The sequence below is a fragment of the Antechinus flavipes genome, chromosome 1, assembly GCF_016432865.1.
Source record: "Antechinus flavipes isolate AdamAnt ecotype Samford, QLD, Australia chromosome 1, AdamAnt_v2, whole genome shotgun sequence".
Taxonomy (NCBI): Eukaryota; Metazoa; Chordata; class Mammalia; order Dasyuromorphia; family Dasyuridae; genus Antechinus; species Antechinus flavipes.
Window position 1 is genome coordinate 4,086,661 of NC_067398.1, and position 121,896 is coordinate 4,208,556.

The window sequence follows — 121,896 nt, forward strand, 5'->3', positions numbered from 1 at the left end:
ACACATTAGCTTTCGAGATTCACATGTCAGGAACCCACAATCCCACTCTCTTGGAGGAGTCAACCTTTGAGTTCCCACCTCTGAAAGAGCATATAAAAGGACAAGCACTAGAGACTTTTGAGAGATGGAGAAAGCAGGAGTCAGCTGGGGAGATTGAGAAGCCAGAAGTCGGAGTTGAGCTAGAGGCAGAAGCTGGAAGAGCTAAAGGACAAGCGGCAAGCGCTCGTAGAACCAAGGAGGGAGAGAGGCCTCTAAGAAAACTAACTGGGCTATTTTGAAGGAGACAATAAAGGATTGGATTTTAACTCCTGGCTGCGTTTGAGGTGATTATTGATCTGAACTGAAACTAAGGCTGCCTCCAGAAGCTCCCCAAGAAACCTGCTCCCAGAGAACAATCATATTTTAAAGAAGAGAACGCTACACCTCCCCAAGGCTTCCTGTCTCCCCGTCCCAACACGGGATCCCCACAGACAAGGACCATCCCAATACCTTCTCTGCTTTAGCAATGTCCGGCACCCAGAACATGCCTCTGGGCATGTGGACGAGAGCAGAAGACCAAGGACATTTGGCTCCTCCCTCCCAGAAGCCCCACTTTTCTAAGGGAAACCCAGGGCACTTACTGCCAGGTCAGAGCCAGCTTGCAGGCCACTGAGGCCTCCGGCTCCTTTTCAGATAAAATGCCTCTTCCCTTGTCCTTGTGAGCCCAGATTTCCACGTGTGCCCAGTCAGCACCATCTGACCGCGTCAGGGCCGACTTCTCCCAGCCCACAGTCCCTCCCTTCCAGCTCTGTGGCACCTGCCCGTGGCGAGTTGCCCCTGACGGCCTCTTGGGAAGTCACTGAGAAAAAGGGACAGGGCAACGTGCCCAAGGAGGAAGCCCCGGAGCCCTCAGCAGGCACCCCATTCTGCCAGCAGCCAGGCTTGCCCTGGGGCGTCCGCCCCTCCCTCCATCGGGCCCTTGCCCACTCACCCTCATCAAAATCTCCCTGAGAATCCCCTCTCCTCTCCACCCCAAGGATGCCGAGGTTTGCCCACAAGGGGATCTTCTCCCTCCAGGCCTCCGAGCCCTCGCCATGATCGACGCCATTGGCCTGTCCCTGTTGGACAGAGCAGCGGGATGGGCAGTCAGGGTGTCCTGGGGGTGGACACCCCCTTCATGGCCCCTTGTCTGAGAGCGGAGGGGCCTGAGTGGGTGAGGGGCAGGGTGGCCGTTGTGGGGGCTGTGCCCCACCTGCCCTCTGAATACTCACGCTCACTCTCACACTCCCATTCACCAGTGGGACAGGGAGGCTCCTTGGCCCCTCCGTGCTTTGCTGACCAGCCAAGGAGAGCCCTCTGCCCTGAGTCTGTGCTCCCAGGCGGCCTCCCTGGGCTTCTCTGGGTAACATGGGGCCCCCTGCCTCTGGAGCAGGGGCGGGGAGGTTGGCCACATTCACCCCCAAGTCCTCCAGGGGCCATGGCACCGAGAGGCTGCAGGAAGTGGCCAGCCCCCCGGACAGCTGAGCCCCGGTCTCCAGCGAGGGAGGCTGAGGGAGTCTCCTGCTCCACCTGGGACGCTCCAGTGACATCGGCCGGCTCCTTCCTGGCTGTCTCCTAGCTCAGGGGCTATTACATCATCATCTTCATCATCGTCATTTTATTACCAGAGCCGGAAGTAGCTTGGGGTCGCCTGGGCCTTTCCTGGCCACACGTGGCGAGCCGTGGACTGCTGGTCACGAAGGACGCGGGGACGGCCCCTCTCCCCCTCCCTAGGATGGCCGGCTGGTTGGGGACTGTGGGAGACCCAGCCGGCTCGGATTGGCCCGAGTGAGGGGGCGCAGGACCCGATGTCTGAGGGTCCCCGGGAGACACCAGGCCCATTGGGGGCAGCTCCTTCTGAAGCTTTCCAGAGGCCCAAGAGGGACAAGAGGGGAGGCCCAGGGGGGGAAGGAGGAGCAGGGGAAGTGGGGGCTGCTCCTGCGGGGAAAGGGCCTGTGGCGGGGATTGTCCGGAGCCTGTCTGTGATGCCGGAGACGGAGGCGTGTCTGTGCCCAGGGCGTGGCAGGGATGCCCAGGGTGTGGCTGTGCCCAGGGGACACCGGCTGTGCCCAGGGGCAGGGAGTGGCACCCGGCTCAGCCTCCCGTCCATGGGTCCGACCTTGCTGGCTCGCCGGGCTGGGCCTCCCGTCCTTCCGAATCACTTCCTTGGAGCCTTGGGCGGCCCTCTGCCTGGGGAAGCTGCAGCAGGGGGATGCCCGGCCTGCCCCTGCCAGAGCTGGGCCCCCGCACTTGTAGGGAGAACTTGGGGTTCAATCCTGCGGGCGATCTCCTGCTCGAGTCCAGGCCTGGCCCTCCTGGCAGCACCGGTGTCTGGAACCTTCTCCTCCCTTCCTGGGCCCTGGGGGAGGTGCCCCGGGCCAGGGTGGGGGCAGAGGGAGGGCTACTGTCCAGGTCCCCCCTTCCTGTCCCTGACTCCGGCTCCGGGCTCCCTTAGGTGCCCCCAGGGAAGCCAAGGGATCTGCCATTAGGCTCCCCTAATTACGGGCCTGTCCATTGCTCCCAACAGTAACCAGCCCGACTGGTTCTCCTTCAACGCCCCTTTTGCCCCGTAATGTGCCCAGGTCCCATCGGAGGCCCTTAATGCGTGGGCCTCCACCCCCGAAAGGAGCTCTCTCTGATCCTCGGACCCAGGAGGGCTCCATGACCAGTGTCTGGGGAGGTGGCCAGATGTCATCCACAATGACAAAACCCCAAAGCCTTCTGGGATGCAGCCTCCAGGGACGGGGAGGCCACGAAGCCCCTCTGCTCTGCCCTCCTCAGACTCACCTAGAGAATTGTGCCGGGCCTGGGGCCTCAGGGAGGGGTTGGAGAACTGAGAGTGAGGAACAGGAGGACCAAGGAGCTCGGGGCCTTCCCTCCCCCCAAGGGGCTCGGGGCCTTCCCTCCCCCTTCCCCTCCCCGCCAAGGAGCTCGGGGCCTTCCCCTCCCCGCCAAGGGGCTCGGGGCCTTCCCCTCCTCCCTTGGGAGGTGCAGCTGGGGAAGACAAGGCTGGGGGGCAGGTGGCTGTCGGGCAGGGGGTGAATGCTGGCCTTGAGGTCAGGAAGTGAAGGCCTCCGAGGACCACTAAAGGGCGCCTGCCCTGCTGGAGGCCGGACCTCTGTTTTCACCTTCTTGGTCTGAGATATGGGGGAGGAAGGGGGGAGCCCAGAAGCCCCGGGGGCACTGGAACCGGGCTGGGCGGCTCCCGGAGCTGGGCTGCGCGTAGCTAACCGCAGGCCCTCAGAGAGGCCTCTGGCCCGGCCCCTCCTCCGTGCAGGTGGGAGCGCTTCCTGCTGGGGCCCGGCTGCTCACGCCCAGGGACACAGATCTGACCTGGGGCCATTGTCACTCCCATTTAGTAGAGGGGGAAACTGAGTCTCGGAGGAGGCCACGGCTAGGAAGTACCCGCCCTGCCTACGGGCCGCACGGCCTCCCAGCAGATCTTCACACACCTTTTGGGAGCCAAGATCCCCTGGTCACCTTCCCTCTCAGCTGCCCCACGGCCGGAAACTCAGCCAGGAACAAAGAATTGGCCGGGGGATCTGGGGAGACCCTGGGGTCATGGACAGGCTCATCACCCTCTCGGCCTCAGTTTCCTCATCTGTCGGATGGGCGTCCCCTCCCTCACAGGCTGCTGGGGGAAAAGCCTTTTTGAATATTCACCTGCTGTAAAGAGGGGACCCACAGTCAGGGGGCTGGCTTTGTGGCAGTTGTGGAATGACCCCAAGCTCTGGGCAGGCCCCGAGTACCGGGCGGGGGCAGGAAGGGGCGAGTTCAGGTCCAGCCTGGCGCCCTTGGCCGGTCACTTCACCGCTGCCTGCCTCAGTATCCTTAGTGCTAGAATGGGAACAAGCGCACTCCCTCCTTAGGGCTGTTGGCCGGATGCAACATCAGAGCTGTCAAGGGCTCTGCAAACCTTGAGGCGGCCCAGGAACACAAGCTGCTGTAATTACTGCTCCCGCCCACGGGGAGAAAGTCCAGAGCAGCCTCGGCTCAGGCCCGGTTGGGTCATACCTGGACCTCACGGGGAGCTCAGAAGCCACTGGGCGTGAACCCTTTATTGTGCAGGAAGCCGAGGTCAGAGACGGGCTGAGGAGGAGCCCTCTGCCTGGGGGCCTCCCCGAGTGACAGGGCCGGCTCTGCCGGGGCCTCCCGCCCGTACCCAGCCTCTCACCATCCGGCTCCCTTTTTGTCCAGGCCCCTTAACAGGGGGATGGGTCTTGGGATAGAAATTCCAGAATTCCTCTGGGTCCCTTCCCAGCGTTGCAAGAATTCCTGGGAAGGGCCAGGGCACAAAGGCCGGGACCAGGGGCTGCAATCTGAGATAAAGGAGATCCCCCCCATCCCCCAAGGAGGAGAAGGAGAGATTACATTGAATTCTCCAGAGGTAGGAATTGGAATTCCTCCCTCCCAAAGATTACAGGAAGCAGTGAATCCCATCAGAGTCCAGAAGATAAGAGAGCTTTGGCTTGGGGTGGGGGTGGGGGTCCTTGGGGCCGGGACTCTCTCCTCCCCCCTCCGCTTCCCCCTCCGTGTCAGGTGATGGGCCGGGCGTCTCCCGGGAATGGGGAGCTGGGATGGGACTGCACATGAAGTCTCCTCAGGAGGGTCTTCCCCCGTCTGGGGCTGGCGAGCCAAGGTCCCGCCGTCTTTGGGACCGCATCCAAGATGGGAGGGTCTCTTGGCCAAACTCTCTCTTTGCCACGTCTTTTTCTTTCCCTTCTTATTTTTTTTCAGTAATATATTCTCTTCCCAATCACGTAATATTTCCAACTTTCACTGTGAAAAGGTTGAATTCCAGAATGTTTTTCTCCCTCCCTCTTTTACCCCCCCCCCCCCAGCAGCCATCCGATAGCGGTTACACGTGCACATTCATCTTCCACACATTTCCATGTGAGTCGTGTGGGAAGGGAAAGGACAGAAGAAAAGGCGGCGCCCTTTGATGGGCATTCTCTCTGAACGTTTTCTATCCAAATGTATGGCCCGGCCTTGGGCCTCCTCGCTGCTGGGGAGAACCGGCCAGAGGACTGACCCCGTACACTGTGGCTGTTGCCGTGCCCAGCGCTCCCCGGGCCCGCTCCCTTCCCTCAGCATCAGTCCCCGTCAGTCCCCATCAGTCCCCGTCAGTCCCCGTCAGTCCCCTTCAGTCCCTCCGGCCACTCTGACATCCTCCAGTCGTTTCTCACAGAACCCTAACACCCACAGCCCTCAGGAACGGCCATTGTCCGGCTCCGGCCACCACAAACGGCCGCTCAGAGGCCCGTGTGACCTTGAGGGTTCCCTGCCCCAAGGAAGGTGGCAGGAGCATCCCAGCAGTCAGGAGGGGCCGCCGCCCGGCAGCTCGTTCATTCTCCTGCCCTGGGGGTCTCATTCACCAGGGCCTCGGCTTGGGCACAAGGACCCACACGGGGCTCCCGGTCACTGCTCCTTGTCCTCCTCAATCCTCGCCCATCGCCAGCCGCGGAAATCCCAAAGAGAGGCTGGCCCAGGAAACCAGGGCCCCACAGCGCAGCCGGAAAACCCCAGCCCACGGCCAGAGCGCCCACGGTCCAGAGCCTCCAACCCCCCTGGAGTAAACAGGAAAAGGAAAATGCCCATCCCCGGGGCCCCCGGGCTCTGCAGGAGGAAGCCCGCGGTTCCCCATGGAGAGCTGGGCCCCTCAGTGGTCTGAAGCAGCGGCCTCCAGGCCGGAGAAGGGCCCACCGGGCAGCCGGGGGTCTTTCTTAGGGGGAAGGGGCTTCAGGGGCCGAGCCTCTTGGGCCCTGGAGTTTCAAGCCCCCCAGAAATATGAGATGTTTGCCACAGGCCGGGCCTTCTTGGAGATGCCCAGGGAAGGGAGGGGCCTGGGGACAGAATGGGGGGGGGGCAGGCAGTGATGTCATCAGCAGGGGCTCTTTCCTGCACTGGTGATGAAAGGGGACCCGGGAAGCCTTGGAGCAGTCTCTGCTCTTACACTAATTCTATAAATGACTTCCTGAGGTCCCCAAAGTACTGCTGGGCCCAATGGAAACCTTCCCTGCGGCCTGGCTGGCCCCCAGCCCCAGGACTAATCAGCGCCTTGGGAAGGTGCCGGGGCTCTCTGTCTCTGTCTCTGTCTCTGTCTCTCTCTGGGTTTCTTTCTGTTTCCCCTCTTCCTGTCTCTCTCTTTATGTGTGTCTCTGTCTCTTGTCTCTCTCTTCTTTCATCTCTTCTCCCTCTGTGTCCCTATCTCTTTCTCTCTCTGTCTGTCTCCTCGCTTTCTCTCTCTCTCCTTTCTCTCTGTCTGTGTGTCTCTGTCTCCTCTCTTTCTCTCCCCTTTCTCTGTCTCTATCTCCTCTCTTTCTCTCCTCTCTTCTCTCTCTCCTTTCTCTCTGTCTCTATCTCCTCTCTTTCTCTCCTTCCTTCTCTCTCTCCTTTCTCTCTGTCTCTATCTCCTCTCTTTCTCTCCTCTCTTCTCTCTCTCCTTTCTCTCTGTCTCTATCTCCTCTCTTTCTCTCCTTCCTTCTCTCTCCCCTTTCTCTCTGTCTCTGTCTCTCTCTTTCTCTCCCCTTTCTCTCTGTCTCTGTCTCCTCTCTTTCTCTCCTCTCTTCTCTCTCTCCTTTCTCTCTGTCTCTGTCTCCTCTCTTTCTCTCCCCTTTCTCTCTGTCTCTGTCTCCTCTCTTTCTCTCCCCTTTCTCTCTGTCTCTGTCTCCTCTCTTTCTCTCCCCTTTCTCTCTGTCTCTGTCTCCTCTCTTTCTCTCCCCTTTCTCTCTGTCTCTGTCTCCTCTCTTTCTCTCCTCTCTTCTCTCTCTCCTTTCTCTCTGTCTCTCTCCCCTTTCTCTCTGTCTCTGTCTCCTCTCTTTCTCTCCTTCCTTCTCTCTCCCCTTTCTCTCTGTCTCTGTCTCCTTTCTCTCCCCTTTCTCTCTGTCTCTATCTCCTCTCTTTCTCTCCTCTCTTCTCTCTCTCCTTTCTCTCTGTCTCTGTCTCCTCTCTTTCTCTCCCCTTTCTCTCTGTCTCTATCTCCTCTCTTTCTCTCCTTCCTTCTCTCTCCCCTTTCTCTCTGTCTCTGTCTCCTCTCTTTCTCTCCTTCCTTCTCTCTCTCCTTTCTCTCTGTCTCTATCTCCTCTCTTCTCTCTCTCTCTCTCTCTCTCTCTCCTTTCTCTCTGTCTCTGTCTCCTCTCTTTCTCTCCTTCCTTCTCTCTCTCCTTTCTCTCTCCATTTTCTGTCTCTGTTTCTCTTCCCCTCCATCTTTTCCTCTCCCCCCCCCCCACTGTCTGCTCCCTCTCTTTTCTCTCTGTCTCTGCCTCTGTCTCTTCCCCCATCCCTGTCAGAATGATCTAATTGCGGGTCCCCTGACTCAGGACTCTGTCCCAGGCTCTGTGGCTTTTGCCTGGAATCCCCTCCCTCTTCCCTCTGAGCATCCTGGAAGGCTCGGCCCCAGGGCCCCCTCTCCTGAAAGCCCTCCTGGGCCCCAGTCATGACTTCTCTCTCCCTGCTCAGGTTATCTTATCTATAAGCCTGTACGCACTGGCCCCCAAGCCCTCCCATGAGAGAGAAGAACCTTTGTGTTGGTCTCTGAACCTCAGTGCTTTGTATACTGTAGGTGCTCAATAAATGTTGACTGAAAGCCGGGTATTGTCTTTCTCACACAGTATCTGAAGTGGCCTAAAATTGCCTAAATTTTTGCAGGGTCAGAAAAGCAGGAACAGCTCCTTTGAGGCTCCCGGCCAGGTCGGGCACCCAGGGGCACAGCCTTCTCCTCCTCCGGGGGTGCTTGGCTCAAGGCCTGCTGGGAGCCCCCTCCAAAGCAGGTTTGCTTCCCCCGAAATCCCTTGGGAGGGGGCCTTCCCTCCACAAGGGGAGGGTCCCCGTGGGACGCAGGGGGCGAAGGGGAGGGAACGCCGGCCTTGGGGGCCGAGGCCTGGCTTTGGGCACCCACCCACGTCGTGAGCTTGGCAAGGGCACTCCCTCTGCTGCTCTGAGCCCCGAATTGCTCATCTCTATCACAGAAATACAAAAGCTGGGGCAGAGATGAGAGGGCAGCCAGTGAAGGGCGGTGGAAGGCGGCCCCCAGTCCAGGTTCGAGTCCAGCCTTTGGCGGCCCCTGGTCCCGGGTTTGAGTCCAGCCTTCGGGCCGGTGACTTCGGGCCTCGCTTCCTCCTCGGCCTCACGGGTCGTGGGCTCTGGACCCGATCCGGAGGCCTGGGGCGATGCCATCTGCAGCTGCTCCCCCGCCCCCACAGGAGCCCTCGGCGGCTGACCGCGGGCCCTCACACACCCAGGCTGGAAATGGGGTGGAGGGGACCTCGGAGAAACCCCCGACTCTGGGCCTCCCCTTGGAACCCCTCCTCCATCTGTCCGAGTCTCTTCCCGGCTTACGTAAAAACTGTTTTTCTGCAGCGAGAACTGGTGGGAACCCGGGAGTTATTTTTAAAAGCAGCTCTCTCCCTCCGCCTGGGATTCGCGTCCCAGCCTGTCAGAAGAAGGGATGAACAGGAAATGGGAAGCTGTGCTCCCAGCCTGATAAGGTTCGCTAATGGAAGACATATGTCGCGCTTCTTGGCTGAGGAGTCGGCTGCGAGGGAGGAGGAGAGAGAGAAATGGCTATATTTGTCTCTAACCGGCTCCCGCTCGAAAAGCCCAGGAGGTTTCTGGGCTTGTGATTGGACAGGCCGACAGCGGGAGGGGTGGCGAGGGGCAGCTCTGACATGGGGGGGGGGGGGAGTCTGCAGAGCCAGTGGGGGGTGGGATTTGGCCCGAGGGTCTGTGCTGGGTGGGGGTCGCCCCCTTCTCCCCCTCCCTCCCACCGCCTCCCCTACTCCGGGCTGGCTGGGAGAATCCCTCCTTCAATCAAAGGACATTCCTTGGGAGGGGAGGTTAATCTCTGAGGTCTGGGACTCGAGGAGCAAAGAATTCGGCCCCTTCACAAAGCTTGCTGTGGCCGGATTTTAAGTCCTTATTTCTGGTGTTAAAAAAAAAAAATGGGATCGTTCTGAGGGGCTCGAGAAGGGGGCTGGTATTTTAGAAAATGGCCTGATTTGGGTCACGTGGAAAGGGTAGCGTTGGACCCAAAAAGGGGAAGCCTCCGATGGGCTCGGAGGGAAGAGGGACGATGCTTAACTTGTGGGAAGGCCCTCGGGGTCTGAGGGCGCTGACTTGAGGTGACCACCAACTGCCCCCCCACGGGGAGGAATGGCGAGTTTCTGCCTCCCTTCTTGCTAAGAAAACACAAAACTTGCTAGAAATGGGGCCTGAGTCGGGCAGGGCCGGACCTGGAGTTCTGGCTCGCTCTGACTGAATCCCCAACGGGCTCTTTGGGCAAGACTAGTTGATGCCCTGGGCCGGGAGGTGAAGGCAAAGGCTTTGGGAAGCCGATGGCTCCCAGTCCTGAACCGCCCTGGGCCGGCTTCCTGAGCCTCCCAGCTCACTGACCGCTCCTGTCCCCATCGTGCCCAGCTAAGAGCCTTGCATGGACTTGTAAGATAAGGCTTCGGGAAGGAGGCCCTGGCTCCGTCCTTCCCCAAGGAAAGCTCCTAGCTCACCCTCGCTGGAAGGTAGGGAATCCCCTGCCTGGGGCAAGGAGCTCGGGGTCCCGGGCCGCAGCCCGACCTTGGGAAGCATCTTCCTTCTGGAACCAGACGGCCCTTGGGGCTCCCCCTCCTCAGAGGCTGGGGGTGTCCCTGGCTCATCGGACACCGGCAGCAGGGAAGGAGCTCGGGGCTCCCGGCCCGCAGCGGGGACCTTGGGAAGCATCTTCCTTCTGGAACCAGACGGCCCTTGGGGCTCCCCCTCCTCAGAGGCTGGTCCGGACACCGGCGGCAGGGAAGCAGCTCGGGCAGAATCTGGGAAGAAAGGGCCAGTCACCCGGGAGCCGACCTTTGGCTCGGTTCCTGCCCTGGCCACTGGCTCGCATGAGGTCCACAAAGGTTTCCGGTACCGGACGTGAACAGGCCCTCCCTTGTTCTAAGCACTGGCCGGGTGAGACTTAAATCAGGCAGAGCTCGGGACCTGGGAAGGAAGCCGGGAGCAACAGCCTGGCTTTAAAGGGCTGACTGTGTGCCGAGCGCCGCGCCGAGTGCGGGACAAACCAAACCCGAGCCTCTGCACCGAGGGAGCCGGCCCGTCCTCATGACTGAGGGAGACTCCAAACGCTGGGGCAGAGTTGGGGTCCTTGGGTGCCCGGACAGTGAGACAGGCCGTGGCGCTCGGGCGGCCGATGGGGCCTTCCTTCTCCCAGGGGACTCCTCGCTGTCTGAGCCTCCCTGAGGAGGCTGGGCTGAGAGGCTGGGGAGGATGGGCCTCTCCCGCTTCCTCCCACCCAACTTTGCTTGGGCTCCAGGAGGCTCAGGACGCTGCCATTTGGGTCTTAGGATATGGAAAACTTTGTGCTCAAAAGCTTTGAGGTAATTCTTTATCTTTCTGGGGATTTTCCGGGAGAGCTCCAAAGTAGGGCCAATGTTTCGGAGGCTCTGACCCCCCTCCCCCAGCCTGACGTCATCCAGCCTTCCTCCCCTTTCTTTGTGGTTGTGCTCCCCCATTCAGAATGGGAGCTGCTTGGTTACCATTCCCTGGCCCGGTCTCCCCAGCTCAGGGCCGGGCACACAGCGAGGGCCGGATAAGCGCTTGGTGACTGAGGCTGAAGCTCTCCCGGGCGGGCCCCCAGGCCCCCCCGCCCTGCGCTGGGGAGCAAGTCTGTGCCGATCTCAGGCTCCACTCAGCGTCTCTGAGGTTCCCTTCCCGGCTCTGCCCTCCGAGGCCGAGGGCACCGTGGCCGGTCCCTCCTCCATCTGACGGACTTGGGAGACTTTCCCCAATCCTGGGACACGGACTCCGGGCAGTCCTTGGGTCCTTCGGCCCATGCTCCAGCACCTCAGGGGCCGTCCCCAAAATGACCACCAGCTTCCAGCCCGGGGCCTGAGGCTCCTTCCTTCCTTCCAGCAAGGCGAGAGACTATGTGGGAGCATTTGGGGCTCACCCCCCTCCTCCCGAGCCCCCCCTCACTCCTTCCTCTTATTCATATGAAGCCTCGAGTCCAAGTGTGAGCGTTACAGCCTCGTCCTCACGAATGTGTTCTCATTGGATTAAGCCCAGATTCTTGTCTCTTGTCTGGCTCGCTAAATAATAACGGGAAGTTACCGCCTATAGCACCTACTATGTGCTGGTCACTGCACCTCTGGCTCACTAAATAATAACGGGAAGTTACCGCCTATAGCACCTACTATGTACTGGTCACTGCACCTCTGGCTCACTAAATATAACGGGAAGTTACTGCCTATAGCACCTACTATGTGCTGGTCGCTGCATCTCTGGCTCACTAAATAATAACGGGAAGTTACTGCCTATAGCACCTACTATGTGCTGGTCGCTGCATCTCTGGCTCACTAAATAATACCGGGAAGTTACCGCCTATAGCACCTACTATGTGCTGGTCACTGCACCTCTGGCTCACTAAATATAACGGGAAGTTACCGCCTATAGCACCTACTATGTGCTGGTCACTGCACCTCTGGCTCACTAAATATAACGGGAAGTTACCGCCTATAGCACCTACTATGTGCTGGTCGCTGCACCTCTGGCTCACTAAATATAACGGGAAGTTACCACCTATAGCACCTACTATGTGCTGGTCACTGCACCTCTGGCTCACTAAATATAACGGGAAGTTACCACCTATAGCACCTACTATGTGCCAGTCACTGCACCGCGGACTAGGGATACCAGTATTCAAAAAAGATGCATTCTCTGCATTTAGGGAATTTAGGGGGAGGCTGCCCATATAAGGGAGGGGGGAAGGAGTCTGGGGGTCACAGGAGGCGAACTGAGCCATAGGCCGGTGATTGTTACTCTGGCAATGGTGCCATTGATTTCATTCCATTGCCCAGAGCAAGAGGTGGAAAGGGAGGGGCTGGGCTCGGGGACTGCAGTCAGCCCCCTGGATGAGCTGAGTGGGAGGGCAGGCCTGGAGCCAGCACTGCCCGACGGAAGCAAGCCCGAAGGCCCCGGACTCTCCCAAAGAGCCTCCGGATACGTCAGAGGAGACCCCGCCAGCCTCCCCTCTCCCACCCCCAGACTCGGAACAGCCCTAAGGAGAAGTCCTAGGGAGAAGTCGGAGAGATGAATGGCCTTCCCCGGAGCACAGCCCGGGACCCCCTCCCGCCCCCTTAAAAGGCCCAGATTCTGCCGTCTCCGCAGACCTCGCCCGCTTCCCGCAGGCTCTGGCAGGCCCCGCGGCTCTTGCCCCCCTCCCCGGGGGCTCCCGCCAGGCTATCCTGGGTAAAGGTCCCTGTCCGGGGCCTCCTGTTTCTCCCCTTGTTCCGTTAGGGCTTACAAAGGGGTTTTGGACTCTCATGTTCCTTCCCGACTCCGAAATGTTAGGATTTGGGGAAGAAATCTCCCCCAGGTACAGGCAGCCGAGCTGGAAGGTCGGACAAGCTGTGTGCGTGGGAGAGGGATGGCGGGCCGGATGACGGCCGGGCTCCGGACAAAGATGCTGGAACCGAAGCTCTGGCTCCTGCGGCTCCATCGGCTGCCCAGCGCGAGCGAGGCAACTGTGACCCAGTTAACGTTCCACTGGAATTAACAGCCAACAATATGCCCGGAGAACTTTAAACTCAGCCAGCTTTAAACTCAGCGCGGATTTTGTGTGATGTGGAACTAACGGCAGGAGAGAGGGCTCCCAGGGCTCTGGGCTCAGAGAGGCTAGATTCAAGCCCGAGAGTGACCCTTGGGCGCCGGGCGAGGGAAGGGAGAGAAGGGAGGGGGGAAGGGGAGGGGGGAAGGGAAGAGAGGGAAGAAAGGAGAGAGGGAAAGATGGAGGAAGAGAAAGGTCGAGGGGGGAGAGGAGCAGGGACAGAGGGGGCAGCTGGGATCTCAGAGCTGCCTTATTAGTGGGGGGGGGGGTCCTCCTCCTGGAAGAGGACCAGAGCGAGGGGCATTTAACTGAGCCGGAACTGCCCAAAGTCACCTGCCTCACTCTCCTCCAGGGGCATCAGAGTCAGGTGCCCGGTGGCAAGATAAAAGTCAAGGTGACTGGCGACGGCCCAGGATGGGTGACCTTGGCTTCTTAAAGGAAGGTCTTTCTCAGGGCTGTTTGTCTGAGGCAACACCATTCAGTGATCAGGGGCTAAGCCAGAAAGACACGAGACCCTCAGAGCTTCTGCGCAGAACAAAAAACAATGACTTATGCTCCCTCTGAGCCATCCAAACCCAAACAATGGCCCAGAGAAGCTTGGATCCGAACGAGGCCTTGAGTGAAAGTCAGAGCGATGCTTAAAAGCAAAATAATCAAGGAGCTCCGTTTGAATCACAACGGACTTTTTGAAAGCCTGTTTTTTCAGATCTATATTTCACAGGGAATTGCATAAAATGAAGATAAATAACAAAATAAATAATAAAATAAAAAAAAAACCAAAAATGGGAATTGCACAAGTGTCCCAGAATTTGGGGGAGGGGGGAGGGAGAGGGGAGAGAAAATAGGAAATTAAAAAAAATCTAGTCCCCCCCAAACCCCGCCCCAAACCTTATGAAAAATAAGCAACCAAAAATAGAGCAAAGGTGATGTAAGAGCGCGGCTTCCCACGTGGGCAGAGGGACCTCAGGGAATGAGGGAAGGAGGTATCGCGTTCTCTGGTTGGGTTCCCGGGGCCTCTGGGGCAGCCTTCCTTTCTGTTCCGTAATCCCCCCCCCGCGAGCAGCCAGGGGTTAAAGTCCAGGTCCTTTATCGGCTCTTTCCTTGCCTCCTTTCCCGGCCCGGTTCTTACAGGCCCGTCTCTCCTTGGTTCCGAGAGCTTGAGCCCCCGCCCCCTTGTCCGCCCTCGGACTCTCCCGGACTGACTGCTGGCTGAGGCTCCGGGTGACGTCTCTGCCCCGAGTGCAAGCCCACCATTGATCACTAGGGAACCGCTACGTGCTGTAGGAGTGACTCGGTCCCACTGAGCCACGTTGAGCCAGATAATCAGGGTCTCCTCCGTCCCCTGACTGAGCGCCCGGTGGGAGCCTTCGTTCCAGGCTCTGGCCCGAACCAGGAGGAGAAGGACGAACTGCCCGCTGGGAGGGGCCGCCCGGGACCCTGAAGGATGATGTCGTGACCTGCGAGCACGTGGGAGTCCCACTGACCTGAGGCAGAGCCGACAAACCCCCCCCCCTTCTCCCCTGCAGGATCCTCGGACACGGTGGCACGAGCAGCAGCTGCTGGAAACCACCTCCCGAGCCCCACCGTGACCCCGAGCCCCCCGACTGCGAGGAAGGTCGGTGCCGGGGACACACCCACTGTCCTGGAGCCCCAGGCTCCTTTCCCATTGTCACTGAATCTGGGACAGGATCAGCCCCTTCCCCAACAAATGGCCCCGGGGGCTCATCGTGGGCGGTTTGCACCTTCCTGGGTACAAGCCCGGCTGCCACTTCTGTCCCTATCCGGGTCTCCCAGAGTCCCCCAGCAAGGGCCTGCCAAGGAACCTGCTCCTGCCTCGGTGGCGGAGCAGAGGGGCAGGCCTGAGGCCGGAGCAGCTCGGCCCCTTTGGGAGGCCCCGGCCTCGGCCGCCCCGGGCCGGCTGGGCCCCCCTGCTCCGCGGGCAGAGCCCCAGACTGTGGCCGAGGCTCAGCTTCCGGCCTGGCGGGACCCAGGGCCTGGCACCGGAGGAAGGCTCCGGCCTCTCGCTGCGCTGACCTGCCCCCAGCCCCCACTTCCTTCCAGGAGGGCAGGGGAAGCTTGGCTGGGGACCCGCCGATGGGGCACCACAGGCCAAACGCTCCGCGGCTCTCCTGACCAAACTCCCTTCCACGCGGTTCTAAATGGCCCATAAATGGGCCGAGGGTAACCTGGGCTGGCAAGTGAATCAGCCCTTTGGGGGAGTCCCTTCCAAACTGAGGCAGGGGCAGGGTGAGGGCCATGGAGGGTCCCGGACGGGGGGGGCACCTCAGGGCCCCCCTGCCCAGATGCCTGAGGGGGGCGCTCTCCCGGCCTGAGCCCCTCCCCTCCCCCACACTGGGCACTCATCATTCCCGCATTCTGTCCCTTTGTTTCCCAGCTCCACTTGCCTGCCCCATTCTCCAGCTCACTGGGCAGTAACGTGCCAGCTAGGGGAGGGCGGAAACAGTTGCTTTTTGTGGCCTCCCCCACCCCCAGCCCCTCGCCCAGAGCCTGGCACAGGGTGAGGGCTTCGCTGGCACTGGGGGAATGGAATTTTCCTCTTCTTCCTTCTCTTCCCTAAAGCAGCGAGAGATCCACCGCCCCTCACTCCCGAGGCGATCCCCCGCCCCCCCGCTTTCCCTCCCCCCTCCCAGCACTGGGCCGGATGTAGCCTCCCTGCCTCGGTGGGATGGGGCTGCCCAGGAGCCTCACTGTCCTGGCTGGGACCACCCAGGGCACCCAGCACAGCCCGCAGCCCCGAGGACCACGGACAGAGAGAGGCTCCGGTCCTCGGGGCTGCGGGCTGGGAGTTCAAATCTGGCCCCAAACGCCAGCTGTGTGACCCTGGGCAAGTCACTGAGCTCTCCGTGTCCTAGTCTGTGAAAAGGAGCCCAAAAGCAGCATCCCCCCCCCCCCACATCCTGCCAGCCCTCCCCCTCCCCCAGGGTCAGAAGGATCAAATGGAACCGAATGTGTAGGAGGGGCTTAATAATGTCTGTTTGCTTCCATTCTAGCGCCTGGTTTTCCTCCTTCATTCCCCCTCACAAGAGCCCCAAAGGAAGCACCGTTAGCATTCCCCCTTTCAGGGATGAGGCTCCCGAGATTAAGCGATTGCTTTGGGGTCATTCAGACAACATTGAAGCAGGGTCCAAGCCCAGGTCTCCCCGGCTCCGTGACTAGGACACTGTCTTTGTGGGAAAGGTGGGCAGGAGGCGCCTGGAGAAGGAGCAGCCCAGGATGGGGGGGTCACAGAAGGAGAAGGGGGGGCATGGAAGGAGAAGCCCGGGAGGAGGGAGGCGGGGGGGGCCACGGAAGGAGAACTCAGCCAGGCTTTTCCTCGGGAGCCCCAGGTTTGCTCCAGGTCTGCAGGAGAGACGTCCCTCTCAGACTACGGCAGCCAGCTGCCCTTTGCTGGTCCTGATGGGGTGTGGGGATAAACCCCAAAGTATCCTGGGGCTTTGGGCCACTGTCAAGAGGTGCCTCAAAAGAACCTGTAGGTTTAGACCAGCTCTAATCAGGAGGCAAAGTTTGATTATGACGCCACTGGTATTAGCTGGTGAGGAGCTGAGTTAGCCAATGACAAGGGGGAAGGCACGGGCTAAGTTCCCAGAGACCCAATGCTGACGTCTAGATCTGGGACCTAAAGGAAACGAGGGTTTAGTTAAGGTCCAGCGGCAGGTCTGGGGTACGGGGAGTCAGCAAAGCTCCCCCGCAGCCCCCTTGGATTCGGCGCAAGGATACGGCGGTAAATGGGCTCTAGTGGAGGCGCGAGTCCCCAGGAAAAGCATTTGTTGGCCGAGAGCTAGATTGATAGAAGAGGTTTATGCTGGGTTTGGAAGGAAGGAGACAGGGGAAGGTAGAGATAAAGAGGGCGCCGGACAGAGGGTCCGGGGGGCAGAGGGTCCAGGGGGCAGAGGGTCCGAGGGGCAGAGGGTCCGGGGGACAGAGGGTCCGGGGGGCAGAGGGTCCGGGGGGCAGAGGGTCCGGGGGGCAGAGGGTCGGGGGGCAGAGGGTCCAGGGGACAGAGGGTTCGGGGGGCAGAGGGCCCAGGGGACAGAGGATCCAGGGGGCAGAGGGCCCGGGGGACAGAGGGTCCGGGGGGCAGAGGGTCCGGGGGGCAGAGGGTCCGGGGGACAGAGGGTCCGGGGGGCAGAGGGTCCGGGGGGCAGAGGGTCCTCACATGGCTGCCATGTTTGGAATCTCTGCAAAGAGCGATGGTGGGAGTCCTGGATGCAAACCCTGCTCCCGCACCGACCGGCTGTGTCACGTAGCCCTCACTGGGCCTCAGTCCCTGCACTGTGAGATGCAGAGTTTGGACGTGATGCTCTCCGGGGTCACTTCTAGCTGCTGCTGTCACCCTCTCGCCAGTGACCCGTCCCAACCTCTGCTGCGACTCCAGCCTTGGTTGCCACGGTCTTGCTTCCTTGAGACGGCTCAGAGCTCTGGGTCACTTTGGGGCCTGGCCCTAGTGGGGACAAGGTGCCCCCATGTGGTGCCCCCGAGGGACCCCGAAAACCCACCTCTGAAGCATCCGGGCCCAGGACAGCGGAAAACTCAGGATCAGCCGCACCCAGCCCCACCCCATGCAGAAGGAAGGGGGGCGGCTGCCCCCGGGCCGGAGCCCGCTCACCCTCAGCACAGCGGTTCCCACTGAGGCCGGGGAAAGGGGGCGGGAGTCGCTCGCTCTCCCCCAGCCGGGAGTGAGGGCTGAGGCCCCGGAGGAGTCATAGGAAGCCGGCCGGGAGAGTGCTCCAGGGCCCGCCTAAAAGCGGGGGAAAGATGATCTGGGCTGGCTGCTGCGGAAGGCGAGAGCAGCAAAGGTGTGTGGGGCAGGGGGCGGCTGCCGCCGGCGCAGTCTCCGGTTAGCTACAGGTGACAGAGAGCTGGCGGTGAGCAGCGGGGCTGGGAAAAAGGCCGGGGCCCAGCCGCAGCGGGGCTGCAGGCCCACAAATATCAGAGGCCCAAGTTCCTCGTCACCTGCGAAAGCTTTAACGTGGAAACGGGGGGATCGCGCCAGCATCTGACTGCTTCCCATCTCAGGGGGGGGAGGGGAAGGAGAGGAAGGGGGATAAAAGTTGGAACCAAAATTAAAAAAACACAAAGGTTAAAAAAAAACTGTTAACATGTATTTGGGGGAAACACACACTCACACCCTCACACTCACACACTCACACACACTCTCACACACCCACACACTCTTACACACTCACACACACCCTCACACACTCACACTCACACACACACTCTCACACACTCACACTCACACACACACACTCTCACACACTCACACACAGTCTCTCACGTACACACACTCTCACACACTCACACTCACACACACACACACCCTCACACACTCTCACATACACCCACACACCCTCACACACTCACACACACTCTCACACACACCCACACACTCTCACACACACACACTCTCACACACACTCTCACACACTCACACTCACTCACACACACACTCAGACCCTCACACACACTCTCACACCCACACCCACACACTCTTACACACTCTCACACACACACTCACACCCTCACACACACACACTCACACACACTCACTCACGTACACACACTCTCACACACTCACACTCACACTTACACACTCACACACACACACTCACACCCTCACACACTCACACACACTCACGTACACACACTCACACTCACTCACACACACACACACTCAGACCCTCACACACTCACACACACTCTCACACCCACACACTCTTACACACTCACACACACTCTCACACACTCACACTCACACTCACACACTCACACACTCACACACTCACACACACGTGCATGAACATCATCACGGATCCTTTAGCCCAGAGCTGGCCCTGAGCACGATTATGGAGGAACGGCCGGACTTTGGACCCCGCTCTGTCTGCTTTCTTCTGTTATAAAGGGTCCGGTGTGGGCGGACTCCCTTTCACTGCCTCCCCCCCCCCCCAACCCACTCCAACGGAGCCCACTCAGGACTGGCTTATTAGGCCGTGGGCGAGTGAGCGCCAGTTGCCGACTTTGTGCCAGGCGCTGTGCTGAGTATTCATGGTCTCCTTGTCACCCGAAGGTAGAAATGACCGATAATAACAGACAGCGGTTAGGAAAAGCAGGAAGTCTGTGTATTTTTACGAGGATCAAAGGTTTCAGGGGAAGGAGGTTTACAACCTGGCTGGGAGGCTGGGGGCGGGAGGCCTTTTAGCGGAGGGCCTGCGGTACCCAGAAACCCCCCACGCTCCCCGCTAGACAGGATTTATCCGCCAGTGGGATGACTTACTCCCCAGGGGGCCGGTCTAGTTCAGCAGACATTTATTGGGGGTTATTGTACACAAGGTGTCGGGCTGGGCCGCCCGTGACTGCCAAGCGTCCATGTGGAGCAGGCCCTTTGGCTGGGCAGCCCGCAGGCCGGCTCCCCTTGGCTGGGCCCACCTGCGGACCCTCCCTGAGGGGTCTCCCAGTGCGCTGGGGGCCTCCTTTTCTCTGAATTTTAGTCAGTTTTGTTCTCAGTTATTTCCCGTTACACGTCGCCCACGTTGATGGGGAGCTTCCCTTTGTGACAGACTGAAGTCGACCCTTCATGGGCTGGGGATCCAAAGGAGACTCTTCCCCCGGGAGCGGGGCTACGTGGGGACACCTAGAACGGCCTCCGGCCTCGACCTCCCCGACGTCCTGGCAGCCGGCGGCTCCCTCTCCTCCTTGTGATCGGCACAGAGGGCTCATTTTCCTCGGCCAGCAGGAGGGAGTGTGCGTGTGGGTGCGGGCCTCTCACAGACACGGGGGCCCGGCGCTGCCCCCTCAAAGCCCCTTTCTTTGCCCAGCTGGGTTCCCCCCGTACACTGCAGTGCCAGTGTTCCGGGTGCCCGGCAGGACGCCACAACAATGGGCAGAAACAAGAGCGCCTTCTTCCCCTGGCACTGGGCTGGCAGAGGCTGCTTGTGCTCATGGATTTTTCCCCTTCCCTCAGAATCACTTGTTGACAAGGGCTCTGAATGGCTCTGGCACGGACCCGGGCTGGTGGCTGGAAGGCAAACAATATGATGCTATTTGTGAGAAACGCCGGCTTTTGTGGGAGGCGCAAGGTCGGCCCAGCCTCTGGGAGCACGGGGCCTGGCAGGTACAAGGACGTCCCGGAGCAGGAAATGATCTCCAGACGCCGACGTAGGCTGTCCCCTTTCCTTAAGGACTCTCAGGCTGCAAGCAGAGAAAGAACCAAGCAACGGAAATCAACCCATGCTGGTGTCTCTTCTTTTTTCTGGTTTTAGTTTTAGTTTTTTTATTTTTCTCTCTCCCATGGTTTTCCCCATTTGCTCAGATTTTTCTCTCCCAACATAATTCATAAAACAATGTGTAATGAAAATAAACAAACTAAGAAGGGAATTGAGGGATTAAGGGACAAGCCGAGCTAAGGCAGCAATGGTGGCCCAGTTCCTGAGTCCCAGGCCATCTATAGGCCCAGGAAGCCTCTCTGGCTGTGCCCTGGGCTTCTGCCCGCATTGAGGACCAGTCTCAGAGTCCTGTATATGGGTGAAAGCCGTGCTCTAGGATCCAAAAGGGAGAAAGGACCTCGTCTTCAGTCGTCCTGGGCTACACACACATGCACGTACACTCGCACTCACACATGCACTCTCACACACACACAATCACACACAAACACTCACACACACAAACACACACACTCACACCAACACTCACACACACAAACACACTCATACACCAACACTCACACACACAAACACACACTCACACACACACACTCACACACATACACATTCACAAACACAAACACACTCACTCACACACACATACACACTCTCACACACACACTGTGCATAGTTGTTTGCATGTTATCTCCCTCATTCAAATATGAGCTCCTTGGACAATGAGCAGTCCTTAGTAAGAGCTTAATGCTTGTTGACTGATGGATGATGGAGTCATCAATCCAAGGCCTCTGGGGCCTTCCTTTTCCGAACCTTTGGTTACCTGAGCAGACAGGACTCATCCCTGATCTGTTTTCTTGCCAAGGGTACTGGCAAGAAGGACCCCGGCAGGGAAGGAAAGTTGGGGTAAGGCGGAGAAGCCACCATTCCAGAGGCAAGGCAGGAGTTGTCAGATAGAGGTGGGAGCAAGGTCAAAGGCAGCAGCTGCAGAAGGTCTGGGATCAAGGATGGATGCCATTGTTCCAGATGGAAGCGACTGGCATGGCTCTGGTGGGGAACTTTTGCTCAACGAGTGGTGCAATCAAGAGCACTGGGTTAAAAACCAGCTGCGTCCACACCAGCTGATTGTCCACACTGGGAAAAGCCTTCTCCTAGCTCTTTTTCTCCAAATGTTTGTGGGTGAATGGGGCTCATCAGGGAGGGGGACATAGACATCTGCCCGTGATTCTCATGCTCATTATTTCTTAAGACACAATAAAGTCCACTGCATTAACATACCACTTTTTTTTTATATTGCCCAAAGTCATATTTTATTATTATTTTGTTTTTTTTTCCCCTTTAAAAAAAAAATAACTTTTTATTGACAGAACCCATGCCAGGGTAATTTTTTACAGCATTATCCCTTGCACTCACTTCTGTTCCGATTTTTCCCCTCCCTCCCTCCACCCCTTCCCCCAGATGGCAAGCAGTCCTTTACATGTTGAATAGGTTACAGTATATCCTAGATACAATATATGTGTGCAGAACTGAACAGTTTTCTTGTTGCACAGGGAGAATGGGATTCAGAAGGTAGAAATAACCCGGGAAGAAAAACAAAAATGCAAGCAGTTTATATTCATTTCCCAGTGTTCTTTCTTTGGGTGTAGCTGCTTCTGTCCATCTTTGATCAATTAAAGCTCTCTTTATTGAAGAAATCCACTTCCATCAGAATACATCCTCAAACAGTATCATTGTTGAGGTATATAATGATCTCCTGGTTCTGCTCATCTCACTTAGCATCAGTCCATGTAGGTCTCTCCAAGCCTCTCTGTCTTCATCCTGCTGGTCCTTTCTTAGAGAACAATAATATTCCATAACATTCATATACCACAATTTACCCAGCCATTCTCCAATTGATGGACATCCTTTCATTTTCCAGTTTCTGGCCACTACAAACAGGGCTGCTACAAACATTTTGGCACATACAGGTCCCTTTCCCTTCTTTAGTGTCTCTTTGGGATATAAGCCTAGTAAAAACACTGCTGGATTAAAGAGTTTGCACAGTTTGATAGCTTTTTGAGCATAGTTCCAAATTGCTCTCCATGTTCACAATTCCATCAACAATGAACATACCACTTTAAAAAAAAAATCTATTTCATGGGTCCCTACTTTGTTTCCAGTTCTTTGTTAGCCCAAAGAGGGCTGCTGGGAATATCCTGGTATAAGTCAGATCTTGGGTTCTTCTTTGCTTCTTTGGAGAGCATAACCACAGAGGGACTGCTGGGTCACAGAGTGCAGCCAGTTTCATGAATTTTCTAACCTAATTTTAAATTGATATCCAGAATAAAACTCCTAACAGCTTCCTGAGCCGAGGATGAGTTTGTTGCTTTTATCAGGTTCCTGTATTAACTATTCTTATTTTGAGGTATCTTTGCCAACAGGATATGAAATAAAATAAGAGTTGTTTTTACTTTTTCCTTACTATTATGAATTGGAATGTATTTTCATGTGGTCATTTATAGTTTATTATTCTTATTAAAATTTTTTTCATTTAAGTGTGTATATTGAGAAATGTCACATATCTGGGCCAATTTTCTGTATTGCTTATTTATCAAACTTGGATCATAATATTTGAGGAAAAAATTTTCCCATTCTACCAGTTTTTATTCTATATCAATTGATTTTCTTTGTGCAAAAGCCTTTAATTTCACTTAAAATTATTTATTTTGTCTTTTTTCGCTCCTCTGTCCTTTGTTTGGTTAAGAATTCTCCTCCTCTCCATAACCTTTTTCCATTCCCTTTATTTTTTTTTTATCATGTCACCTTTTATGTTCAGGTCATACTTTCCTTTTAAACTGATTGTGGTATATGTTATAAGATGGTTTTTCTAAGTCTAATTTCTGACAAAAGGATTTCTAATTTTCTCATCAGGCTGTAAAAAAAAAGGGGGGGGGGAGGTCCTTCCCCTATTTCTTTATGTTCTTGGGCTTATCAAATACTAGGCTACTGTTTTCATTTGCTTTTGGTTCTTATTTATTTTTATTTTTATTTGGTTCTGTCCCACTGTTTTGCTTCTCTATTTATTTTTGGCCAGCCCGCACTACATGGGGTAATTTGATGTGCAGTAGTGCCCGCTTTTCTGGGATTGATGAGGGCTAGATATGGGGTATCTAAATGAAATCAGGATTTAACTGAGGTCTAGCGGCAGGTTCAGGGTACAGGGAGTCAGAGCTTCCCTGCAGCCCCTTTGGATTCGGCGCAAGGATACGGAGCTAAATGAAGTCTAGTGGCGGCGCGAGTCCCCAATAAAAGCATTTATTGGCCTGAAAAGCTAGATTGATAAGAGGTTTATTCTGGGGTTTGGAAGTAAGGTTAAAGTCTAGTTAAGGAAATAGGTGAAGGTGGAGATAAGAAGGCACCGGACAGAGGGTCCAGTGGACAGAGGGTCCTGGAGTGCCAGGCGTAAGGCCGCCATGTTTGGGACTTCTGCAAAGAGGGGGTCCCAGTGTGGCCTCTTTTATAACGGGAGATTTAGCTCGAGGGGCCTGTGGGTGTAGCTCCGAGTTGGCTCAGATCCGGGTGGGGCCGGATCTTCTATTGGAATTCAAAGGGACCAGGATTTGTGAATCCAAAGGTCCTTGATTGATAATTACCTCAACTAGGAGGGCTTGGGAATCAGAAAGAAAGGACTCTTAAAGGGACCACACCAGCATCAGGATGACATCTTTTTCTCCCCTTCTCCTTTTAATTCTTTCTTTGTCATCGGTTGCAGGCCACGTGCCTCTCCATGGTCCGCGTTGGGGTGACATTTCATCATCATTTCTCTTTGAAGTCTGGGAATTCCCCAATGGAGAAAGAAGCTCAGCAATAAGCAGCCCTCTGATGCTTTATGGCCACGTGCAGCGCCTCCTTCCAAGGAAGTCACCCAGCAGTCAGCAGCCACCTCCTCACAGACATCCTTTCTTAGGCTCTCCCATGCTCATGTACCTGCCAGAGTCAGGTCTCCTCCATAAAGGACACAGAAATCGCTTAGATTTCGGTCCAACATCCCTTGGCCATCGATCCTCAGTGGGAACAGGAACGCGGAGCAGCTGACTGGGCGCGTGGCCAGGCCGGTCTCCGTGGCCTTGGGGCAGCTGTCCCCCCTAAGCCGAGGCCTTGGGCACGGGGGTGCGGGCTGGATGCAGCTGTTTCCTTTCTGGGTTTTCTGCTTTCCTGGGCACGGATGCTTCGGAGATGGGTTTTCAGGAAAAGGCCACGGCGGGTCAGGAGCTTGCTGAAGGAAGGCTGGCTCAGGCCAGGAGAAGTATGTCAGGCTGAGGTCACTCTGGGCTTGTTCAGTCACCACGTCCTCTCTGACTCGAGCCGAGTTCGATTTATTTGCGTTAGGCTTTTGGGTCAGAGGCAGGGAGAGCCGTTGCCAAGATCAATACCTTGTCTGGTGTATGAAGGCCGAGGGCTCCGCCCCAACCAGGGCCCATTTCCCATTCCTGCCCGCGTCTGATTCCGCTCGGTCGGGCTCCAAAGTGCTGGCAGCTGGGCCTTGTTACCTCATCCCCAGTCCTCCCCCGCGTGTGGCAGCCGTTTTTCCTACGGGGCATAAAGAGGTGTTTGTCCCGACTGGGAGGTCGTGACAGGAGCTGCTGGGAAGCTTCAGGAAAGCGAGGACGGACCCGCTGCTCGCCCCCTGGGACCAGTTTGCATCCCGGGGACTGTGGGTGTCTGGTGAGCGGCCCAGGAAGGTGCTCACTAAAGGTCATTCCTTCCTTCCTTCGCCACGGTTGGCGCTGCTGGTTATTCTGGTCTGTGTTTCTCACAAATGGGCCTCTGCTGGCCCTGTTTCAGGGAGCTCGGGAGCAGGATGTCATCCATCAGGGCCTATCTCCCCACTTGCTTTGATCCTCTGGAGCCATTTGATGGCGCTCTCCTATTTCCTTTTTCTTCCCATGCCGGTCTCCTATTTCCTTTTTCTTCCCATGCCTGTCTCTATTTCCTTTTTCTTCCAATGCTGTTCTCCTATTTCCTTTTTCTTCCCATGCCGGTCTCCTATTTCCTTTTTCTTCCGATGCCGGTCTCCTATTTCCTTTTTCTTCGGAGCTGGTTCCGTTGCTCGGGATGTTCGGCCGTAAGACGCCTGGAGCTCATCTGAAGAGAGCTGGATAAATAGCTGACTCAGTTGAGATAGCAGACATTTCACACGGGGGAGCAAGGAAATGGTGGCAAAGTGAGGGTAGAAGAGCAGCTGGTGTAGACCCAGAATACAGGGGAGGAGGACTGTGCTGGGAAGTGCCCTGTTCTGGAGGCACTGAGGGATGGCTCCTCACAATGCCAGGAAGCAGAGGGAAGAATAGCAAAGGCCTGGAAAAGAACGTTTGATTTATCCCTTCCGGGAGAATGAGCTGGAAAATAGAAATATTGTCCAGTTTCTGGGCTGCTCCTCACATCTTGCCCCTGCTCTCCCATGCTTGAAATGTTGTTCCTCCTTTAAGCCCTTGGTGTCTTCTAAGGCGCGACTTAAATGGCACCTTCTGAAGGAGCCCTCGGGCCCGGATTTGCCCCCATTCCTTCCGTTGGGAGATCCCTTCCTCTTCTCTGTCCACTCTATCATGAATATACACAGGTCTTTATGGGTTGTCAGGTCAGGTATTGCTTTTCCCCCTTCCTTCCCTCTCCCTCCTCCCTCTTCTCTCTTCCCCCTTCCCATCCTATCCCTACTTCCCCAACAATTCAGGATGGCACCAGGTGGGGAGGGAGACTGTGGACAATCTTCATCTCATTACCGTTGCCACCTTCTACCTTCGCCATCCCCATATCTTTTCTACTCCCTACGTCTCAATCAAAAAGCTTCATTGGACCCGGGACAAAGCGCTTATTTCTCAATTCCAGATTTCAGGTTCTTCACAGTTTGGCTCCTCTCCCTCCTTCAAGACTGAATTCACACATTTCTTCCCCTTCCCCTTCCCTGTTCCCATACAATAATTTACTTGTTGTCGGCAGCTGCTGTGGAATCTCCTACCTCCAGGCCCGTGATCCAGCTGTTCCCCATGCCTGGTATTTCCAGGCCCCTTGCCTTGTCCTTCCAGGCTTAGCTCCAGGGCCATCCCCTCCTGGAGCCCTTCCCTGATTCCCTTATCTCTCCACTCCCACTTTGATTGCCCTGACATTCTAAAAATCCTGGCTCTCCCTTTCCGGTGAGGGCCTCCTTAGGGAACCTTAGCTCTTTGAGGGTAGTAGGGTCCTTATCTTCCCGGCACTTAGCACAGGGCCTGGCACCAGCTGCGTGAAAGCAGAGACCAGGCCCAGAACAGGGGCCGGGGGTCCTGGGACTGTTTAGCCTGGAGACGGCTGAGCTGGGGCAGGTTCTCCCCTTGGCCCTTGCAGAGGGGCAGCTTCCCCTGGTCATGTAGAAACAGCCTCCAGCCTGGCAGTCTCAGCAGGTCCCTCCTCCGGCCCCTAACACATCCTCAATCTGGGACTGAAGGTCTGAGTGTGGCAATGAATCGATGAACTGATGCTGACTCTTGTTCTGCTCTAGGATGGGAGGATGGGAGCCATGGCTTCCTCCCAGCTGGCGCCGTCCCCGGGCAGCACAGGCTGCTCTGAGGCAGAGAGGGCCAGGAAGGGGCCACTGCCCATTTACTTGTGGGGCGGGGAATGGGGGCAGCTGCTCTCCCAGGTGGCAGAAGCCAAGGTTTTCTGGGTTCTATTGGGAACCTGCTGTTGTGCAGAGAAAGTTGCCTTCGGTAGGTAGGTGCTCCCTCATGCCATGGGTGACTAGGACAGAAGGGACAAGCCTTGAGCTTCTTGGTCTCCCCATGGGTGTCGCCTTCGTAGCCATTGGGACCAAAAGGCCCAAAGGTTATTGAGTGACCTCCGTATCCTGATTGAGTGACCCCCGTATCCTGATTGAGTGACCTCCGTATCCTGAGAAGCAATGACTTCTCTAAGTTCCTACAGTTTGGGGAGGAGGACGGGTTATTCTTATGCTCAGGCCTTGGATACGTTCCCTTGGTGGCTGAAGGAATGCCAGCCTCTGTGCCTATGGAAGTGAGTCACTCCTGAATTTGGTTCAGGTTTAAGAATAAATCACATTTTCATGGAAAAAACTGGCTGCTACTGATTCTGTTCTTCCGGAAGCTGCCACAGTCCCCGCTCAGGGATGCTATTCTTACCTCCCAGGGAAGAAATGTAACAAGTCTTTCCTTGACTTCCTCTTCACAGGAGCAGGAGCTTTAGGGCTGGGAGGGACGCTCCGGTGGGCCAGCCCACCTCTCCCATTTTATTGATGGGGAAACTGAGGCCCACTCAGCTAAGAGGCTTCAACGTTAGGCTTTGAAGCCAGACAAGAAGATCTCTCTGGACATCCCCTTCCCAATGCTAAGCGACAATTGATGTGATCAGACCTACGGTTTGCGAGGAAGATGTCGAACTCTCAGTTCCGGGAGTTGCCCTGGTCTCCTGGCTTCTAGTGTGATTTTCTTGGAGGGCTCTGTGGTCCCCCGGTGTTGAGTTCTCTTGGTTCAGCTTCCTTCCCGTTCTTGATTCAAGCTCCTTCAGGCCTGAAGTCCCTCTGAATCCCCCATCCACTTTGTTCCTTGTGGTGCAACAATCTTTCTATTTATAATTGATTCAGCCATTCCCCAGCATCCCCTTGGGTTGCTGCCCTTGTTTGTATGAGTCCGTTCTCCCTCTTTTCCTTGTCTTCTCTGCAGGTTACTGGGTAACCCCGCAGCAAAGGGGATACACAGAGTTTTGGCTTATGAAAAGCTTAATAAATGCTTTTTCATTCATTCCCTCAGAATGGTCGGCTCCACGCAGAGCTCCCGACTAGAATCTGGGGCCCAAGAAAACAGAATGCACCGCTTGGGTTCTGCCATCCTAGCGGGGGCTGGGGCTAGTGACCACCCGGTGTATGTCGGGAAGCGGGTGGCTCAGGTCCCCGTCTCTTCAAGGATCAGCTCAAGGGCCATGTCCCATGGGGGAGGTCCCTGAGCTCTCCTTCCTTCCCCACCGTCTGTCTCTATCCATATTCCTTCAGTCTAATGGAAGCCCAGGGGCAGATCTGTTTGGTATCTTTGTGTCTCCAGCAAGAGCTTTGCCAGGACTGCTTCCTGATGACTGCTGGATATTTATACCTTCTCTCTATCTATCTATTTATATTAGGAGAGAGGCTGTTCCAGGTCACTGGGGATGGGAGGGAAGGTCTGGAGGCAGAAAAAACCAGGTTGGGAAGATAAGACTCAGGACCTTATGGGTCAGTTTGGGCCCTGCTCTTAAAGTCAGCCTTTGGGCCAGGCGGGATTTCCCTATGGGATGGACAGGGCTTTCTGATTTCCTGCACAGCAGAAAAATCCTCCAAGGCAGACTTATTTTCTGGGACTTATTCTCTTCCCCCGCCCCAAGTTTTTACAAGGGGATCTTTATTGAAAAGAGAAAAGACAGACATACAACATCTCCCCGCTCCTCCAGGTGCATACTCTCCCCTAGACCACCTTGGCTCCTAGGGGCAGTGGGCTCCACCTTCCCGAGGCTACTCCAAGGTGTTCACGGCCGTATGTGACACGGCTCAATCCAACTGCCCTCTCGGCTGCTTTTGAGCCACTTCCCATGAAGGATCAAGAGGGATCCTAGGGCCTTTCTCTCTATCAGGTTTACTTGTCTGCAGAATCAGGCAGAGCCTCCCACTCCCAGACCTCTGGAGGCTTGCCCGCCTAACCTTTCAAAGGCCACAAGCTTGCAGCTTAGCCCAGTACCCAAACACAGGAAGACTGGACCCGAGAAACAGAAAACAGCCTTGCCAGGTATATGGCTGCATGCCAGTGGCCTGGGTGGGGAGATCAAAGCCCAGGAATTCAATTCTCTCTCTCTCTCTTTTTGTCTCCTCTCTCTCTTCTTCTCTTTTTTCTCTCTCTCCTTCTCTTTTTTCTCTCTCTCTTCTCTGTTTCTCTCTCTCCTCTCTCTCTGTCTCTCTGTTTCTGTCTCTGTCTCTCTCTCTCTCTCTCTCTGTCTCTCTCTGTCTCTGTCTCTCTCTCTCTCCAACCAGGAGGCTCACAGCATTCCTCATGCAAACACGCCCAGGACATGGAGCTGGTGCTTAGGGGCTGTCAAGGTGACCCTGTGCTCGGGGTGACCCAGCCGGGCTGGGGCTGAGCTCAGACTCAAGCCCAGGACTTCCATTCTACGGGTCCATCTCTATCATTCCCAACATATCAAGCAGGAGGAGGAAGTGGGCCGGATCCCAGTGGGGAGCTGGTGCAGGGCCTTCTGCGTCCCAGGCATTCCCAGGCACAAAGCCCTAACTTCCTGTGGATACCATAGGGCCATAAGTCACCGACTCCAGGGGACCAGCGCTGGGCAGTGGAGAGAGCCATGCGGATGGCTTTGTCACCAGAAGACATCATGAGTCTCATGGACATGGGGAAAGGAGGCTGCTTCTGACGTCCTGCGTTGCTGAAAAAGACGCCCGCGGGGCAGAGCCAGGCAAGGGAGGGAAGCCCTCCGCAGGAGGAGCAGAGGTGGAGGAGGAGGACTTGGGTGGGAGGGTCCGCTCTCCAAGAACCCTTCCCCCGCAACGGGATTAGGGAGAACTTGACCGCATGCCCTTCTCTGCTCCCACCCATAAGTGTGTCCTTCGGCTCTCCCTTTTCCTGGACCAGGGACAGAAATCCACTCATGTTCGCTGATGCACCGAGAGGGAAATCAATCAGAGGATCCGCCCAGGGCGCTCGGTGAGCCTCGGCCTGGGGACCAAGGCAGGCGGCCTCCTTCCTGGGACTGGGCTCCCGCTAAACCGCTTCCCCGGCCCCCGGGTTTAAGTTTCAGAGCTGGGGTCTGTGGAGCCTGGAATGAATGCTGTTTCTCTTTTTGTCTTTGAATTCTCCGGGCTTAGCCCACGGGAAATGCCCAATAAAAGCTTGGGACTGAATATCTTGTGATTCATGATATCATTTCGGCCACTTTATTTAAAAACCCTATTTAACGATATCAATATAGGAATCAGAGAGGGAGACCATGACGTCACAGGGCTTTCCCCCCAATAACAGTCTTGGCTTTGGGCTTGGTTGGAATCCCCCCCCTCCGAGGCTTCACCTTCATGTCTTTCCTCTACAGACCTGGCCATCGAGTCGGTCATTTTTATTTCGTTTCATACATTCGTACGAAAAAATTCGGAGTTCCCATTCTCTGCCTCTTCCTCGCCCCTCCCCCGCAACAGAGCTGTCTTTGGGACCGGCTCCCTGGTTAAGGTCTTTGAGGACAGGAGACCCCGGAGGGCGCCGGGATCAGCGGGGAGGGAGCTCAATCAGACCGCGCCCTGGCCCTTTTGTGAGCGGCCCGGCTGGGAGGGCGCTAAGCGGGGTCTTGCGCAATTCTTAGGGAAAGGTCAATAGGGAGAAGCGGCCGGATTTGACCTTTCCACACCAAGGGGCCGGAGCTGGCCGCAGGGGGGGAGGGGGGAACAAGTCCAGGATAGAGGGCGCTGTGGGCGCCCGACGGACAGAATCTAGCCTTGACACCAAGGGGATCCCGCACCCAGGAGGGGCCGCGCCTTGGCCAGGCCACGGGCCAGCCGGAGCCTCGGTGGAGGACTGCGGGCACCTGCCTGGTCCCAGAGAGCAGCCTCGGCAGCAGTGGGGGGGAGGAACACAAGCGAGGACTGAGGCCCCACGGGAGCTTCTAGCCGAGGACAGGGAGGCTCCTGTAAGGGTGGATCAGTCCAGTTGGACTTCCCAGCTTTGAAATTTTGAGGTTTTTTAGGTCAAAGTGGGGATATGTGTGTCTAGTCAGGGGAATGGTGGTCCTGAGCTTGGAGGGGGTGGCCTGGCTCTGGTCTGAGCTCGGGCCTCTCTGGGACTCAGTTTCCCAATCTGTAAAATGGGCCGTGACAGCCGAGGGCCCTGCAGGGCTGACACTGGGCCCTCCGCAGGATGGGGGCAGGGGAGTGAGGGTCCGAGGAAGCAGCTCAAGCACCGCCCCGATTCGGCGTCACCTCCTCTAGTTCCAAGAGCAGCCCCCAAGACTGCCCGGGGCTCCGCGCCAGCCCCTGCGCCCATTGCGTAGGTTGCTCCTCCAGCAGGCTTGACTCCCCCCTCCCCCCTCCCCAATCGCTTCCTTTACGCCAAGTGCGTGCGGAGGCTCGGCAGCTCTCCCACACGCTAATTGCGTAGGGAGGCACCAGCTTAGTCCCGGCCCTGCATTGCCTTCCCTTCCACCAATTGCGTAGCCAGGCTCTAAAGCTGTTGGAGACGCTCAGGCCGAGGACCGGACGTGCCTTTTAGGCGGCCATCTTTGTTATGGGCAGGAGCCGCACCCTCCCGCCTTCTCTGGCTATCCCCTGAACTCCAAAGGGAGCCTCAAGAACTTCAGCCGCTTCAGGCGAGCGCGCTCATTACGACCAGAATGCATTGCCGAATCTCTCCGGGAGGTTCGGGTCCTGAGGAACCCCAGAAGCTTCCCGTCTGCCCGACTGCAAGATGGCTGCCGACGGCCGGTTGCGCCATGGTCGGATCGGCCTTTGGGGCGGGGGATGCTGTCTGGTGCTCTCGCGAGAACGGTCCGGGCGCGCCGCTTGGAGGGCGGGGCGCGGACGGCGGAGAGGTCGAAGCGGCGTACGTAGGCACCGTGGAGCAGCGCGAGACTACGCTGCGTCAGCTGCGCAGGCGGCGTTGGAGAATCGGCGGGCGGGCGGGCGGCCTCGCCGGGGGAGGGGATGTCGGTCAGTGAGCGAGCGGCTGAGGAGAGGAGCGGCGGCGGCTGCGGCGGCGGCGCCATGGGTGAGTCTCTACCCCGGCCCAGCGCGGACTGGCCCCCCCGAGGCTCGGGGGAGGCAGCGGCGGAGCGGGCCGCGGGGGCGGCCAGGCGGACCGGGGGCGGGGGCGGCCGTGACAGTTTGAGGGGAGCCTGAAGAGGCGGCGGCGGCGGCAGGCCCGGGCTGGGCCGGACCCCTGGGCTCGCTTCCCTCCTCCCCCACCCCGCGGCCCCCGCCTCAGTTTCCTCTTGGACCCCGGGGGGGTGGGGTGGAGGCAGGCCTCTGCCAGGCGCCTCAGAGGCCGCGATCGTGTCCGGGGACAGGCCGCGGGCTGCGGCCGCAGCGCCTGGGAGAACCCGGGAGAGCTCGGGGAGAGCCCGGGAGAGCCCGAGGCCCCCCGCGGCCCTGGCGGGGGGCGGCCGAGCCCTGGCAGCACTTGAACTCTGGGCCGGCGCCGCGGGAGGCCACTGGAGCCCGGAGAGGAGGAGGGGGTGGAGTGGGTGGGGGCGGGGAGGGCGGAGGGAGGCAGGAAGCGAGCCCGGATCACGCCAGCTGGTGCGGGGGCCGCGGGGGGCTGGCCGTGAGACCCCCATCGGGCACATCCCGCTTTACAGAGCCCTTTTTGTTGGGCCGGGGCCCGGTAACGTCCTTAGTTCATTATGGTGGACCTGACTAGGAGTGGGGAAACGGATGCAAAGGTTACGTATGAGGGGCACCGGGAGGGGGGGAAGCATTTATGTGGTGCCTACTGTGTGCCCCTCGTGGTGCTCACAGGATTTACAAATTGTGGCTTCTGTGGGCCTCGCCCGGCCTGCTTTGCCCCAGAGGGTCTTTGCCTGTGAGAGAGCTGGCAGAGATGCAGTGGAGAGGACAGTGTAGGAACGCACACTGAACTGGGATGAGGACGGGGTGTCCCAGAAACCGGGGTCCCCGAATCTAATGCAAACTCGCCCCCCCTCCCCCTAAATAGCCGGCAGCTCTGCACACAAGTCTGGGGCACTGGTTTCTCTCCGGGAATCCGGTAGAAAAACTCCCCCTCCCTGTGACAGCTCTTGCAGACCTGGAATCGGCCCTCCCGGAGTCCGTGTTCCTTCCCCTGATTCTGCAGCCTCAGCTCCGCCTGCCCTCCTGGTGAGCTTCTGAGGCAGCTCATGGACCCCTTCTCAGAACAGTGATTTTTAATAAAAGACATAGTTTTACAAAGGAAACTAATGCTATTGAGTTAGAGGCTTCAGAATATTTGCAAAGCACATTGAGAGACCCCAGCTTGGAAGCCCCTGTTCTGCAGATTCTCCTTTCAACAATTTCCTTTCATTTATTAAGCAAGTTCCATGTGCTGGGAAGTCAAAGGAAAAACTCTCTTCTTCAAAGAGCTTACATTCTCCATCCCCTTCCTGAAATGTAGGGTCAACCCTTTAAAATAACCTTACCTTTTTAAGGAAAATGTAAATTGTTTTTCATTGGGATAGTGGCGTTTGGTTTGTAGTGTGCTGAAAGACTTCTCTGTATGGCTCACAAGTTGTGGAATACGACATTTTGAAGAATTAAGCTTTACGGTTGTCCACAGGACCAAGAAGTGGCATGGGGTGGGCCCCGGCAGGCTATGAAGTATCAGTAACAAAAAAGGGAGCAGAAGTCTGTAAGATTAGCTTGCACATCATGGAATGGAGATCTGGAGGAAGGCCCCTTTGTGAAATGAGTGATGGATAGCAGGGGATAGAGAAGAATTGGATGTGATAGGATGCAAGGGATTAGTCAAATAGATGAAATTCCACATCCAAGTATTGATTTGCCAAAGAATAAGAGTATTAATATGTTGGGAAACACAGTTGAGATGTTTACCTTGAAGTATTTCTTTCACCAGGAGGCTTTTGGACTCTTGGTAGATAGAAGCCTTCATGCAGACACTGACCGACATTGCTTGTGGGGATTGGATGGATGGATCAGGAGTCCGGGGTCCCTTCTTTTGGAGATATCATGATTCTTTTTTATCCCATAACCCCCAGTGTGAGCTCTCATCACAACAAACTTGAGCCTATAAAAATGAATGCCTTCTGTGAGCCAGGCACTGTGCTAAGTGCTGCATGTAAAGAGAGTCCTGAGCCAGGGCCCTGCTTTCCAGGAGCTGAAAGTCTGAAGGGACAAGGCTCTTATGTAAGCGGGACAAACTGATCCAGTGAGATTGGATCCTCACAACAATCCCAGGAGGCAGGAGTTGTGATGATCCTCAGTTTACTGATTGTGGAGAGACATGTCAATGACTTGCAGTATTTGCCTGAAGCAGGAGCTGAACCTCTTACCAGGCCCAGCCCTCTTCTCTGCTGTGCTACCCAGTGAGGCCTGGGGGTTGGACAGAACTGGAAGACAAGAGCCAGAAGGCCTCTACTATTTGAGCTGAGTTACTGACAGGAAACTCAGAGTCAGCAGAGGGGAGGGAGGGAGGGTTCAAAAATGGCCCATCCTGAGGGAGGAACAGCTCGAAGGACAGTGTCCTGAGATTGGTAGGTGTGGAGCAGAAAAGATTGGGAAGCTAGGAAGGGCTGGAGAAGCCAGAGGATTTGATGTTTCCTCGAGGTAATAGGGAGCCACTGGGGGAGAGGGGAAATGGTCAGATTTTTGCTCTGGGAGGAACCGTGGGGAGTACATGGAATAGTCTTCCTGCTTCTGGTCTTTGGCTCTCATACTACACCAGCTTCTGGAGATGCTGTTCCAAAATGTCCAATTGCTTCAAATTGCTCATAGGGTAGAGTCCATTTTTTTAATTTGTCATTAAAGGCTCTCCCTGGTCTGTCCCTGACCTCTACGCTGCATGGTTCTGCCTTTTGTGGAGCTGTTTGTACCATTTTCTGCCTTGAACTGTGTTCTCCCCATTAGGCAAAACCTGTTCATCCTTCATGATGCAGCTCCTGGCCCCTCCTGCCTCTTCTCTGAAGCTTTGGAGCACTTCCTGTAAACCAACTGTGGGCTGCTTAGAGCACCTGATGTTGCCTCACTTTGGTCTCATCTCTCCCACGCTTCGGGCCTTGCCATTTTTGTATAGCCCTGTGCACGTACAGGCTCAAAATAAACATTTTTCCACTGAAAGACCGTTTTCTGTTCTGTTACACAGCACAGCCTGTTGTCCGTCTTAGTCTATACTGCCTTTAATTCCATTTACTAGATATTCTCACCTTGGATTGTGATGTGTATTTCTGAGTTTCAGATTATGTCATTTTTGTATCTTCTAAAATATTACGTAGTATATGGCAAGATCTCTAGAATTCTCATTTAAGGTAATGTTCTATTTTAACCAATTGCAGTTTTTTCTGTAACAGATTCAGTCATTTTAAAAAAATGGATTTGCTAGCTAGCTGAGTTCTCAAAAAGGCTTTGTCAGTGAGGCACAAAGGCTGGCCGGTCCTTCCAATTTTGCACCCATTTAAGTATGGATGGATGGATGGAGGAGGTATCATTTTGTGTGTGTTAGAAGCCTAGCCAGCTCAGAAGTCAGACAGACATTGTATTTAACCTGCTTGGCTGCCCATTGATGACTTTTTGAAGACATGGATAAGGTAGTAAAAGGTCTGTGTGATCTGTTATTTTGGGAGGAAGTACCCACATTAACAACATTAGAAATAATTAAAGTTCAGCCACATGGCCTCATGCCTGGAGAGCCAGCCTCAGAGGCAAGGCCTCTCTTTGACTTAATCTGGTCCCAGGCAAGGCTCTTCCCATTAGTATGTGAATACCACCTGTCTTTGTTTTTATTCTCAATGTTTAGCACAGAGCTTTGCTGCACATAGTAGGTGAATTTTTTTCTTTTTTATAATTTTGTAATTTTCCATTCATTTCCTTCTCTAATTTGTGGAGAACGTGAATATTTATTTCGGTGAAATGATTAGTGTAGCCACTATTCCTCTGAAGACTGAATCATAGCCTATTGGCTCTTATCCTCATTTTGATATCTCATTTAAATCCATTCAAGTGTAGCCAGAACCAGATTGCAATGTAATTAGGAGATATTTGACAAGATAATTAAAAATAAAGTAGAACACAAATAATGTTAATATATAGTTTTCTAAGCCAGTATTTGGCCTGCAGGGATCTTTATATATGGTTTCTATTATAGTTTGACCCCACTAATTTAGAGGACAGCCCCATTCATCAGCCTGATTGCAGCTGTCCAGGGGAGGATCACAAGGACCTGTCCTTGGTCCTGTACTACTGTAGTTCAGTACTTGTTATCAATGATGAAGACAGAAGACAGATTTTCAGATGATACGAAACTGGAAAGGGGATGAGCTAGCACATCAGATGACAAGATCCAGAGATTTCAACAGGTTAGAAAGATAAGTCTAGTAAGGTGACATTTAATACAGAAAAATAGAATGTCCTACTCATGGCTTTAGAAAATCACCTTTCTTTGAACAGGAGGAAAGGGTTGTCTAGATAGCCTTTCAGCATAGCTCAGTGTAGATCTAATGTAAGCATGAAAGCTGATCTGGAATTTAGGCTGTACTCATTGTGGAAGAGGCACTACAGAATGAAGTCTTGTTATTCTGTTTCTTGCTCTTTTACTTCTGGGCCCTATATTTATAGGGGACACTAAATCAGATTCCTTTAGTTTTTCTTTCTTTTTCTTTTTGTTGTGCAATTAGGGTTAAGTGACTTGCCCAGGATCACACAGGTAGGAAGTGTTAAGTGTCCGAGATCAGATTTGAACTCAGGTCCTCCGGACTTCAGGGCTGGTGCTTTATCCACTGCGCCATCTAGCTGCCCTAACCAGATTCCTTTAAAGGATATCTAACATGAGTAAAGAACTGGAGAGCTGCCATATGCATATCAGCTGGAAGGACCTATCTGGAAGTATTTTTATATTTTATATATATATTATATATATGTCATATATATAATAAAATATATTTAGAAATGTTCTTTTTTTTAAAATGTTTTATTTTTCTTATTTTTAAAATAAAAAATTAATAAAAAATATTTAAAATAATGATATATTTTTTTAAAGCTGCATTGATTTTCTTTGTGCAAAAAATTTTTTAATGTGCAGAATGAACATTTTTTTTAATGTTCTGGGCAGTTTCCCATCTTCTGGAATTCTTTGATCACAAACTCATCCCTATCTACAGAGCTACAAAAGGAAATGTGTAACCTTTTGTCTCTAATCTATTCATTTGGATTGTATGTTGATAATATGACGCTAAACCTCATTTCTTCCAGACCATATTTTAGTTTTCAAGCTGAGGATTTATGATCTCGATTGTGAGTTCAAAAGGCTATTGTGTAGAAAAGGGTTTAAATTCTGTTTTGCCCTAGAAGATAAGAAAGTTTGAGACAGATTATAGCTTGATGTTAATGAAGAAAAAACTACTCCATTAGTTCAGTGGTGCTATATAGAAGCTGGCATGGGTTGGCTTGGGAAGTAAGCTCTTGGTCATTGGAAGCAACCAGAAAAATACTTATTGGGCTCTATATACAAAGAACTATCCTGTTATTTACAGAAGCAGGGTGTTCCTTTAATAGGGAGATTTTGGAGGGTATTTTTGGTCATTTAGAGTTCTGACTCTTGAGGTTCCTTTCTTTGGTGATTCTTAACTTAATATTTTTTTTTAATAAATTACATTTTCTGTACTTTTCAGAGAGAACCAAAAGTCATACTTGATGAGTTTAGCCTAAAACTTAAAATATTGATATTTTAATTTAAATCACTTTATTTTATAATACCATGCTATTTATATCTTGTGGCTTTGACAAAATCAAGCTAAAGCCTGTCAGTTTTTAAAAGTATAACCTCAGCTTAACCCCTACCCTTTAGCAAGGGAGAGATTAAAAGAATTAAGTTGGCATGAAAGTTAGCCTGTGCCTTCTGATCTCTCATCCTGTAAATTTTGAATAAGTGTTGTAAATGATGTTGAATAAGTATATATTTGAGAAAGATGGGCTAGTCGTGTGGCCAGGGTTGATGTAACAGCAGGAATTTAGTATACATTGGCTGCATGCTAGGTTTGGGGGATCCAAAGATCAAATGTTGTTTTCTCCCCCCGGATTCATGCCTAATGCCTTCTTTCTTTAGATTGTCTTTAGTTTGTTCTATCTGGAGTTTGTTCACACATTGTTTTGCATATTGTCTCCCCCATTAAATTGTGAGCTTGGGAATGAAAACTATGTTTTTTCTTTGTATCTTTAGTAGTTAGTATCACTACTATTTAGGCAATTGGAAAGAAACAAGTACATAGTAAACTATATGTATGCTAAGTAATTTGTTGAGGGAAGACCCAAGTCTAACATGAAGGGTGGTTTAAAAAAGGTTCATTGGAAGGATAAGGAAGAGTGGAATTGGAACTGACATGGATGGGTGAGGCAACTCATGGCATGGTAAAGTGGTCAGGGAAGCGAAGCTTTCACATGGCCAGCCTGTAGTTCACCCACAGAGATTTTGAGAGGAATCATAAAGTGGTATAGATTGTCATGCCCTTCAGAGGAACAAATGTAATGATATTAGTTTATCAGTCCCCAAGAAGGAGGGAGTAAGGTGGACAGAAATGGTGGCAAAGATGACATCCCCTCTTTGACCTGAGTTGATAGTTCAAGGACATTGTCTGTGAGGTCCTAGGGCCAGACTGGATATAGGGGGGGGGGGGGCATATTTGATGTACTTGATGTACTTAATATTACTCCTGGCTCCAAAGTTAATTCAGTGCCTTCCCCCGCTTTGGGGTGAGTTGAATTTTCTAGGCTGGTGACCAAGATAGAATGGGAGGGAGCAACTTTGGGGACCCCTATTCTAGTGCTGACTAAAGTGGTCTTGACTTGCAGTATCATTTTTGTTCTTTTAAAAACAGGACTGTTTTTATTAGGAGCAGCTAGGTGGCCCAGTAGTTAGAATGTCAGGGTTCAAATCTGGCTTTAAGATACTTAGTAGCTGTGTGATTCTTCATTCTGTTTTTCACTTTCCTCATCTTTAAAATGAGCTGAAAGTTCTTTTTGCAGTGGCAAGGAACTGAATGGATGCCCATCAGTTGGGAAATGGCTGAATAAGTTATGGTATATGAATGTTATTGAATATTATTGTTCTATAAGAAACAATCAGCAGGGTGATTTCAGAGAAACTTATAGGAACTGATGCTGAGTGAAATGAGTAGAACCAGGAGATCATTATATACAGCAACAACAAGATTATTCGATAATCAGTTCTGGTGGATGTGGCTCTTTTCAACATTGAGGTGATTTAGGCCAATTCCAATAGACTTGTGACACAGAACCATCTGCACCCAGAGAGAGGGCTATGGGGACTGAAGGTGGATCACCTTCACGTAGGATTTTCACTATGTTGTTTGTTTTTTGTTCTTTCTCGTTTTTTCCTTTGATCTGATTTTTCTTGTGCAGCAAAATAAGTAGAAACATGTATAAAAGAATTGAACATGTTTAACATATATTGGATTACTTGCTGTCTGGGGGAGAGAGTGGGTGGAAAGGCAGGAAAAATTTGGAACACAAGGTTTTGCAAGGATGAATGTTGAAAACTATCTTTGCATGTATGTTGAAAATAAGACACTATTATTTTAAAAAATGAGCTGGAGAAAGAAATGTCAAAATATGGCAGCATCTCCACCAAGAAATACCCAAGTGGTGTCACAAAAAGTGGGGCAGGAATGAAAATTACTGGAACTACAGCAACAGCAGTTTCTCTGCCTTCATTGGGTGAGGGTCCCAATGATCTAATCTTTGCAATGGCCAATGTTGGCCCTGGCCCTAATTTCCTCTTCTTCCTTCCCTGGATGTCTGTAATCTCTCAAGGCCAGTGACCCTGTTCTCTGTGGGAGTCTGCATGACTGTCGGGGTCATCACAGCTTTGCTCCTTGGACCACTCTGGATCTCAATGAAGGCCGCCTCCATTTCTAAATCTGTGGCCTGAGACATTCAGGTGCTGCTGTCAGAGCATGCCCTGACTGACTCTTGTCTGACACCTGCTGGCTGCGTGACCCGGGGTCAGTCAACAAGGTCATGTCTGACAGAGGCTGAAAAATGAGGACCTTGGTTGTAAGAGTTTCTGTTTGATCTAAATCACCAGCTAATTAGGAAATTGGGTGCTGCACAGTGAGTGAAAATGATGTTTTATCCCAGTAAATTTGGATGTAAATCTGCCCCTGCTGTTTTTTTTTTTGGGGGGGGGGCTGGAAGGAGAGGCTGGCTAGGAGGATGCATCAAGGGAGGCTGGGGCACTAGAGAATGGGGCCCTGCAGGTGGGGGCCATCCTTTGAAAGCTGGATTCTGCTGCCTCTCAGACTGTGGCAAAGTGAGTTCGTCAGTTTCAGTACCTTTGCTAAAACTTTACTTTCAGTTCGCATTTCAGAGCAGTGACTGTCAAAATAATTTTTGTTTTAAACTTAAAAAAAAAAAAGCCCGTTTGAAATGGAGTTGGAGCCAATTTAAAACTAAGTCTAAGAGAGGCACATTTTGATGTAAAGAGTTAAATAATTTTGACAAGATTGAGAATAATTTGCTTTGACCCCTTGAGCTTTTATCTGCTGTCATTCTTTTCTATAGCCAATGTCACTGCCCAAACTAGCTAGCCCCACTTGGCTTCATGTCAAGAATCTTTGTATTCTTACGCAGCCCATTTTTAGGGCTCCTTTGTCCATTGCAGTGTGAAGTGTAACAATTTATTCAGCTGGTCTTTAATCTGGCACCTATAGGTAGTTTTCAATGATGGGGTATTACAAAGTAATTGGATATTTGTAGGCTCTTTCCTCCTGTAACTCGACTGTTCATTGTCAGTAGCGGAATCATTGGGTCAAACAGTATAGATTCAGTTTTGTAACAACTTGTAGCATTAACTGTTTTAAAATAAGCAAAATTCATTTGTGCAGTGTAAGGTTCCCAAGTCTTTTTTTTTTTTTCTCGTTGGTATTTTATTTTTTCAATTCCATGTAAAGACATTTTTAAACATTCATTTTTATAAGATTTTTGAGTTCCAAATACTTTTCTCCTTCCTTACCTCTTCTCTCCCCGTGACAGCAAACAGTCCAATATAAGTTATACTTGTATAATCATTTAAAATATATTTCCATATTTGTCATGTTGTAAAAGAAAAATCAGAATAAAAGATAAACGATGTGAGAAAGAAAAAACACACAGACAGAAAATGTAAAAATAGTGTGCTACCATCCACATCCAGTCTCCATAGTTCTCTCTGGATCCAGATGGCATTTTCCATCCAGAGTTTATTGGAATTGCCTTGGATTACTGAATTGCTGAGAAGAGCTAAGTCTATCACACAATCTTCTTGTTGCTGTGTCCTGAGCTTTTTTCTTCCCAACGGCACTGTGACATGTGTCACAGATGAGTCAAAGAGATAATTTACATATTTAAAACTTGTGAAAAAGTTCCTCTTTTGGTTGTTAGGTTTCTTTGTATTACAGAGAGCTTAGGGGCATATTTAGCATTTTAAATTCAGGACATAGTTGAAACAACATTCTTGTAGCCATTTAAAATAAAACTGACAGGGAGGGAAATCTCAGCCTTTGGGCTTGCTCCTCACAGAGCTGAAGGAAGACTGAGAGCTCAGATATATCAGTGAGGACTCTCATTTTTCTATTGGAATCAATGTCTAGCACAGAGTGAAAATTGAGATCAAAAGAGATTGTTTTGTTTTTAAATAATTTTTTCTCTGAGTACCTCATATTGGCTGAGATGACAGGAAAAGTTAATGATAAATGTTGGAGGAGGTGTTGGAAAACTAGGATACTAATACGTTGTTGGAATTGTGAACTGATCCAACCATTCTGGAGAGTAATTTGGAACTATGTTCAAAGGGCTATCAAACTATGCATACCCTTTGAAACTGCAGTATCTCTACTGGGCCTGTATCCCAAAGAGAGAAAAGGACCCACATGTGCAAAAATGTCTGTAGCAGCTCTTTTTGTGATGGCAAAGAATCAGAATGTGAGTTCCAATTGTCATTTGCGAAATGGCTGAATAAGTTATAGTATGTGAATGTAGTGGAATATTATTCTAGATCTACATGAATTGATGCTAAATGAAATGAGCAGAACCAAGATATCATTAGATATTGCAATAGCAAGATTATATATGAGGATCAATTCTGATGGATATGGCTCTTGTCAACAGTAAGATAATTCAGATCAGTTCTAATAGATTTGTGATGGAGAGAGCCATCTCCGTCCAGAGAGAGGACAGTGGAGACTGAATGGATCACAACATAGTATTTTCACCTTTTTTTTTTGGTTATTGTTGTTTGCTTGCTTTTTTTTTTTTTTTTTTTTTTTTTTGGCTTTCCCCTTTTTGATCTGATTTTTATTGTGCATCTTGTTAAATGTGGAAATAGGTTTAGAAGAATCACATGTGTCCAATCTATATTGGATTACTTGCTGTCTAGGGGGGGAGGAGGGAGGAAGAAAAATTTGGAACACTAGGTTTTGCAATGGTGAATATTGAAAACTATCTTTGCATGTATTTTGAAAATAAAAACTTTTAAAACTTAAAAATAAAAAAAAAAGAAAAATAAAATAATTTTTATTGGTTCCATGAAATATTTTCTGATTACATGTAAAACAATTTTTAACAATCATTTACATTTTTTTGAGTTCCAAATTCTCTCTCCCACTCTTTTCCTTGAGAAGAATCATATAAGTGAAGTCATGCAAAGCATGTCTATATTAGCCATGTTACAAAAGGAAATACTAAGATAATAAACACTAAAAATAATAAATACTAAAGAATACTAAGATAATAAGATAGTAAAAATAAAGTTTAAAAAAGTTTGCTCAATTGGTATTCTGAGTTCCCACAGCTGACAGAAGTGGGGAAAAAACTGTTCACTTAAGTGAATTTTCTGTATAACTGAAGCTTATTACTTAAGGTACCAACCTTTTTTCATTTTAAATCATTTTGAATAGAAATACTTTTGAAAAATGTAAATTTTCCAAGGTTTCATCCTGCACAGAATTTTAACTTCTTTGTATAGACTTGAGGTCATCATCAATTTGTTGCCCTATGTTTGATATCTTCAAGGAGAAAAAGTGAGGATCTTGCAAAGCTAGAGATTGTCAGGTCTGCCTCTGACCTCAGCAGACTTTGTAATGGGTCACTGAAAACGTTTAGGGTATCAAATCACCATGAGTTACCATGGAGTTATCACACCATGAATGTGAATCAATGGAGGGAGTTTCCACATCTGAAGTTTCCCATATGGATGAGTATACAGGTCTAGACTAAAAACATTTGAAAAGCCCCAGGGAAAACTGTATGTAGAAGCATTTATTGAGCATTTACTGTGTGTGATCCCCTGGAGGTACAAAGCTGAAAAGGAAACAAAATTGTCTCTGCCCTTGAGGAGCTTATATTCTGTACAGTAAACTAGAACATAAAGATAGATAGATTAGATAGATGATTAGATCCAAGCCAAGAATTAGGTGACTTGATGATGTCATTCAGGTCAATTTTCACATTTTGTGAGAATAGATACAAAAAGTTGTCATTAAGAAATACTAGCTAGGAGACTACAACAATGTATCGTAAAGATTTTTACATTGTGACCAAGTGGGATTTATACCAGAAATGCAGGGATGCTTTAACATAAGGAAAAGTATTAATATAGTTGATTATATCAGTAACGTCATAATTATATCAATAGATGAGAAAAAACTTGACAAAATACAACACTCATTCCTATTAAAAACACTTGAAAACTTAGGTATGAATAGATTTTTTTCTTGAAATGATAAGCATTTACCTGTCATCGGTGAACATTATCTGTTAATGGAATAAGCTAGAAACCTTTCCAGTAAAATCAGAAGTGAAACAAAGGTGCCCACCCACCATTATTATTTTCTGCCATAGAAATGCTAGCAATAAGAGAGAAAAAAAAGAAATGGAAGGAATCTGAATGGACATTGAGGTAATAAAGCTAATTTTGTGTGCATATTTGGAAATGATATGCTTGGAAAGCCTTAAGAGATATTTTTTATACAAATAAAGCCAAATTTAAATAATTGGAGAAATTAATTATTTAATGCTTTCCCAATTCAATACCCTAAAAAGTTATTTCATTGAACTCAAAGAAATAATAATGATTCACTTGAAATAGCAAAATATCAAGAATATCAAAGGAATTCATGAAAAAATGTAAAGGAAGGAGATTTTGCAGTGGCAGATCTATATATAGATAACTATTATAGATATATAGATATAATATAGATGACTGTAAGACAGTAACTAGAGAAATGGAAAGGAAAAGGGATCAGTGTAACAGTAGAAACATTTCATATATAGTAATAAATGATTATAGTAACCTTGTATTTGATAAATGTAAAGATTTAAACTTTTTGGATAAGAATTCACTATGTAGTTAAAAAAATTGGGAACTGGAAAGCAGACTGGTAGAACTTAGATATAGACCAGCATCTTATACCATTTACCAAGATAAGGTCATAAATGAATACATGCCCTACTTATAAAGGGAGATTTCATAAAAAGATTAAAAGAATATGGAACATATTAGTTCTCAGACTTTTGAATGGGAGTGGAATTTATGAACAAATAAGAGATAGAGAGTATTTGTGCATTGTAAAATGGATAATTTTGATAACATTAAATTAAAAAGGTTTTATACAAATAAAACCAATGTAGCCAAGATTAGAAGGAAAGCAGAAAATTTGGGAAATTTTATAGATGACATTTCATGGATAAAGATCAACAGATATATAGAAAAACTATCAAATTTGCAAAAATGTGTCATTCCCTAATTGACATGATCAAAGATATGAACAGGCAATTTTTCAATGAAGAAATCAAAACTATAAAAAGCCCTATGGGAAAAAATACTCCAAATCATTGATTTGAGAAATACAAATTAAAACAATTTTGAGATATCTTATACCTATCAGATTGACTAACATAATAGAAGGGCAACTGACAAATGTCGAAGGAAAAATTGGGATACCTAATATATTTTTGGTGGAATTGGGAATTGATCCAACCATTTTGGAGAACAATCTAGAATTATGGCCCCCAAATTATAAAACTCTATTTTTTGACCCAGCAATTCCACTGTTTTATTTTTCAAGGTGATCAGGGAAAAAGGAAAAGAACCTATATGTTTTTAACTGTAGCAGCTCTCTTTGTGGTGTTAAAAGACCTGGAATTTGAGGGGATGCCTGCCCTTTGGGAAATGACTGAACAAGTTGTGGTATATGATTGTGATATATGGTATGTATGGTATGTGATTATGCTATGAAAATGACAAGCAGGTTGGTTTTGGAAAAACATGGAAAGACTTGCATGAAATAATGAAGAATGAAATGAGCAGAGCTAAGAATGCTGCATGCAGTAATAGCAAGATTGTTCAAAGAACAACTGAGAAACACAATTCTTTTGAATATTATAAATGTTCAAGTCAGCTAGAGACCCCTATAAAGGAAAATGCTATCTACTTCTAGAGAAAAGCAAACAATACAATTTTCTGTCTGTCCATCCATCCATTCAGTGGTGACTTGCTCTAGTGTAGGATAGGGAAGGAGAGAGACACTTCAGAACTTTAAACAAAAAAATAAATATTCCTGCATAGAAATCCTACAGTTATGCATGATATTGTTCCTATTCCATGTTGTGAGATGAGATGGGACTGGGCTGATGATTCCACTAATAAGAAAGCTCCTTGTCTGGATCCTCAAGAAGCCTCAGTTTGGGCAGCAGAACTGGCATTGCATAGGGCCTTAATGTGGCGTGGTTTGACCCCAAGCCCCGGGCACTAGCTCTCCACTCCCTCTGCCTTACCATTTCACTGCAGCTGCTTTTGGGTCTTACCAGGAAGGCTTTCGCCCTCCTCTTTCTTGGCCCCCACTGCCTGGGACGGCACTCGAGGCTTTCCTGCTGCTGCTCTCTTCTGGTCCTCCTGCTCGTTCTGCCAGTCCTTGGCTGTGTATCTCTCTCAGCCTCTTGGCTCAGGCTTTTTTAATCTCTGTATTGCCTCATCTGGGGATTCTGACCTCTCCTGACCTTGGCTCTTGTTTTTGCAGCTCAGGCTGGACATCCCACGGCAAACTTGTCTTTCTCCTGATGCCCTTTGCTCTTCTCTATTTATTGTCAAGGGCATCACCCAGGCTTATCACCCAAGAATCCTGCTTGACTTTTCTCCTTCCTTTCAGCTTCCCCCGTTCCCCCACATCAAATCAGTTACCAACCCTGTTAATTCCACCTTTGAAATCTCTTCTGTGCTCCCTTCTGCTCCAAGCAGTTTTGCACTCAGCACTTCCTTGACAAAAATCCTAGAGTGATTGGCCCTTTCCTTCTGCAGGTCATTTTACAGATGAGGAAACTGAGGCAAACAGTGATGTGACTGCTTCCCTTGAATCATTAGCCTATTCTTTATTTCATTCCCTAATAATGAGGTGACCCATTTCTTCCCTAGGTAACCCAACTCTCTTCATGTACTTTTTTGGTTCTTTCCTATCTTCTTAGAGATTACTCCCTCAATCATAATCTCTCTCTATTGAAATTTCAATCATTTTTTAACTGGTGTTCCTTATTTGCTGCCTACCATTATATCCAGATCTCCTTCATCCTTACAAAACTATTCCTAAATCACTCTCAAGCTGTCGTCTTAGATTTTGCCTTTTTTTCCTCAGCCAAACTTGTAGAAAAAGTTGTCTCTCGACTCTCATTTCACCAGCTTTTTGAAATCTTGTTTCCAACGTTGCAATTCATTTGTTGCTATTCTTTCCAAAGTTAACAACGATCTTGTAATTGTTATGGGTGTTAGCCTATTCTCTCTGCTCTCAGCATTCTGTTGTGTCTAACCCTATTGCTGTATTCCTGATCATTCCTGTTTGACTTGTGATAGTCATCTCCTAGCTGTTTGACAGCTTCTCATTCTCCCTTGCTGGATCAGTCATGTCCTAACTCCCTAACGTTGGGTGTATTCTGTACCTCAGGACTCTAGGTCAGAGGCATCTGAGGTGAAACCAGTTAGTTTCAAGCAGCATGCAGGGACAAAACCCTCTTGTGTAGCCAGACCCAGATTCAAATGTCAATGGACAATTTTTAACAGAATAACATTAAAAAAACAACACAATATAGATGATGCTAATTGGTGTTTTTAAGTCAGTCCCCCCCCAAAGGGAATTTTGAGTTTGACACCACTGCTTTAGGTCCCCTTCTCCTATTTCTACTGTATATGGTGTGGTTATTAGAGGGAGGGCATTTAGGGGGATGGCGTGAGAATTAATAAAAGCTTTATGGCAAAGATGGTACTTACAGAAAACCAGTGATTCCAAAAAGCAGAGGTAAAGAGGGAGTGCGTACAAGGCCCAGGCTTGATGAGGGGAGGGAGACCATACAGGGAACTGTTTATTATCCAGTCAGTTACTCAGATATTCTGTCTGACACTGTGCTAAGAAAGGCAAAAAACCAGTCCATCCTCTCAAGGAACTCAACAGTTTAATGGGGGAGACAACAGGTAAACTACTATGTAAGAACAACATATATACAGGATATTGGGGGCAGTCTCAGGTAAGGCATTAAGAAGCCAGGAGGTGGAGATAAGGAGGGAGAGATGGGGAGGGTCTTGTTCACAAACAACCAGAAAGCCTGTGTCACTGGACTGCAGAGTACATGGAGAGGAGTTAGGTGAAAAGCCTGGAAAGGCAGGAAGAGATCAGGCTGTGGAGGGCTTTGAGTACCAACTAGAGTATTTTGGTTTTGATCCTGGAGGTAATAGGGAACCACTGGAGTTTCTTGACTAGGGGGTGATATGAGTCAGGCTTTCATTTTAGGAAGATCAAGTTAACATCAGAGTAAAAGATGGTTTGGAATAGGGAGACACATCAATCTATAGACAGGTGTTGAAGGCAGTTTCAGAGGAGGGAAGGATTGTTAAAAAAAAAAAAACCAGGATTTGATAATTGATTGGCTATGGCAGTGGGAGAGAGAGAAGACAGTTGATGGGAACAGAAAGCTGCTATGGGTATACACTCCCCTCCCCTATGGGTGGAGAGTTAGGGAGGGGTGACCTGAAGCCAGTTGGGGGCAGGTTTTGAAGGATGTGAAGTTATCTCTGGGACATCCTTTCTTTCTTTTTTTTTCTTTCTTTTTTTTTTTTTTCTTGGAATAGAAAAATCAGAACCAAAAAGGAAAAAAAAGTGAATATAGTATATGTTGATTTGCATGGAATTTTCCATCCAAAATGTCTTGGGATTGCCTTGGATCCCTGAAGCACTGAGAAGAACCAAGTCTGTCAATTAAACATAGCACAAAATTGCTGTTACTATGTACAATGTTTTCCCGATTCTGCTTGTTTTGCTCAAGATCAGTTCATGTAAGTCTCTCTAAGCCTTTCTAAAATTAGCCTCTTCATAATTTCTTATAGAATAATATTCCATTATTTTCATATATCCTAACTTATTAACTATTTGATGGGGCATTCATTTTTCCAATTCTTTGCCACCACAAAAAGAGCTGCTACAAATGTTTTTGCACATGTGGATCCTTTTCCTGCTTTTCTGAAATCTTTGGGATACAGACCTTGTAGTGGCACTGTTGGGTCAAAGAATTTTATAGCCCTTTGGTAACAGTTCCAAATTGCTCTCCAGAATGGTTATATCATTTCACAACTCCACCAACAATGCATTAGAGTGGGACATTGTTTTTAAGCGGGAGATCGAGGCTTAAATCAAATGTGTTAGTCCTACTGAGGGGAGGAACAGGGAGTATTCTGACTCCTCTATTGGGTACATATTCTGGATGTAGTTAATGTATGTTTTTATTGTCTCCCCCATAGTGTGTGAACTGTGGTTCAGAGGCAGTTTCTGCTTTGTATCCCCACTTATTTTTTGATATGAGCTTTAGTCCCAGAATTGCTGTATTTGAAGGAAGGACATTGTAGGCACAGCATGAAGTCAGATAGAATTCTAGAAAGTGGGAAGGTGACCAGAGAAAATTACAGACAAGAGGAATCTAAACTTGTTTATTAGTCCCTATTCTACACCTTTCTCACTTTATCTGGATAAATGCAGTGAGAACTAAGGCAAGAAAAGGTTTCTGCCCTCAAGGAATTTACATTCCTTTGAAGGATATTTGTTCATTGAGAAGTGAAACTCTGAGCCTATCCAAATGGGAATTTATTAACTTTCCCTTTCTTTTTATTCCTGTTTCTTTTAAGGGTGGCAAGATTCTTCTAGTTATAGAATTAGAGAGCTGGATGGGACCTCAGGAGCAGCCTCCCTGTCAGTCACCCAGCTCACTTTTCTTGCCCCACCCCAGACAGTTGTTGATCTCTTAATTCCCTTTTCTCCACTTAACACACAGCCACCACTCTCCTTCAGACCTTTAGTAATTGGTTTCTCTGCCTCCATGCTCTTCTCTTATGTAGCCCAGACAACTGCCAAATTGATTTTCTTAAAAGCATGGGCCTTATCTTGGCCTTCCTTGCTCATGAAACTTTATTGGCTTTCTGTTGCCTCTAGGAGAAAAGAGCAATTCTTTTTGCTATTTAAGCTTTTTACATTTTGATTCAAACTTCTCTTCCCACATGGTTTCATTTTATTCTCTTCTACTCTTTTTATGTCCTGACTTTCTTGTTCTTTTCCAAACAAATTAGAATTCTATCTCCTCCATCTTCCTCAGTGGTACAGCTTAGGCGCTACCTCCTGTATGAATTCTTTCCATTACTTGTTGTTGGGGAAACAGTGACATGGCCAGGGAGAACTTAACAGGTTTAATTTGGTAGCTGATGAAGGAGGGAGTGGAGAGAGATGAAACCTCAGTCAGAAACCAGATAAATGACCTAAGGGCGTGCCTAGGTAATAGAGACTTTGTGAAGTTTGAAGATGTAAATTTCTGGGAAAAGATTATTGTTCTGCTTTGCATATACTGATTGTGAGTTGCCTGAGTGACTTAGGTGGAGCTGTCCAGCAAGCATTTAGTATGGATTTTGGAGAGAAGAGCGAGCTGGATATTTGGCTCTGTGTTTTTCTCTCTAGGCATTTATCTCATATGTAAATTAAAATACACTAATCATACACATATAGAGTTATCTTCAGCCACATAATAGACCTTGCAACTTACATATCATATGCATGTGTGTTTAGAGATAAGGTAATGCAAAGACTTGATCACCAATCAAAAAAAAAAAAAAAAAAAAAAGGATGCAGGAGGCAGAAGAAGCACCAGAGATTGAGAAGGAATGGAATGGTCAAACAGATAAGAGGAAAACCAGGAGAAATGAGGGTCTTAAGCTAAAATAGATGAGAGTATTTTGGAGGACGGGATAAAAAGCTGTGTCAATAGTAATAGAAAGGTCAAGAAAAATGAAGAATCAGAACTTACGTTTATGTTTTCAGTAACATAAACTAGAAGTGAATGAAAAAGATTGTAGTATGTACTGTTTTTCAGAGGGCACGATATGCAGAAAGATTCTTCACTATTTGCTTTAATAATGGGTGTTTTAAAAGAGAAAGGTTAGATAAGCATCATTTAAAATAACTGTGTAAAATATTTGGGACTAGAAAACATCTAATATAGCCTTAAGATAATTGCAATTACAAAATACTTTAAAAAGGAATTTTAAAAATTAACCAGAAAGCTAGTCAGTGGGTTTCATTGGATTGTGCCAATGTAATAAAAGTGCTGATCACTTTATATATTTAATGCTATACCTCCTAAATTTAAGGATTTCTTAGAATTAGATTTCTCTTGTGTGCAGCTCTTGACTTTTTTCACAAGCCCTTACCTATTTAAATTACCTACATAGTTCCTTTTCTAATTCAGTTTATGCCCTTCTCCCACAGTCTTTCCCTACACTTCTGTGGCACTCCTGAAGCCTTAGTTAGCATGGCAGGACCTGGCATAGCTTATGTTCCAGTACTCATACTTTTTTCAAGGTGGGGCAGTTTATACTGCATTGATTCAATCTTTTGTGGATTACACAGCATCTTCCTGTAGGAGGCTCATTCAAGGAGATAGTGGAAACAAGTGATCAAGTAGTCTGTAGGAAGGGGATAGAATTTGAACCTGGGTTCCCTAACTTCAATAACTTTTTCATTCTTTTTTTTTTTAACTGCTTATATCATTTTATTAGATAGATAGATATAGATATTTATACAGTTATCTTGTATTGGATTTAGAAATAAGGTAAAAATAACCTTAGAAAAAAAAAACAGAAATGCAAGTGAATAATAATAGAAGGAGTGGAAATGCTATGTTGTGGTCCACACTCATTTCCCAGTGTTCTTTTCCTGGGTGTAGCTGGTTCAGTTCATCACTGCTCTATTGGAACTGATTTGATTCACCTCATTGTTGAAGAGGGCCAAGTCCATCAGAGTTGATCATCATAAAGAATTTTTTTTATATTTTATTTATTTTATTTTTTCAATAACTTTTTATTGACAGAACCCATGCCAAGGTAATTTTTTACATTATCCCTTGCACTCACTTCTGTTCCAATTTTTTCCCCTCCCTCCCTCCACACCCTCCCCCAGATGGCAAGCAGTCCTATGCATGTTAAATATATGTCACAGTCAAAGAGAATTGTTGTTGAAGTATATAAGCTCCTGGTTCTGCTCATTTCACTCAGCATCAGTTCCTGTAAATCCCTTCAAGCCTTTCTGAAATCATCCTACTGATCATTTCTTACAGAACAATTATATTCCATAACATTCATATACCACAATTTATTCAACCATTCTCCAATTGATGGGCATCCATTCAATTTCCAGTTTCTAGTCACTACAAAAAGAGCTGCCACAATTCATGATGTCAGAGGAACCTTAGATAGCACAGTGAAGATGATTCATGAGCAGGATAATTGGAAGTTTTTCATAGGAAAATTTTTAGAAAAGTGAATCTACTTGACAGGAGAAGGGCTTAAGTTGGTTTTTTAAAAAGAAATTTAGTTAAAATATATTGATATGTAGTTATGCTATTAATGTGTGGAGACAGGAAAAGAGTACATAATTGTTTCTAAGAACATCATCTCAGAACTGCTAAAAACAGACTAGATTTGGAGAATTCGTCAGGCTTCAAAGCAGAAAAAAAAAATCTCATATTGCCTGAAAGGCCTGCCTTCTGATAAAAATTTAATGGGAAATAACTTCATACACAAAGTTCAGACATTCAGATTTAGATGGGGTTTTTTTGGTGTGTTTTTTTCCCCCCCTGAGGCAATTGGGATTAAGTGACTTGCCCAGGATCACACAGGTAGGAAGTGTTATATATCAGAGGTCAAATTTGAACTCGGGTCCTCCTGATTTCAGGGCTGGTGCTCTATCCCTAGCTGCCCCCAGATTTAGTTTTGAAAAATAGGAATGAGAGTAAACATTCAGAACTTCTATCTTGCCTTGCACATAATAGGGACTTAATAAATTGTTGAATTGAAAAGGTGACAATCTTTCTAGGGCAGAATTCCTCCTTTTCTCAGCTGGGAGGGGCAGGAAAAAAACTTTCACCACAAACATGAACTCAATCTAAATGAAATTACTCAGGATATCACTTTAGTCTTATAAGAGTGAGAGTGAATTTAGATATTCTAAAAGGCAGGATATATTTGAACTATTCAAAAAATCTAAATGATGAAATTCCTCAGCTTGCTTCTAAGCTATATGTGAGAGTATGTGTCAGTTCTGCCTGTGTGTAAGACAAGATTTTAGTGTGAAAGTGAAGTTGGAAGTGGTAGAACATACATTTCAGTGTCTTTCTCTTTTTTCTTTGATAAACTTCTACAATCTTACTTATGTGCCTTAGTGCTGTTGGGTCTAGGAATGCAGTGATGAAAAATTGCCCCTCCCTTCAGGAGTTTGTTTTACTTGGAGCAGGAGAGAAAGATGAATGTATGATGTCATGGGAATAGAAGAAGGGCCAGTGAATGCAAAGAGCACGAACAGCTAGGGGGAATGGGAAGGGCTTTCCTTAGGAAGAGACACCAGAGCTGAGCCTTGAAGACAAGCAGTCTACGAGGCAGAGAGAAGAGAGGGTGGGCGTTCCAGGTATGAGGGACAGATGGAGAGATGGTCTGCCAAGTTTTGGAATCAGCCAATAGGCCATTTAGGCTGGGACGGGGAGTGCATGGAAGGGAGTAATGTGATATAAGCTTGGAATTCATAGAATTTTAGAATTGGAAGGCATCTCAGAAGCCATCTTGTCCAGCCCATGCATGCCTGAAAAATAATCCCCACCAACTCGTACACACAAGTGTTAGCCTTTGCTGTATGAAAAGGTAGCCTGGAGCAAGACTGCCAAGTAGAAGAATTTAGACTTTATCCAAGAGGAAAGATGGAAATTTTTTAACCAAGGCGGTGAGCCCTGGGCCTGGGCTCTGCTTTGGGAAGATTGTCTTAGTAACTCCGGAAGATGTGCTAATAGATGCACGATGGAAAGAACATTTCATAAGTGTTTAGTACATAGAAAACACTGTGCTCCAGTGCTAGGGATGCAAATGCAAAGGCAAGACAGTCTGCTCTCAAGGAGCCCCTATTCTAATGGGGGGAGACCTAGCAAGTCAGATGGCAAGGCCCAATGAACTGAGCGCAGCAGCAAAGAAGATGGTATGTGTCAGAGTATCTGTTTCTGATTCTTCAAGGACTTTAGTGGCAAGAACTTTCTTTTTTTCATCTTCACTAGCTTGTAGCTGCTAAGGAGAGGCTGGAGTTGCTGAAGTTGAAGCATTAATCATATCTCCATAAAAGTTGCTCCTTTGGAAGAAAGTTCAAGAAGGGGGCAGGTTTGTTGGTCTGAGGAATAGGGCTATTCCCAGGATGCTTTAGCTTTGCAGCCTGCTTGTCAGTGGCAGTTAATGGAGGGAGAGACAGAGCCAGAGAAAGAAAATGAATGAATTTTTATTATCCCCTATATACTTTAACTCCTCCTCTAGAAATGGGGATGGTGGGCTCATTGTACAGTGAGTTTGTTTTCCTGGATGATGGTTACTGTAGAAGCTGAACCTGTAGTACTTTAGATAACCAAGGAGGGGGCCAAGGTTCTATGGAAACATGGAAAACAGAGATCTTTTAAAAAGGCCCAGGAGAGGGTAGGTGACTCTCTGAGTGAAGATAAGGATATAGATAAATTCTGGAGATGGAATTGACAGGACCTGACCACTGCTAGGATTGGATGGGTGGAATGAGGTAGGGATAAGTGAACTTGGAAAAAAATGGGTGTTACTGAGTTGTAAGGTATAGATTGTAGGTCAAAACTTGAAGGTAGCAGGCAATCTAATGTGGTCCTTCCTAAGGTGCATGAATAGAAACAGTGGTCAGACATAATGTCTAGATGTAGTCCCACATCTAGGATATTATAGTCATTGTTGGATGCTGTTTTGGCTGGGATATGAACCAGAGAGAGAATGGAGAGAGAAATACCTTAAGGGGATTGGTTGAAGAAAACATAAGTGCTTAGGGGGAAGAATAGAAGAGAGGAGATAGATATTGAGACAAATATCTGACTCACTAGTATGGCGAAGAAGGATTCAAATTGTTTTCTTTAGCCTGAGGTATAGGGCTTACTGAGGTAGAGAATAAACTTTGGGGAGATAGGACTGAAGCATGGGGAAACTTGATTCTACTTGGGAAATTTTCTAAAATTAAAATGTACACCTTTGGAGAGAAGCTAGTGGGTTCCCATTTATTGTAGTTTTTTAAGTAGAAGGAATTATTGGTCACATAGTTGGACAAGCCATTATGTGAAAGAAGGGAGATTATGTTGGTATGTCAATCAGCAAGCATTTTAATAGAGTTTTGTTAATATCTTTTTACTTAATATTTGCTGATTAAATCACACTACCTAAATTTCCCTCCTTATGGAGCCATCCCTTAGAACAGATTTTTTTTTTTAAGTAGAAAAAGTAAAGAATAAGAAAAAATTTCAGCAGAACTAATTGATACATTGAAAAAAATCTGATATACTATTATGTGATCCATATCTGTGGGAGAGCACCTTTCCCAATCCCTACTTATCTGTGTACATGAGTTATGGGAGATCTTGTCAGGTTTCTTCTTTGAGCCAAGCTTTAACAAGCATTTATTAATTGGATGCTGGGAATCCATAGAGAGTCCAGGCAGCTCTGTCCTGGCAAAGTAACCTTCATTTATATATCCATGGCATTTGGAATCAGGATGTGGCTTCAAAGCCAGACTCTACTTACTGTAACCTGGGTCACCCCGGGGCAAGTCACTGAATTTCTCATCTGTCAACTCTTAAGAGATTTGGACTGGATGGTCTCTGAGGTTCTTTCTAGCTCAGTCCTGTAGTCCTCTGGTTTATAAGGACCAACTGGTTTGGATGAGATGGCTGGCTTTAGTCTCGTTTGTGAAGTCATCTTGGTTTGGTCTTTTCAATAAAGTAGGAAGTGAGGTCATCTTCTGTGAGTTGGGGGGTGGGGCAGAGGCAGAGACTTAAGATTCCGAACTACTTCATGCAAATACAGTCTGAATAGGGAAATTAATTCAAAGATCACAATTGAGGTGAGTGTATTTGTGGGTAGATTCAGGAAAGCATTGACCTGACTGGCCAGCAGTACACTTTGGGGAACTAGGATTGAGGATTAGCAGGCAGGATTAGGTACCTAATAAATGTTTATTGATTGATCTCACCCACAAATTCCAAAATATTTGTCTTCTACGGGAGGGGACACCTGTCAAAATTACATGGTAATGAATGAGTGGGCTTTCATAGGCTGTGAAGTTTCAGCTTGTTGGTATCAGAAATTGACGCTCTAAATTTTTTTTTTTTAAGTATTTGTGTCCTACACTCACATATGAAAAGCTTTTTTTTTTTTTTTTTTGTGGCCAAAATGCATCAGGCTCCAGTGCCTAAAGTACAATTCTGTTTTCATTAAAAAAAAAAAAAAATCCTTTATAACTCCTCCCTTATGTTTCATACATATTGAGACATATAGCTTGCGGGTCGTGAAATAGTCTTATTCATCTAGTTTTATGTCCTGATCATCTTGAAAAAAAATTCTGTGCTTTCTGGAGAGTGCTGTTTTGAACAAATTATTACTATTTTCAGTGTTTATAATAAACCACAAAAATGGGTCATACATCTTTGTCATGTTTTCTGCATTAAGTAGACAAAGGGCAGGCACATTAAGTAGATACAGTAGGGTAAGATTTCTTTACATTTGGAGTATTTTTCTGATGTGTCTATTGCTGTTGGCTCTAGATTTGGAAGGCTGTTATTGCTTAATTTAACTTTACTTATATGCCTTTAGTTTTATACACACACATGCATACATACATACATACATAAATAAAAAGATTGAATACTGTTGTAGAATTTTTAAATGACCCTCATTCTTGCGCTGTGAGGTCTTTGTCCATGGTAGGTACAGACGTGCCCCGTATCTTAACAGATGAGCCTTCCAGATCCTCCAGGCCAACCTCTCAAATTTAACTGAGCAAATATTAGGACAGATCAATCAGTAAACATTTATTAAATGCCATCTGTGTCCCAGGCACTTTGTTAAATGCTAGGCATACAAAAAGAGGCAAAAGACAATACCTTCCCTCAAAGTCTAGTGGGGGAGACACCAAAGAACCCACCCATATATAGGATAAATAAAAAATAATTAATTTAGAGTTTGGGGGAAATTTGTGTGTATGAGTGTGTGAGTGTGAGAGTGAGTGTGTGTATGAGTATGTGAGTGTCTGTCTCCCTCCCTGAACATTACTCTGTACATTTGCTTGTTATGAAAGAGAGGACCAGGACAACAGGGAGGCCTAAATAAATTGGAATTAAGTAAGGAAGGACCCTTGGGCAAGGTCATCAGCCTCACTTTGTCTTCCAGAGCCCTCTGGATCCATTGGCAAAATAATAGATCAGGACAACTAGGGGTGGCTTTGGATGCTGTGGGTGACCTTGGCCTTTTTAAGCAAAGGTCTTTAATTGAGGCAATACCCAGGTGATAAAGGATTAAGGCTAGGTAAGAAATGAGCCAGACAATAGCCTACTTTTAATTAACCAAATATATATATTCTGTGATGGGAAGACCTTCAAGGGTTCTGGCCAAAACAGAAACAACTGTTTTGTTTATTTATGTTCATCCTGACCCACTCTGGTTCCAAGTGGGGCTTGACCTGAGACCTATTGTTGGCCGATGGGTGAGAGTCTGAGTGATTTGAGTTTAAGGCCTCTTCCTAAGCCTATAAACCCTAAAGATATCTTGCAAGGTTTCAGCGATCAAAATTTACATTCCTTTGGGCAGAGTATCGGCAGGTAAGGGTATGATACCCTATGTGGACAGAGGGAACGGAAGGGAAAGAAGAAAAGAAAAGAAAGGAGCTGTGTTGCCCAACTGGCCAGTTCCAGTTGGGATCCCAGTGGAGAGCACCTCTTACTCACAACAGAGGTTGTTGTTTGCCCTTCGTTGTCGAAGAGGATCAAGACTTCAGGGAGGTGATGCCATGACATGCAACTGAATTGGATTTAAGTGAGGGAGGGCTGTGCAAAATCACCAGCCTCACTTTCTCCTGGAGCCATCTGGGCCCAGAGGCGAGATAGAGATCAGGATGACTGGAGATGGCTTGGAATTCAGTGAGAGACCTTGGCCTTTTTAAGCTAAGTTTTTTTTTTTTTTTCAACTGGGCAACCCCATTCAATGATTGAGGCTAAATAAAAAATGAGGCAGAAAATGGTCTCTTTTACCTTGTCCAAAAAAAAAAAAAAATCAACCTGGGAGGGAAACACCTTCTAGGTTTCTGGTCAAACAATTGCTATTTATGTTTACTCTGACCAAAAAATGACCAAGTGGGGCTTGGCCTGGGACCTGTTGTTGGTCAGCAAACACTAATGTGGGAGCTTAAGATGTCTATGGGATGTGACGGAAAAAAATTGAGATGTTCAATAGGGAAATGGATATGTGAGCCTGGAAGTCAGCAGAGAGGTCAGCCTAGAGACGGGATGCAAATGTTTAACAACACAAATATAATAAAACAGTTTTGTTATTGTGGCTGAATTGTTCTAATCATGTTCAACATCCCATGATCCCATTTGGGGTTTTCTTGGCAAAGATCCTGGAATGATTTGCTAGGACATTCTCCAGTTCATTTACAGATGAGGAAGAAATGGAGGCAAACAAGATTTGAATTGACTTGCCCAGGGTAACACAACTAATTAAGTCTGAGGCTGGATTTGAACCTAACTCCATAATAAAACATAATATTAAATCTTGGCTTCTCATAATAGTAGTGTGTAGTGTAAAGAGGACTTGTCCTGTAGCCAAGGACATGGGTTTGCATTCTGCCTCCACTCATACAGGCCACGTGATACTGGCCCACCCATTCCTCTTAACCTCTCAGTTGTAGAGAATGTGCCAGTTGGTCGAGGGAATTAATTTTCCTGTCAGTGAAACTGCCAAGTGCCTTTCTTAACCCCATATTGAGAGTAATACAAGATCAATCCAAAGGGATGTATTGCCCACCTAAAGTTGTAGCTCCCTGGTTTTTATTATTATTACATATCTGTGATAAATAGAAACTTTTCATCAGTGATTTGCCAAAAGTTGAGTTTACTTTCTTATTTTGTTAACTATTAGTTCTTTTGTTTTATACTTGAAACTGCCTTTTCTTTTAATTTTCTTATTCTGTTAATGTTCTTTTCAATTTTATATCTCATAAACTGTCTTCAAGTTTTTAAGTTTCTAATTCTCATTATCTTTATTTCCATTAATGGATTTAGCCTCAGTTTCTGGATTTATCTGATTCTGTGTCATCTAATCCAGTAATTATAAAATAGTGTTGTACTAGGATTCTTTATTTGTCCCAGGATGGATTGTCGTTAACTACTCCTTGTATATTCCATGAGTTTAAAGTGTGTATTGTAACTTCTCATGCCTTTTGATATACATTCCCCTACTTCCCTTCACCAGAGAGCAATGAAAAGGAGGGTATATACTCATCATTTAAAAAGAATCTGTGTTCCCTGTAAAATATGTTTACATTTTTTGTACCAGAGTTTGAAGAATGAAAATCAGTGTTTTTTTGCTTTGGTGAAGTATTAAGATGCTATGTTTGACAAAATTATGGTTTGTTTTGCAATTCTAAATAACTTTGAATTTGATTTGTTCATTACATGTAAGTAACTTTCATTTTTTTCCTCCTTTTTTGCTTTGTTCCTTTGGATCACACTTTTTGGCCCGACATTGCAACATACCATTCTTGGAATGCTTCATTTTACCATGCCTTTGGGGAACTCCGCCACTGATATTTGGAACACTGGAATGATGGGAAAAATATTCTTTACAAAGTAGCTGTGAGTATCCTATGTGACTTTTTTTAGTCAAGTAAACAATGGATTTTCTCCTCCCCTAGCTCGTCATAAATTAAAATGTAAAATTGTTTGAAATTGAGCTGAGGAAAAATTTAAAATGCATTTTCATACTCTGTACATAATGGACATGCAGTGTAATAGTTGATTTTCAAACAGAATTATGAAAGACTATTCAATAGCCAAAAAGGGGAGAAGATTCTAGATTTGACATATTATACATATACCTTCTTAGTAAATTTTGCAAGTGAAATTTGCAAAGGATTTTTCCAGCAACAAAAGCAAGGTGATGTTGGGTTTCAAGTTAGAATTTTCACAAATGTTGATCCTGTGTAGAATTAATTTTTAAGGGCTCCTTGGTCATGAACTTTTAGAATGAAAATATAGTTTTCTCATCACTAGAGAAGTATGCCAATAAATTGGATGAGATATAGCCATTAAGACTAGAAGCTAACCAGTATGATGTCATATTAAGCCTCCAGGATGAAAATTTTTTGCAGATGGCTAAGTGAAAGATCGCATTTATTTTTATAACCCTATAGGAATATTCAAATTCCACTTTGAAGCATCCACTTGAGATGATTGAAGATTTTTAACAAGTTGAGATAAAATTGGCTTTGCAGCTTGGTTAAATTTGATTTCCCTGAAGATGACGGCAGCAGAATCTTCTGAAACACCAGCCTGAAGTCATTATCCAGCATAGCTGCTTGCCAGCGCTGCTAACATGACACTGACTGTAAAAACCTGCACAAATTTATGGAAAACAATTGTTAAGAATTCAGTGCTTTGATTTCCCTTTCGGACTGGGATCAGTTTCAAGAAAAGTACTCTGTGGGGAGTGAGCCAAATGATTGTATAATTAAAAAAACAGAAAAATAATTCTAAATGGATTTAAATGATTTTGTGAAAAATTCTAGCAGCTTGCTTTCTTAAAGTCAAAATCTTGTTACTAACCTTCAGGGTTTGTCAGGTGAAATCACTGGTCTGAGATAGGTTTCTTTAATTGTGTTGTTATTCTTCTTTCCTCCCCTACTCCCCCCATGCTGTAACATTTCAAATGAGCTCTGAAACTCAATTCATCATGCTTGTTGATGCTATTTTAATAAGTGCTTTTTTTTAAACTTTTAATTTCTGATATGAAAAGCTGGTGTGATTTGCTGTGAATAATGATTCGTATAATTTTCAAAATTAGTTTGAGGAAGGGTATTAGAACTTTATAGTATTGGAATTTTTTAATGACTAATTTTGTTCCCTTTTCTTTAAACAACAAACAGCAACAGAAGAACCTTGAAGGCTATGTGGGATTTGCGAATCTCCCAAATCAAGTATACAGAAAATCTGTGAAGAGAGGGTTTGAATTCACGCTTATGGTAGTAGGTAAGACTTTTTTGGTCATTTAAAAGTAAGCTTTGCTTGGCACATAGGTGGTGCTCAATAAATGCCTTTTTCCCCTTCCATTCTCTGTTCTTCTAGTTGTTCAATTTAGGCTTAAATATAATACAAAAATCCCTTCCACAATATTCCCTCTGATGCTTCAAAAGAAAATATTCCAGCTGAGAAATTCTTCATTGAGTTTGGGAGGGAAGGGTGAGGATAAAAAGGGAACTAGATGTTGAAAGAAATTACTGTTATGGTCCTGAGGCACTGAGGACATGATCTCAGGGGTCAGGTGTGCCACCATAGAGCACTGCTCTAGATCCATCTGGGCCCACCCCTGGACTGATAGAAACAGGGGCTGTCAATGTATGTGCCCAACCCATGGGGTCCCTTTAATCTCTGCTGGGGGCAGGGCAGCCCTGACTCTCAGTCAGTGTCCCCTGCAGAGCTAGAAGAGGGCGCAGTCTGGTTGGAGGGCCTGGCAGAGGCAGCTGTGGAGCCAGGGAGGAGAAAAGGATTTCAGATTGCTCTTCCCTTCATAATCTTCTCAGGAGTGGATTTGGGAAGGAACAAATCCAAGTCCAGAAAGGACCAAGTCTCTTTTACTGAGAATGTTTTCTAATGGTGTCCAGCATTTGAAGATCAGAATGCATGTTCTTGATGGTGAAAATTGGTGTGGAGCTCCCTGTACCAGTTAGTGATTGTCCTCATTGACTTTCAGCAGAGACGGAACAAAAAGGAGCAGGGCCATTAACATTCACCTGCCCTTGGCTTCTGACAGGCCTTCCTATAAAAAGGAAGCACCGCCATCTAATCAAATGAGATTGGGTTGGACGTGAGAACTTTGACTTCATTTAAATGGCTGTTGGGAAGTTGGGTTCACTTAGTTTGAATGTGATTCAGGGAAGGGAAGGGAACAGACTTATTTAGCACTTACTTTGTGCCAGGAAATAGCATCTTGTTGAATCTTCCCAGCAGCCCTGTGAGATTTTACCCCATTTTACATTTGAGGAAACTGAGGCTCAGAAGCCAAGGGATTTGCCCAAGGTCACCGACTTCTAAGACTGGATTTGAACTCTGGTATTCCTGCTTTCAGTGGCTGACTGCAGTGTGGTGCCCCCTGCTGACACATTTAGAGAAGTTAACTGCTTGATAAAGCCAGCTGGTCCGAGGTGGAGGTGCTCTTTGTGACTCAGGCCCCACTGCGTCTCGGGGATCTGTGGGCTAGGTCCCTTGGTCCAGAAGTGGGATTGTAGTTTGTAGAACGGCTGTCCTAAATTAGAAACTCCTGTAGCATGCTTGTCCATTTTGGGCCTCCCCCTGCTCTGGCCCTTGCCCTCCCCATTTCAGGCTTCCTGGACGTCCCCCGTTTCTGCTCAATAGAGTAGTCCCCATCCCATCCCGCCCCTCTGTAGGCTTACCTCCACCTCTCCTTATTCCCATTCAGGGCTGCCAAGACTACTTCAGTCCCTTGGATCCCTTTCTCTTGCACCTTCCCTTGGATGCAGTCTGCGCTTTCCATTTCCCTCCTCCCATTCTCCCATAGCTATAGGTTCTAAGACTAGAGGCTCTGATTAAGAACACCAGATGACCTCTTGCTTTAGGGTCATTTAGGCTGTGGAGCCAGGGCAGCTGGGCTTTAGCCTCTCCCCCATCCTAGGCTGCTTGTCCACTCTTGAGCTTTCTGGGTTCTGTCGTAGAGGCCAGTGGCCCACTTAGCTTGAGGTTTCTCTCTAACCCTTGGGCTTCTGTGCCTCAAATGAAAGCCCTCTGTCCTTCTTTCTCTTTAACTTCTATCTATCCAGAGGGATCAGCTTCTGGCCTGAGGTTCTTACTGGAGCTTTTCCGACTTTTTCTTTTGTTATGTATATTTTGTTGCACAGTGGTTAGAGAGCTGATCCACACACACTTAACTACCTAAAATGACCTTAGGCAAATTCACCATGTTTGTCTCAGTTTTCTTATCTGTAAACTAGCCAATGTTTTTGCTAAGAAAATCCTAATTGGAGTCCCAGAGTGACTGAAGCCAGTCCATCCCCAATGCCTGTTTGATGGCTTGTCTGTTAGGCCTTTGCGCACTCTAGGTGCTCAGCAGTGTATGTTGGGTTCCCTAAGCCTGATAAGGAAGGGCGCCCATGCTTAGACCGGTTTGCATTAATCACCAAGAATTGTTGACTATAGCATCTGGCCATTGATGAGGCTTCCCCAAACACCTGCCTTGTAGGATGAATTCATAGTTAGGGAGTTGTTTCTAGATACGAGATATTGGGATTAACATATGAAATATAATGAGAGAAAGCAAATATGTGAGAAGAGAATTGAAATCCAAAGATAGAAAATAAATGGATTTTTTGGGCACAGAGTTTTCTGTGACTTATTTTAAGTAGGGAACAATCATTGTGGATGCGATTAAATTTGAGCTGGGTCTAAATTGCTCATTCAACAAACTTGTATTGTGTGTGGAGTATTTGGCCCAGTGCTGGGAGAGATACAGAGCTTAGTGAAGGCTGTTCATGCTCTCTTGGAGGCCATTTTTATTGGGAGATCGATCCAAATATGATTCCTAGCTCTGACAGGATGAATGGCGCACAGAAAGCTATTAAAGAGCCAGGTGAGACCTTGGGAGGTGCTACTGGGCCACCGACTACCCCAGAACCAGATCACTTCAAAATAGACTTTTCAAATAGCATTTATTCAGCACCTGTTGTATGCCAAACACTGTCATACCTCAGATGGAACTTGCTTCACCTCTCTGATTGTCCCTCTAGGGATAAAGATTTCAGCACCCCCTGGCCTGGCCATCGGTGTGACTCATGTCTGTGTCCTCCCCTACAGTCCCTGAAGAGAGAGCTTCCCTTGGCTCGTTGGAGCTTCAAGTCATCACTCCTGATAAGCCCAACTGTGGGCCTCCATTTATGTCCCAAGGCAGCCTTTCAACTCTTTTTTTTTAATTGGCCAGCATGCACCTCTCCAGTGTCCCCTTGTGGTACTCATTTTGATGTTTAATTGTGGGCCCAGCAGGCCTCTTTGTGTTTTCTCTCTACTGAGCTGTCAGTTTTTCATCCAACTCCAGGTTGTTGTCCCCATAGGAGAGGCTTGCAGGACTATCTTTTTTGGGGAGATCTCTTCCAGGATTTGGGGATTTCATGCAGTTGGAACAGTAGCATTGTCCAGTAAGAGTATTTGGGGGGCCACACCCTCAGGGAATGTCCCTTAATGTGGACTGTGTCCTGTGCCTCTTCCGTCCCATTTGGTGTGGAGCGTGTGTCTCGTCTAGATTTAGGCCTGCTTGGACATTGATAACTGGGTGTGGACAGGATGTTTCTGTTGTATGTAGGGGTTTTGAGGACCCTCAAATGATTATGGTATGTGAATGGGAGGCATCTATTTGAAAAGAGCTTTTACCACCAAATGAAGTATGTGTTCGTAAACCCAAAAGAAACCTAGTGGGGATCTGGGAATTGCCACCTTTCAAACACTTCAGGGATGGTAAAGAAGGTACCTCATTTTACACTGTGTTTGGGAGAATGTTTGTTTCCTCATCAGGTGTTCACATATTGGTGAGTCCCATAAAGATTCCACGTTGATCTTGGGCAGAGGTGTTGCTGCTTCAGAATGTTGGCAGTAAACCTGAGAAATTGTCCCTTTAAATCTTTCAATGGCCATTTCTGGCCTTGGGCTCCTAGATAGCTTTGGTCTGAAAGCACTGAGCACCCCCTGGATCTCAGCACAATGTATGTAAATTGTCCTTGGTTAGCTTTGAGCATCATGGGAGAGAGTTTGTCTCACAGACTATTGTGTTTGAAGAACACAGGCCAGGAAGCTGCTGTTACACATCACAGACTGCATGAAGGTGTGTCTGAAGAACTTGTGAAGGGCGTCAGATACCGAGCAGAAGATTTTCTGTTTGATCTTGGAAATAAGAAGCTCTTGAAGTTGGTTGAATGCTCAGGCTGCTGTTGCTCAAGGAAGATTGGTTTGGTGGCTGAGTGGAGGAGGGCCTGGACACGGGAGGCAGGGAGATGAACCTGCAAGCTCTTGGAGCTCTGAGGGTTAGGTGGGGTCCAGGTACTTGTCAGGGATGTTCCCGAAGGGAATTGTTCAAAATTGGGTCAGTGAGTTCTGCGATTCATGCATGTGGGGGAAATGTGCATCCACTGGGCCAAGTTAAGGGTAGGCTGTCCCTGAAGTTCTTTAGAAAAAAACTTAGAGCCCAGAGGATTACTCCTAGTTCCAGGTTGAGGGAGAAGTGGATCTATTCTCAGAAAGGCCAGCAGGGCCTGATGGCCCAGCGTCCTTGCAGCAAGAGTATTGTCAGTGAATGGGGCCTAGGAGAGTTCGAAGCCTATTGGATTGGTCGATATGGGATTCCAGAGAAGAGCTTCATTTTAGCGGCAGGTTTGCCCAAAGAGGTAAAAAGAGGAAGGAAGTTCATGCAGGCCCAGAACTACCTTTCTTGTGGTAGCTGAGACCTGGAATCCCCAGGGGTACCCATCCTGTTGGTATGAGAATAAAGTAGTAGTGCCTACCTCGAATGACTGTTTGTGCATGGCGGGGGTGGGATGGGAGTGGGGGTGTGTCAGGAAAACCTGGGAGATTCGACTGATGGCCAAGAATATTGTGAAGAAGGGCATCTTTCAGTGCAGTGACCACCTAGGACTCCAGTGACCTGATGAGGAGGCTGCAGTGGGTGAAGGTGGGGCAAGAGTAATGCTCTGGGATTGGCCTGGCAGGAGTTGCTTCTCTTGGCCAAGTTACTTAAACTCTTAGCCTCGGTTCCCAAATCTCTTTAAGAGAGATTTTTCTTGACATGCTTTCCTTATAAAATACTTTGGTTCCTATATTTTCATTCACCTAGCTATAGCAAGAAGGTGGTGAACTGAACCAAATTCAAATTCACCCATCTCTAAAACACGTTTATTGCTCAGTCATTTTTGTGGATTTTACAAAGTCTGATTATCCTGTTTAAACTCATTTGTAACAACCTGATTACTAGGACAAAATTCAGACGTATTTATCTAAAAATTGAACTTTTGTTTTTAGTTATAGTCTAGCCATTTGTATGCCAACTATTTCTGGAAAAAACAATTAAGGAATGGTGGGGACTTAGAGTTGTGGTCCAGTGAAAAGGATGGCTCATTATTCTTTGTTTTGTTTTTTGTGAGGCAATTGGGGTTGAGTGACTGGTCCCACAGCTAGAAAGTGTTGTGTCTGAGGTCAAATTTGAACTCAGGTCCTCCTGTCTTCAGGGCTGGTGCTCTATCAACTGTGCCACCTAGCTGCCCCGATGGCTCATTATTCTTAGTGGACAAATTCTTTGGTCCATCTGCCTCAGTTGCTTTAGGTCTTAGGATTAGCTTTAATAATCACTCAACTATCAGAAGATAATGGTAAAAAATAAATTTCCAGGCAAATTATAATGAGTCAGCCTGGTGTTCAGTGGGGTAGAACATTAGACAAATCCAGCCTCAGATACTTCTTAGCTGTGATGCTCTGGACAAGTAAGTCACTTCACCTTTGTTTCCTCATCTGTAAAATGAAGATAATTATGGCACACACACACATACAGAGTCTATTTGTGTGTGTGTATAATAACTTAGCAGCAGTGGCTAGCACTCAGTAGGCACGACATAAACTGCCATGCAGCTGTTGAGATAATTGAATTTGTCTTGCAGACATGGAGCTAGATACAGTAGAGTGTCCAGTAGAGAGCCTTGGGGGATATCCACAGTTGGTAGGCTTAATCTAGATAAGGAGCCTGGGAAGTAGTAGCTGGATGGGTGTGGGGGAAGACCAGGAGAGACGGTGTCGAGAAGAGGGTTTTAGTGAAAGGCTGCAGAGATGTCAGGGTAGATGAAGATTGGGACCATTCAGCTGTCTGAGTTCAGGAGGCAGAACCCAGGAAAGAAAGTGCCAGTGCACTGAATGATTATGGAGGAGAGCTGAGGGGTTGTTTTGAAGTAGTAGACATGTTGCTAAGTAGGAGAGGAGCTGGCAGTAGGAGATATGGAAAAACAGAAGCTGAGAGCAGAGACAGCAGGTGGGAGAAGCTGGGATGGGCCGGGGTCATTTGTGCATTTAGAGGGGATACTTCAAGTGTGGTAGACGTGAAGGAAGACATATTAGTTGTCATCCACAGTTTTATGTCTCTAATGAGCTTCCTGAACCAGTTCATTGCTACTGTGTCTTTGAATTAATCTTGGATAATAATTATGTTTTGTGGCCAGGAAAAGTCTTGTTTGGAGAGAGCCTTTAGGAGGCAGGGTTTCCCTCTTTCATGCTCACTTGGGGTTCTCTAATCGGCCCAACCCCAGCTCTGGTATTCACTCCCTCTTTTAGACGCCTTTAGTCAGTGATTCTGAGCCCTCTTAGTGGGAGTGCTTTCTGGGCTTAACCTGTGTCCACTCACGTGGGGTCATTTTCATATTTTCTCTACTGAGACCTAGGAGCTCCTTGAGGACAGATGGGTCTCTGGCACTAGTGTTTAGTAAATTAAGTTGCAGTGAGACAAACTGAAGGGGTTTATTGTAGAATATTTTCAGTAGCCCCTCTATCCCCCTGCCATGTTCCTTAGACAAGTGACTTTACCCACATTCACTTTTAAGAAATTAGGATTTAAGAAAAAATGAATTTGGTTCAGGAAGTTTTCTGCACCTTTGGTAACTGTTCCTTAAGTACCTTGAGATTGGATTTGAGGCTAAATGGCAGATAGATAGCATGGGCTTGGCCCTTCAACCAGCTAGTTGTTGGCAGCCTGACCTGAGTCAAATCATGGCATCTCTTGGTTTCTCTCTTTAAATATAGAGCTAAACTCCCTGGCTCCTAGAATCCCTTCTGGCTTGAAATCCATGACATGCTTTTTTTTGTGAGCTCTCACACAGATTTCCTGCATACTGATGTCCAACTGCTTTTCCTATTTCTTTATCTGTCTTTCTTCTAGGAATAGCTAGACAATTTTCTTTCTTGAATTCCCCTTGATTTCCTTTTCTCTGCCTTTTGGATGACAGTTTGGTTGTTTGTTTTGATTTCTGACTTCCTTTCCACTTCTTCTGTCTTTTTCCATCTTAGGACAGCTCGCAAATGAGTTTGTTTTTCGATTCTGGCAACATCTTTCTCAACTTGATGATATTTGTCAGACATGTGATGACTTAGGGACTCTGGGAACTCTTTTGGTTTTTTGGTAGGATCACAACTCCCTGACCTTCAGCATTTCAGCACATTTTGAAAGCTCTCTTGTTTCCCTCCCGAAGAACAGAACCTTCTTGAGGGTAGGGACTGTCTAGCTTGAATTTACATCCTCAGGACTCAGCACTCCCATACTTCCCTTTTCATCTCTCCTTTTTTGCATTAAGTGCTTGTTACAGATGCTGCAATATAAGACCAGTTGTCCTGTGAAATAGTTATTATTTTTGGCTGCACAATAAGATTGACTCCTTTCTTGCTTTTGCAGCAAGTATTCCCTGGCAGCCAACCTTCCTGGACCTGGATCTTTTGCTTTTGTTTATAACAAGAATGTCAAAATTACCAGCAGTAAGTCTATTGTGGGCCATAGGAGCTCACAGTTAGAGTTCCAACAGACAAGCTCAGTTATTTATTTTTGAAGAATAACTTTTTATTTTTCAAATACATGCAAAGATACTTTTCAGCATTCACCCTTGCAAAACCTTGTGTTCCATATTTTTCCCTTCCCTCCCTTTCCCCCTCTCCTAGACAGCAAGTAATCAAATATAGGTTAAACTCGTGCAATTCTTCTAAACATATTTCCACATTTATCATGCTGTACAAGAAAAACCAGATCAAAAAGGAAAAAAAAAGCAATCAAACGACAACAAAAAAGATGAAAATCCACATTTAGTCCTACAGTCTCTCTCTGGATACAAATTGCTCTCTTCATCACAAATCTATTAAAGTTGGCCTGAATCACCTCAATCTAATAGACAAGTTTATTGATGGTCTTAAATCTGAAATTTTTAGCACCCTCTGCAACCCCTTTATATTTATAGAAACAAGTGAATAAATGTCATCTCAAGAAGGGATTGGGTGGGAGTTAAAAGGAGCAGCTAGCCTGTCCTTTGTAGAAACTTGTGAATCATAAAAAGCCACTTTGCATCTGAAACATTGCAGGGGTGGGATGCCCCACTTGGCCAAAGGCACAAAAATGATAAAGTGGCATATTATGGACATAAAGGACAGGCTATTCCCATGAGGGAGAAATTGGGCCCAGCATTAGCTATGTGCCAGGGACTGTTCTGGTTATTGGGAGTCACTTCCTCACTTTAGATCTTTGTCGTGTTTCAGATTGAAAGACCTAGCTAGGTATGTGTACTAGAGCTTAGTAGCCTCACGGGCCTTTATGTACCTGCCTTAGATGTGGGGCATAGGAAGGAATCTCACTGTACAGTCACATTAGGGACATGTTTATGTGCGATAGTAAAATGACTAATACTTTTTGTTTTCTTGTAGGAGAATCTGGATTGGGGAAGTCAACATTAATCAACTCATTATTCCTAACAGACTTGTATTCTTCAGAGTATCCAGGTCCTTCACATAGAATTAAAAAGACTGTACAGGTATGTACATTTGTAGCTTGAATTATTTTACTTTTGATTTAATTTACTTGCAAATAGCCCAACTTCTGGAAAGCTAGAAACTGATGTCACAGAGAAATGTTTTATTTCTGATGTTCAAGGATTGTACTCGTGTAGCTGTTCTGAGTGCCTCCTGGACCAAATGGAATTAGTCTGTTAACTGATATTTAACCAAATGATTGCGTACCTGATGCCTTTTGGAGCTGATTTCCTTTCCAATCAGTGCCCTCAATCTTAAACAATAGGTTAGTCATAATTCCATCTAGAGGATACAGTATAGACTTACATTTTGTAGTGAAATGTCAGCAACAAAATTGGAAAGTCATTTTCAATGTTGTGCCTTAGCCAAAGATATTACCTTTGTATCATAATGACATCTCTTCATTCTGAATAGCTCCAATTCATCTTGGACCACAACCAGCTTTATTAGTGATCCAGCAAATAGCATGTTAGGTGCTGTATATCACTAAAACATTGACCATGGAGGGAATTGTCTTTGTTCATCTGTAGCAGAGATTCTTATATTGAAACCCATGAACTTGGATTTGTTTTTTAATATTAGATACATAGTTCAGTATAAGTTGTTTTCTTTGTGATCCTTTTTTGTTATTGTTGTTGTTGTTTGTTTGTTTGTTTTGTATTCACTTAGAAGCACATTCTGAGAAAAGTTACCTGGGTTTCATGGGAAAGGTATTGTGATACCTATTGGATTGTCATGGAATTGAAACAGCCCCTGGTGATCTCTTTTAGTGTTTTTGAATTTGGGAACACACAGAGGGCAAATTCTGTGTTTGCTGTCAGGCTTTTTGTGGGGGGTACACAAATGTAAGTAAAGCTATCTTTGATATGGTGAAAAGTGTTAACCTCATCAGAATTAAGAGTTTGAGATCTTAAATGATTCACTTGTATTCTGCCAACATTTCTTTTTTATTGTGATGAAAAATGATTTGGTGACATGGGCTATGGATTGGATTCTTCTATGTAGACACAAATGGGAGTCCTATTTGTATTCTCATTGAGATTGTAAAATACCTTTTCCCCCATCTTTCCTTCCTTGTCCTTTCCAAATCTTGAGATTCCCTCTTCCCCAAGATTGTAGAAACACATAGACCCAGAAGGGATTCAGAAGCCTCCTTGTGTCTAGACCATATTTAATTTTTTTCTGGTAATTTTTTTTATTTTAATACACATTACTTTATGAATCATTGGGAGAGAAAAATCAGCAAAAGGGGAAAACCACGAGAGAGATTTAAAAAAAAAAAAGAATTAGAAGAAGTGAACATAGCATGTATTGATTTACGTTCAGTCTCCTTAGTACTTTTTCTGGATTTTCTGAACATTTTCTGTCCAAAATCTGTTGGCATTGCTTTGGATCACTGAAACTCTGAGAAGAACCAAATCGTTCATAGTTGATCATCTCACATTCCTGCTGTTGTGTACAATGTTTTCCTGGTTCTGCTTGTTTCGCTCAGCATCAATTCATGTAAATCTTTCCAGGCCTTTCTAAACTCAGCTTGTTCATCATTTTTTATAGAATAATATTCCATTATCTTCACATATCACAACTAATATTCAGCATTCCTCAAATGATGGACATCTATTCATTTTCCAGTTCTTTGCCACTACAAAAAGGGCTGCTACAAACATTTTTGCATATGTGAGTCCTTTGCCCTCCTTTAAGATTTCCTTGGGATACAGTTCCAATAATGGCACTGTCCAGTCTGTATTTGAATGAAAACCCTGTGCAGTTGTCACCTAGCTTTGCTAGAAGGCACATTTCAGCATTAATAATTTAGGGGAAGTTTTCCTTTACATGAAGCTCATGTTTTGCCTTTTTGCCATCTTCCACCCATTGGTCTTGGTCCTTTTTTTCTGGAGCCAGATAGAGCAAGCAGAATCACAGCCCTTGGAGAAAAACCCTCTTAATGGGGAAACATTAGAGAGACATTAAGCCAAGAAACTCAGTTGAGAACAACATTTTGTGTGTTCCATTATTGGTTGCCTCATCTTTATATAGAGCAGCACATAGGGAGCTTATTGTTTCAGTGTTCAAAAATTGAGCTTAGAACTTCAAGAACTTTCTCTTTTATTATTAATAAATGATATTTCACAATTCATAAATTGTTCATACTCCTAAAATGGGTTGCAGCGCCCTTTTTACCTTGGTCATTAAGCCCCAAATTCCATCCTCCTTTTGGTGAGTTCAGTAATTTCTAAAATGTGGAATGACTTTGAGCTTGCAGAGATTCAATAGGATGTTTCTTGGTCTGTATTGGAAGCATTCTTGTGATCTTTGAGAACCCATGGCCATTTCCACACCGTGACAGGGCATCAGAATGGCATTCTAATGGCAGAATAAATAATGTCTTAAAATGAAGGGACTGAGATAGGAGGTAACATGTGTAGTAACAGCACTTCTGGACCCCCAGCTTCCCTGAGATTCCAGTGGAGACAGCCCAGGACCCTGAGTCTGAAAGTCTTGGAAGGACCAGTGACCTCTGCTGTTGTCCGGGAAGGTGGGCCCTGCTCTGCTGAGGCCGCAGCCACAGACCCTGAAGATGTCTGGGAAAAGGAAGAGCTAAGCACTCTCCAGGGCAGTGGGAATGGCCTCTGCTCTGCTACAGCCTCCTCAGGACCCTGGGTCCTTTTCTCCTGACCGGCAGCCAAGCCACTCCCTGGATATCGTCTTTCCAACAGAAAGGGGGGGAGAGCAGGGCCTGACTCACTAGTAACGTTTATGATCCTAATGCTGAGCCCAGGGCTTTGTACAGAGCAAGAGCTTTAGGAAAGGATTTTCTCCATTTATCCATTCAAGTCAGAAAATTAAGGGAGTGGTTTACATGGTTTTTAGTAGTGACCAGAGTGTGCTTAAAATAGAGTTATCTTAAATGCACCAGACCACCTTCTTTCTTCACTCACCCCTTATGAAACCTGACAGCTGGGGCACTAAGTCATCACCCTGATCTGATTTATAGGTGGTCAAGGTTTCTAGTTGGTCATGCAGGTTTCCCCATTCTCCAGCTGAGATGGCTCTTCCCATTGAGTCAATAACCAGCCCCAGTGATTGGCTCCTCCTGGCACTCCCCCTGCCTCCCTCTTTCTTCCCTGTGACTTGACTAGTGATCCTGGGCTAGAGATCCTTTTTGGCCCCCTCCACTTAGCATCACTGCTAATCACTGCCATTATACGGCAAATCTGTAGATTTCTAGACTAGATGGGGTGAAGAAATAGCAAGTGTTGCAAATGGAACCTCTTCTTGTTTGGTTACTTTTGGAAAGTGTGTATTCCTTACTTGTAAACTACATGAAGGTTAATGGTTTGCCACCATCTGCAAGGGCTGCCTTGATAAGAACTTGGAACAGTCTCTGCAGATAGGAAAGGGAGATCCTGCTTGGTTTGAAAGCTAAGCATTTTACCTGGGGATTCTGAGGCAGTTGGATTGGGAGAATGATGTGAGAGTCAGGCCCAGATTCAGGATTATGGGATTCTGGACAAGTTTGTCTCAGCTTCTTCATCTGTAAAATGGGGTTGTGAAGAACCAATGAGATAATTTTTGTGACATTTTGCACAGTACCTGGCACTTCACAAGTCCTTGTTAGCTGTTATTGTTGATGCTCTATTGGTAATTTACAGATTATATAGAATTTTTGGTTTTAAGTTCAACTATATTATTGGGGCAAGATTTTTAAACATAAATCTTTTAATCAGCTTATGAGGTATATGAAGGATCTAGTCCAGGAGACCAGAATTATGATGCAAATACCTTAAAGGAGCTTCAGTCACATTATTTGTTTTTCAGAAAAGTTAAGATGCTGAATATTCTTTGTCCTTTGCTAAAGGATTAAATTTGCATTTAATCTCTGGAGGACGCCAGGGAGTGCCAGAAAGTATTCTAACATGACCCCCTGCAGTAAAGTGCATGGGAAAATGGCCATTTGGAAGAGATTTCTTAAAAGTTTGAAATTCCTGCACTTGAACCAATTTGTTTTCCATGAATCCCATGAGAATGCTTGTCAAGCCGGATGAGGGGATAGTGTTGGACTCTGAATGTCTGTGAATGACCCGGGTTCACAATTGGGTTTTCTGGATCTCCTCCAGATGTTGCAAGCCATTTGTATTTGACCATGTATGGACAACACAGTTCTGTAAACTATAAATAAAAAGAAACTGTGTGAATAGACTCCTTGAAGAATTCTACATACTGACCCCCCAGTTTTCACGTCAGGCTGATTCTATCAGTAAGTCTTAAGGATTGTTTGCACAGTTGAATCTCATAAGAGCATCCTAGTGTGCTGCTTGGCTGCAGTTCTGGGAATAGCCATCATGTGCTTTGCTGCCAAGAGAAGTGGGCTTTGACCAGAGTCACATTTTATAAAAAGAATAAACTTTCTTTTAGTGTTCCTGGTGAAAATAGGTTAGTTTGTTTTTTTAATTTTCTGGGTAAGTTAATGGTTTTATTAAGACTAGTAGATAATAAAATGACCATTTGGTTTTCTTTTGTAAACCAAAAATGAAGCAGATTCATGTTTAATACACTTCGAGAAGAGTGGGAGCTCCCTCAGAAGTGGGCTTATTCTTTTGATTATGTCACTTAAGGATCAAGACTCTTCAGCTCCTGGATAATCTATACAAAAGGATCTGCCCTAAAGACAGTGGGCTAAGAATTCCACTGAGATAAGATGGTCTGGGTGCTGTTAATTTTAGAGCAAGATTAGAAATGTCTCTGAGCCACTGAACTTGGAGGAAATAGAAGTCTTAATCGTAATTTAATAGTTGATTATCAGTATGAGAGAAATAATCATTTCAACTGAAATTAATTAAATGTTGGTCAGGCTACAAGTGTTTGATTTTATCTCAATTTGGCCCCAAAGGTAAGATATGGGTTTGGTCTTTCACACCCACCCAGTACCTAGTACTGTGTCCTGCTTTGAGGAGGTGTTTAGTGTTTCATTAATAATATATGATTGACTAGGAGCTCTTTTTTTTTTTTAACATATGGACTTCTAACCTCTGACTTGAATAACAGAGCCTTAAGACCTTCTTGGTTTCTTCCTGAACGCCCCCTTCTTTTCCTCTGCAGCACAGAGACCCGGGCCTCCGTGCTCTTCTCCCCACAGGACAAGCCATTTCCTTACTCTAGGAAGTAGGTTCTCATTGAGCAGTCTGCTTAGCTGAAATTGACCGACACCTTTCTTTCTTTACTACCATTTCTATTCAGTTTTTAAGGACTTCAGTCATCATCAGGGACCCTTATCTTTTTCACCGTGTAATTTAAGCCTGAGACTTGTTCATGAATCAGTGCAGTAGAGAGAACCTAGGGGACTGAACATGGCCTCCCTTCCTCCAGGACTGCTGGCAGTTGGGCTATTGTGTGCATGGGGGAAAGAAACTTGTTTTTTGAATTTCCTGATTGTTTGGATTTTAGATTGAGGCATTCAGCACTGATCCAGTGACCTTTCCTGATCATGGAAGTGGCTGTCTTCCACAGTGAGGCTGGGATGTGGTTCAGAAGCTAACAGTTGGATTGCATTTTGCTTAGGGCCAAAGATGAGTCTTCATTAACCACCACTCCAGATATGATGTTATTGGCAGCTGACAAAGCTAATTAAAAGCCCAGGGCGGGTTTTCATAGAATTAGGGTGATCTGCCATTAGATGAACACTACTAGGACCTTGACTCTAGTTTTGGTCACAAAAAGCCACCCTTGAGCTTTAAGTCAATTAAATTAACTCCCAGTTTCTCACTTAATCCCCTTTAAAAAAAAAAAAAAAAGAATAGGCAAATATAATAACTGGTCAATGTTAAAATTTATTTTAGGGCAAGATTTAAAGAAAACAAAATATTTGCTTTACATTTTTTTTAATTAAAGGTTTTTATTTACAAAACAGATGCATGGGTATTTTTCCAACATTGACCCTTGCAAAACCTTTTGTTCTAAATTTTCCGCTCCTTCCCTCCACTCCCTTCCCAGCTGGCAGGTAGTTCAATACATGTTAAATATGTTGAAATACATGTTAGATTCAATATATGTATACATATTTATAGTTATCTTGCTGCAGAAGAAAAATCAGATCAAGAAGGAAGAAAAAGAAAAACCGAGAACGAAAACAAAATGCAAACAAATAGCAACGGAGAGAGTGAAAATGCTCTGTGTGTTCTACACGCTGTTCCCATGGTTCTCTCTCTGCGTGTAGCTGGTTCTCTTCATCATTGAACAGGTGGAACTGGTTTGAATCCTCTCATTGCTGAAGATAGCCATGTCCATCAGAATTGATCCATCATATAGTCTTCTTGTTGCTTTGTATAATGATCTCCTGGTCCTCATTTCATTCAGCTTCAGTTCATGTCGGTCTTTCCAGGCCTCTCTGAAATCCTCCTTCTGGTTGTTTCTTCCTTCAGAGCAATAGTATTTCATAGCATTCATACACCATAATTTATTCAACCATTCTCCACCTGATGGGAAGCCACTCAGTTTCCAGTTTCTGGCCACTACAAAAAGGGCTGCCACAAACATTCGTGCCCATACAGGTCCCTTTTCATTCTTTAAGATCTCGTTGGGATATAAGCTCAATAGAAACATTGCTGGATCAAAGGGTATGCATCATTCCAATTATTTCCAAAGTGGTTGCATCCGTTCACAGCTCCATGAATAATGATGTCCCAGTTTTCCCATATCCCCTCCAACATTCATCCTTATTTTTTCCTGTCATCTTAGCTAATCTGAGAGGTGTGTAGTGGTATCTCAGAGTTCTCTTAATTTGTATTTCTCTGATCAATAGTGATTTGGAGCTCCTTTTCATGTGGCTACAAATAATTTCAATTTCATCATCTGAAAATTGTCTGTTCATGTCCTTTGACCAGTTATCAATTGGAGAATGGCATGAACTATTATAAATTTGAGTCAGTTCTCTATATGTTTTAGAAATGAGGCCTTTATCAGATCCTTTGGATGTAAAAATTTTTCCCAGTTTATTATTTGCTTTACATTTTTTATTTTTATTTTTTCATAATTATAACTTTTTATTGACAGAACCCATGCCTGGGTAATTTTTTACAACATTATCCCTTGCACTCGCTTCTGTTCCGATTTTTCCCCTCCCTCCCTCCACCCCCTCACCCAGATGGCAAGCATTCCTTTACATGTTAAATATGGCACAATATATCCTAGATACAATATATGTGTGCAGAACCGAACAGTTCTCTTGTTGCACAGGAAGAATTGGATTCAGAAGGTAAAAATAACCCGGGAAGAAAAACAAAAATGCAAATAGTTTACATTCACTTCCCAGTGTTCTTTCTTTGGGGGTTTGCTTTACATTTTGAACTCAAAATGCATAGAACTGAAGTTCTCTTTTCTCTTTCCCCCTCCCCGTTTTGTCAAGGATACCAGCATCTTCATCCCAGGGTAGGCCTTTAGGTTCAGAATGTTCAGGAGTGGGGCAGCTAGATAGTACAGTGGATAGAGCACCAGCCTTGAAGTCAGGAGGACCTGAGTTCAAATCTAGTCTCAGACACTTAACACTTCCTAGCTGTGTGACACTGGGCAGGTCACTTAACCCCAATTGCTTCAGCAAATTAAAAAAAAAAAAAAAAAAAAGAATGTTCAGGAGTCCTCCCGAATCCCTCACCCTTCCTCAAATCCCATGTTTCCCTTCCCCCAATCATCTCACATCCAATGTGCTGTGAAAGCCTATTGATTTCATCTCCGTCGCATCTCTCCGACATAGCCTCTCTTTCCTCTGGTCCTGTTCCTGCCCTGGTACAGTCTGGGCCATCACACCTGGATTATTTCAATGGCTGCTGAGGGTCTGCTTGCCTCAGTCTTTTCCCAGTCCATTCCATCTTCCATTCAGGTCCAACCATGTCACTGCCCCTTTATAGACTCCAATCACTCCCAAAAGAAAGATAACATATATTTGACATTCAGAGCTCTTTCCAATCTCCCCCTCTCCCTCCTCTTTAGTTCTTACACCTCATTCCCCAACATCAGGGACTTATGGCTGTTCTATGAACAAGACCCTCCCCTTCTTCATTCTGGGCATTCTCTCCAGCTTTCTCCCTACCTGGACTGCTCTCCCTCTTCAGCTCTGCTTATTGACCTCCCTGGCTTCTTTTCAGTCCCACTCCTACAAGAGGCCTTCTCCAATCCCTCTTATTTCTAGAACCTCTCTTAATTATCTCCTTGTTATGTGATTGTATGACAATTTATACTTTGTGAGAGAGGGAGCCTGGGCCTTGCTTGCTGTTCCCATTTTACAGATGAACCGGCTGAGTTGCCACGGCCACAGGGCTTACGCTATTAAAGTCGGCATTCTCCAAGTCTAGTGCTCTTTCTGTAGGCCCAGTTTTGCTTTTGTTAGTATGGGGGGTTTTGAGTGGGCAGATTTTTTCATCAGGGCTGATTGGCAACTCTTTATAGACTATATTCAGTCTCTAAACATTTGCATTTAGACAATGGATCCAAGATCCAGTCCAATTCTGAAGAGTTTGTTCCGCCATCCCATATTGTTCTTTTCTTCCCCTCTTTTTGGAGGTATCATTATATTCCTTATCCTTGCCGTTTGGGGAGGCCTGATCTCTAATGTCATTTACATAGGTAACACCTGGTGAAAATGCCCTCCTCCCTGCAAGCTATCTAGTCCTAGTTAAGTGCAGTCACCTTAAGGTTTGGATTGCTCCAAGGGTGGTCCCTCGCTAGCCCCATTCCATTCTTTAGCAACTGTACATAAAGCAATGTAGATGGGGAGCTCTTGCTGTTGACTCTTCCTTCTTCCTGGCAACTTCTTCCTTCCTGGTCCTGTTCTGATGCCTGTAGAGCCCGGAGGACTGAGTTAGAGTTTGGTTTAACTGTTACTGATTCAGTATTAACCTTTGAACCGTTGGATCTTTCAGGTGGAACAAGCCAAAGTTTTAATCAAAGAAGGTGGTGTTCAGTTATTGCTCACAATAGTGGATACTCCTGGATTTGGTGATGCAGTGGACAATAGTAATTGGTAAGAAAACTCTTTGTCTCCATTAGTTCATGCTTTTTTTAGGTATCACAGAAACTTATTTTCAATCCTTTTAAAAATTCTGTATTGCTTTTTCTCCTTTTACATTATGAACTCTGGTGTTTTATCTTTTTTTTTTTTCATTTAGCTCTACCATCCCCTTAAAGCTATCATCATCATTTTTCTCCTTCCTCAGCCAGACTTCTGGGGGGGGAAATTGCCTTTACTTCTTGCTTCTGTTTCTTGTCATTCATTTTTTAACCCTCTCATTCTATTTTCTGATTCGTTGCCCAGCTGAAATTACTGTTTTCAAAGTTACCAATTGATCCGTTATTTGTTATGTTTTAATAGCTTCTCACTCTCTTTACTCTTATACTCACTTCTTGATCTCTTTGCACCAGTTGATGGTGTGTTTGTCGGTGCTCTCCTGCATAAGCTTGAACTGCCTTGCAGGATCATTCCTCCCTGGACTGTTCTCTCCTTCCCAGAGATTTTTGAGCTAACTATTCAGATCCCATTCCCTGGTCCTTTGGCCCAATCCCCCAACATTCTCCTCTGAAGCCACTCAGTGGTTGCACAGATTCTCAGCGGGGCCGGCCCCTTCACCCTTTTTCTTTGTCCCTCTGTCCGTTTTCCGGTTCTCACGGACTTCTGGCCTCCTTTTCCAGCCCTGGCTGTACCTTCACTCATTGATCTCACTAAGGGAGCCGGACTACTTCTTGCCTCCTTTTTGCCACTTCCAAGTTTTCTCTCATTACTACTTGTGTTCCACAACTGTTGAGATTTAACAATTCTTATTTACTGCCCGATTGGCCTCCAGAATACTCTTTTCTTTACGGCTCATAGTCTTTCTTTCCTGCCTACATTACTACTCCCTCCAACTCTTACCTGCTAGTTGCTTGACTTTTCACATGACCTCAGTTATACTTAGAAGTGGTCCTAACCTTGACCTTGCCATTGTTCACATGTTCTCCCTTGCTCTTAATCTCTCAAATTCACTTTTCCTAGTACAGGCTGTCATTATTCTCCCTCTCCCCCTGCCTTGCAGCCCCAAAACCTGTCCTTTGCCATACTGTGTTCACCTTCTTCAGTCCTTTGGCTTACTCTCCCTTGCCTCTCCTATTCTCCATGTTCTGCTGATTGAAACTGGATCAGATCAGGAAGCTGGGCCAATTGGGGCACCACAACTCCGCTTTCCCTATTGGAAGGCCTAGCTTTCTCTCCAAGACCCCTCAGATCTCTGAAGGCTCCCGTCCCCCTTGAACAAATCCCCATCACCCAGATGTCTCTTACTAAGGCATATGTACCCCCATTCTTTTTGCTTTTCCTCTTGCTCACAAATCACCCCCTCTCCCCCCCAAATTGTGCAAACTTTGGTGGTCCATCCATCTCTGTTGGAACATGTCTCCTCTTCTTTGTGGCTGGACTCATTGAGCCTCAGTCTGCCCCTCCTTGCTTTTCTCTCCCCGATGATTCTGTCCCCACATCATTCAACCAGAACTTCTCTTGCCAAAAGGACCACATTTCTTCATTGCCTTTCTCATTCCTCATCCTTTCAATGACCCTGGTTCTCATCTCTCAGTCTCCTTTACAGGATCTTCATCTGGGTGCCCCAGGGAGGGCTCTGCCCTGGAGCCTCCCTCCTCTCTGCTTTCCAGTTGGTAATTTCATCAGCTCTCCTGCATTCAGTGATCTTTTTTTTTCTGATGATTTAAATCTTCATCTCAGCCCTAACCTCTCTGTTCAGCTTCAGTCCTACATCTTTAACTCCCTATTGGGCTCCTCAGACTCTGTCTTATCCCCATGTTAAACTAGTTTCCTGTTTTCCTTCCCCACGCTCTGTGTCTTGTCTTCCTCACTGCTCATATACACCCTAATTGTCCCTTCCTCACATCATCTCCTGGGGCCGGCCCTCATCAGTTTTTCCCCACTTCGCTGTATCTTCCACCAGCTTATCAGTGATGCTCCTAAAATTTCCTCCCCTTCTTCTTTTCCTCTAGTTCTTCCCCTCTGTCTCCTTCTTTCCCTCTCCTTTCCATTTTAGGATTAAATAGAAAATCCTGTTTTTTCCCTCCTACCTTTTCAGGCTTCTCACACATTATTCTTTAATCCTGAGCAGTGGCCTCCTGATTGTTCCATGAACAAGACCCTCCATTTTTGGACCGGGGCATTCTCTCTGGCTTATCCTCCAGGTCCCCCTTCCTTTGCTCTGATGACTGACCTCTTCAGCTCCCTTTTGAGTATCAACTAAAAATCTCACCTTCTACAGAAAGCCTTTCCTAATTCCAGAGCTTTCCCTCTGGTCATTAATCCCTATTTATCCTGCACATATGGAACCTGTTTGTATGTATTTGTTTGCGTGCTCTCTCCTTACTAGATTACAAGCTTCTTAAGGGCAGGGATCATATTTTTTTGGCCAGTTTTTAATCCTGAGAACTTGACACAGTGCCCGATGTTATTTTACTCTTATTAAATTAGGATTTGTTTTTATGCCTTTATGTAGAAGAATTTCAACTTATCTGATCTTAAAGAGTAATTTTATGGCATACTTTGTCTATTCCTCTGCTTAAGGAAGAATTGGCCATTGTTAAAATAATCTGCATACTTGACCTGGGCAGAACATCAGCTATATATGCACTTGCACGGGTACTAAGAAGTGCACTGCAGATAGAGCTCTTTCTCATCATTTTCTTTCTTTTTGTGTTCTTTAGTTGGCAGCCTGTTATCGACTACATTGACAGTAAATTTGAGGATTATCTGAACGCAGAATCTCGGGTGAACAGAAGGCAGATGCCAGACAACAGGGTGCAGTGTTGTTTATACTTCATTGCCCCTTCAGGACATGGGTTAGTACCTTAATCTTTCTGTTTGGTGTTTTTAATTTGTCTTTGTGGGTTTCTGGGTGTTTTAGCTGGCCCCAAAGTCTTCTTGGGTAATACCTCTTTCAATCACAATTTCTGATAAGACATAAGCCAGACACCCTCAGTACCCGATGTGGCTGTGTTCTCAGGGTAATTGGCTTTTGATGCTGAGGGAAGGAATGTTTTATTTTGCTTCCTTAAATATTGGTCGTGTGACACCAATTTCTTTGTGCCTTAGATTATGCAGTGGAATTTTTTTACAATTCTCAAATCAAAATGGTGCTAAATTGAACCAAATGGGAACACTGAGGAGGAAGAGAAAGGCACAGAGGAACTATTTAAGCTCTCTGATGCTGAGTTTGAAGCCAGGTTCCGCTGCTCTGTGGGACACTCCAGATTTGATTGTTTAAGTTGGAAATGACTTCCTGTACCCAGAGAGTGGCAGAGAGAGCGCTCTATTCTATTTCATATTTATTGAGATTAATCTGCATTTAACAACAAAGCAGATGGAGTTGCCTTGCGTGCCATTTTCCAAACCACTCTCCAGGAGGTGAAATCTCTATAGTTAGTACTGTGCCATATTATCTCATTTTCTGAAAATATCATGAAAAACACCAAATTAGAATTTCCAGAAGGCCCAAGTATGTCAGATTTTCCTAAAATGCCTCAGTGGTTCCAGAGCAGTTGATTCAATGATAATTCAAGAAATTAATTCTAAAACTCTGAATATCTTGAATATTATTTGGATCAGACTAAGAATTACTGATAAGCATTCTACAATTTTGGATTCAGTGAAAGGAAGTGATAACCATCCAATTTTTATGCATTATGGCAAGTTTTATCTAGAAATTTCTATCAATAAATGGGAAAGAATCAGGGCCTGGAGTTGTCACGTCCCTCACGGTATGCTGGGCTCTTCCTATCACCTCCTTAGCCGCTGTGTTAGCAGAAATACACGGTCTGGTTCTAAGTAGGTGGGTCTTCCTGCGTTTCTGTGAAGCTTGACCACAAATGCTCTTTTCCTGCTCCCCAGAACTACCTTAGCCTAACAACAATAATAGCAATGATAATAATAATAAGGGGGGGCAGGGGTTATAGAGCGCCTACTAGAGGCCAGACACTGTAAGTGCTTTACAAACACTATCTCATTAAGTCTTTGGAAGGACCCTGCGGGAGAGGGGCTATGGAGACAATGGAGGAAGACCTGACCTTGGGTCCTTCTGACCCCAAACCCTGAGCCCTGTGTTCTGGGGCGTCTCTACATGATGAAACCTGGAGGTTTGCCCAGAATGGGGCTGCATTCTGGTGTGAACCCTCACTTGTTGCTGGCCTGTGCCCCTGCCTCCTGGAAGCCCCACTGAGCATCTGGCCAATGTCTGTCCTCCCAGTCTAGGGCCCCAAGGCTGCTCTGGCCCTTCTGACAGCACAGGGCAGCAGAGGCTCCAGGGGGATGGCTGGTGCGTGAGGGGTTCCGCCTGTGTCCCTGGGATGTCTGGGCGTAAGGAGCCTGAGAAATGACCCACACTGTCACCCTGACGGTCATGTCTTGCAGCCTCAAGCCCCTGGACATCGAGTTTATGAAGCGCCTGCATGACAAGGTGAACGTTATTCCCCTCATTGCCAAAGCGGACACGCTGACCCCTGAAGAGTGCCAGCAGTTTAAGAAGCAGGTATGTGGTGGGGAGGGGGGTGTGTGTTGTACCCCATTGGGCCTGTAATATCAACTGCTGCTCCTGCTTCTCAGTGCCAGAAGCCGCTCTCCTTGTTTGCCTTTTTTATTAGAAGGTGTCCCTGCCTTAGTCCCTTAGATGCACGGCTGTGGCTGCTTCCTTGAGAAGTAATTGCATCTTTTCTTATTATTTTCTTCTCCAGTTTTCTTTCCGACGTCCTTCCCTGCTCCCACCCCTCACCCCCAGTCCCCAGGAGGACACGCCAAGGCTCCTGCTGTTGGTACAGAGGCGAGCTGGCAGCTCCCTTTGAGGTGCCCGGTGCCCTGTGAGCTCTCCCCAGGGCGCTGTCATTCTTCAGGTTGTGTGACAGATGTCTCGATGGTGACCCGCCCTTGACTAGTCCTTTGAAAGTAGAATTTCCTCTCAAAAAGCTGTGCCTGGAGACCCTTTAGATAACCTCGGTCTGCCGCTCCATTTTACTGGGGGAGAAGCGAGGTCCAGGCAGGTCTTTCCGCTTCTTATCCCTTTAAATATTTGTTCCACCTCATAGCTCACTGTAGAGGAACTGCCTCGTCATGCAGTGCAGTGCGTTTGATGCTGGCATTTAGCGAAGGTCTCTGGCTCTAGACCTTGCTCAGGGTGCCTCTGTGTCCTTTGTCCAATGGGGGCCTGTTGGTCAACCCTTGCAGGCTTCTCTGACTTTTTGTGACCCCGGAAACTGTCCTGCCCAGCAGCTTTTCTTGTCAGAGATGCTGGGGGACTTGCCATGTCCTTCTCTGGCTCATTTTACAGGGAAGAAACTGAGGCAAAGAGGGTGAAGTGCATTGCCAGGGGAACCTGGCTAGTAAGTTTCTGAGGCTGGATTTGAACTCGGATCCTCCTGACTCCTGGCTCCGTGCTCTATCCACAGTGTCACCCAAGTGAACAGTTTTCACCTAGTATTCACTTAGAAATATATTGTTGGTTTCATGTTGTTTCATTCTGTTCTTTTCATTTCAATTTGTTTTAGATAATGAAAGAAATTCAGGAGCATAAAATTAAAATATATGAATTTCCAGAAACAGATGATGAAGAAGAAAATAAGCTTGTTAAAAAGATAAAGGTAAGCCATTCTTAGCCCATGTGTTGGAATATTAAGACCTTAGGAAAGAATCCACCTCAGTGGTTTTTTGTCAGCAGATCAGGAGGTCCCTCTTTAACCCAGCTGCTGGGCAGATTTCAGTTGTGGGCGCTCAGGTCCCTCTGCTAAGTCTTTGATTAAGGACAGGTCAAAGAGCAACCATCACTATGGGCTTAAAAATGTGGTTCTTCACTTCTGCAGTTGAGTTTACAGCAGATGGTTGGTTGTTCTTCAAGCCCAGGAGGGATGGTCACGTGGCTGGCGTTTCTGGAGCTTCTTCGCCAACACCTGACAGGCAGAACAGGCTCCTTATTTCTGACCCTCTTGGGGGCTTCTGATCCCACGAGCTTTGTTTCTTGCCATTCCTGTTTGTCCTGGGTGTGTCTGAGAACATGGGTCGGGGTTACTGGTGCTTTGCTGTGGCTGCTGGTGGGCAGCAGCAAGCAGACGAGGAAGATCTGGTGGGTGGTGTGGGGGGGACTTCCACTGTCACTTCTCTGTTGGCTCATGGCTGCGTGTCTTTAGAGCAGGCTGGTTCTCAGTGATGGAAGCCAGGATGTAATGAGGCCTTGAGGAGTGTCCCGCTCATGAGAATGAGGCTGTGCTTACTCACATGGTATTCTGGGAAGCCATCAAGGCTATTGCAAAGGCAGTGCCTTCCCATTGAAGAAGCCATTCTGTCTTTCTGCAAGCAAAAGGAACGTATTTTAATCATCTTCTTTTGTCTTCTAGGACCGTTTACCTCTTGCTGTGGTCGGTAGCAATACTATCATTGAAGTTAATGGCAAAAGGGTCCGAGGAAGACAGTATCCTTGGGGTGTTGCTGAAGGTAAGGCTTTCGTCAGGCCCCGTTCCTTATTTATATTCGTCCAGGTTTCTCCTTTGTAGGAGCCGGAAGCTTACTGCTCAGCTGTGAATCTCAGGGAGTTTGCTCGCTTGATTCAGGGTTTTAGACGTGCTCCTCACTTTGGGTCACGTGTGGCCTGGACTTTCCTGGCTGTCAGAAAGCCATGCACCTGTTTTCTGTGTGTTCCTCCTGCCCCAACCTGGGCTGTTTCTAAGTCACTGAAGGGCGAGGGGAAGTGCCTTCTCTTCCTGCTAAACCTCATTTGGCAGGAACGTAAGCGGCCCTGGCCTTTACCTGCAGCCTGGACATCCAGCAGGCCCCATTTCCCCTGCTCTAGCTGTCTGGTAGAACCTGATGTCCCTTTCTACTCTTAGGCTTTGTGTTTGGTTCGTCCCTATGCCGTAGCAACATTTCCAAGTGAATGATGACCCCATATTTCTTGGCAAGAACTATTGTTTTATCTGTATGGGTAAAATTCTCATATCTCATCTTTCTCCTTCATATCTTTCATTAAGTCCCCCAAGGACTGTTTATCATTTTGAGGCCTTTCAGCATTGCTAATGTTCGGGGGCCTGTGTGTCATGGTTCCATTAATATAAAATATCTTTTTATTTTTCCAAGTACATGCAAAGATAGTTTTCAACATTAACCTTTGCAAAACCTCGTGTTCCAAATTTTTCTCCTTCCCTCCCTCCGTCCTTTTCATTCTTAATTCAGAAGCCATCCACCTTCTTTTAAGGTGTCCTGGATAAAAGAAAAAAACCACAACACAATTTTCTGTGCAAGTACCTTTTTTTAAGTGGGGGAGGTATAATTTCCTGACACTTCTCATTAGCTTTTGGGTTACTTGATGTTCAGAAATTTGTATCAAGATTCACTGGGAGCCAGGAAGGTCTGGCCTCACATCCCGTTTTGGCTGTTGGCGATGCCCTTGGGATCATACCTGTTGGGATCACGCCTCCAGGATTGTGGAGGGAGTAGGCCACAGAGGCCTAATTGTTGTTCACTCATCTTTCACTCGCATCTGCCTCTGTGACTTCATTTGGGGATTTTTTTTGTTAACTTCTTGGAGAGTGGTTTGCCATTTGCTTCTCTAGCTCATTTTACAGGGGAGGAAACTGATACAAACAGGGTGAAGTGACTTGTCCAGGGTCACCAATTAATAAGTGTCCGAAGCTGGATTTTGAACTCAGCTTCCTGACTCCTGGCCCCCTGCCCTGTGCAATATGGTGCCACCTAGCCGCCTTGACGTAGCTGGGAGATCATGGTCCCAGTGATGGGGACTTCTGCAGTTTCTCAGAGCACTACCTCCCATGAACAAGGCTGATCCTTTTTTCCTCATTCTACTCCCCTCCAGCCGTGATGGCTCACCACCTTCTTGCCTCTCCAAAAGCTCTTGTCAACTGTGTGAAGGGCCAGGCCCCGGGGGCACGCAAGCCTGAGAGCATCTTAGTGAGTACGGATTGTCTGCCCTACCTCCGGCTCTCCTCTGGTCCCTGCAGACCACGCAGCCCCTGCTGCCCCCCAGTTTGCTGCTGCTCACTGCCAGAACCCCTTTTCTCTTCCTCTCTCACCCTGTCCTTCACGGTGCTATTCAGAGTCTAGCACCTTGTGAATTCTTCCTTGCCCTCCTTTCCCCTTTCTGAGCTCAGCCTGACCTTTACTATTGACTGGCCTTAAACAACATGGACTTTTTTAGGGAACACGGAGTTTGACTGTCTTTGCCCTTGTCTCCCGAGGAGGGTGGAAAGCGCCTCGGTTTGAAAGGCTGTTTATTTTCCTGCCCCGTCAGGTGCCAGGAAGGCCCACTAAGGTCGTGCCACTTTCAGAGAGAATGTTCAGCTACTCTCCATCCCTTTCTAGCTTTTCTCTTTAAAAAAGAGTTTTATGATGTGCCAGGTGAGCTTCTGGTAAGTATTTTGATCCCTAGTGTATAAACATCAGCACGGCCTCCCATCACTTCATCATCTTCCTCTTTGTCCTCTGGCCTGGAGAAGCCACTGAGTCACAAAGTGCATGTCCTTTGGGAAGATCTCCCCCTGTTCTTTCCGCCAGATTCCCTTCCTGGTGAATGGTCTCCCTACCAATGGTGGGAAGTGAGACGGCCTCTGCCCTCTCCTCCCTTGGCATCTTCATGGAGCGCTTGCAAGCCGGTGCCCTTCTGTGACTCACCCAGGGTGGGCCTGGCTTCTCTTGCCATCCTATTGGACATGGAATTATGCTCTTCATCTGTGCAGAAAGTACAGTTACATTTGTTTTTGTAAATGGTCTTAAGATGCGATGATTTTTTGTCTCTGCAGAGGTAGGATGATAACAGGGGTGCCCAGAGCTCAAACATGGGGGTAGAAGGGGAGGGAAGGTCCTACTTCTCAGGAGCCCACAGGATCCAGAGTTTGGTGCCCAGCCTCTCTGCCATGGTGGAGTCTTTTCACCTTGGTCTTGTGGGGGGTGCAAAAAGAACAGGCTGTAGCCATTACTGCCATGCTTTCCAGAAAGATGGTCACAAATGCTCCCCCACGCTCAGTTCTGGTGACTCTGGCGTCCTCCTCTGTGCAGTGAACATCAGATGAGGTAACAAAGTACAACAGAAAATGTATTGTCCGAAGACTCCTGGATTTCTGCTTTTTATTGGGAATTCATGAGGGAGAAGAGGAAATTCGGGCTGGGGTTGTCTCTGTTCTAAAAAAGGCATTAAAACATTTATTTAAAAGGACAAGCAAATGGAAGGTGGGAAGTAAATTCCGATATATATCTTTGAAAGTTATGTATTTAATAAGAGAAGCAGATTATACGTACTGGAAGATACATAACGCTGTCTTGTGCTGATCTCCTTTTCTGTACTATACATATGGAAAGGCTTGGTTTATTTGGTGTCACATTTAGAAAAACAGTAGAATGTGAGAAAATAGACTGGGCTGCTTATCTAGCAAAGGATGATGGTCTTTAATAGCCTATGGGCTCCTTGAGATGTGGAGGGAACTAGCGGAAAGCCCTGCACACTTGTGGGCAGGCTTGGAGAGGGCCTGGGTTCAAATCCCAGCTGAGTACCCATTCTGGTACTGGAACCAGTCGTTTCTCTGTGGGCCTTAGTAAAATAAAAGGGGCTGGACCAGATGACCTCTGACATTGCCTCTGTTGGATGGCTTTATGGCTGTAAACTGCATCAGTGGATGAGTGGGGAGCACTGACCAATTACATGTCACTTCTATCCTTTGCTGAAAGGCGTCACTGGCATTTCCCATCCCCAATAGCTGCCCGGTCCTTGCCAGTTCCTGTAGAGCCATGGCCCAACCCCATCTTTAACCATTTGGAGCCTTAGTTGGGTTATCTATCTCCGGCCATCTATAATTCTGTTATCTTGTCATTCTGGGCCCTCGGCACTACTCACCTTAAACCTCATCCCGTAGGAAACTTCAGGCTTGTTTAAATTGTTTAAACAAGCATCGAATCCATCTCTAAACTTAGACTGAAAAGAAGCAACCCTAAAGTCAGCGTACCGGCCTTCTTTTCTCTCTGAGACTGACGTGTATTTAATGACAAAACAGCCCCTTTCATTGAAGTTTATGCCCAGCAGGAAATGAGGGAAGCTGAGCAGGCCTAAAAGTGGGTGTTGCTTTGTAGGAAGCGGGGTCTACATGAGGAACTTGGGGGCGGGCTTAGTGATTTCAGGCATCTCCAAAAGGAACAAAGCTGCATCTTAAGTGCCATCAGGAGAATGCGTCCTTCTTGGACACAGCCTAACTGACGTCATTTCTGTTCAAATGTGTCTTGGCGTGGTACCAGAAAAAAGCACAGAGACATAAGAACAATGTTACAAGTGGGCATTTGGTCACGTGAGGTTTCATCACTGATGCTGATTCATTTTCATGCATTTGCCCATCATGACGCAGGAGCCATGACTAGGGCCGCCACTTGGGTAGCCTTGGCTCTGATTGAATCAAAACACCGGATGTGTGCATTTCCAAAACCTGTGTCCTTTTGGGTGCTGGAGTCTTGTGTAACTTTAAACCATAACATTTGAATTTAGTTAAGTTCCCAAGGTGAAAAACATTCAGAGTAATGATATTCTCTGCCAGAAACTGTGTAGAGTATCAGGTTTAACTTGCCTCTTGACATTTCCTGGATTTAAGGTGTGAGCAAAGAAAGCCAGAAAACATTGACCTCATAATTTGTCTGTTCTAGAAGAGCAGACAAACAAGGATATTTCCTTGCACTTGACCCGTGGGAGGTGCTTGGTAAAGAATAAATTAATATTAATCATCATGTTTTTAAAGGTATATTGATAGTTATTGTTGGGAAAGCTTAGTATTCCTAAGTGAATTGACTTGGCATATTCTTTGTTTTTCCTGCAGTTGAAAATGGGGATCATTGTGATTTCACAATTCTCAGAAACATGTTGATAAGGTAAGTGTGAACAATAACATGGGGTTTAAAATAGATTTATTTAAAAGCTGGAGGGGCCTAAAATGCTGACCTCTCCAAGTATCAGTTATTTTTAAAATGGGGATAGTATTCATGGTGTTGTGCTTTTAATTAGCATATATTGTCATTTCTGCCACAGTCATGACAAGAAAAGTAGCCAAAGAGTAAATGGGTGATCTGATGGTTGGATGACAGCCACTCTTGTTGGTGGTTATACCTTGGCAGTGCTGACTTTCCTCCATGAGCACAGCGTAGCCCTTTAAGTTATTGGTTTAAATCAGGTAGATTAATCCCAGAAAAAGAGCCAAAGAAAATGGTGGAAAGCTCTAGTAGATTGATTTGAAGACAGAAAACTTGGAGTCAGCCTTCATACCTGTGTGTCTTCCATGGGACTCTTGGCCCCTCCATAAAATGAGAGGGCTGGATGTACCCTCTGTTCTATCAGTTTTAAACTGATAACTCAATGACCTGCCAGAGATAGGGCTTCATTCTTTGTTCCATGGGTTCCCTTCTCTTGGAGACTCTCTTCTACAAGGTGTGTAGCCAAAGTAATTCCCTCCTTCATGGAGAAAGTTCAAAGGCAAGAGATGCTCCCTCTTGTGGCCTAGTACTGTGCGCATTTCATCCAGGCCCAGAATACTGCAGGGCCTGGGCAATTGCAGTAAATGGAGAATGCTCATTGTTTGGATGGACCACTCAGTCAAAAGATAGCCCGTTGGGTTGGGCCATCGATGCATCTCTTGGATGTGCCTTGTGAGGGACAGCAAACTCAGAATTAAATGACAGGAAGAGCATGGATTGGGTTCGAGAAACTCCTCAAGACCTCCTCAATATTCCCCAGGCTGAGAATCTGGACAGGGATACAACATGGCGGGGAAACGGAAGTGGGTTGTCTAGACTGGAGCCAAGTGTCTGGTGGCTTGTTCTTGTGTGCCTCAGTAAACTTAGACTGACTCAGACTTCGGGGAGGGGCTGAACTTCCAAGAGTGATTGTGTCATTCAGAGCTCAGTGTTCGCTTGGTAGGGAGTCCTCTCCTGGGGAGCCCCAAGAATCTGACTGCTATGAATAAAGCTTAGATGACCACTTTCAGCCCCCCCAAAAAGAAGGTACTGGGGTGAATAGCTACAAGTTCAGTGACGTGATCCATAAAGATTTTATCAGGGTGAGATGGCAGCGTGGATCGGAGAAAGTGAAACTGAGTAGAAATCTGTGGAAGCCTTGGCCTGCTGACCACGAGCATTTTAAAGCCCAAACTGGAGGAAGCTTGACCGGAGAGAGTGGGAATCCCCTTAGGAGAGCTCTGGGGAAAGGCTCTGATGGCTAGGCGGATTAGAGAGTGCATCGAGGTGCCTTTTGTACATACTTAGTGGAGTCTGAGGCCTATTCCACAGAAACCACAGGAGGGCAGCCTGGTCACAACTTTATGTCTGGTATTGAGAGAAGGACTCAGCTGTCAAGTTTTGGAACTGGAGATTTCTGAGCTCATTACAGTGCGTAATGGGCACAAATTCCGGTTCACAGACTCTGCCTTGGATGGGACCCTCTCACATCGGTGCATTCTAGGAACTGCCCAAAAAATCTTTTCCTCCAAAACAGTGAAATATCCTTGAAGCTATTTTTCTTACATAATTCTTGGTCACATTTGACTGCTCACATCCACTGGATTTCTCTACCTTGTCCACTGAGTGATTTTCATTGTCTTGATTCTGGCTCCACCGGAAAAATTGTTAGAAAGATGGGCCTTTGTTTCCAGGAAAAGCTTGGGGGCAATAAAAGCATCTCCCTCCCTTCTCCCCCCCAGCAAGTATATTTCAGTTGGTTCTCTTCCATTTGAGACAGTTCCATCTAGAATCTTTGTCCTGCTTGTAGACCCATGGATCCCTTTCTTGTCTTCTTCCCTTTGCTTCCCCATTCAATAATCCTTTCCCCCTTATTTTTTTGTAAATTTCAGAGGATGTTGCCTATTTAACCCTTTCCCAATGTGGACGGATTTTTAGAACTACAAGCCCCCCTCCCTCTAATGACTGTATCTATTCTTCTTCTTTACCTTATTTGTAAAACATAATTAGTACTTTTATCTTTTTCTAGGTGGTTTTGCTTTTAAGAGTCAGATGATAGCCCCAGTCTTCCTTTTGAGCTACCCAGTTGCTGATGTCGGTCTTGAACATATGGTGTACGTTTCCATGCAAGATTTGTCCATGTTAAGTTCCCTGAAATTGAGCTTCGATATTGGCTCTTATATGTTAAATTTTCTGTTGAGTTCAGGTTTGGTTGAAAGAAAGTCCTGAAAATCTTCAAATTTGTTGACTATCCCCCTTTTTTTTTCATTCCGTATTATGGATAATTTTGTTGAACATGATATTCTTGGCCACAAGCCTAGTTCTTTTGATTGCTGGTATATGTGATTCCAGAACTTGTGGTTTTTATTGTGGCTGCAAATAAATCTTGTACAATTCTAAATTTAGGTGCAGCATATTTGAATTGTTTTTTCCTTGTTTCTTGCAGAATTTCCTCTTTCTTCTGGGGGTTCTGAAATTGGGCAATAATATTTTTATGTGTTTTCCACAGAGGATCTGTTTGAGGTGGTGATCGGTGGCTTTTTTCTATTTCGACTGTTCCCACAGGGCAATTTTCTTGGATTATTTATTGCATTATTGTGTCTAGGTCCTTTTTTTGCTCACAGCATTCAGTGGAAGGTAGAGTTTGTCAGAGGGTAGAGCTTATACTAATAGTTCTCATTAAGGAAAAATGAACAAGCAAAAAAAAAAAAAAAAGATTCCAAGCACAGAAACTTACTACAGGAACAGAGAAGCCCAGGATTCAGCTTCAGAGTGTTTATGAAGCATCTGCTTTTGTGGGAGGGCTTCATAGAGAGGTCAAGGCAGTCCCTGCCCTTAGGGATCCCTCCCACTCTGGTGGGGGCAGGCAGGGAGCACACAGTTCTGTAGGAACAAATCCAGACGGGCTGAATTAACAGGCTCAGATGGAGGAGGACTGGGCTTCCAGCTAGGATGGGACACAAGCTTAGAGAAGTGCAGCTGAGGAGGGTGAGTGATCCAGGATGCTTGCAGGGTGAGTGTGGGGGCAGGGAGAGGAAGGGTCAAGGGGGCAGAGACATGTTTCAGGCTCATGAGACCCATGTAGAAGCCTGTGTGTGCTTTCTGAGCGCAGCCCCTTCCAGCTCAGCTAGGCCAGGCTCCAGCTTGGACAGGACTCTATGGGCCAAGGTATCATCATTGCGAGCGCTGGGAAGGTTTACAAACTCAAAAACGGGCTTTACAAATATCTCATTTTGTCCTCAGAGTAACCCAGAGAAGTGGTTGAGAGGCTGTTATCCCCATTTTACAGATGAGGAAACTGAGGCCCCAGAAGATGGGTGGGAATGAGTATGTTTAGTGACTTTGGGTCCAGTGCTCCCATGTTGCCTGAGAAGCCCAAAAGGAAGTGACTTCACATCACTTCTAGAACTTTTTGTTGTTCTTAAAGTGAGATTGAAAATGACCGTTGTTTTCTTCTTTAGAAAAGCATTTTAAAGGAAGATGTGCAAAGTGCTTTGCACGTGCTAGCTATGCTTAAGGTTGTCTTAACCATGGGCACGGTCTTTACTCAGAGGACAGTCGAGGACAGTCGGTTCTTGGTAATCATGCTAATAAGGCCATGTGACCATCTGTTGGGCCCTCCTCCTTTTCTCTTGTGGCTTGATGAGCTATGAGGTCATTTCCAGTCTTGACCCTAATTCCATAATTCTAGTTCTTTGGCAATTGGTAATAACCGTACGATGATCTGCAGAAAAGGAGTTGATGAAAAGCTTCTCATAGAACATCTCATCTTGAAGCCACCTGTGATCCTGATGTGCCTTAGTTGGCATTTCACTGAATTATTATTGAAACAACTTAATTTCAGAAAAATGAGTTTTCTGTTGCCTTATACAGTTGTCATCTGGTAGGAAAGCCCCCCCAGAGCCCACCCTCAGACCCAGAGAGCCCACCCTCAGACCCAGGGGGCCTCCCCTCGCAACTGTGTGTAAAGCAGGAGCAAACGCTTGCTATCATCTCTTTCGTGACAGAACTCACATGCAGGACCTGAAGGACGTGACTAACAACGTGCACTATGAGAACTACAGGAGCCGGAAGCTGGCGGCCGTGACGTACAACGGGGTGGACAATAACAAGAACAAGGGACAGCTGACCAAGTGAGTGGGGCTGGTGGGAGGGCCGATGGGAGGGCCAGTAGGGAATGGGGGTGTGCGTGCTTGGGCCTGGGTCTCCCTTCAGGGGAGCCTAGGTCAGGCCGGGAGCAGCTCCTCCCCGTGTCCTTGTGGGAGAGGGTGAAGTTGTTTCTCCTGAGATGGTGAAGGCTTCCCCTGCCTCACCTGGCAAAGCCCTGGGACATCCCAGGGCGTTTCCGAAAGCCCCCACCCCAGCGGGGTGGTGATACAATGGACATCGTCCTGGGAAGGAAAGGCCTTGGCCTAGGAGCTGGGCTTGGCCCTGGGGGTTTTCTGGCTCCTGCCCACTGGTTCTCCTCCTGGTGGGGAGACTGACATTCTCCATTGTATCTATCTTCTTCTGCGGGGCCATATTTAATTTTAAATTGTCTTTTTCCTCTTCCCTAGCATTTTGCTTTACGTACAATAGGTATTTAGTCATTCCTCTTCCTACTGCAATCCCAGAACCCTTTTAGCCTGAACCTCAGAGTTCCCTCTTTGAGCTGCCGTTTTGTGATGGCTGCTTTAGGGGGCTCGCCAAGGCTGATCTGTTTTATATTTTTTATCACTGAGACTCTGCAAAGGTGACGTGCACATGCAAAAGAGGCTGCTTATGTATGCAGGGCTCTGGTGTGCACCAGACTGGCAGGCGTGAAGATCCTTCCTCATTTTAAAGTGTCAGAACATCGTGCAAAATTAAAACGCCTGCTACTGTTTTCTGTTTAGATTAAATGAAGCTGTGCATTTGGTATGAGTTTATTCAGCAAGTACTTAAACTCATTTTTCCTGGTCCCTCTGGAGTCAGAGGCCCAGTCTCATGTGTGACCCCAAGAAAGTCCTTTCCAGGCAGGTCTTCACTCAGCTGTTAAATGAGGAAAGGCCACGGTCCTCCCGTCTTCAGCATCCTGATTTTTGTGGCTTGATCACAAACATGGTCGTCCTCAGTTTCCAATAGAGCTGATGATGGAGTTCCAATAGAGTTCTCTGGTGGAGAACTAAAATGTCGCCGGGGGCTTGCAATAACTCTTGGTGGCACATAAAATCCCATTAGAATTGTCTCTGAATTCTCAGGATTGGTTTTTCTTTTAGGGCTGTTATGTTTGCTGCTTAAGCCTTTAAAATCTGATGTGCAAATTGTTCATTAAACTTCTCTGTTAATCAGTTTCTCCCTTGGCTCTCTGTGGCACTGGGGGGCCTGACAGTGGCCATTTTTTCTTTGTTCCGTGGGTCATCCCCGACCCCTTTCCCTTTGTTTCTCTTTCATGGGTCTCCTTGGTTTCTAGCTTGAAGTAGGACCTCCCTACAGCTGCCTCCCTCCTCCACCTGGACATTCTGCAGGTGCCCCAAACTTGCCATGACCTTTTCCCCTAAGCACTTTCCTTTGCCTTACACCCCCGTTTCTTTCCAGGCTTCCGGCACCTTCCAGTCACCTCCAGCTCTTCCCTTGCCTTCCCCCAGCCCAAATGAAGAGTCACTGGAGCTTAGCTTTAGAGGTAGATGGGATGGAGGTGCTTTGGGGGTCATCTAGCCCAACTCCCTGTTGTTTTACAGATGGGAAAACTGAGGCTTAGCTAATAACAAAGGCCCTCAGACTCCAAGAGCCATTATGTGCCTATATGTCTACCCAGGGATGCACCATAGAAACAGATACACAGAGTAGTAATGGAAGGCCGGAGCAGCAGGCTTAGTTGTGGGCATCAGGAATGGCCTAGCCAGGTGGGAGTCCTAGGCTAAGCCTTGAGGCAGGGAGGGCAGGCACAGCTGGCAGCAGCTCTCAGACTTGGAGGAACAGCATCTTGTGAGAGCCCCAACAGCTGGTCTTGCTGGATTGGGAAAGGGGGACCAGGTTAGGGAGGACTCTTGAGTGGGGGGGAGAGTCATGTGTAGTTAGCCCTGGGCTTTAGGATATCGGGCTAGCTGAGGGGAGGATTTACAGCCTGGCCTCCCTTAGCCCAAGTGCCTTCTATTCCAGGGTAAGGCACCTCTTGGGGAAAAAGTGCTCATATCCCCATTTTAAGTTAAGGACCTGGAGGCAGACTGAATCACAGCTTTGAAAGGTCTGAGGAGGAACTTGAATTCAGGTCTTCCTGATTCCAGGCCTAGCACTCTGTCCACTGTGTCACCAGCTGGTTTGGTATCTCCCGGGCCCACCCCCTCTTAGATGGAGCTTTTTATCACCTGGTTAGTTTGTGTCCCCAAAGCAGAGGTAAGGTCCTGAGCGTGGCAGCTCGCTCACCATGGAGTGCTGCGTTTGATTAAATGGGCCTCGATGCAGCCGAAGAACGAACTCCAAAGGGATTCTAAAAGATGTGTGTGGTACCTGCAAGTGGGAGACCTAGTGATTGGGTGAGCCCAGGGTAGCACCAGGGACAGGGCCCTACGAATGCTGCAGTTGCTCTCCTGCTGTGCTGAGACAGTGTTCTTCTCCAATGTCTGTGTTAGATCAGGAGCTAAGGCTTTTTACAAGGCAAATAAACTTTAAAAGGGCTCTCTATTGCCTTGGTTTACATGTGTAATAGCCATAAAACTTGGGGCATATTTTCTTAGAACCTCTTCATAGTTAAGCCATTCAACAGTGTCATGTTACAGTAAAATTACTGTAATGAAATCGAGAATTCACCTAATGGCTAGAGTTTGGGTTTTGATTATTTACCTTAATCTTGGCGTCTGAGAGCTCCCGAGTTTGCTTTCAGGATCCGCACTTTGAGCATGTTAAGTCTATTTTTTTCTATTTGACACAGTTGAAGGCATGTTAAATGGTCATTTAAATTATTCCAGAGTTAAGCATTCTTTTAATCCCTAAGAATTTTGAATGCTTAGGTCTAGAATGATAGAAGTGGGGAGAATTGACAGCTTTTGTAAAGCAGCCCAAAAGTCTCCATCCCTTCTCACTATTTCTAGCAACCATGAATTTTCAACTTAAGGACCTCCTGAAGCATGGGCCGATGTTCCGTAGCTGGAGTGTCTTTCCTAGATGGTGGCCCTGTTCTTGGGCTGGTCACTGTCACTGTTCAGTGGGGAAAGACTCTGTGATTTGAGTTTGACAGCAGAGCTTATCCCCCATCCCCCAAGTCCCCATTCTCTTCTACTGTGGCAGAGCGTCTTCGAGAAGGGCTTGTCTCTGTCTCCCCTTATGATCAATAACAACCGGGTGCAAGCAACACAATGCAATTCTCAAAGCCAGGTAACACTTTCTGTAGAGTGGACACCTGCTATTGACATAAGATGCAAACCCTAGAAAACAGTTATCCTGGTTTTGTAAATTGGCTCCCTTTCTTTGGAAAAAAAAAAAAAAAGGTAGGGGGGTTTGTAAACACATTGGTACAGGTAGGGAAGTCTCCTTTTCAATCTGAATTCTGGTTTCTTGAGCTTGTCCACCCAATTCAGGTGAACATCAGTTTTGCCAGCCCCGTGTATGTGTATCTTCCAACACGAAGCTGGCCAAGTTCAGACCACCCATGAATTTTAGGAGTCCAAGGCAGGTCAGACTGGCATTTACCTGATTAAGTTTTGTTATTGGAGCTGGGACAGCCTTGATTGTTAAGTGATCGCTTTTGTGCCCTCTTTGCCTCCTCCTGGGACTTTGCTGGGCGGCCAGGAGGCAGAACTGCCCCTTTTATGCCAGGGGCTATGCTCCCCACCTTTGCAGCGCGATAGCAGCAGCCCAGAGCACTGAACTTCCATTGTGAAGCCTAAGGGAAAGGCAGCCACGTCTACTCCTTGGCTTTCTGGCCATGTTTCTTCCATGTTGAAAATGAAGTTGGACGGATGCATTCATGTTCTTCTAAACCATTCCGTGTTGGGGTCACCCAGGAGCCTTTGTTAGGAAATCCTTCCCCAAGGATATTGCTTGTCAATATTTGTGAGATAGAAGGGAATGGGGAGAGGGAGAAACCCCACAATCTGCAGAAGGTCCTTAGGAGGGGGCTGATGCAGGTCTGGGCGTGGGTTTGCAGTGTTATCAGTTCCTCTGATTTAGCCAAAAGGTCTAAGCCCTGGGTAGTATCACTATCTTAGAATAAGTGATCGGTATCACTTACAGTTTTAATATTTAAATAAGTACAAGTTTGTCTCATTAATTCATGTACTCTGCTTTTCCCCCAAAGAAAAGAAAACAAAACATTTTAAATCACTTCAGCCTTTTTCTCATGGCTTGTTTCTAAATGACCTTGAAAACATCCCCATCTCTTCTCATTTGCTCTGCTTGTCCTACCTGTTATGAAACGCCATCTCTGTGACCACAAACCGGCGATTGCCGTCTCTTGGGTCTCGCCACTGTTTTTAGTACCTAAGACACAGGTCATGTTTTTGAAGGTTCTAGGCAGCCCAAACTACGTTACAGATTTTTGACCACAGCTAAGCCAAGGCCTAGTGACTGGTGGGAGTCTGGTGGGGAGGCTGAAATGATTCCTGGTACCCCTAGAACAGTGTGGCACAATATTGTCTGTCTGGAGGCCAGGTGTCCTGAATAACATTAGGGCAATTTCAAGGAGAGGAACATTCACAGACTTGTTTTCAAAAACCGAGGAGACTGAGCCCCGCCACCTTGGTTTGGGCCACCTCAGTTTTAGTCTTGGTTGTGCATTGAATGCTAGAGATTGGGTCTTCCCGTAGTTAACGAGCCAAACTCTGCTTTTATCGTGCCGGCAGGAGTCCCCTGGCCCAGATGGAGGAAGAAAGAAGGGAGCATGTGGCCAAGATGAAGAAGATGGAGATGGAGATGGAGCAGGTGTTTGAGATGAAGGTCAAAGAAAAAGTGCAGAAGCTGAAAGACTCCGAAGCCGAGGTATTCTCCCTAAAGTACCATCATCTCATTTTGGGCAATGAGGAACATTTCAGTGACCAACAGCAAAGATTTTATAATCATTTTAATTACTAGTTTTAACCTCTTCCAATAAACCTTTTTCCAAAGCCAACAGTTTTGAGTTTCTTTCTACTTCTGCCCTATCTTTTGACAAAGGCCTAAGGTTCTTAAGGAGGATGGACCCAGAGGCCGTCCCCTACTTGGCAGAAGTTGCCATCAAGACCTAACTAAGATATAGGTGTAGCTCTCCATCTATGACCTTTCCCAAAGGGCAAAGGTCATTAATGACCAGATTTGCCACAGCTCGGGCACCTGCTGCTCTTTCAGGGAGGGCCCTGAGGGAGTTTGCCCTGGTTACTCCAGCCAGACCCCTTCAGGGTACATGTTTTGTGGGATGTTAACCCGGAGCCTCTCAGGCAGTGGGTGCTGAAGCCCCTAAGGGATGATTGAGCAGCTTGGCCTTAGTGGGTCTCTGGGATCCTAGGGTGGCCCTCAAAAGCTGACCTAAGATCTCACCTCAAGTCCAGCTTTAGCCTGGCTGCTGGGAGCTCAGCCTGCAGACTGGACTATGGCCCCCAGTGGTAGGGAGGTACCTTGGGCTTGCCACCTCTCCCTCTTTCTGAAGTGTTTCCTAGACAAGAGAGTCCCACTTGTGAATGGGGGGAGGGGCTTCCCAGCAGTCACAGGCCCTGCTGTTTTTTTCACCTGTTGCATCCTGATTTTCTCCATTTGGATATGTTTCTTTTATGCTTTAGCTCCAGCGGCGTCATGAGCAAATGAAGAAGAACCTAGAGGCACAGCACAAGGAATTGGAGGAGAAACGGCGTCAGTTTGAGGATGACAAAGCCAACTGGGAAACGCAGCAGCGTATTTTGGAACAACAGAATTCTTCCAGGTAACTTGTGGGATTCCTGTGGGATTCCCTTTTTTGAGGCGTTTTGAAAACAGCGAGTGACGTCTGTAGCTCCTTTGAGATTGGAGCCGGGCTATATGTTTCCGTGGGATTGATAGTGAGTCACCAGCTCACCCTTGGGAGACTTCTGGGTCCATATTGGGAAATGGAACAGAGGCGGCAGTGTCTGCTCGAGCAGCTCCAGGTGACCCTTCTTTTAGGGCCTCATTTTCTCCTTGATGAAATGAGGGCCTTAGGCTTAAGGAGCTCTCGTGGCTCCTCGATGCCTGTGATCCTGTGGGTGCAATTCTGCAAAATAAAGTATTTTTGGGAGTGTGATGAGAAAAGGTCATTTCTGAACTCTTAAATACTGGGGGGGAGCAGCCCATCTCCCAGGCTCTCGTGCCCAAAGGCATCAAGTCCTGAGGCCTTGGGGGGCTGATCTTTGTGCTGCTTGGAAACCTTGGCAGCTCCAAGAGTGGGGGGAGGAGATGGCAGACTCCAGGTGCCACAGTGCCCTCAGCCAGCTTGTGCTCCTTTCTGCTTCGGAGTGAGACTGGGGAAACTTTGCCTGTGATTTGGCCCTCAGCTGAGTAGGCTTGGTGGGGTGGGGATCAGGGTTCAGGCCATTGGTGTTGACCTTGGATGCTTTTTCCTCTTCTTAGAACTTTGGAAAAGAACAAGAAGAAAGGGAAGATCTTTTAGACCCGTTCTACCACCAGTTACGTAGGAGTTGCCAATCTGCCAGCCTGGACGTCAGTGTTTGTTGGATCCCTTTGACCAATTTTGCACCATTTGTATCCATAATGATGGATTTAACAGCATGACAAAGTTTTTTTTTTAGTTTTTTTTTTTTTTTTCCGGTTAATGGAGATTAAGATGCCTTGAATTGCCTCGTGGTGTCGGCGTACTTAGAAGTAAACACCTCTAAGTACCTTTCCAAATTTTTTTTTTTTAACAGATGTCTTCACTTTAATGCAAGAGAACATTTTACTGTTGTACAATCATGTTCTGGTGGTTTAATTGTTTACAGGATATTCCAAAATAAAAGGACTCTGGAAGGTTTGCGTGGAGGAGAACTCGCCATACTCTGATACAAACTGTGCTTCTCTCTCTGTGTCTCTCTCTCTCTCCCTTAGACTTCTCCGCAGATGAGAACGTGACCTAGTCTAACACAGCTGACCCTCTTTTTTGACACTTCCATTGTTTAAAAATACACATGGAAAAAAAAAACCCTATAAGCTTCCACTGCACCTAAAAGCTTTTTATAACAGCCCTTTCTTGTTTGGAATTCTTTAAATATATGCTCTTCTCAATTTAGTGACTTCTTTAGCCAGAAGACTCTCATTACTGCTTCATTTTTGTAATAACATTTAAATTTAGATATTTTCCGTATATTGGCCCTGCTAAATAGAATATAGCGTCTTTCATATGGTAGGAACCAGCGAGTAAAACTTTCCTTTAACTCCCTTTTTACACTTTATGGTAAGTAGCAGGAAAAATGCATTAATAGGTCATTTCTAGATAAAAATGTGGAGTTAACTACCAACTTGTTTCTACCTGTGTGCAGTCTCTTTATTTTACTAGAAATGGGAATCATGGCCTCTTGAAGAGAAAAAAAGTCACCGTTCTGCATTTAGCTGTATTCATATATTGCATTTCTGTATTTTTGTTTGTATTGTAAAAAGTCACATAATAAACAATATTGTGATGTAACACTTTGGTCTAAAGTACTTTGCACCTAAAAATCAAGGAACACTCGTGATCATCTGGGCAGAGACCGACAAGGAGAGAATTCCCAGCGTCCTTACTGATAGTCGACTATCCCGGAATTTTGTGTGAGTATTTTTAGCCGATTTGAGGGAGCTCCCGATTGCTTTTCTGCAAGCAGAGGAGATAAATCCTTTCTGTCTCCTTACTGTTGACTTAACTCTCTTATTTTCTTTGAAGAAAATTGCTGATTCAGATTCAGTATATCCAGATATTCCTAGCGCATTGAATTTAACTTCTCAAAAGCAAAATTCTGAATGTTGTTGCAATTCTTAGACTATCATGTAATAAAATGTTATCGAGTTTTATCAGAATGGTTAGTGGGGGAAAGTTTTTTTAGTGGGTTTGTTTAGTGCCCCCTTTTTTGTTAGGATTATTTATCAAGGGGGCTAAACAAAAAGAGGAATTTGGGATAATCGTATTCATTTTGACTTGCCTCGGAAGAACAAGATGGCCATTAAGATGGTGGGGCAGCACCCCCCCGCCCATTTTCAGGGGTCAGTCACTGTAGGCAAAATGGGAGAACACGTCAGTTATGTTCACTGAAGACCTGTTAGAAAATCATGTTACCATTGAGTGCATTTAAAGCAGCACAGTCTCCCCCCTGTTTCTTTTGAACAAGAACCACCCCCCCCAAAATGCATTTTGAGCAAAATAGAATCAAAGTTCACTTTCCTATAATCCGCCAGAAAATAAGTAATATGGGTGAGGTGTTCATTTTCATACCCAGACTGAAGGGCACGGCTGCGAGTGCCATGTTGCTTTGGCCCACGCCACCTTGATGGCACCGTCGAAGGGAAAGTGTCCCTGCCCACTTACATACCAAGGCTCCGCCGTGTCCTGGGTGTTAAAGCTGGGAGGCGGAGGGGGGAGTGGGTGGGGGCCACCTCAAGTTTCTTAAAAGAGTTGGCTGTTTAGGACAGAGGAACTTTGACAAAGTGAAGTTTTGTATTTTTTGTTTTGTTTGTGAGGTAATTGGGGTTAAGTGACTTGCCCAGCCATACAGCTAGTAAGCGTTAAGTGTCTGGAGGGGGGCTTCTCCTGACTTACCCACTGTGCCGTCCGACTGCCCGCTCCCCTCCGTGGAGTTTTGCATTGGGTCCTGGTGATAGTGAGAGGGTGAGGTGATGATTACATGAGTGTAGGATACCCAGCATGGTTGGGGTAACTAAGGACCTTGGGATGAGTTGAGCACCTGTTTACTTTAGGTGCCGGGCTTGAAATGCCCAGCAGGAGGTGCTGATTTGGGGGATCTTGGGCTTCGCCGCGTGGGGGAAAGGTGCTCTGACCTGTATTTGACAATGGCATTTTCCTCTGCGTGGAAGGGGGAGACGGGCTCCTGTTGTCCTTGAGCAGCCTTCCCGGTTTCCCAGTTACTAGTGTCTTCCCTGGGCCGATTCCTTGTGTCTGTTGGGGCCGGGCCCTCTGAAGACTGGCCCGCTTCCTGCCTCCGTGGAGTGCCAGCTTCCCGGGAGCTCGGGGTCCACGGTGGCGGGCACTAACGGAGGCTTGTTGGTTAAAGCAGATCGGACTGAGAGGCAGTTGTAGTCCTGAGGAGAGGTGCTAAGGGTCAGAGGCCACGGTCGATGGGGAGGCGTAAATGATGGAATTTGGAAACTAGAAATTTGGGTTGGAGGGAGAGGGAGCCGTGGGCAGCTGGGAGGGAGGGCGGCGCTGCCCGGGACAGAAACGGGGAAGCTTCGCAGAGAGGAGAGTTCAGAGGAAGATGTGCATAGAATGTCTGGTTTGAAATGGCCATTGGGCAGCTGTTGCCTGGAAACCAGAAGCTTGGCAGCCAGACTGGGTGTGTCCCTGACGGGGGTTGGGGGGGAGGAAAGGGCGGCCCAGGGGGCATCGGTAATCTCGAAATTTTTAAATCTTTAGATTTTTTAAAAGAAACCCAGACGAGCGAGCGTGACAGATGTGAAAATGAGTTTAGAAGAATTGCACGGGTTTAACCTATATTGGATCATCGGGAGCCATCATAGAGGGAAACGAGGGAGAAAAATTGGAACACAAGGCTTTACAGGGGTGAAGGTTCAAAACTGTCTTTGCCAATATTAAAAAGAAATGGAAATGTGCAGCTGACTGGTGGAAGAGAAGGATTGGGCGGGGGGTGGGGGGGAAGCGGGGAGAAGAAAGCTGACGACATCTTCCAAGTGCACGAACACTTCTGAGTTCTCCTTTGGGTGGGATACAGGTTGGAGCTGAAGACGTCAAGTCGGCCGCGTCTTTCTCCAGCGGATCCTTCCTCCGTTGGGCTCTTGAAAATCTGCCGCTTCTGTCAAGGCTCAGCTCGGGTCTACCTTCCTAGCCCTCTCCCTCCCCTCTGATCCCACCCCTTAGTGCTCTCCTCCTACAGAGCTCTGTAGCTGCTGGAGGGAAATGCCCTTGAGGGCAGAAGGTCGAGGTCTCAGACTAGGGTCTTAGCGGTTTTTAGTAGAATAAAATCATGATTTGTGACCTGATGTTTTCTTAAGATTTTTTTCAAATCACTGAAAAATCACGAGTGGGCGTGCACAAGGACCCCCCGGGTCACCTCGGACACTGACCAAGGCTGGCTCGGGGGAAGGGCCGCAAGGCGAGCTGAAAAGCACGGGGGTCGTGACCTTGCATCCCCAAGCTGGGACTCCCGGTTCTTGCAGAATTGAGCTTGAGGAACTTCCTGGAGGTTGATTCTTCTCGATCCCGGGCTCTTCAGCAGACTCCAGTAGGGGCTTTGGGGCCTCGGAGCGGATCCCCGTTACTCTGAGGGTGAGAGAGCCAACGAGGGAGCTTCCTGTGCTTTGTCGTCTGGGATTTCCACCCATCACCTGCTGCGGGACCTGGAGGGGCTGGCGGAGAAAGGGGGAGGGCTGGGGCTCGGGCTGGGGTGGGAGTTGGAGGGCAGATTGAGGGTCAGGGGGAAAGAACGGCATGAGCCTCTTGGGAGGCCTCCAAGCAGAGGCTGGCGCACCTTGGGAGGCTGTAGATGGGGTTTGTGATTCCGAGTGGGCGGCTGCCGGGGCCGAAAGTGCCTTTGGAGACCGGATGCTGAGGGTTATTGTGTGTCTGCCGCAGGTCCCATCACTGGGTGGGAAGGAGGGGGCCCAGAGGGCGTACGAGCATCACTGGCTAAGTCTCGGTGTCAGAGTTCCCACCCAGCACCACAAGTCTCACTCGGGGCCCCCAGGTCTGGAAGCGCTGGGAGCCTTGCGGGCTGGGAGGGGAGCGCAGGCTAGTCTCCAGCTCCAAGGGGCCGCGCGGATTGGTTCCCCGAGCATGAGCCGAGGGAGAGCCGACGTCGGAAGCGAGGGGGTTTGGCCCAGCTTCTGGTCCAGCTTCCATCCGGGGTCCCCGAGACCCGCAGGGACAGCCCGCCGCCGGGCATGGGAAGCCGGAGGCCGCCGCGCTGGGAGCAGACTTGGTTCCCATGATTTCTGAGCACGATCAAGGGCATCCAAGCTGTGGCCCCTCCCAGTCTGAGGGTCCTGGCTGCACTTCCTCTGCCCGGAGCCCGCGAAACGGGCGGGAGACTGGGAGCGACTTGTGCTTCCCATGGGGCGCCGGGCTCGGTCCGGGCCGAGGGGGAGCTCAGTACAAGGAGACCTTGTTCTGAGCCCGGCTCTGGGGGGGAGCAGAGACACAAGGGCTCCTGTTCTGAGGGAGCTCCTCTGGCTGCACATTGGCGGCCTTGGCTCTTGGCGGGCACTGGGGGGCTGCTTAAGCATAAAGAGCAGGACAATGCCCCCTTTGGCACGACCATGGCCCGGAGGCCGGGGAGAGGGACAGAGGGCGCCCGGGGCCGGTTTTTGGCTCGGCCAAAGGGCCAGGTCCAAGTTCTCCAGGGACCTCCCGGGCGAGTCCGGCACGCTGGAAGCCTGGCCCGGCAAGCAGACGGGAGTCCAGGGGCCGCCCCGGCGGGTCGGGGGCTGCTGCCGCCACGGGCCTGAACGAGGCACTGCCCACCTGCTGGATTGGTCCGGGCCCAGCTTGGGGTCCTTTGCGAGCGCGGGACGGGGATGCTGCTGCATCAGCTTCCTCATTCCTGGAAGTGGGACAGCGCCAGGCCCCTCCCCTCCCGCCCGGCTCCTCGGGCCTGGGAAAGCCTCCATTCCGGCCCTGCTCAGCCTCCCCCCGCGGCCTCCCAGGGCCTCACCAGCCTCTCCATGCCCTGGGCCAAGGACAGGTTGCCTGGGGCTGTCTCAGTTCAGGGTCACCCGGAGCCCGAAGCCTCCCCTGTTGGAGATGGCGCCCGAGGCTGGGAACACGGGGGCGGCTCTGGAAGGCCCAGGCCAGGGGGAGCCTCATCCCCAGCGATGGGGGCCCAGGGAGGGAGGCCCCACGGAAAACGAGCCTCGCCCGGGAGACACTTCCTGGGCCCGGCCCCCCCCGAGGCAGAGGAAGCCAGCCGGCCACAGGGGGGGATCCAGCGGCCCCCTAACGTTGCTCTTGTGGCCGGGAGGCCGGGCTCTCTGCAGGTCTCAGGGGATTGGTAAAAGCTGCTCCCAAGCACTTTACGGGAATCGCCTCTTCTGAGCCTCCCCTGCCTAGTGCGGGGGGGGGAGGGGGGGGGGACACGAGGGCGAGAGAAGGGGGAGGCTGAGGAGGGGATGCAGCCCCCCGGCAGCGGCCGAGGCTGGGGAAGGGGATGCGGCCGCCCGGCTAGATCTGGGGAGGACCTTGGAGAGCTTCTGACTGCGTGACCTCTGAAGCCCCTGGGGGGTGGGTGGGGGGAGCCCCCCTCCACAGGCTGTCTGCCCCAGCCCTAGCGAAGGACCTTGCACAGAGCAAGGACTTCAGTGACCCTTCACTCCTCACTCGGGCCCTCGTGTCCACTCCCATTGCCTCAGTTTCCCCTTCCCTGGGGAGGCCCGAGCGGACGGGGGCGGGGTCAGCCCTCCGTGGGGGTGGGGAGGACGGCCTGAGCTCCCGCCAGCGTCGCTGCCCCTGAGCAGCAGCCCCGCCTGCTGGGCCCGGCTGGGAACGGCGGAGGCTGTGCAGAGCCCGAACCTCACGGGCAGCAGGGGGCAGCGTTGCCCAGGCCATCCTTCAGAAGCTCAGAAAATGGCTCTGGAACCTCCCGCCCAGCCCAGGCCCCGGGGCTCGCTCTGGAGGAGCGCTCCCCCTCCCCCTGCGCGCCCCAAGGGAAGTAAGTGGGGGCCTCGAGTCCCTGCCGAGGCTGTAGCAGCATTAGCAGCCCCCGGCTGCCCAGGAGGCCGGGGTCTGGAAGCCAAGACCTCCTCCATGGGAAGAGGCGCTCCCTGGGAGTCCTCCCTGCTCCTCGGGAGTCCTCCCTGCTCCCTGGGAGTCCTCCCTACTCCCCAGGAGTCCTCCCTGCTCCCCAGTCCCATCCCAAACCCTTCCTCGTGACCCTCTTTCTTTGGCCTCCGGCTACTTCGATCCCCACTCAGGAGAATCTGGGCTCCCCGGAAGACACCCCATCCCACCCCCCCACAGTGGCCTCGTCCTTGTTCTGCCCCCGTTTCCCTCCCCCATTGTCCTCTGAATCCTCCCAGTGCTGGTCCTGCTGCAGCCAGCACGACCCCCCCCCCCCCGGGGTGCAGCGGCCCCTCCCTGACCTGCGCTTCCCTTCCCGGCAGCCCTCAGTGACCGCTCCCGGATGGGACGCTGCTCCCCTCGAGATCCATCCCTCCTCTCCCTCCTCTCAGACCCGCGGGTTTACATGCTGGGTGAAGACCAAGGAGGCTCGTTCCCGGACCCGCGAAGACTCAGAGGCTTCAGGGTCACTCAGAGTCGGGAGCAGCAGCGGGCAGCTGGGGGTGGCCCTGCCGAGGTCCCTTCTCGCTGTCTGCCTCAGTTTCCTCCTCTGTAGAATGGGCTGGAGAAGGAAATGGCCGATCACTCACGTGTCTCTGCCAAGAACACCCCAAATGGAGTCACGAAGGGTCAGAAACGGCAGCGACTGAACCATTATCCTCCGCGTTCAACGTGACCCCGTCTCGTGAAGCCTTGTGGGGATGGGAGAGTGGGGCCCTTCTAGCCGGGGTCCCGGACACGCGCAGGCCCTTCTGGGGAGGACATTGTCTGTTACTGGTTCAGGTCGGGCGGCGTCTCTTTCTCTTGGCAGTTTCCAGAAAATGGATCCTCCGGGGTTTCTGAAAATGTCTCCCTTCCGCCCTGGGCCTTCCCAGTGTCGTCCTGCCGGGGGCCGGGCGGGCTTCCCCTGGGGACGCTGGCGAAAACGTCCCCCTCTTCCACTTCACGGGCCTGGGGCGGCCCAGCTGCTCTCTCCTGAAGGCTGCTCGAGTCCCCCCTTTCTCCCATTACACTGGAAAACTGGTTCCGGTTCTAAACATGGGGGGCCGTTAGAGGCTGCTGTCGGGGACCCTCGCCGGCTCCTCGGGGGGACCCTCACTGGCTCCTTGGGGGGAACCCTCGCCAGTTCCTGGGGGGGACCCTCTCCGGCTCCTCGGGGAGATCCTCTCTGGCTCCTCGGGGGGATGCTCGCTGGCTCCTCAGGGGGATCCTCTCTGCCTTCTCCAGGGGACCCTCGCCGGTTCCTGGGGGGGATCCTCTCTGGCTCCTCAGGGGGATTCCTCTCTGGCTCCTCGGGGGGATCCTCTCTGCCTTCTCCAGGGGACCCTCGCCGGCTCCTCGGGGGGATTCCTCTCTGGCTCCTCGGGGGGATCCTCGCCGGCTCCTCGGGGGGATTCCTCTCTGGCTCCTCGGGGGGATCCTCTCTGCCTTCTCGGGGGACCCTCGCTGGCTCCTCGGGGGGATTCCTCTCTGGCTCCTCGGGAGGATCCTCTCTGCCTTCTCCGGGGGACCCTCGCTGGCTCCTCAGGGGGATTCCTCTCTGGATCCTCGGGGGGATCCTCGCCGGCTCCTTGGAGGGATCCTCGCTGGCTCTTCGGGGGGATTCCTCTCTGGCTCCTCGGGGGGATCCTCTCTGCCTTCTCGGGGGACCCTCGCTGGCTCCTCGGGGGGATTCCTCTCTGGCTCCTCGGGGGGATCCTCGCTGGCTCCTCAGGGGGACCCGCTCCGGCTCCTCGGGGGGATCCTCGCCGGCTCCTCGGGGGGACCCTCTCTGGCTCCTCAGGGGGACCCTCTCTGGCTCCTCAGGGGGACCCTCTCCGGCTCCTCGGGGGGATCCTCGCCGGCTCCTCAGGGGGATCCTCACTGGCTCCTCGGGGGGATTCCTCTCTGGCTCCTCGGGGGGATCCTCTCTGCCTTCTCCGGGGGACCCTTGCTGGCTCCTCGGGGGGATTCCTCTCTGGCTCCTCGGGGGGACCCTCACTGGCTCCTTGGGACCCTGTCACATTGATGATGAGTTCCTGGGCCTCCAGCCTTCCCTCCATGCTTCAAGGTCCCGCCCAAATCCCCCCTCTTTGGAGAAGCCTATTCTGCTCCCCTTCAGGCTCCAGCCCCACCCTGAGGGGGGTCTGCATGTGGTCTCTCCCCTTAGAGGAAGCTTCTTGAGGGCAGGGCTGCTTCCTGTCAGAGTTGCATGTTTCCCCAGTCTGGAGGCTCCCAGCATCCTCTGTTCTTCACAGAAATCATGAATTCTGACTTCTGGACAGTTCTTGGGGAGACCAGGGGAGCACAGGACAGAGGTGAGCCGGGCCCCTCCATCACCCGGCCTCCCAAGGCCTGAGCCAGGGCTCTTTCCTCCAGTAACAAGAGGAAATAGAGCCGTTCACAGAGCTTGGGGCCCCAGCTCTAATCCAGCCCCAGCTCCTTCCCAACTGATCCCGAGCCTCAGCCTCTGACTCCCCCCGTAAATCTCCTGTTCCCAGTCCCACGGAGACACCGCTAAGTGCCCGTCCCGGCTCTCCCTGCCTGGCTCTGGGCACTCTGATGAGCCTGGATGGGGATCGTGACTGAGCCATGGACCCCTTGAATGGCAACGAGGCAGGGAGAGGACCCCCCCCTTGCCCCTTCCTGGGCTGGTCCCGATTTCTGGGTCCCACAGCCTGAGGGGCGGTTCCTGCAGCTGGGCCCGGGGCCTCTGGGGCTCATTCGGGCTTTCTTGTCCTAGGAAACGAGAGGAAGAAGCAAGGTTAATGCTCCAAGGGCTCGGGAAGGGAGAAAGCCCAGGGCCTGGCTGGCCTGCTCACTTACCAGCAGGGAATTTGGGCCAGGGCTGGCAGCCTTGGAGGGGAGGGGGGAAGCATGAGCAGTCCCAGGGGGCTTGGGAGGGGGGGGAGCCTGAGCAGGTCCCAGGAAGGTCGGGGGCTCTGTCCATATGGGACTGGGAAAATGTCAAGTCTCTTGCTTGAGCCAGCACTGGGCAAACAGGCAGCCTCAGAGGGCCCTGGCTCTTGTTGAGGAGGGGAAGGGGGCGGGGGTCAGGGATTCGCCATCATTCTTTTGATTCTCCTCCAAAGACACAGTTTCCCTCCCTTCTCAAGCAGCTGGCTCAGAGCCTGGGAGAAGAGGGAAGGGGCCGCTGGAGCTCTCCAGAGCCTTGGTGGCCGCTGGCCAGCAGTGAGGAGACCCTCAGCAGCCAATGGGAGAACCGCTAGGCAGAGAGGCTGCTGGGGGGGTCGGCAGAGAGTGGCCCAGTTAGTAGTCAACAAAATGGGGTCTGTGCTGTGGTCCCGTTGGCAGCTTAGTGTGTGTGTGTGTGTGTGTGTGTGTGTGTGTGAGAGAGAGAGAGACAGACAGACAGACAGAGAATTACAGTGAGAGAGAGAGGAGAGGGGAGAGAATTAGAGTGAGACACAGAGACAAAGAAGGGAGAGAATTATAGGGAGAGGGAGAGGGAGGAAGGGAGGGGAAGGGGAGGAAAGAAGGGAATTATAGTGAGATGAGAAACACAGAATTACAATGAAAGAATTATAGTGAAAAAGAGAAGGAAAGAGAGAATGAGAGAGAGACAGAGACAGACACACACAAAGAATTATTGTGAGAGAAAATAAAGGAAAGAGAGAAGAAAAGCGTGTGAGAAACAGGTCAAGGGGGGAAAGGAGACAATGAAAAAGAGTGTGAGAAAAAGGGGAAAAGGAAAAGAGAGAGTGGGGGAAGGGGGGTCTTAGCAACAGAGTTTCCTTTGTGGAAAAACCTCCTTTCCCCCTTCTCCCCCCTCCCTCCCCCAGCCCCTGGCCCTTGCTTTGAGAATTGGACTCTGGGAAAGAAGAGGCAAGTCCCTGCCCTTCCGAGTAGCTTGGCTGGTCTGGGGAAGTGCTGATTGGGGCAGAGCTTATCTCAGGGACCCTGGGAGTGGCCGCCCTTCCCCCTCCCCCAACCCCTTCCCCCTGAAATGACTTCCCTTGCATGTGTTTTTGCTTCTGTTCTCCTTAGCTGGCCGAAAACTTCCTGTGGGCAGGGGCCTTTCTGAGCACCCCTGGGCTTCGGGCCGAGCTTGGGACCGTCCTCTCCAAATACTGTCCAGCCCTGGCCGGATACGCTCTCCAGCTCCCAGGCGACGGCCTCCTCCAGCTTCACCCACCAGCCTCTTCCCTCATTCTGCCCAAGCAGGCTGGACGGGGGGCCCCTTGTGCTTTGCCCCTCAGTGTTTCTTGTGTCTTCTTAGCTGGACTGGAACTTTCCCCAACCCAGTCCAATAAACATGCACTCAGTCAATCAACAAACCTTACTGAGCCAACTAAGCTTGTACCAAGCCCTGGGGATGCTAAGAAAAGCAAAACAGACAAAACCCCCCACCCAGTCCCTCAATGGAGGAGACTACAGGTGAATGACTGTGAACAAATAAGCCCGTGTGGGATCCCCTGGAAATCATCCCAGAGGAAAACACAGAAAATGAGGAAGACGGGAAAGGCGGCTCTAGAAGTGGGAGTCCGAGGAAGGCCAGTTTGTCGAGGGAACCGGAGAGAATCCAGCTGGCCAGAGCGGGATAGTGGAGACAAGAGTCATAGGAGATGGGGAAATTTCCCTTGGCGAAGGGCAGACTCCAGTGCTTGGGCTCTGGAAGGACTCATCGCGTGATGGACACAGCGTGGGAAGGGTCCTCGCAGCTCCCAATTTCAGCCTGCCTTTTGCAAATTTATTATTTATTTTGCGCCTTTTCTTTTTTACATTTTGAATTCCAAATTCCCTTCTCCTTTCCTCCCATCCCTCCTCTAACCACTGAGGAGGAGGAACGTGATATCAGCTAATTCTATTCCATATTAGCCATATCACAAAACAAAACAAGAACAAATTCAAGAAAATTAGGCATCCCTTTACCCTCAGAGGGCATCGGTCCTCTCCTGAGATGGGTTACAGTCTTCCATCCCGAGTCCTTTGGAATTGTCCTGAATCATTTTTTTCGATGAGAGTTGCCAGATCTTTCACAATTGCTCATCGTTACAGGATCGCCGCACCCCCGCACAATGCTCTCCCAGTCCTTCTCATTTTGCTCTGCATCAGTTCATGGGAGTCTCACCATGTGTGTTCTTGCCTTGTCGTTTTTCTTGGCACAAGAGAATTCTATCACAAACATTCTACAATGTATTCAACCATTCCCTCAATTGATGAGCATCCCCTCCCTTATGCCCCTCCCCTCTTATTTCCCCACTGGCCAAAACAATTTCTATTCTCAGATCACTGTGTTTGTATCTTCTTCTTTGACCCAATTCCAGTGAGGGTGAGGTTCAAGCCTTGCCCACCACTGCCAACCCATCTTTCCTTCCACAATAAAAGCCCTCCCTTGAAAGCCTCTTTTATGTGAGAAAATATTTCCCGATTCTACCTCTCCCTTCCCCTCTCTCGCAGGGCATTCCTCTTCCTCATTCCATTTTTTCTGAGATTATCCCAACATAATTCTCTCCTGTTCATGCCCTGGGCCTAAGTAGACTCCAACTGCCCTAATAATCAGAAAGCTCTTAGGAGTTATATGTGTCATTTTCCCCACATACGAATGGAAATGGTTTAACTTCACTGACTCTCACATGATTACTCACTTATGTTTACTTTTTTATACTTGAATTTTGTGTTTGAAACTCCAACTTTCTATTCAGCCCGGTCTCTTGATCAGCAATGTTTGAAAGTCCTCTATTTCATTCAATATACATTCCCCTTCCCCCCCAAAGGATTATACTCAGTTTCACGGGGTAGGTTGTTCTTGTTTTAATCCTAATTCTTTTTGCCTTCTGGAATATCATAATACAAGCTCTCTGCTCCTTTAATGTGGTCACTGCTAAATTTTGTATGATTCTGATTATAGTTTCATAATATTTGAATTTTTCTTTCTGGCTGGCTTCTTTCCAGTTATAAATCATTGTTCCTCTCCTCCTCCTCATTGCCCTCATCCTCTTTCGTATTCTTCTTTTCTTCTTCTTCTTCTCTTCTTCTCCTTCTCCTTCTCCTTCTCCTCTTCCTTCTCTTTCTCCTCCCTCCCTCTTCTTCCTGTTCCTCCTTCTCCTTTTTTCTTCTCCTCCTCCTCTTTCTCCTCCTCTTCCTCCTCCTCCTCTTCCTCCTTCTCTTTCTCTTTTTGTTGCATTTAATAGTATTTTATTTTTTCCAACTACAGATAAAAATAATTTTCAACATTCATTTTTATAAGCTTTTGATTATACATTTTTCTCTCTCCCTCCATCCCTTCCTCTCTCCACTTCCCTTCCCTCTCTCCGTGCAATCCAATACAGGCCATACATGTACAATCACGTTAAACATATTTCCACATTAGTCACATTGTGAAATAAGAATTGGAACAAAAGGGAAAATCATGAGAAAGAGAAAACAGCAACGAAAAGTGAGTCTGCGTTTGAACGCCACAGTTCTTTCTCTGGCCGGATAGCTTTCAGTTTGCACCGTGAGTCTCGGATTGTCTCGGATCACTGAATTTCTGAGAATGGCTGCGAACTCATAGTTGATCAGCACAGAATCTTGCCCTTGCCGTGAGCAGTGATGTCCTGGTTCTGCTCACCTCACTCAGCAGCAGGGCATGGAAGTCTTTCCAGGCTTTTCTGAAATCAGCCTGCTCATCGTTTCTCACGGCGATGAGAGTATTCCATTCCATTCACACGCCACCCGTTGCTCAGCCTTTCCCCAGCTGATGGGCATCCACTCCGTTTCTAACTCTTTGCCCTACGAGAAGGGCTGCTACAAACAACTGTGCACATAGGGAACCGTTTCCATTTTTAGGATCTCTTCGGGACACATACGCAGTAAAGACACTCTGACAACCCTCTGGACACAGTTCCACATTGCTCTCCAGAGTGGCTGGATCCGTTCCCAATTCCACCAACTATGTCTCAGTGTCCCGGGTTTCCCGCCCCCCCTCCAAGATGTATCACTAGCGTGTCCTGTCACCTTCGCCCATCTGACAGGTGGGCAGTGGGACCTCGGAGATGTCTTCATTTGCATTTTTCTGATCAGTTATGATTTAGACCGTTTTTTCATGACTAGAGATGGCTTTTTTTTCTTTATCTGAAAGTTGCCCAGTCATATCCTTTGACCATTTATCACTGGGGAATGACCAGAGACCCAGTCATTCCTGAGCCTCCCCGGTGGAGCTGCTGCACTGGGCACAGCTGAGGCTTCTCTTCCGGCTGTGTATATGTGGTCAGCCCAGCCCCGTCGGGGGCTCAGCCCAGGACCCTCCTCGATAGTCAGCACGAAGGCGGGGGCCGTATCCGGGCCAGTTCATGAGCCACGTGCTCACCCCGTGAGGCGCCCGCTCTGCCCAAGCCGCCCAGACCCCTGAGCTCTCTGGGAAATAGCTCCTGGGGATGCTGGGGTCCCGTGGCTCCGCCGGGTTTTGCTTTTACAGCAGTCAGGTGAAGGAGCGTGGGGGAGCTTGGCGCTGAAGACCCTGCCATGCCCCCTGGCTCAGCTTCTCTGCTGCACCTGCCCCACTGCAGCCATGATTTGCCCCATCTCCCTCAGGAGATAAAATATAATGAAAGGAGAGAATTCGGCCCAGGAAGATCCTGGGGCTTTGGCAGCTGAGTCAATCAGAAGTGAGCCTGTGGAGAGAAAGGGTTAGCAAACAACCCGGTGGGTGTGAGCCAGCGAGGAATACAGAGGGGGAGAGGGTCAGCCAGATCCCAGCAGGGGCCAGAGTGGGGAGGATTCATAGGGCCCCATTTAGCAGAGCTGGGGAGGAGGGCTGAGAAAAGATCTCTGGTAACCTCAGTGCTTTTGCCTCAGGGTCCCTCTGTGCCTCCTTTCTCCCAGAGCTGGGGAGAGCCGGTTAGCGGAGGATGGGCGGGCAGGGGGCCTGCGGGCGTCAGGAGCCCTCTCTCTGAACAGCTGGAGCCCTCCTTGGCCCGCTCTAAAGCCACTGGCCCCCATCCAAGCCCGGGAAGGGAGCAGAGTTCACAGAACACAATAACAGGATGGACGCCGTGTTCTTGGCAGCCTGCATCTGGGGCAAAGGAGTGCGAGATCTGGGCTGGGGCGAGTCCCCCGGAGGCCAGGGGCCCTGAGAGCTCGCTGCAGGACTGGGCTTGCCCCGCCAGCCCCAGCGTGGGGTGCTGGCCACGCCAGCCTTGGAGCTCGGCCCAAAACGGAGGCCGGCAGCCTCGAGGGCTCGCCATGGGCGCCCCCACACTCGGGGGTGTCCCCACACTTGGGGGCTTCCCCACACTTGGGGAGCTTCCCCGCACTCAGTGGGCACTCTCACATTTGGAGGGCGCCCCCCAAACGGGGGCATTGCAGCAAGACTGTGAGCTGCAAGCAGGGGTTTCACCATGTGGGTGAAAGAAGGTACAAGGTCGCCCCTAAAATGCCTCGACAAGGAGAGGCAAAGGTTCTGAGCCTCTGGGAACCCTAACCCGAGTAAGGTGGGACGAGGATACTCTCACCTGGGCTTAATCACACCCAAGTATCTCTTGGCCTGGAGCATCTTCCCACAGGTGAGATCCGGCTACTCAGTCAGTCGATGAACGTTCATTTATTAGGCTCCTACTATGTGCGAGGAGGCAAAAAGAAACAAACAACGGTCTCTGCCCTCGCCTAAGGAACATCATGCAGACGAATCCATATAAGGCCGTGGTAACGGTAAAGGGATGGAGAGGAAAGGACCACCAGGAAAGCAGGAGGATTAAGAGGAGTCGGGAAGGGGGAACGAAAGGAGCGGGGAGCAGAGAAGGGGGAAGGGTCTGCCGTGTGCCACATGTGCTAAGCCCTGGGGACAAACAAGCAACTTGGATGAAGAAGGGGAAGGGGAGTGGGCCTGGGCACCCAGAGTGGGGGCGTGATGCCCTGCGGACACCTGTACCCAAATCCGCCCTGAGCTGCCTGGGGAAACGGAGGTACCTGGAAGCTTTTGGTCTGAGGCTCCATAAAGGGAGGCTTTAGCAGGAGCTTATTGCCTCCCAATCCAAGGGGAGAGGCCCAGGATCTGAAGTTGCCGAGTATCAAAATCTCAAGACATTTCCTGGCGATGTGATCCTGAGCAAGTCACTTGACCCTGTTTGGCTCAGTTTCCTCATCTGTAAAATGAGAAGGAAATGGAAAACCATTCCAGTATCTCTGCCAAGAAAACCCCAGGATGGGTCCTGGAGAGTCAAACAAACAAGGAAAAGATTAAACAACAAAAATCTTTCAAACTGATCACTACGGGGGCACTAGGTGGTGCTGTGGATAGAGCACCAGGAGGACCTGAGTTCAAATGTGACTCAGACACTCAACACTTCCTGGCTGTGTGACCCTGGGCAAGTCACTTAACCCCAACTGCCTCAGCAGAAAGCAAACAAGAATCTGATGAGTATGTTGGCAAAATTTCAGATAATCCTCTTATCCTCTAAAAGGCAGCCCAGGAGTGGAAGCCAAGCAGAGCTGCTGATGGAAAACGGGGCTACCTGGAAGGTTGTGAGCATTCCATCCAGGAAGACTTTGGGGGGAGTTCAGTTCTCAGCCCTCTAATCCCGCAATCCAAGGAGAAAGACAACTGAGTGGAGGAAGAACGGAGCATCCAAATTAAATCCAGTGATAATTTAGCCAATAGCTTCAGCAGAGTAGAAGGATTTAAAATAAATTCACAAAAACAACAGCACTTGTATATTGAAGTATCAAAATCCAGGCGATAATAGAAATGCACAAAATATCTGCGCTCTACTAGTCTATGAAGGCACACTTAAAATTCACATAAAAATAATTGCAAGATATTCTTTAAAGAAATAAAGGATGACTTAAATTACAGAGAAATTCAGAGTTCACAGCTGAAGCAAACCCATATTTTTCAAAAGTACCATCAAAGCTAATTTTCAAATTTACTGAATTTATCTTGATAGGGAAAAATAGACTATAAAACTATTATAGTGGGAGGCCTCAATTTACTTCTTTCAGAGCTAGGAAAATCTGACCAAAAAAGACATGAAGAACTTGAATCAAAGAAGAGATTAACAAAGTTGAAGGGGAAAAATAACCAATGAATTAATAAATAAAACTGGGAGCTGGTTTTATAAAAGAACCACTTCCAACAACTTAATACATTAAACTATTAGCTGGCTTGATTCTTAAGAGAAAAATGAAAAAAAATTACAATAATTGAAGAAGAAATAAAAGAAAGTTTAAAAATTATTTTGTACAATTATATGTCAATCAAACTGAAAATTCAAAATTGAAATAAAATGGGTTAATATTTACAAAAATACAAAGTGCCCAGATTTAAACAACAGCAAATAAAAGACTTAAATAACACATTCTTAGAAAAAAAAAATTGAGCAAGACATGAATGAACGTCCAAAGAAAAAAGCCCCAGGATAGAATGGATTTACATGTGAATTCTAATCCTAGAAGGAGAAAAATTCAAAACACAAAGTTTTGCAAGGGTAAATGTTGAAAACTATTTTGCATGTATTTTAAAAATAAGCTATTTTGTTAAAAAGGAAAAAACAGGAGTCCTACCAAATTCCTTTTGTAACACAAATATAATCTTAAAATCTAAACTAGGAAGAGTTAAAATAGAAAAAGAAAACTATAGATGAATGTGCTTAATGAATATAGAAACAAAATTTTTAAACAGGATATTAGTAAGGACATTACATATTAACAAGATTATAGAGTGTGACTGGCTAGATTTATACCAGTAATACAGGACTGATCCAATAGTAGGAAACCTATAATCATAGTTGACCATATGAACGACAAAAATCACAGCATTGTATCAATAGATGCAAAAAAAAGCTTTTGAGAATATATAATACTTTTTTAAAAAATTAGGAACACTAAAAAACATAGGAATCAATGGAACTGTCCTTAATATTAGAAAAAAAAAGTATATTAAGCCAAGAGCAAACATTATCTATAATGAAGATAAACCAGGACATATGTAAAGAGAGAATTACAGATTGAAGCATACTGTTTTCAGCTTTTTTTCTTCCATTGTTTTTTTCTAGCTGAAGATGGCATTTTCCATCCCAAGCTTATTGGAATTGTCTTGGATCACTGAGTTGCTGAGAAGAACCAATACCTGAAAATCACATCATCTTGCTGTTGCTGTGTCCAGTGTTTTCCTGGTTCTGCTTGCTTCATTCAGCCTTAATTGATGTAAATCTGATTTTTCTGTCCCAACATGACTCACGTGGAAATATGTAAAAAAAAAATGATGTACATGTATAATATAAAAAAAAATTAATTTTAAAAAACATTCATCATAGGGAGTGAAATGCTAAAGTAGGAAATCAAAAGATAATTGGACTAAGAGGCATGTTTGACTTTAGGTACAAAATGAAACAAGTCAAAGACTGATAGAGTTTTGTCAAAATAACTCACTGATCATAGCAAACACAACAACCCCAAAGGCAACTCTATACGTTGACATTATCAGATTTCCAATGTAGAATAAATAATACACGGAGGCCAAAGGTGGAGAAACTTTATACATTCAGTTAAAACAAGACCTGGAGCTGATTGTGGCTCAGATCGTAAGCTTCTTATTGCAAAATTCAGACTTATGTAGAAGAAAGTAGAAAAAACCATTAGACTGAAATAACAGCCCTTATGAATATGTGGCAGAGGTAATAAATAGATTTAAGAAATTAGACCTGGTAGAGCCCCTGAAGAAGTATGGACAAAGGTTAGTAATATTTTACAGGAGGCAGCAACAAAAAACATCCCAGAGAAAAAGAAGAGAGGAAAGAAAGAAAGAAAGAGGGGGAGGGAGGGAGGGAGAGAGAGAAAGAAGGAAGAAGGGAGGAAGAGAGAGAGGGAGGAAGGGAGAGAGAATGGGAGGGAGGAAGGGAAGAAGAAGGAAAGAAAGAAAGAGAGGGAAGGAGGAAGGGAGGAATGGAGGGAGAGAGGAAGAAAAGAGCAAGGAAGTAAAATAGCTGTTTGAGGCTTGACAAATAGCTGAGGAAAGAAGGAAAGGGAAAAGGGAAGAAAAGGATATTCAGAATTCTAGAGAATAGTAAGGAGAGATAAAAAAGGTTTTCTTAAATGAGCAATATAAAAAAATAGAAGAAAATGAGAATGGGAAAGACAAGAAGCGATCTCTTCAAGAAAATGAGAGATATCAAGATAACATTTCATGCAAAAAATGGCTCGATAAAAGACAAAAATGGTAGGGATTTAACAGAAGTAGAAGAGATTAATAAGAGGTGGCAAGAATACGAAAGAAAGATCCAGACACCACTGATAGCCACTATAGTGCGGTTGCTGACTCAGAGTCAGACATCTTGGAGAAGGAAGTCTAGTGGGCCTTAGGAAGCATTGCTACCCATAAGGCTGGTGAAGGTGAAGGAGTTCCAGCTGAGCTACTTAAAACCCTAGAAGGTTACCCTAGGCAAACCTATACCCAACACGCTAGCAGATTTGGAAGACTCAGCAATAACCATTCCAGTTACTGAGCAGTTGCAGGCACTTCACACATCAGATTCCGAAAGTGAGGCTTCCATAATATGTGACCCCGGGATTACCAGAAGAGTGGGCTGGTTTTTGAAGAGGCAGAAAAACTGGAGACCAAATTGTCAGCATTGGCTGGATTGTGGAAAAAGCAAAGGAGCGCTAGAAAATTTCTGCTTCATACCATGCTCCGCAACTATTCTGAAAAATAGCTTTGAGAATATATAATACTTTTTAAAACGTATTATATTCTATCCATAGCCAGAGAAAGAACGATTGTGTCTAAATACAGATTGAAGGTTCCTCTTTCTTTTTTTAAAATTTTACTTTATTTTTCTTAAGGGTTTTTTTATGGGGAAATCTATGTTTTCTTTCACAACATGACTTTTATGAAAATGTTTTACATAAATTCGCATATGCTTTCCTAATGAGATTGGGGGGGGTTAGTTAAAAGGAGAGAATCTCGTACTCAAATTTTTTCAAAGCTTTTTATTTTCAAAACATATATGCAGATAATTTTCAACATTCACTTTTACAAAACCTTGTGTCCAAAATTTTCCCTCCTTTTCCCCTATCCCTTTCCCTAGACAGCAAGTAATCCAATATATGTTAATCATGTGCAGTTCTTCTATACATATCTTCACAATTATATTGCTGCAAAAGAAAAATCAGATCAAAAAGAAAAAAAATGAGAAAGAAAATAAAATACAAGCAAACAACAACCACAACGGGGAATATACTATGTTGTGATCCTCCTTCAGTCCCCATGGTCCTCTCTCTGGTTGCAGATGGCTCTCTCCATCACAAGACCATGGGAACTGACCTGAATCCCCTCGCTGGGGAAAAAAATAAAAATATCAAAGAACAAAAGAAAGAAAAACCTCTGCTTTATTGACTACACTAAAGGCTTTGTGTGGGTTACAACAAAATGTGGTAAGTTCTCAAAGAGATGGGAAGACCAGATCATCTCGTCTCCTGAGGAACCTGTATGTACGCCAAGAAGCAGCAGAACGAAACATGGAAAAAATGATTGGTTTAAGATCGGAAAGGAGTATAACAATGCTGTACACTGTTTCCTTACGTATTTAATTTATATGCAGAGCACATCATGTGAAATGATGAATCAAAAGCTGGAATTCAGATTGCCAGGAGAAGTATCTACAAACTCAGCTATTCAGATGATGCACTGACGGCACTGAAGAAGAATTAAGAAGTCTCCATGAGGAAGCAAGAGGAGAATGTAAAAGCTGACCTGAAGCTTAATATCAACAGACTAAGATCTTGGTAACTGTCCCATCACTTTTTGGCAAAAAAAGACCAAAAAAAATTGAGGCAGATTCAGATTTTATATTCTTGGATTCAAAGATCACTGCACTCTATGACTGTAGCCATGAAATGAGAAAATTCATGCTCCTCCAAAGGGAAGTGATGGAAAATCTGGACAGCCAATTTAAAAATATAAATATCACCCCGCCGACAAAGATCCAGATAGTCTATAGCAATGTACAGCTGTAAGAGTTGGACTGTAACTAGAAGGAAAATTGAATGCACAGAATCAAGCTCTTGAATTATGCTGGAGAAAACTTTTGGGAATCCCTTGGACAGCAAGGAGATGGAGTCAGTCGATACTTATATAAATCAATTCCACTTATTCACCAGAAGATCAAATACTGAAGCTGAGATTTAAATGCTGATTGAAGGCAAAAGAGAAGGGGGTAGTAGAGGATGCTATGGAGAGAGAATGTCATGGAAGCAATGAACATGAGCTGGGACGGACTTTGAGAAGTAGAGGAGGATGGAAAGGCCTGAAATGGTGGAAGAAGGAGAAGAGAAAGAAGGAGAAGGAAGAAGAAAAAGGAAGAAGAAGAAGAAAAGGAAGAAGAAGAAGAAAGAAGGAAAAGAGAAGGAAGAGGAGGAGGAGAAGGAGAAGGAAGAAGAAAGAGGAAAAAGAAGAAGAAAAAAAGAAGAAAAAAAGAAGGAAGAGATGGAGGAGGAGAAGGAGGAGGGGACCGATGATTTACAACTGGAAAGAAGCCTAGACAAGGGACTATCTATCTATCTTTGTCCACTGTGTTGATTACAAAACTGGAAAAAAAAAGATTCCATAGAGCAAAGTGTGGCCCCGCGGCTTGCCCCCAACGAGGCACTGTCAGTCCTGTGCATGTTAAGGCTGCCCAGCATTCCCCCGGAGATCACTTCCTTGGTCCTTTGACAGACACACTGGACAAGGCGTATGGCGTCCACTGCTGGTCATGGAGGATGTCCGGCACGGAGTCCGGGTTAAGGAGGATCCTCCACAGGCTCATCCCCACAAGTGTTTATTGAGCACCCACTATGTGCCGGGCATTGACCCCCTGGACTCCTCCAGAGTTCCTGTTGGCAGATGATCTGTGTGAACCCGGGAGACTCCAGAGCTGACTCAATGCCAGTCAAGGCTATTGAGTCAATAGAGAGCTGGGCTGCCCTGGGTCCTGGAGCTGACCCCCCACTGTTCCCCTGGCACTCCCCAGGGCTAAGGCTGGCACGCACTCCCACCTGCTTTTCTGGGGAGAGCCCGTCTTCTGGTTGGTTTCCAAAGTCTTTCTAAAGAAGAAGCGCCCGCCTCCTTCATGGTTCTTGCACCCAATGGAGAGCTCCGGTCCGTGGGGCGAAAACCTCCGAGCAGCCGGTGCCTTTGGATCCCGTCTGTGCCTTTCTCTTCTCTCTGGAGATGCGATCATTTCTCTGCTTGGGAAGAGTTTTATCGGGAAACCACTGGGGGCCGTTACTGGGGGTCTCTTCTCAGGTTCTCTTGAATGTATTTATCCCCCTCTGCGATGAGTGTGGGATCTTTGGGCCTCGGGGGCAGTGGGGGATAAATGCCACCGTTAATGGGCCAGCTGGGGGTGGGTGATGGAAGCCGGGGACAAGGTCGTTGGGCGGGCCGAAGCTTCCGGTGATCCAGGGCAGGAAGGACAGAGGGGGCCTTCTGGGAGGGGCAAAATTCCAGAGACTGCAGACACCAAGGAGGGCCAGGAGGCGTCTGAAGGGAGGATGAGCCAGGCCGCGGCGGCTGGAGGCAGCGGGACCGGTCACAGGCTCCAGCGATGGTCCGGTACAGGTGAGGAGGGTCTGAGGTCAGGCTGGAGAGAAGGGCAGCTTTGTGGCTCTCTCAGGGGAGTGCGGCTCACTCTGGGGATGGGAGTCCAAGCAGCTTGAAAAGTGACCGGGAGCCAGGGGATTCCCGAGTCCTAACTCCGCCCTGGGTGCTCTAGCCCAGACTCTCCATCTCATTTTCCGTATCTGTGTAATGGGGAGCACGCCCCCAGTGACTAAGGTTCTGCCCCGTTGTGTTAACCCCATTTTTATAGATGAGAAAACTGAGGTTTGCTCACCGTGGCACACCTGGGATTCCCGGGGCCTGAGCCTGAAATGGTCTAGGTAGAATTTCTCCAGAATTCCTCGGATGATCTGTCCTGTGGACCAGGTGAAGAGTCTGGCTGAGGCTTCAGGAAACCAGCCTCTGACCCCACGTGCCCGCGGGGCTCCCCCCTGCACCACCTGCCCATCTCCTCGGCAACTGCCTTCGGCCAGTTCAAGTCTAGAGACGGATGCAAAAGTCCGGGAATCTCTAGGCCCCAAAGGAAAGAGTCCCTGCTCCCAGGAGCTCATGTTCCACGGAGAGAATGCAGGGACCTTGCAGGCAGATCACCGATGGATCAGCAGGCACATATTAAGCACCTGTTGTATATACCCTCTGTGAGTGTGTGTGTGTGAATGTGAGTGTGAGTGAGTGAGTGTGAGTGTGTGTGTGTGAGAGTGAGTGTGAGTGAGTGTGTGTGAGTGTGTGTGAGTGTGAGTGTGATTGTGTGTGTGAGTGAGTGTGATTGCGTGTGTGTGAGTGTGAGTGTGTGTGTGAGT

At 47.8% G+C, this 121,896-nt stretch overlaps 2 protein-coding genes across 2 annotated transcripts; one reads left to right on the plus strand and one right to left on the minus strand.

The window, feature by feature from the left end:
• Positions 1–60,045: 60,045 nt before the first annotated feature.
• On the plus strand, positions 60,046–100,266 carry SEPTIN7 (septin 7). Its single transcript, XM_051978063.1, has 12 exons — positions 60,046–60,148; positions 68,612–68,718; positions 77,629–77,729; positions 80,438–80,572; positions 82,140–82,257; positions 83,267–83,359; positions 84,110–84,206; positions 88,577–88,628; positions 92,714–92,839; positions 97,505–97,640; positions 98,414–98,553; positions 99,216–100,266. Exons 1-12 carry the CDS (start codon positions 60,139–60,141, stop codon positions 99,253–99,255), a joined length of 1,155 nt encoding a protein of 384 aa, XP_051834023.1. The 5' UTR covers positions 60,046–60,138; the 3' UTR covers positions 99,256–100,266.
• A 6,084-nt stretch (positions 100,267–106,350) lies between these two features.
• Positions 106,351–112,225, minus strand: LOC127543865 (basic salivary proline-rich protein 1-like). Its single transcript, XM_051970191.1, has 5 exons — positions 112,133–112,225; positions 108,385–108,414; positions 108,199–108,297; positions 106,679–107,575; positions 106,351–106,611 (listed from the first exon to the last, which is right to left on the minus strand). Exons 1-5 carry the CDS (start codon positions 112,223–112,225, stop codon positions 106,351–106,353), a joined length of 1,380 nt encoding a protein of 459 aa, XP_051826151.1.
• Positions 112,226–121,896: the final 9,671 nt, after the last annotated feature.

What these genes read in the sequence shown, in the direction of transcription:
- LOC127543865 (XM_051970191.1), bottom strand. Translation starts at nt 112,225, where the DNA reads ATGGAATGGAATACTCTCATCGCCGTGAGAAACGATGAGCAGGCTGAT. An exon ending in ATGCCCTGCTGCTGAGTGAG is followed by an intron (nt 108,415 to 112,132) that starts GTGAGCAGAACC and finishes CTCCCCTCCAAG; the next exon opens with GCTGCCAGCCCTGGCCCAAA. An exon ending in GGGTTCCCCCCAAGGAGCCA is followed by an intron (nt 106,612 to 106,678) that starts GTGAGGGTCCCC and finishes CCCCATGTTTAG; the next exon opens with AACCGGAACCAGTTTTCCAG.
- SEPTIN7 (XM_051978063.1), top strand. An exon ending in ATTGCCCCTTCAGGACATGG is followed by an intron (nt 80,573 to 82,139) that starts GTTAGTACCTTA and finishes CATGTCTTGCAG; the next exon opens with CCTCAAGCCCCTGGACATCG. An exon ending in AACAAGGGACAGCTGACCAA is followed by an intron (nt 92,840 to 97,504) that starts GTGAGTGGGGCT and finishes TCGTGCCGGCAG; the next exon opens with GAGTCCCCTGGCCCAGATGG.